General features: G+C 55.7%; 41 protein-coding genes across 41 annotated transcripts; 17 read left to right on the top strand and 24 right to left on the bottom strand.

The window, feature by feature from the left end:
• Window positions 1-2,510: 2,510 nt before the first annotated feature.
• Window positions 2,511-3,198, top strand: K437DRAFT_263337 (uncharacterized protein; the record flags this gene model as incomplete). The annotated part of the gene is made up of 2 exons (XM_013387231.1): window positions 2,511-2,722; window positions 2,889-3,198. The coding sequence occupies 2 exons, from the start codon at window positions 2,511-2,513 to the stop codon at window positions 3,196-3,198; spliced, it is 522 nt and encodes a 173-aa protein (XP_013242685.1).
• A 1,943-nt stretch (window positions 3,199-5,141) lies between these two features.
• On the bottom strand, window positions 5,142-7,313 carry K437DRAFT_141999 (WD40 repeat-like protein). The gene is made up of 6 exons (XM_013387230.1): window positions 7,250-7,313; window positions 6,168-7,176; window positions 5,821-6,097; window positions 5,621-5,743; window positions 5,477-5,541; window positions 5,142-5,417 (listed from the first exon to the last, which is right to left on the bottom strand). Exons 2-6 carry the CDS (start codon window positions 7,131-7,133, stop codon window positions 5,244-5,246), a joined length of 1,605 nt encoding a protein of 534 aa, XP_013242684.1. The 5' UTR covers window positions 7,134-7,176; window positions 7,250-7,313; the 3' UTR covers window positions 5,142-5,243.
• Window positions 7,314-7,670: 357 nt separating this feature from the next.
• K437DRAFT_248024 (uncharacterized protein) lies at window positions 7,671-10,463 on the top strand. The gene is made up of 3 exons (XM_013387229.1): window positions 7,671-8,323; window positions 8,411-8,775; window positions 8,840-10,463. Exons 1-3 carry the CDS (start codon window positions 7,812-7,814, stop codon window positions 10,066-10,068), a joined length of 2,106 nt encoding a protein of 701 aa, XP_013242683.1. The 5' UTR covers window positions 7,671-7,811; the 3' UTR covers window positions 10,069-10,463.
• K437DRAFT_215266 (uncharacterized protein) lies at window positions 10,086-11,052 on the bottom strand (the record flags this gene model as incomplete). The annotated part of the gene is made up of 2 exons (XM_013387228.1): window positions 10,086-10,619; window positions 10,690-11,052. Coding segments are annotated over 2 exons (897 nt in total), but the record flags the coding sequence as incomplete, so codon positions are not given.
• A 1,519-nt stretch (window positions 11,053-12,571) lies between these two features.
• On the bottom strand, window positions 12,572-17,480 carry K437DRAFT_294942 (uncharacterized protein). The gene is made up of 12 exons (XM_013387227.1): window positions 17,375-17,480; window positions 16,871-17,293; window positions 16,693-16,805; window positions 16,536-16,631; window positions 16,059-16,468; window positions 15,851-15,995; window positions 14,537-15,781; window positions 14,278-14,457; window positions 13,645-14,214; window positions 13,289-13,575; window positions 13,086-13,222; window positions 12,572-13,022 (listed from the first exon to the last, which is right to left on the bottom strand). Exons 1-12 carry the CDS (start codon window positions 17,466-17,468, stop codon window positions 12,652-12,654), a joined length of 4,071 nt encoding a protein of 1,356 aa, XP_013242681.1. The 5' UTR covers window positions 17,469-17,480; the 3' UTR covers window positions 12,572-12,651.
• An 880-nt stretch (window positions 17,481-18,360) lies between these two features.
• On the bottom strand, window positions 18,361-21,450 carry K437DRAFT_263333 (carbohydrate-binding module family 21 protein; the record flags this gene model as incomplete). Its single annotated transcript, XM_013387226.1, has 3 exons — window positions 18,361-18,664; window positions 18,736-18,944; window positions 19,012-21,450. The coding sequence occupies 3 exons, from the start codon at window positions 21,448-21,450 to the stop codon at window positions 18,361-18,363; spliced, it is 2,952 nt and encodes a 983-aa protein (XP_013242680.1).
• A 2,985-nt stretch (window positions 21,451-24,435) lies between these two features.
• On the bottom strand, window positions 24,436-26,455 carry K437DRAFT_257183 (putative HOS2-putative histone deacetylase). Its single transcript, XM_013387225.1, has 5 exons — window positions 26,116-26,455; window positions 25,987-26,036; window positions 25,740-25,910; window positions 25,408-25,662; window positions 24,436-25,329 (listed from the first exon to the last, which is right to left on the bottom strand). Exons 1-5 carry the CDS (start codon window positions 26,263-26,265, stop codon window positions 24,603-24,605), a joined length of 1,353 nt encoding a protein of 450 aa, XP_013242679.1. The 5' UTR covers window positions 26,266-26,455; the 3' UTR covers window positions 24,436-24,602.
• A 484-nt stretch (window positions 26,456-26,939) lies between these two features.
• On the top strand, window positions 26,940-28,584 carry K437DRAFT_214889 (uncharacterized protein; the record flags this gene model as incomplete). The annotated part of the gene is made up of 7 exons (XM_013387224.1): window positions 26,940-27,001; window positions 27,094-27,193; window positions 27,278-27,573; window positions 27,642-27,905; window positions 27,989-28,281; window positions 28,353-28,396; window positions 28,468-28,584. Coding segments are annotated over 7 exons (1,176 nt in total), but the record flags the coding sequence as incomplete, so codon positions are not given.
• Window positions 28,585-28,840: 256 nt separating this feature from the next.
• Window positions 28,841-31,148, bottom strand: K437DRAFT_141762 (Nucleotidylyl transferase). The gene is made up of 7 exons (XM_013387223.1): window positions 30,302-31,148; window positions 30,123-30,235; window positions 29,879-30,016; window positions 29,567-29,801; window positions 29,377-29,490; window positions 29,168-29,293; window positions 28,841-29,074 (listed from the first exon to the last, which is right to left on the bottom strand). Exons 1-7 carry the CDS (start codon window positions 30,968-30,970, stop codon window positions 29,024-29,026), a joined length of 1,446 nt encoding a protein of 481 aa, XP_013242677.1. The 5' UTR covers window positions 30,971-31,148; the 3' UTR covers window positions 28,841-29,023.
• Window positions 31,149-31,528: 380 nt separating this feature from the next.
• Window positions 31,529-33,437, top strand: K437DRAFT_257180 (WD40 repeat-like protein). The gene is made up of 6 exons (XM_013387222.1): window positions 31,529-31,819; window positions 31,896-31,967; window positions 32,041-32,142; window positions 32,206-32,672; window positions 32,754-32,908; window positions 32,987-33,437. The coding sequence occupies exons 1-6, from the start codon at window positions 31,580-31,582 to the stop codon at window positions 33,349-33,351; spliced, it is 1,401 nt and encodes a 466-aa protein (XP_013242676.1). The 5' UTR covers window positions 31,529-31,579; the 3' UTR covers window positions 33,352-33,437.
• Window positions 33,438-33,716: 279 nt separating this feature from the next.
• On the top strand, window positions 33,717-44,509 carry K437DRAFT_274672 (uncharacterized protein). Its single transcript, XM_013387221.1, has 7 exons — window positions 33,717-34,056; window positions 34,139-37,340; window positions 37,418-40,162; window positions 40,232-43,706; window positions 43,769-43,835; window positions 43,911-43,980; window positions 44,053-44,509. Exons 1-7 carry the CDS (start codon window positions 33,941-33,943, stop codon window positions 44,131-44,133), a joined length of 9,756 nt encoding a protein of 3,251 aa, XP_013242675.1. The 5' UTR covers window positions 33,717-33,940; the 3' UTR covers window positions 44,134-44,509.
• On the bottom strand, window positions 44,094-45,708 carry K437DRAFT_257178 (uncharacterized protein). The gene is made up of 2 exons (XM_013387220.1): window positions 44,607-45,708; window positions 44,094-44,508 (listed from the first exon to the last, which is right to left on the bottom strand). The coding sequence occupies exons 1-2, from the start codon at window positions 45,361-45,363 to the stop codon at window positions 44,417-44,419; spliced, it is 849 nt and encodes a 282-aa protein (XP_013242674.1). The 5' UTR covers window positions 45,364-45,708; the 3' UTR covers window positions 44,094-44,416.
• An 823-nt stretch (window positions 45,709-46,531) lies between these two features.
• Window positions 46,532-47,218, top strand: K437DRAFT_225105 (ribosomal protein L22; the record flags this gene model as incomplete). The annotated part of the gene is made up of 1 exon (XM_013387219.1): window positions 46,532-47,218. A coding segment is annotated over one exon (687 nt), but the record flags the coding sequence as incomplete, so codon positions are not given.
• An 83-nt stretch (window positions 47,219-47,301) lies between these two features.
• On the bottom strand, window positions 47,302-48,450 carry K437DRAFT_257175 (SFT2-domain-containing protein). The gene is made up of 3 exons (XM_013387218.1): window positions 48,021-48,450; window positions 47,688-47,928; window positions 47,302-47,600 (listed from the first exon to the last, which is right to left on the bottom strand). Exons 1-3 carry the CDS (start codon window positions 48,332-48,334, stop codon window positions 47,481-47,483), a joined length of 675 nt encoding a protein of 224 aa, XP_013242672.1. The 5' UTR covers window positions 48,335-48,450; the 3' UTR covers window positions 47,302-47,480.
• A 447-nt stretch (window positions 48,451-48,897) lies between these two features.
• On the top strand, window positions 48,898-50,131 carry K437DRAFT_225117 (uncharacterized protein; the record flags this gene model as incomplete). The annotated part of the gene is made up of 2 exons (XM_013387217.1): window positions 48,898-49,348; window positions 49,431-50,131. The coding sequence occupies 2 exons, from the start codon at window positions 48,898-48,900 to the stop codon at window positions 50,129-50,131; spliced, it is 1,152 nt and encodes a 383-aa protein (XP_013242671.1).
• Window positions 50,132-50,849: 718 nt separating this feature from the next.
• On the bottom strand, window positions 50,850-53,710 carry K437DRAFT_268882 (uncharacterized protein; the record flags this gene model as incomplete). The annotated part of the gene is made up of 2 exons (XM_013387216.1): window positions 50,850-53,104; window positions 53,179-53,710. The coding sequence occupies 2 exons, from the start codon at window positions 53,708-53,710 to the stop codon at window positions 50,850-50,852; spliced, it is 2,787 nt and encodes a 928-aa protein (XP_013242670.1).
• An 841-nt stretch (window positions 53,711-54,551) lies between these two features.
• K437DRAFT_257172 (uncharacterized protein) lies at window positions 54,552-55,549 on the bottom strand. Its single transcript, XM_013387215.1, has 2 exons — window positions 55,167-55,549; window positions 54,552-55,067 (listed from the first exon to the last, which is right to left on the bottom strand). Exons 1-2 carry the CDS (start codon window positions 55,462-55,464, stop codon window positions 54,841-54,843), a joined length of 525 nt encoding a protein of 174 aa, XP_013242669.1. The 5' UTR covers window positions 55,465-55,549; the 3' UTR covers window positions 54,552-54,840.
• Window positions 55,550-55,598: 49 nt separating this feature from the next.
• On the top strand, window positions 55,599-57,006 carry K437DRAFT_141619 (adenylate kinase). The gene is made up of 2 exons (XM_013387214.1): window positions 55,599-55,947; window positions 56,033-57,006. Exons 1-2 carry the CDS (start codon window positions 55,902-55,904, stop codon window positions 56,890-56,892), a joined length of 906 nt encoding a protein of 301 aa, XP_013242668.1. The 5' UTR covers window positions 55,599-55,901; the 3' UTR covers window positions 56,893-57,006.
• A 241-nt stretch (window positions 57,007-57,247) lies between these two features.
• On the bottom strand, window positions 57,248-58,405 carry K437DRAFT_216665 (chaperone J-domain-containing protein; the record flags this gene model as incomplete). The annotated part of the gene is made up of 2 exons (XM_013387213.1): window positions 57,248-57,548; window positions 57,630-58,405. Coding segments are annotated over 2 exons (1,077 nt in total), but the record flags the coding sequence as incomplete, so codon positions are not given.
• A 470-nt stretch (window positions 58,406-58,875) lies between these two features.
• K437DRAFT_257168 (uncharacterized protein) lies at window positions 58,876-60,166 on the top strand. The gene is made up of 4 exons (XM_013387212.1): window positions 58,876-59,201; window positions 59,341-59,437; window positions 59,530-59,934; window positions 60,005-60,166. Exons 1-4 carry the CDS (start codon window positions 59,014-59,016, stop codon window positions 60,095-60,097), a joined length of 783 nt encoding a protein of 260 aa, XP_013242666.1. The 5' UTR covers window positions 58,876-59,013; the 3' UTR covers window positions 60,098-60,166.
• K437DRAFT_257166 (gamma-glutamyltranspeptidase) lies at window positions 60,117-62,039 on the bottom strand. Its single transcript, XM_013387211.1, has 2 exons — window positions 61,936-62,039; window positions 60,117-61,862 (listed from the first exon to the last, which is right to left on the bottom strand). The coding sequence occupies exon 2, from the start codon at window positions 61,792-61,794 to the stop codon at window positions 60,238-60,240; it is 1,557 nt and encodes a 518-aa protein (XP_013242665.1). The 5' UTR covers window positions 61,795-61,862; window positions 61,936-62,039; the 3' UTR covers window positions 60,117-60,237.
• A 687-nt stretch (window positions 62,040-62,726) lies between these two features.
• K437DRAFT_141314 (glycoside hydrolase family 5 protein) lies at window positions 62,727-64,932 on the bottom strand. The gene is made up of 5 exons (XM_013387210.1): window positions 64,408-64,932; window positions 64,007-64,314; window positions 63,238-63,939; window positions 63,115-63,155; window positions 62,727-63,037 (listed from the first exon to the last, which is right to left on the bottom strand). Exons 1-5 carry the CDS (start codon window positions 64,713-64,715, stop codon window positions 62,945-62,947), a joined length of 1,452 nt encoding a protein of 483 aa, XP_013242664.1. The 5' UTR covers window positions 64,716-64,932; the 3' UTR covers window positions 62,727-62,944.
• Window positions 64,933-67,933: 3,001 nt separating this feature from the next.
• K437DRAFT_263316 (acid protease) lies at window positions 67,934-70,085 on the bottom strand (the record flags this gene model as incomplete). The annotated part of the gene is made up of 4 exons (XM_013387209.1): window positions 67,934-68,409; window positions 68,513-69,361; window positions 69,455-69,534; window positions 69,595-70,085. 4 exons carry the CDS (start codon window positions 70,083-70,085, stop codon window positions 67,934-67,936), a joined length of 1,896 nt encoding a protein of 631 aa, XP_013242663.1.
• Window positions 70,086-71,371: 1,286 nt separating this feature from the next.
• Window positions 71,372-73,589, top strand: K437DRAFT_247974 (DNase I-like protein). Its single transcript, XM_013387208.1, has 2 exons — window positions 71,372-72,973; window positions 73,122-73,589. Exons 1-2 carry the CDS (start codon window positions 71,564-71,566, stop codon window positions 73,455-73,457), a joined length of 1,746 nt encoding a protein of 581 aa, XP_013242662.1. The 5' UTR covers window positions 71,372-71,563; the 3' UTR covers window positions 73,458-73,589.
• On the bottom strand, window positions 73,520-75,087 carry K437DRAFT_257160 (Brix-domain-containing protein). Its single transcript, XM_013387207.1, has 2 exons — window positions 74,605-75,087; window positions 73,520-74,533 (listed from the first exon to the last, which is right to left on the bottom strand). The coding sequence occupies exons 1-2, from the start codon at window positions 74,989-74,991 to the stop codon at window positions 73,580-73,582; spliced, it is 1,341 nt and encodes a 446-aa protein (XP_013242661.1). The 5' UTR covers window positions 74,992-75,087; the 3' UTR covers window positions 73,520-73,579.
• A 202-nt stretch (window positions 75,088-75,289) lies between these two features.
• On the top strand, window positions 75,290-77,502 carry K437DRAFT_236693 (WD40 repeat-like protein). The gene is made up of 3 exons (XM_013387206.1): window positions 75,290-75,813; window positions 75,881-76,990; window positions 77,078-77,502. The coding sequence occupies exons 1-3, from the start codon at window positions 75,361-75,363 to the stop codon at window positions 77,330-77,332; spliced, it is 1,818 nt and encodes a 605-aa protein (XP_013242660.1). The 5' UTR covers window positions 75,290-75,360; the 3' UTR covers window positions 77,333-77,502.
• On the bottom strand, window positions 77,455-81,206 carry K437DRAFT_257158 (putative ubiquitin-protein ligase). Its single transcript, XM_013387205.1, has 7 exons — window positions 80,854-81,206; window positions 80,699-80,747; window positions 80,551-80,621; window positions 80,284-80,465; window positions 77,960-80,205; window positions 77,813-77,873; window positions 77,455-77,741 (listed from the first exon to the last, which is right to left on the bottom strand). Exons 1-7 carry the CDS (start codon window positions 80,880-80,882, stop codon window positions 77,701-77,703), a joined length of 2,679 nt encoding a protein of 892 aa, XP_013242659.1. The 5' UTR covers window positions 80,883-81,206; the 3' UTR covers window positions 77,455-77,700.
• Window positions 81,207-81,856: 650 nt separating this feature from the next.
• K437DRAFT_141150 (subtilisin-like protein) lies at window positions 81,857-84,656 on the bottom strand. The gene is made up of 6 exons (XM_013387204.1): window positions 83,471-84,656; window positions 83,151-83,396; window positions 82,931-83,081; window positions 82,366-82,859; window positions 82,186-82,291; window positions 81,857-82,090 (listed from the first exon to the last, which is right to left on the bottom strand). Exons 1-6 carry the CDS (start codon window positions 84,386-84,388, stop codon window positions 82,026-82,028), a joined length of 1,980 nt encoding a protein of 659 aa, XP_013242658.1. The 5' UTR covers window positions 84,389-84,656; the 3' UTR covers window positions 81,857-82,025.
• Window positions 84,657-85,427: 771 nt separating this feature from the next.
• K437DRAFT_247959 (uncharacterized protein) lies at window positions 85,428-86,643 on the bottom strand. Its single transcript, XM_013387203.1, has 2 exons — window positions 86,261-86,643; window positions 85,428-86,192 (listed from the first exon to the last, which is right to left on the bottom strand). The coding sequence occupies exons 1-2, from the start codon at window positions 86,523-86,525 to the stop codon at window positions 85,540-85,542; spliced, it is 918 nt and encodes a 305-aa protein (XP_013242657.1). The 5' UTR covers window positions 86,526-86,643; the 3' UTR covers window positions 85,428-85,539.
• A 926-nt stretch (window positions 86,644-87,569) lies between these two features.
• Window positions 87,570-89,564, bottom strand: K437DRAFT_257155 (uncharacterized protein). Its single transcript, XM_013387202.1, has one exon. It carries the CDS (start codon window positions 89,166-89,168, stop codon window positions 87,705-87,707), a length of 1,464 nt encoding a protein of 487 aa, XP_013242656.1. The 5' UTR covers window positions 89,169-89,564; the 3' UTR covers window positions 87,570-87,704.
• Window positions 89,565-93,532: 3,968 nt separating this feature from the next.
• Window positions 93,533-94,835, top strand: K437DRAFT_225136 (uncharacterized protein; the record flags this gene model as incomplete). Its single annotated transcript, XM_013387201.1, has 2 exons — window positions 93,533-93,660; window positions 93,731-94,835. 2 exons carry the CDS (start codon window positions 93,533-93,535, stop codon window positions 94,833-94,835), a joined length of 1,233 nt encoding a protein of 410 aa, XP_013242655.1.
• Window positions 94,836-95,769: 934 nt separating this feature from the next.
• K437DRAFT_225169 (putative 40S ribosomal protein S30) lies at window positions 95,770-96,666 on the bottom strand (the record flags this gene model as incomplete). The annotated part of the gene is made up of 4 exons (XM_013387200.1): window positions 95,770-95,827; window positions 96,362-96,411; window positions 96,480-96,518; window positions 96,628-96,666. 4 exons carry the CDS (start codon window positions 96,664-96,666, stop codon window positions 95,770-95,772), a joined length of 186 nt encoding a protein of 61 aa, XP_013242654.1.
• An 809-nt stretch (window positions 96,667-97,475) lies between these two features.
• Window positions 97,476-98,001, top strand: K437DRAFT_225171 (uncharacterized protein; the record flags this gene model as incomplete). The annotated part of the gene is made up of 2 exons (XM_013387199.1): window positions 97,476-97,685; window positions 97,750-98,001. 2 exons carry the CDS (start codon window positions 97,476-97,478, stop codon window positions 97,999-98,001), a joined length of 462 nt encoding a protein of 153 aa, XP_013242653.1.
• A 583-nt stretch (window positions 98,002-98,584) lies between these two features.
• On the bottom strand, window positions 98,585-98,959 carry K437DRAFT_257152 (uncharacterized protein; the record flags this gene model as incomplete). The annotated part of the gene is made up of 1 exon (XM_013387198.1): window positions 98,585-98,959. A coding segment is annotated over one exon (190 nt), but the record flags the coding sequence as incomplete, so codon positions are not given.
• A 2,234-nt stretch (window positions 98,960-101,193) lies between these two features.
• On the top strand, window positions 101,194-104,294 carry K437DRAFT_257151 (uncharacterized protein). Its single transcript, XM_013387197.1, has one exon. The coding sequence runs from the start codon at window positions 101,528-101,530 to the stop codon at window positions 103,865-103,867; it is 2,340 nt and encodes a 779-aa protein (XP_013242651.1). The 5' UTR covers window positions 101,194-101,527; the 3' UTR covers window positions 103,868-104,294.
• Window positions 104,295-104,339: 45 nt separating this feature from the next.
• Window positions 104,340-106,201, bottom strand: K437DRAFT_257149 (SCA7-domain-containing protein). The gene is made up of 5 exons (XM_013387196.1): window positions 105,931-106,201; window positions 105,632-105,790; window positions 105,482-105,565; window positions 105,246-105,389; window positions 104,340-105,161 (listed from the first exon to the last, which is right to left on the bottom strand). The coding sequence occupies exons 1-5, from the start codon at window positions 105,977-105,979 to the stop codon at window positions 104,455-104,457; spliced, it is 1,143 nt and encodes a 380-aa protein (XP_013242650.1). The 5' UTR covers window positions 105,980-106,201; the 3' UTR covers window positions 104,340-104,454.
• A 371-nt stretch (window positions 106,202-106,572) lies between these two features.
• On the top strand, window positions 106,573-108,942 carry K437DRAFT_263305 (uncharacterized protein; the record flags this gene model as incomplete). Its single annotated transcript, XM_013387195.1, has 4 exons — window positions 106,573-106,629; window positions 106,722-106,930; window positions 107,030-107,109; window positions 107,180-108,942. The coding sequence occupies 4 exons, from the start codon at window positions 106,573-106,575 to the stop codon at window positions 108,940-108,942; spliced, it is 2,109 nt and encodes a 702-aa protein (XP_013242649.1).
• An 816-nt stretch (window positions 108,943-109,758) lies between these two features.
• On the top strand, window positions 109,759-110,212 carry K437DRAFT_140814 (uncharacterized protein). The gene has a single exon (XM_013387194.1). The coding sequence runs from the start codon at window positions 109,884-109,886 to the stop codon at window positions 110,127-110,129; it is 246 nt and encodes an 81-aa protein (XP_013242648.1). The 5' UTR covers window positions 109,759-109,883; the 3' UTR covers window positions 110,130-110,212.
• Window positions 110,213-111,212: 1,000 nt separating this feature from the next.
• Window positions 111,213-112,132, top strand: K437DRAFT_247945 (uncharacterized protein; the record flags this gene model as incomplete). Its single annotated transcript, XM_013387193.1, has 2 exons — window positions 111,213-111,933; window positions 112,044-112,132. Coding segments are annotated over 2 exons (810 nt in total), but the record flags the coding sequence as incomplete, so codon positions are not given.
• A 938-nt stretch (window positions 112,133-113,070) lies between these two features.
• K437DRAFT_257146 (uncharacterized protein) lies at window positions 113,071-114,436 on the bottom strand. The gene is made up of 4 exons (XM_013387192.1): window positions 114,021-114,436; window positions 113,854-113,928; window positions 113,607-113,740; window positions 113,071-113,460 (listed from the first exon to the last, which is right to left on the bottom strand). Exons 1-4 carry the CDS (start codon window positions 114,231-114,233, stop codon window positions 113,271-113,273), a joined length of 612 nt encoding a protein of 203 aa, XP_013242646.1. The 5' UTR covers window positions 114,234-114,436; the 3' UTR covers window positions 113,071-113,270.
• Window positions 114,437-115,328: 892 nt separating this feature from the next.
• On the bottom strand, window positions 115,329-116,509 carry K437DRAFT_140767 (uncharacterized protein; the record flags this gene model as incomplete). The annotated part of the gene is made up of 1 exon (XM_013387191.1): window positions 115,329-116,509. A coding segment is annotated over one exon (957 nt), but the record flags the coding sequence as incomplete, so codon positions are not given.

Raw genomic sequence — 116,509 nt, 5'->3', positions numbered from 1 at the left:
CGGCAACTACGACGCGTGGGCTTTCAAAAGCCAGATGCTGATGAGTAGGACTGACCTGTGAGGATAAGGTTGGCATGGTCAGTAAGCCCTTGAGCAACGACAGAACAGCCGCTGAATATAAGCGCCGGGTTGAGAAGGCCTTGATGACGCTGGCGCTTGTCATTGGTGACAAGATCACTGGCTCGACCCCACGTGGTGAAGACAGCTAAAGCGCTGTGGGTTCGAAACCAAGTATCAGCCCAACCAGGGCGTTTGCCTTCTTCATCGTGAAGAGTGATTTTGGACTGTCAATAAGGGCTCACCGGAGAGCATGTAGGTACGTTGACCGCGTCGCAACGACTTTCGACAAGGTCAAAGCACAAGGAGTCGAAAGATTGGAGGCCCACTACTGCCTCGCCACCCACGGGCTCGACTCACGTTATGACAACATTGCCCAGATTCTCAAGCAGCTTGGCGGTCAGTCAACAAGACAATACAACGACGCAACACCACTTCTGGAGGAGCTGAGCCAGCCTCGCAACGATGCCAGCGAGACAACTGGCTCAGTCACATTCTGCAAGCATCATTCTACGCATGGTGGCAAGGGACAGGTGTTTTGCTGGAATTGTCAGGCAAGGCCACTAGCAAAAGGAATTTCGAACGAAAATTAGTGCATAGAGTTACTTCTCGGCCCCGAACCCGCCCCCGCTTCCAGAGATGAGAGGACGGGATTCACCCTATGTAGGGTTAGCCTGCTGTGCGCAAAAGTCAGCGACAACAGAATCATCAGACTCACCAATGGCGGTAGAATCAAAGCAGTGGCCACGGGCGACTACGGTCCGATCTGCGTCAAGACGGAGAAGAGAACCGTCGTCGATATCTATTTCAAGAATGCACTTGAGGTTCAATGCATGCAGCTAAACCTCAGTATCGCCAATGTAATCAAACTCGCAGAGGGTGGCAGCTGTATCACACTCGAGGATGAGGTGATACCTGTTTTGGGCAGTGAAACGGCATGGTGGCCATAATAGCAGGTTAGAACAACAGTATTCTAGCTCTCCCTGTAATGCGGCGAAATACCACCGCAATGCAGATTATGCAGCTGCAGATGGTGAACTATGTCACCGATACCTCCGCCACGCAGTGCATGGCTCTCGCAATGCAACCTGCAAGGTCAAGAGCTTGCCCATTACAGAAGCTTTCTGCGCTTGTGAAGCGCAGGCACTCGGAAAAGCGGCCCAATCCCTATAGAGCCCCAAAAAGCAAGCAGAGGGCAGCGTGTGTTTGAAAGGGTGCACATGGACACTATTGCACCTAGGCTCATGGAGAGTGCAAATGGCGTGCTCTACTTCCTGACCTGCACAGTTGAAAGGTTGGGCAATGTCTAGGTTTATACTAGCAAATCATGAGAATATCGAGTCCATTGATAACTGGAACTGCTAAGTGGAGAAGGAGAAAGGCAAGGAGATCAAGATCCTCCGCTCGGACAATGGCGGTGACTGTGTCGGCATGCGGATATAGTAACTTCTCCGGTGACACCGTAAACGGGGCGAAAGATGAGCCTCTATACACGCATCAACGGAACGGACGCGCCGAATATCTCAATCTGACTCCTCTCAGTATGGCTCGAGCATGAATCAGCAAGTCGAAGCTGAAAAAGAGGCTCTAAAGTGAGGTAGTCGCAGCAGCAGCCTCGAAGAATAATCACTACGCATGCACTGTGCATTGCAATGGATGCACCATATTCCAGATTCCAATAGAAGCATACCACAATCGCAAGATTTCGATCGACCATCTTCGCGCAATACGCTTAACGGTCTACGCTGTGCGCGATGGAGCCCTAGAAGGCACCAAATTGGACGAGTGCACAGTCAAGGGCATCCTTGCTAGGTGCGACAGCGCTACGACGTACCGTGTCTGCATCCCCAGCCTCAAGCAGCTCATCTGGCCTCGACCACATTAGGGTTATCGAGGCACCAGACAAGCCTACACATTGATGTGCAGGAGCACGAAACAGCCGGTTGCGAAATCACTATACGTGAAGCTCCACAAGCAGCTTGCGCCAATGGACGCGCCAAGAAAACCTGATGAGGGGAACAGCGGCTGGCACAGCAGCAGGCACCAATGTAAAAGGTCGAGGAGGAGCGATCCTCACATGAGCACTAAAGTACCCATTACCCATTTTGAGAAAGGTGGACTCGTCCCAGTAAGCCACTTGGCGAATTCAGGCACGTAGTGTTATCAGACTCGGCAGCCACGATTTTCCTCCGATCTAGCAAAGTCGTGCACTCACACTGAAGCCCTCGGAAGCGACGACGCAGACAATGGGAGACGACAACCAAGGGCGACCTCAACAGCCTCAAGAACAACGAACCCTGGGTCGAGGCAAAAGTGCCATCAAACAGACCAGTTGTGGGTGCGAAATGGACATTTATGGTTAAAATGCGAAGGCGACAGCAATGTGCAGCGGAATAGAGCAAGACTAATGGCCAAGGGCTTTCTCGCTTGTTGATGGGAAAGATATCAATGAAATGTATGCGCTCGTCTTCGGACTGACCACCCTCCGCGCAGGAATCACTCTGGCTGGCATGAACAATCAGCATTTACATCAGCCGGACCTCGAGATCGCCCACCTTTATAGCGAGTGCGAGGAGAAAGTGTACCTCGATCCATTCACCGGAGTGCAGTTCTCGGCCTGCATGTTCTCGCGCAAACGTAAAACCATTTACAGTGGGTACTTCAAGTAGGTCGAAATCGGCTCAGTAAGATCAACACGAGTATTCGGCAGATTGGCCTCACCAGTGGCGAAAACAACCAATGCTTACACACAGGCACGATTGATGACAACTTCACTGCCTTGATGGCTTCTGTTCTTGACATCGTCATCGCAACTGAGCATCAGGAATCAGCTCTTCGATTGTGAGACCTGCTGTTCAAGTTGTTCCACAACAAGGGCCTCAGGCCGCTTCAGGAGTGCCTCGGCCTACGGATCTGACGCAACACTCTTGCCGGCAGTATCGTATCAACCAGGCAGCCTACGCAAGGACAATGCTTCAAAGGTTCGACATAGCAGGAAGCAAGGCTATTGCAACTCCCGCCTCCAACGCGCAAGAGGATGTGAATGCTAGCAAGGCGAGCAAGTCCAAGCGGTTTAACGATGCGGTAATCGGATCATTGCTCTATCTAGCAATCCCGACTCAGCCTAACCTGGCTGACTAATCACCAGGGCTGGACAAAACAGCGTCGAGCTGACAGCAGCAGCTTAGTATGGTGCCGAGGGCATCATCATACGGTGCAATCGAGGGACTGGCAACATCGGATCGAGTTCAGGTGCGCGTCAGTGGTACGAAACCAGTCAGGCTTCTCTGATTCACTCTGGGCAAGCGACAAAAAGAGGAAGTCTATGACTGGCCTCGGGTTCTCCTTCACATCGAACGTTATCAACTGGTTGTTATGGAATAGAGCAAGGTCGCGCGTTTTTCACGAAAAGTAGAGCTGACAGCAGCAAGCGAGACTACGCACGAAGCAGCTTTGGCTGCAGAAGATTCTTCGGAATTTACATACGTCTATGAGCGCGGACATCAAATCGACAACAATGGCGCAATTCATCACATCCTCGGCAATTTAAAGCATGCAAGAAGCAAGCACTATGGCAACGAGCTCAAGTATGCACTCAAAGTACCCGAGAGAGGCAGCGTCAAGTTCGAGAGGGTCAACAGCAATGCCACTATCATTAACCTATTTATCAAGTCGTTGGAGAGAAAGCAGGTGGAAACGCATCGAGTTGCAGTCGGGGTCGTCGACTGCACATATTGAAGGAATGGATCATTACGAATATGTTAAGATGCTTTGATTCTTCTTGTTATCTACGCCTCACACTCTCTGGGCAATGTGTGTGACCCTTCATATATCTTCAAAGTGCTGGCTTCACGCGCAGGCATTGTAGCTCGGCCGTTGCTCTCGAACATTTCCTTCCATGGTATTCTACGGGCTGTTCGGCTTCAACATGTTTCGTCATGCTTTGCTTCGTTTCACTCATTTGTCCGAACTGGTGCTGCTTCTGCGTCGCACTACTCGGCCAACATCGCGATTCTCTGCTCCTATGGCTCAGGTGTTTGCAACATCGCAGCATCGTGCTCAATCCTGATCAGTATCGTAAGGCGAAGTGTATAGCGCTATGATACCATTTCGTGCGCGACGAAGTTCACAAAGCAAAGTATGGATCGACGCAGTCAACGGGCTCGAGAATCCGGCTGATCGAATTAGAATGAGCCTGCTGCAGCACCATTCGCGTTGTCTGTCATCGGCTCTGGGCCTGCTAGGCCTCCAAACCTGGTCGCGCACAAAACGGTATAGCGCGATACGCTTCGTCGTGTGATGCTGCTCAGGATTGAGTGAAATGCTGCGAGTACATGAGCTATCGGAGCAGAGGATCAAACCGTCGGCTGAGTAGTGCAGTTCGCTGGAAGTGAACCTGATAGTGTTGCATCCTGCGTCCACCTTCACCACTTTTGGGTGGGGGGGGGGGGGGCTTTTCCGGGTAGCTATGTTGGGCAGGATTAATTGGATGTTACACTATTCTCAGGTTCGAGGTCTTGCGCAGCACTGCAGGCAGGGCTGTCGATGTTTGACATGCATGATATGACGTACACGACTCTAAAACACAGTGCCCTCGCCTTGGAAGCGCACCAGGCGGACTACCAAGGTATGTCGTTTAATGGTGCAGAAAGCTATACAGAAAAAGGAAATGGTAGTGAAGAAAGACAGCGTGTGGACCACTGCTAGTCCGACGTCAGCAAGCTGAGAACTGCGCATCGACCACGAAAGAGTGCAAAGGAGCTGCATGTTATGAAAACGCCAACGAAAAGGACTCGAACACCTGTGGCATAGGCAATCAAATAGCATCTCTTTGGGGCTGTGTGTCTTTGACGCTCTGCGTGCGGGCTCCGCTTGATCTGCCGAAGTGCTGAGCTGCAGTTGACTTTCAAAACTACCACATCTCTTGGAGGAATTCTGATTTTGACAGACGTATACCGAATGGGGACCGGTCGCACTTAACATTAATCATTCGTCGTCGATTCAACGGGGAATCAGACATGCCACTACCATCAGCAGTAGAACTACACTCGCGTGCTTGCCTATGCATACTCGCATCTCTGATGAGTGACTGGGCGTCAAATTCGTAATTGAGATAAGGCAGCTGGTCAACCGGTCTTGGAAGTGCAAGTGAGTGCGACAAAGTAGCTAGGACCCAGAATAACTTATCAAGCCCACAATGTCGTTCTGCCAGAGGCATTCGCGGTTGCCAGCCGCCCGGGGCGGCGAGGATGCATCGCTGTCACCGCGGGGACAGCGGTGACGTGGGCTTCGTCATGCAGGGCTCGCAGCAATATCCCGTCAGCAGAGTAGATCTCGGCTCTGTGATTCATCGCGCCCATCTTGGTTGCAAAAGTATGTGAGTCATGGTGCGGCGATACCGCAAGACCGCTGGACTTACACTGAAATGCGGTGGAAGGTCTGGGTTCCGGTTCCACACCGCTCGAAAAAGTGTCAGCCATCGTCCTGTTTTTGGTGAGCAGGCCATTGTCAGCAATGATCAAAATAGTTTTACTGAAACGGGCAGTGCAAAGCAGACCCTCACCCGTTTGATTGTTATGGGGAATGGAAATGCCGCTCGAGGCGAGCGTGTCGGCGTGGTTGTCTGAACTCGCCTTGCCCTTCAAGGTGGCTTTCACTTTTAAGGTGGAAAGGTTCGTATCCCAGACTGAAAGGAAGCAAAGGCAGGCGATTGTCAGTGTTTGCTCGAATCACTCATGCAATGAATGTTGGTACTCATCCCACCTTTGACCATATCATCGTAGGTCACTGCCACCAATTTATCTCCCCTTGGACTGAAATCGACACTAGTGCAAGCACGCTTGGCCTGATGACTTGCTACTTGCGCTGTGTCATGGGTTTTCTGTAACATTTCAACGTCGACTCCCTTGTAATTAGCTGGCGCATCGGGCGTGAGCTTGATTGACTTGAGCGCGCGAACGTCAAACAGCCGAACATGTTGATCAAGAGACGCAGTTGCAATGCAATGCGGGGCCACTTGGTTTACGGACATGGCCCCAATCTGAACAAACGGACAAATATGATGTAAGGGCTTAAGGTGAACCTCGGAAGCCAAGCCCCCCGCTGCCTACCTTTTTCTCGCAGACCTGCCACCGTCTGCTCGATCCTCGCCGAGTCTTGTTCTCCCTGATGTCCAGGTGCACCAACCCGCCACGATGGTCTCCAATCCATATTGAGCGTTCGTCTGCGCCGGGCGATGGTGTATGCGTGAAAGCAGATGGGTGGATCGCTGGTGCGAGAATGTCGAAGATAGAGAGGAGCACATCTTCCTGGCCCCCCCAGACTTCGGAACTGGTGCTGGATGTCAAAGATAGCATTCGAATCGTAGAATCGTATGAAGAAGAGAACAGGCAGTCTGAATCCACCGGGTCGAAGCGGAGGCACGTCACTGGACTTCTGCCGTGTGTGTGCAATGACCACGCTTTTCCTTCCTGGAGAGTATCGGCGTCGTCGTTGGTCTCGGCTTCGTCCACCAGAGCATCCCAAACGCCGATGTTTCCCTCTTTGTCACCCATGAAGACGAGATCCTTTTCTTCTGAAGGGTGGTAAATCATGCTGTAAACCCGTGCAGCTGTGACTTTTGATGTGCTCTGGAGGCTCATACGGTTAAGAATCTTGCTGAGTTCCTGCGCGTCGCTGGACAATCGGGCAGGTCTGTAATCTTCGGGCGTTTGAGTGGGACGTGCAGACATGGAGGCCTGGAGGAGAGATTGTCGAAGAAGCTCAGACTCCTCTTCTCCCAAAAGACCCTCTGTTAGAGTCGCCAAGTTGTGGTCTTCATGCTTGGCCTTTTTGGCCTGTTCTGCTGCTAGCCTGGCCTGCTCCGCCTCCTCGTCATGCTTGCGTTTGAGACTTTCGTTCTCGGCTTCGAAGCCTTGCAGTCGCGCACTGCTTCGAGTAGCACGAATTGGCTGATCACGCTTCGGAGCCGGAGGTGTCTTGCGGGGCCGAGATGAAGGCTTTTTCTTGACTTGGTCCGGCTTCGCTTTGGGCAGACCCAACTCTTCGGAGCCACCTAAGACTTGCAGTTCTCGCATCAATTCTTCATTGCGTCTGATGTTTTCGAGGCGTTCTCTCTCGCTTTGGGTAAGCATGCGGATGAGAGTTTGTCAGACTTGGCCATTTCGCAGGTACCTCGATCTTGATCACATGCTCACTAATCGGACGCGAATGCCATGATGCCGGCCCGATGGTTGTGACTGTCTCGGATGTGGACGATTCTCGCGCCTGTGCTGTTTGAGTAGTAGGGTCTGTCTCACGCGCTCAAGCCTTGACCGTTGTTCACAATTTACTACAATCTGCTAGTCAAGAAGCTTGCGCAAAGTCTAGTGTCGCAATAGACTTAAAGTTACCGATGATGCAAATAGTAGGGCTATAGGATCTGTAGAAGCAGGTCTGACATTCCACTGCTGTATATTACAGATCACAGACGACGCGTCGCAAGAAGTCGCGGCCAGTTTCGATTCGTTAAATGTAAGCATGCAAGATCATTTTTTATTTTATTTTTTAAATTGGTCAATACTTGCATTCAAGGCATACATGCATGTGTCCATCTCCACTATGCACTCCTCGGTGTTGACTGTCAAGGCCACATCGTGAAAGGAAAGATTGAAGTGACGAAGGGCTTCGTTTACTCAGATGCACCTTTGAGCACCCCATTTGACGCTCCTAGGCAGACGAAAGAGCAGACCGCGACTCATTCCTCCGCAACGACCATGGCGCCTGGACTCAATCTTCCACCGCCGACCGCAGGAGCGCCAAAGGGCAAGCAAGCCACTGTAGACGACGTCGAGGACCACAACATCATTGTGGCGTCGACCACTGATGCAAACTCAGTGCCTCGCTTTTCATCTGGAAATGTCATCCTTCCACCCCCAGATATAAGAAATATTATCGCAAAGACAGCCGAATACATTGCAAGGCTAGGCAAGCAATTTGAAGAGCGCATGCGAAGCGAGGACAAGGGTGGGAAGCTTGCATTTCTCGATCCACAGGATCCCTTCCACGCCTACTATCAACAGACTCTAGAGGGATTTGCATCGGCCAAGGACGGTCTTGTTGATAGGCTGTCCGAGGAAGCGCCCAATCAACAACCGGGTGCGGTGGGCGATCCGGCCAAAGGACAAGTGCCGGTGACAGATGGCGCTGCCCAAGTGGAACCTTTTGCGCTCGAACCGGAGCGATTTTTGTTCTCTGCCGAGCTTCCTTCAACCACAGCTGTAGACCTGTGAGTTTTTGATCCTGACGTTAAAAGCCGATTCTTCCATGCCGAATATGGGGGATGACACTGACCGCGCTTTCTGGTGATGAATAGTGACGTTCTCAAGTTGACCGCGCTATTTACTGCCACGCGTGGACGCTCGTTCGCTTCGGACATCCTCGTAAAAGAAGGAAAATCGTTCCAATTTGAATTCTTGCGCCCTTCACATTCGCTCTTTCCATTCTTCAACAGACTTGTCGAACAGTATCGCCTGGTTCTTGATGCACCTGAAGAGATTCGCCAGAAGCTTCCTATGGATGTCGGGGAGCCATCCGGCGCTCAGCTCGACTCTCGCATTGGTGCTGGCAAGGGCGGCCTACGGACACAGCTACTTGCGCAAGTGCAAGTGAGAGCAGCGTGGGAACAAAAAGTTCGAGACAGTAAGAGACGCAAGGAAAATGAAGAGGAGGCACTGAGAGGTGAGTGTTTTGAGCTCGATCCATTACTAATTCAAGGCTGACTATGCACCACCTTTGCCTCCAGCCGCCTTTGACGAGATCGACTGGCAGGACTTTGTCATCGTCCAGACAGTAGAGCTGACGGAGAACGACATGCACATCGATCTGCCACTACCAATGAGCATCCGCGATGTCGAAAACATGACACTCGCGCAGAAGAAGCTGGCTTCCATGATCGTCGAGACTGACCAACAGCCAGGCACCGCAGACGATGCGATGGAGATGGAAAGTGGAGATGAGGAAGGATCTGATGACCGAAAGGCAGAAGATTTCATTCAGGTCGTGAAGTCCACGCGGGCCGGCGACATCAAAGTCCGAAAAAATTATCAGCCAAAGGTCCTGGGGCAGCGACAAACCGCTGCTACCGCTTCTGTGGGATTCACTTCGTGTCCCGTCTGTGGACAGCAAGTCCCACTCAATGAAATGGACGAGCACGTCAGGATCGAGTTGCTCAATCCACAGTTCCGAGATCAGCGACGGGATTTGGAGGCACGGCAGGCGCAACACAAAGCCTTGCAGTCAGGCGCCGATCCGGTCAACGCTCTCCGTCAGTATGCCGGCGCTCGCACAGATATCTTTGGCGCTGAGGTTGATGAACAGGCACGGGCAAAACGCGAGGAAGAGGAGCAACGCCTGCGACGCGAGCGGGAGCGCTTAGCCTATGATGGGCATCTGGCGAGCAGAACTACAGTAAAGGACCGGGCGCAAAAAGCATCCATGTCTGACGAAGCCGTTCGAGCTAGAGAGCAAGCGCAACGGCAAGCGGCGCAAGTGCCGGTCATTGGGCCTCAAATAAGCGCGCCAATCGAGACGCTGGAGGCTGATGCGTCGCTGAAAAGATCCGCTGAAGAGCCCCCAGCGGACGAACCCGCAGCGCAACGTGTAGCAGTCGATGGCAAAGCCCCATCGCACGCCGGCTTGCCTGGTACCGATTCAGCGATCAGGCTTGGGCAGCTGATTCCCGAATCGGATTGGCTTTCACTTCACCCTGAGTCGATTTCTCTGTCCTTGCAATTGCCGGATACCAAGTCCGTGGCCATGGCCTGTGATGGACGATTGATCTCTTTGCAACCTATGCCGCCCAGCACACAGATTTCGGTCTTGCGAGACCTTGTGCATAGCGAAATTTTGCAGTCCGCTATCGGTGCAAGCCGCATCAAGTTTAAAATTAGCGGCAAGGCCACAACTCTCAAACAGAGCTTCGCTCATTGGAATCTCAAAGACGGGTCCGTCGTCGACCTGACTATAAAATAGCTGGTACTTGGTTTGCGCCGTAGGATACAATACACAAGCCAGCTTCCCCTCTCCTCGATTTCCATTTCATCTATTATGTCTGCGTCTTCATGCGAATTTGAATGCAAGATTTGATTCTCTGCTGAAGACCAATAGGGAATGGACGCACCCTGCCATGCAAGTGGTTCCTTCCCAGCCGTACGTTCCCAGATCCCTCCAAATGGAAGTTCCCAATCTGGAATCAAATCGAAGTCGACCGCTCGCTTGAAGAAGTCTCCCAAAACTCGTCGGCCAGTGTGAAAGCCGTTTACAAGGATTGCTCTGGCATTCATAGAATGGCCGAGGAGTGCATGTATGGACTCCAGCAGACCGTCATGGGCATTGCTCATCCATAGGACGTCGCTGCACATCACTAGATCGTAACCATCGAGATGTTCGGGAAGCCGATTGAGAGCCAATTTTGTCGCCTGGTTCTCTCCCCACAACAATGGAATCGCATGTGCCCCAGCTGGTTCCACATTTGCTCGAAGACACGCTATGAGCTTGACATCGGGGTAGTCTGTTGCAAGGCCCTATAATTCGAGGATCGGAGTTAGCGCAGAGCAACTGCTGATTTCAACGATCGAGCCAGCTTCAACATACCAACAGAGCGCCGAGACGAGTCGCAACAATTGTTGGCAGGCCGGATCCCGATCCTAGCTCTATGATCGCCTTTCCTGCAGGATTAAGCAGCTGTGCGCTGGCTAGATCTTGGTTTTGACACTGGCTTGCTTCACAAAGCAGATCTGATAGGGCGCGACCGCTGGACCACTGCCACTGTGCAGCAAGCTTAGAATTCTTGGCTTCGACATCAACCACACGGAAGATCACCGTTCCCACGGCAGAATGCTCGTAAGTCAATACCTGTCCAGCGTTGCCCTCCGCAGGTTGAGTGATGTTGAAGAGGGAGCCGAGTGCATCTTCGAAAAGATCCTCGACCTCGCGCATAGCATTAGGTGTTACCGTCTGCCCCTTCACAGACACTGTTCTTCCTTCCCGAGGCCACCCTGAGGCAAGAGTTCGCCAGAGCTTGCGATCCCCAAGATGGAATATTCTAAAGGCGGGACGGATGCTCGAGGAAGATTAACGACAAATGGTACGTGTATCATCGTGCACAAGAGAATGGTATGGTTGAGACAATGGACACTATCATTATGTAATTCAACCGTCCCAGGTAACAGCCCCTGTCTAATGAACGTTCTCCCCCGTAAGCGTGACTATCCTATACGCCAGCACACTTATTTTATCTTATCTAATGACTAGTAAGGAGCCCGAGCAGGTGGTCAGGTTTGCCTTATGACACATCATACATCAATATCATACATCAGATAAAACATGCTCGGGCTCGATGGGCTATAACGGCATTTATACTTCTTGGCTTTCGGAAAGTCGGTGGTGGCATCTGGATCCAAGTCGCTTGTTATTTCTCTTTCTTGAGCGTGCGCGTCCATATGTCCATTCTTGAATTGGTGCCGGGCATTTTCCTTCACAACATCGGTCACCTTTGGTGTGTCCAACCTATCCAGCTGGTTCGAAAATGCCGGTATCAGTCGCAGTAACTGTCGGCTCCTCATAAGGCATTGGGCTTAACCTGGCCCGTGGCTACCTGTCTCGCTTAAGGCTTCAGGTTGTAGCACTTTCTCGGCGCCTTGATAAGGCGAGTCGTGTAATACTGGGGGGATGAAAAGCACAAGGACAGAGTTTCCAGTCTCGAGTTCGATGTTCTGAAGGAAGATCTGTTTGCCGAAGCAGCCAAGCACGACAAAAACTCGTACGGATATTCATTAACCGTCTTTTTCAATATATCTGGGGTACTGCATGCCTAGATGCGTATTTCTCAGTTCGGTCATCAGGACGTTCTCGAAATTTTCCAGTGAGCTCAGTGCCGGAGGGCTGACATCCAAAAAAATCGAAGGTTCAAATGAAGTGAAACTTACGGTCTGACTTTTTTTAGAATAAACGCTATATCACCTGTCCTAGTTTTCAAGCCTCTCTTCGTTGCTGTCCACTGGCCCGTCTGCAGAGCTTAACAATAGACATGATGGAATGCTTCCCGCAGGTCTCAGTATCATCGCTAGCATGAGCGCTCAAGTCGGAAGCATCGGGGGTAATCGTAGAGGAGGGTAAGAGCCCTCATGTGCGATCTGTGCGATTTGGTAGGCCGTGTTGCTGTCAGCATCTGTGCCTTGATTTCAATTATACAGCTGGGATTCCTACCGTGCGTCTAAAGCTTCTCAGAACCAGCTTACACGGACGCTCTCTCGGTAATTGATCGTCGGAAGAGCACGGTATTGCGCTGGGACTTCACCCGGGTACGGTCATTCACACCGCCTTCTGTGCACCATTTACTTCTGGACGGGACGCTAATCCTGAAGCAAGTGCTTTCAATCCGCACCAAGCAGCTGTTAACGTGATGAACGGCTTTGGCAAAGCTCGTGTGGACACCTCAGGACAGGTCCTTGACTGGGTTGGAAAGGATAATACCGGTGAAGAGGTATTCAGTGACACGCGGAACGTAGAATACAGATGCTGAATAAAGGGACGCAGTACGGGTCGGGTACAACTTCAAGCTTTTCGCGTCCGCTTCCTCGGGTTTTCAGAAGGAAGAATGTGATGGGATTCGTCGAGTGGTTCCGGCAAAGGACGAACCGCCGCCAAAGGGGTCGGGCTTTTCCCTAGAGTTCCAGTCTCCCGCTCAAAGTCGATCACCGAGCTCTCGTGTGTCCTTTCGGCCTCGTTGAGCTGTTCAGGGTCTCTCTGGTTGTCATCCGCCGCGCGAGCGCGCTTCCTGGAAGAGTCGGGCGACGCCGGATGCTTAGTGTTCTGCTTCATTGCTTCTTCCGCATCTTCGACTTCATTTTGTGCAGGGCTTGTATTTGAGCGTGGATCCGGATCTGCCGTAGCGGCTGCATCTGCGCCATTTGCTTCCTCAACGTCTGAAGAAGAACGATTGAATAAGTTGTCACAACAAATATGGCATAATCCAACTCCACACTCACCTAGTTGTGCAAGACCTGAATGCTTTGAAGCGACAGCCAGCAGGCGCTTTTCATATGTTTGCAAAAGGTCGTTTTGTTTACTTGTCAGGGTGCTGTCTGTGTCTGTGATTTGAAGAGCGGCATTGATAGACAATTTTCTGAAAGGTAAATGAGTGCATGAGCTTTGTTCCCCTTGAAAGATTGCGCTTCGGATTCACACTCACATCGCAATCGCGTCCTTTGGTTTCGCCGACGTGAGCATGCTTGACAAGGATTTGAAAATGAGCAATGTCTTCGACAACTGCCTCTTATCGTTTGAGGATGCGATAGCCTCGAGACGGCCAATGTAGTGCGATGCGAGCTCAGTATGAAGCTTGACCAGCGGGGATCCGGTCACCGCTGAGAGAATAGACAGATGGGGTCCCCGAATCACGAGAGCGTTCCCGAACATCTTGGCCATGGCAGCGCACGCCGAAGCAGTTTGAGCCCCTTCGATGTATGTATCGTGTATCTAAACGGACAAAAGTATAGAAATGTCAGGTTCATTTGACCTTTCAAGGCCATTCCGATGTTCACCTACCGTCAGCATCGAGCTTTTGATCACCTCGCAAGCAGAATTAACAGTCCGGCGCGAAGATAGCCGTTGGCGAATGACGTCAGCTGCGGACTTGATCAATTGATCAAAGGTCGTCGAGACTTTGCCATATTGGGCCATAGCAAAGCTGAGGTGCTTCAATTCAATCACATTGAATTGCGCGAGACGGATGAGCGATGAGAATGCAGTGCAGGCCTCATGTGCGACATTGGTGCGATGGCTTCTCGTCGCGGTGGTGATCGTAGCCTGCTTGATTAGACTTGGCCGCTTTGTAGCCGCGAGCTCCTCGTCGCTCAGATCTGACTCGTCATCGGAGAGAGCCAATTGACTCTTTCGCATTGGTTCTTCGGCTCCTTCCTCGGGAGCTTCGACTACCGTATCGATGCTAGCTTTCAGGACCTGAGCGAGCGAATCTTCAAAGGAGCCACCCAGGAACGATGTTTGGAAGGCATCGGCAAGGCTCCCTGAAGTTGACGAGAGACCATTCTCCGTGGCGCTTGCGTCCCTAGGTAGGGACTCCCGAAGAAGCAGAAGAGTGATTACTTGATCAAAGGCCTGCGGAATTCCTTCCTGTCAACATCGTAAGCACGGGAAGCACACAATTAATGCATCGCTTACATCTCGTCGGACCTGGCTCGTGACGATGGACAACTCGTTGCCAAGATACTCCTTGAGTAGGCGCAGATGTCGGGACACAGTCTCGGGATCCACAATGCTGATGCCTCGCACCGCGGACTCGAGCTGCTTAGGCAGCCAGAAGACACCGAGCGTCAGAGATTTTAAAGCGTTGCCAACCATCTGGGATCAAGAGAAACAATTAGCACGCCAGAATTTGTATCAGCCCTATGTACAGAATGCAGGGTTGTGAAACACGTACCTGGCTCTCTTCAGAGTACCCCAGTCGTCCGCGATTGGCGAGGCTCTGAACAATCTCCCACGATGTGGTGGCTTCGCCGCCAACCGCAATGCCGAACGGTAGTTGAGGCTCGTGCATGTTGAGGAAGACCAGCAAGCGCTTCAATGTCGCTTCGTAATGGTGGACATCGTTTTCTGAGAGGGCTGCAGTTTCAAGGTCCCGGTCATCTGAGCCTTGGCGCAAGGCCTGCACGATCTTTTCGCCAACCGAGACCAGACGATCGAGATGGCCGGAGGCTTCACCCTCTGCCTTAGCGAGATGGGCGAGCCCTCGAATGGCTAAAGTCAGGATCTCTGATTCAGTGTGGCGCATGAAGTGATCATGGAGCTCTCGCCACAGCTTTTCGCGTTCATCTGCGTTTCCGGCATCTTGCAAGGCCGCAGGTGACAGCAGAGGGACCAATCCGAGTGTTCTGGCGATCAGCGGCGCGTCCGTCCGGTGCCTCACCAAAAGTTGGGGAATAGCATGCAACAGCGAAGAAAGATTGAGCCCGACATTCTCTGCTACTTCTGTGCTACCCTCCAAGCCCTCCATATCCTTGCGCAATAGCACGTGTATGACTTCGAGTAGTGCTGCTTCCTGGGATCGGTCGAGACTGAGCGTGTGCGGGTGGTTTTGTGAGTCGTCCTCTTCTTCCCCACCTGCGCCATCACGCGCCTCTTCGGAAAGCAAGAACGCTAGCAGGGACCTCCAGTTGGCAAGTTCCGGTATCTCCTGTCGGAGGCCATCTATGGCGATGGACACTCGGCTGGCAGCCCCATCAAGCTTGACTGATGGTTCCTCTGCCGAGCCTTTGGTCAAGACGAGAGCAAGGCTTTTAAATAGTGCACGGGCACTACTGTCGCTCATCGAAGCATCCGATGACTTGGAGCTGCGAGAGTCACGGATGTCCTCCTTGATTACGTCGACGCGCTTTGAAATCATGCTTGCAACAAATGGGGCAGCAGCTAAACGGACCTTGGCATCTGCGCTGAAGATCTGCAACGCGAGAACATCCAAATCTTCTTCCTCAAAAATGCCGTGCTCGTGCATAGAAGCAGCGAGTTGCAATGTCGCGCATCTTACATCGACATCAACGTCGCTGGTCGCCATCTCGAGAAGCCGCGGTTTGAAAAGGTCAGTAAAATGACGAACGGAGCTTCTGAAGTTTCCCTTTTCGTAGAGGCTAAACATCGCGTTGATGGACGTCAGACGAGCCTTAGCGTCCTGAGTAAGCGCAGGCGAAATCCGTCAATCAGTCGCGCACCGCAATCGAGAGCTGTCCCATATCCTCACTTGATCAGACAGGAGCCAACCCAGGTACCGGAAGTAGGCGCCACGCAGATACTTGTCAGGGTAGTCTCTCATCCAAAGGCCGAGCTCGTGGACACAATCTGCACGGATGTTTGGATCAGAGTCACGGTATCGGTGAACGAAGACGCTGAAACGGCGCAGCGGGGTGAGCCTCCTGTGTACTCCTGTCAATCCGCTGTGACAGACTCACCTGCTGATCATGTCCTCGAGGAATCTTTCGACTACGATGGAGTCTTCTTCTGCATTAATGACTCTGGATTCGAGCTCCCTGATTCTGCCTTTGTCCTGGCGGGCTTTCTTTTTCTCGAGGTCGCGTTGACGGACTGCGAGACTGTGTTCCCTTCGGAGATCCTGTACGATAAGATTCATGTGCGTCGTGCTCGATAAAGCGATAAACGTTGCTGTGTGGCGAAAAGAGCGCAGAGTCGAGGAGGATAGAGCCGACACCCAAGCGACAATGCTGGGCAGAAATTCGTCATCGTCAAAGAGGTCAGCCTCAGCGGCCGATCTGTACAGTCGTCCGAGAAAGTCCGAGAGCGACTTGACAAATTTCCTGAATTTGGGAGTTCTGGAGATGATAGGGTACGACCCGAGGCTCTCCTATGTTGCAGCGTGGAATACTTGTCAGGGGTTATGTGTAAAGATGAGCATATGACCTTTGGCTCACCCTCTTGAAAATTTCTTGGACGTCCTCTAGAGTGTCCAATATGCCATCCAGATCCTGTGCCTGATCCTCGTCGACACTCTCGTTGCAGCCGCATGCCTGTGTGCGACATATGAAAGTTGAGAGCTTTGCATACACCTACGCCCGAGAGCTGACTCACTCGCAAGAAGAAGTTCACCAACTGAGACAGGGCCTCGCCTCGCTCTGCTTGGAACAGAATCATCCAGTCCTCCACATTGCTTTGCACAGCGCTCTGGGAATCGAGCACGGCGTCTGGTGGCAACGAAGCATAGTCAACGACGGATTCGCTGTGGACGCCCAGAGAAACCGCGACTTACTGAAAAGCGCATTATCGTCCTTGATGTTCAGTTCTATCTTGCTGTTGTGAGGTCCTGCAGCGGCGGTCCTCTTGCCACGCGCCTTGGGCTGGCTTCGGCTGGAGCCGCCTCCTCTCGGAGTAGGCCCCTTCTTTGCCTTTGCTGCGCTCCCTTTGGTGGTATTTTGTTTGGGACTAGCACGCTTTCTCTTGCGCGATCCCCCACCAAAGTCACCGGAGGTGTCCTCGTCTGCATCTTCCGTATCACCCTCGGTATCACTCCGGCTCGCCCCTTCCCCTTCCCCGTCCTTGTCCTCTCCTTCAGCCTCAGATTCGGGTGCGTCGCTGAGTTCAGAGTCCGAAGTGTGTTCAGATACACCAGGTTTTTGAGACTGCTCCTTTGTGGTGAGCTGCATTGTAGCTTGTCGCGCACTACGTCGCGAGCCTTAGATTCAAACGCATCGGTCAGCTCCTACATACATTCGGCGTTGACACACTTGGCCATCGCGGGCTGGGATCCACTCACCTTCCTGGGCTCGCATGGTATCTCCAGCGGGTTGAGCAGCCTTCCTAGAGGTTGCAGCTGCTCTAGACATTGTATCGAGCGGCTGTATGCGCATGCACGAAGCCGTTGTCGAGGTGCATGGTGCAATACAATGATAGGTGAGCTGGCGAAAGATGGTGGGTTGATCCAGAACACAGTTGCGCGACGCGTTCCACAACAGAGTTGCGCATTGCGCGCATCCTCATCTCAACTCATCCAGCGCATCGTTAAGTCTCGCTCATCAGCACATGTGGAGAATTGACGCGTCGCGTCGCGGACGAGTCGCGACTTCCGTCCAGATCCCACAAACCTGGGTTTCTCGGCAGCGGATCTCACACCCAACATCACCGATATTTCGAGATCTCTGAAACATCTCAAATTTCTGGCTATCCGCTGCTGCTCTCTATATGCTACAAACCACTCCACAGTGTTGCATACTATGTAGCTACTCGCCTGTTCCCTAGCAATCATGTGCACGCTTATATGCCTGAAGCCTGGCTCCCCCATTTGCTGTCAGCGGATGCGGAAGGGAAAGATGCAAAACCCAGACATGTCAAGTGTCAAGCATGGTACGTCAGGCATACCCTGCGTATGGTGCTTGACCATTGTAATGCGCTGGCTGATCGGCCTTGGCAAGGACAAGCTGGCCTAGCACGGCCCTCACTGGCAAGGTTCGGACTTGAAAGCGCAAGGGTGAAGTGATATGATCGCAAGAGAACCGATGGTGATACAGATGCGAGGCATGCAAATGTGCGTGGCAACTAGTGTACAAACATGACGGTGGCTTTGCGTACGTTTTAAATGTGAGATGATCAGTTGCTGTGGAGCCTTGGCGTTTATTAAGGCTCAGAACCTGGCTAGGAGAGACAGGCGTCGATGTGGAACGAGCGATCAAGTGTACGTGTGGATGTCGGCTGTGGTAGTCATGGTTGTATATGTGCGAAAGAAACAAAGAATGTACGATTTGCTCATGGGCCGATGCGTGGAGTCGGAGGACCGGAGCCAGGTAGGTCTACCGAAGAACTGACAAGTGAAGTCGCTGCTGTCCCGTTAAGAGTATCTGAGTTCCAGCAGAAACGCGCAACAAGGTCTTCCAAGCTGGTGATGCTGTCGGGACGCATTGATGATGCATTCGAGTCGATGGAATCCGAGCTTGCGTTCATGTTTGATCTCAGGCGCCCGATGCTATTGCTATCGTTTGCCTCGAAGCCTTCCGTAGTCTCCGACTCCAGAGATGTGGTGGAGGCGGATGGAGACAGTGCGTTCGGCGAACTACAGTGAAGCCAGGGGTGATCAGCTATGCATACTGGGCAGGACCGAAGCCGTCTCATTTGAACACTCACCCAGTGGGCGAGACGGGGGAGGTCAGATTCGACCCAAACTCAAACAAGCTTCCATCATGAGATGCCGAGTCAAAGGACGAAGTGTGATTATGTTGAGGCCGGGACAGATGTTGATGCTGATGGCGCGGGGGAGAAGGGGTTTGAGGCGTCAAGTCGCCTGCCATATTGGGCCATGATGGATTCAGAGGGCTGCGGCCGGGCGGAAAAGTCTGCCATGGGGTAAAATATTGTAAGTTTGACCATCGAATGAGACGCGCCAGGCATAAAGGCACGTACGTTGTATTTGGTCGGAGTCAGCAGAGCAGAGGTCGAGTTGGGTGACGGAGTCGCCGAATGGATGGTCGGCTCATGTTTGATCATCTCACCCAGTCCGGGGCTCATCATGCCGAAAGACATGTCTTTCCCACTGATCGACGCGGCGTGCAGATGAGGAGCGGGGGGGCGCAGGGCATCGCCAGCAGTAGTAGAACTGCTAGAAGTAGCAGAAGTCTGCGGCATCGTGCCGGGCGTCGGCATGCGAGATGAGAAGTAATCAAGCGCAGCGGCCCGGCCGGGCCCAGTGGACCTGCTCCCGCTGGCGGGATTTTTGAGTGATTCGCCAAAATCGTACCTAGCCGACCAAATGGCAGGAGAGCCGGAGCGCTTGCCCGGCGAGACCGGAGGCGATCTGCGCTTCGTGCGATCGTGAGAGACGTTTTTCGGTGTCTGCGCTTGGTCGCCGTCGTCTTCATCTGCGCTCAACTTGCTGAGCTCCTTTTTAAGGTCCTCCATCATCTGGTGGCCTGATCGATTCTTGCGAAGCATGTCTGGAAGCCCGCTGACGCGGACCGAAGGCGATAGGGGGATCGGACGCACCGGCTGTGTTGAAGTGACGGCGATCGGCACAGGCCGCTTGCGGAAGTCGAGTTGGTAGTTCAAGTCGCCATTGTTATCCCACATCTCTTGGCCAGCCGTGCGATAGCGCAGACAAAGGAACATGCTCTTCGTCTCGTGTTGACCGGCCCCGCGAGGCCAGTTGAGCAGCTCGTTGAGCTTGATGGAGAAAGTGAACCGATCCGAGAGGCCATCTTTGATATTTTCCGAAAACTCTGCCGACACCTCGTTGACCGTCGCCCAATTGTCCAACGTGAACCTGACAGCAACCCACTTCTCGAACGCCAGATTGCGAACTTGAATTGCGCCCTTGACGGAGCGCAAATCGTCTGCCAAAAAGACACGTTCTAGGAAGATGTCTCGATCGAGGGAGAGCTTGGCGGAGGAGGGGAAGTTGGGCAAGCGCAGGATGAGCTGCTCGTCCCCTTCTGTCGGGGTCGGAGGTCGCGGAATCGCCGCCTCAGGTGTGACCGTCCCGTCTAGCCGCCGCCCAAAGTGACTCAAGAAGGGGAAATCGCGTTCCTCCTCCGTCTCGGTCTCGGTTTGCTCGGGACTTCCATCGCGCGAAACGGCGGAGGGCCGTTGCCGGTGTTTAAAGACCTTGACCTGCTCGAGATTTTGATGGAAGTGCACAACCTTAGGGATCGTGGGTGTATTTGGTACGCTCTTGGCCCGCGACATGGATCCACTGAGGCTGTCAGTGCGTGAAGGAAATGCAGATGCTGGATAGTGCTTCAATGACGATTTCACAGGCTCGCCTGACTTCTTCCTGACCAAATCTGGTAGCGTCGACGTGGAAGCTGGATTGTGCTTGTCCATGATGCTCGGTACAGGGAGGCAGGCCAGATCCAGCTGCAGGCCAGGAGGCGCGTCCGACGGGGCTGAGGCCTTCAGTGCCAAGACTTTCCGTGAACTGGGATGCAAAGGCGCAGTCGAAGTTGTCTTGGCGTTGGCCTCACGACTAGGGAACTGCACTTTCTCTGCATCCTTCGTCGAAGGTTGCGACGGACCCGGAGCGGCGCTTGAGAAGGCTGGAGTCAGGCGCAGCATCTTGGGCCGCCGTTGTGTTCCTTTGATTCGCGAATGCACTGCTTTGGTATTGACGGATATGTCTTCAGGCTTTGAAATCGTGTCACACGAGGACGTCGAAGACGGACTGGCATGAGCCGGTAAAGTCGTTGCCTTCGCCACCGGCGGATCCACCGTGCTAGCGCTGTGAGATTCATTTGCTGCACCATTCGCGGAACCGTTTGCACGGCCATTGGTACGACTGCCTGAGCAGTTATCATTGGGCTGCTCCGACAGGCTCAGCGACAAGCTTGGCGGCTCTTTCGAGGATGCAGTAAAAGGTATTGAGGATGTGAGGGAGGCTGCGCGTTGCTGCGTGTGTTTGTGATGTCTGCCATTCCCTCGGCTGCCTGCTTGCGCGCCATCGCCAGTAAACGCTGTACGGGCCGGAGGAAGTGGCTCAGAAGTGGCAGTCATCATGGGAAATGTGGAGTAAGGAGAGTGTGGGCCGTACTGAGACAGCCGCGACCGCTGAAACACAGACGATGATGCCAACGGCGCTACTGAGTTGATCATGCCCGTATCCCGCCACGAGCGGTGCGATGGCACTGCTTCGAAGGAAGCCAGCGTCGGGCGAAAGAGAGTCGGCAGGCTTGACCGCGAGCGCAAACTCTGAGCTGGAATGGGAAAGCTGAGCTCCGTTGCATCTGCAGCAACCCGCGGCTGCAGTGATTGAGGCTGGGCTTGCAACAGCCTAGTGAGCGATGCTAATTGAATGTCGTCCATGGATGACATCGACGTAGGGGATGATGAAGGTGTCAGTGGCGGGGTCATTGCAATGCAACATCGTTGGAAAAGGGAAAGGTTCGAGTGCGGGGGAGCGACTGTGATCGGCGACGCTGGCGGGACCGGCCGTAGCCCGCTCATGTCCTTGATCTGTGTCCAAGCGTTTCCCAGCATCATCTCCACGAGTCACTTTGCAACGGAGGCGGCAAAGGGAGGTCCTCTTTGCTTGAAGGATTGAGCGGGCCAATATAAGGTCGTAGTGATGCTGGATGTGATGATGAGATATAGGACTGCGGCACCGAGACGCCCAGGGCGAATGCAGAGTTGCAGATGAGAGCGCTATCGGTGATGGCCGCACTTCGATCGGCGGCGGTTTGCAGATTTGCAATTTGCAACGATTGAGCGTTTCGAGCGAGAACCTGGCCCAGCACCGGCGTGACGTGGTGTCAAACCCGTGTGGTGTGCCTGCGTGCGCAGCGCAAAGGTGTCGCTCGAACGTCGGATTGTTCCACCAGGGGATCTCGCTGCCGGCCCGCTCGTGGTGCTAATTGAGGTGCTCGGTGAAGCTCGGCGCTATACCAACCTCGCGCTGTCCGTGCTGAGCGCCGAGTGCATAGCCTGATCACTTTGTGCTATGGAATCTACCTCTGTGGTCTGTGCCCGACTCGAGGTGCCGCAGGTTGCCGCCATCCAGCATGTGCTGTCACACCTACGGTATATCACTTCACCGCCCGTGGGTAAAGTGAATGCAGACAGCAGTAGTACTGGAGGCCTGCGCGCCACCAGTTGACCTCCAAGCTAGTTGTTTTCCCCTCGCTCGTAGTGCCACCACGCAGCGTTGTGGAGTACTGTACTCACGTTTGCATCGTCGGCTACGGCCACACTCTTGTACGTTGCACTCGTCTATAGGAGGCTCGTTTTGGGGTGGTAGGAGATGGGCCGCTCGATCCAACGGTCGAGAAATTTGTCGACGGGGATCGAGTATGGGCTTTTGATGAAGACTCTGCCTGGACTCGCTCGCTCTCTTGGTCGGGCGTTGGTGGTGCAACCGCCACTGCTTCACCGATCACAACTACGGCTGGCTAGGGTCCGGACCAGCAGTCAGCAACCTTTGTTTGTTACTGGCCTCTAATCGCCTTCCCTCCAGGTCGCTATTCGTCGCTTTTCTCTTGTCCAGAATCGAACAGAGCAGAAAACAGGAATGCATGTTGCATCAGCAAGAGAGCTTGAAGGCGGGGATGGACGAGGGAGGACACTGATACAACATGCAAGGCCTCGCAACAGGTAGGCCTCGTCGCAATCAAATCAGCTCATCACCAGCCAACCAAAGCACAACCGCCTGCAGAGCCCAATCTACATACCAGAACAGGTCCGTACATTGGATACTTACATTCCTGTGCCATCGTGCCCCCATTCGAATTCGAATCAATTGGGCATGCCACACTGAGACAATACCAGAGCGGCGATACGCGCGTGCTCCAGGGTTTTTTTTAGAGACGCTGGCCCCAAAAGTCCCGGGAGTTTCTCATGCAGGAGCTGCATTTTGGCCGTGTTTGTCGGCTGGCATTGAGTGTTGGGATGGGGGCACGTATAACCGAGAGGGTTCTTTTGCATTGCCCATGACACTGGCACCAGGGCGCTCAACTCCACACACATTCCGGCGCTTTGAGCCATTCGCATCGCCACTAGAGTAATCTTGTACAATACAAATATGTATGCTAAGCTCATATACTATTTATGCACATGGCACAACACAGTAGTCTGCGTGGTGCCCTGCAGTGCCTGCAGGGTGCTGGACAATGTGGACGGCGGCGACATCCTATTGGAGCACGTTATCGCCTACAGCGACCCACAGTAGAATCCAGACTGGCTGCACAAGCCGACCTTCAAGGGCGCGCATGCATGCGAATTCTAACTCTACTGCCGCTAGCTAGCTCCCCCTTCCTTGGCACTCGAACGCTTCGCCCACGTCAAGCTTTCTCGTCACATCGGATGATCGTCACCGTCCGTCCAGTCACACCGCTGGTGTCTGTGGCAAAATGCAGTCAGACGGCGGTGCCTTCGGCATATTTGATGGTTAGAGGGAAACAAAGTCTCCTCCTGGCCGCTCTCGTCTAGCGATCAAGCGCCAGGGGCTTCACACGATCACACCTCACAAGGTTCACACCGTCGTCGTTGTGCGCACCAACACTCTAGCTCATCTCTTTTCTACAGTCGCTCGCTGGTCGGCTTGCATTGGCCTCCTTAGCCCTTCACCAACTCCATACCCGCTCAAGTGACGTGGTTCCTCTATACCTACGGTGGTGCTACCACATATAACCAGGTCCTTGTCTCCGCGCAACGGAAGGCTGGTCATGGTAAAATGTCTTCGTACTCGGCCGTACCTACCCACAGACGGAATGTCTGATGAGGGCTGAGATTTTTGTGGACTACTTGGGACTATGGCGCTGTATATTCATCGCAAGCCACCAGACATCCTGTCCTTTAGTACATAAGTATGTGTACGGCGACCAGCCTCGCGTGAGACCGGGGAAAGAACATGGTAGCCAGTGGGTACCCCAAGGCCTAGAAGTGAGGCGCAGCGGTTGAACAATCATCGACTCCAGCAACCTGCCATTGTCTTCACGACGAGCGAAAGGGGCGAGCTTGCATATCCGCTGGAAGAGAATACGCTGCCTTCTACATGTCCCTGAGAGCAAAGGTGGCGCTTTCGTAGTGCGGTCGCTGGGCTCTTTTCTGAGGCTGCTCTCAGCAGTCCGTGGTCTATGTAGGTGCCCCAGACCAGTGCTCTGGCTTTCGAGCAGGCGTATGTAGAACTCCGGCATAGGGCGTACGTGTGCCGATGGCCACCATTCCACTGCAGTCTGCACCGATGGAGGGGGATGTGCACGAGTATGGCCGACATATGTACATATATGCAATATGCGTGTCTGTGCATACCACAAAGCACGCCATGACCTCAAAGCTTCAATGCCTTGATCAAGGTAAGTGTTGTGGTAAGAGAGCGGGACAGCGTTTAGTGTGGTTTGGGTTGTGGACCAGGTATATGGCCGCGTATGGCTTGCGCTTTGCTCTATGCTACAGAAGACGCGAGGCGCGACATAGAGATACAGTAAATCCTGGGGGCAAGGGTATCAAGCGGTGGCCTTTTTGGGGTGCCAACATCGCGGGTTCCAAAAGAGCACGGGTACGCTCTGTCATCAACCTTCTGGCTTGGTCAGATTGTCTTCTTCCAGCCAGGCTCCGGACAAGTCCGGCGGGAGCTCGTGCATCTGCACCGACGGCGCGCCGTGCATGTATCGCAGCTGATCCAGCACCTCGATCCGAATCTTTTCCAGCGCTACCCGCGGGTTCTGATTCTCGACGCGCCCCGCCTGCAGCGGCTCGTGCAGGCGTCTGTTCGGCCCAAAGAACGCGTCGTACTCTGTCGAGGGAAGCTTGTCCGGGATGCAACGGCCCGTCAGCACGGCCGTCTCGTAAGACCAGCAGCGCGCGACGTTGCGCACAGTGTAGCCTCCACCGCCTAGCACGAGTAGGGGCAGGCCGAATGACTTAACGAAGCGGACGCACTCCCCATGCGCGGCGATCGAGAGATTGAAGCAACCCAGACGATCCAGGCCCAATGAGTCTGCACCGCATTGCAGGACGATCGACTCGGGCCGGAACGTGGTGATGCAGGGTTCAATGATGCTTTTGAAGAGCGACACGTACGCGCCATCGTCAATTCCGTCTTGTAAGGGAACATTCAAGCAAAAGTGCTTGCCGAGACCGGTGCCGACCTCGCTGAGTGCGCCAGTGCAGGGAAAGAAGTCATTGCCGTACTTGTGGAAAGAGACTGTGAGAACGCGGTTGGAATTGTAAAAGGCTTCCTGGACGCCGTCCCCATGATGAATGTCAATATCGATGTAGAGCACTCGTGGATGGTACCTAATAGACGGGAAGGCGGATCGATGTCAATGTGGCGGACCACAAGAGACATTCGTTCATCCATCCATCCTATCTCACCTGAGCAACTCCATGATGGCAAGAACAATGTCATTCACATAGCAAAACCCGCTTGCCTCAGACTTTTTTGCATGGTGCAGGCCGCCGCTCCAATTGATGGCAATGTCTGCAGTGCCAGAGCAGAGCTTCTTTGCCGCCGCCAGGGAAGCGCCCGCGTATGATCGGCAAAAATCGTACATGCCATCAAACACTGGACAGTCGTCAGCAAAGTTGAACCGAGTGAATGCTGCCGACAGGGGGGTGCTGGGCGTCACGCTGTTTTGATTCACCACACAAGTGCGCAGTCAGTGAGAGGTATTCAAGCGAGAGTGCGGAGGGAGCGGTGGGCTCACCTGCTCAAAAACTCGACATAGTCTTCATCATGAAACCACTCGAGCTCTTCTCTCGATGCCATACGAGGTGTAAAAACATCCATGTCCTTGTGAAGCCCGTATCCCAAGACAAGTCGATTGGTGATGGTAAGTCTAGCTGGCTTCATGGGATGGCGCTCGCCAAAGTGGTAGCTGAAGGACGATATGAGGCAAAACGTCAGCATAAGCCAGCTATTCTGAAAGCATCGGGGTTATCCGCGCTACTTACTCGCCCACCCCTTTGGGGAAATAATAGGCTACTTTTGATGAGCTATGTGACTGTGAGCAAAGGGCAAAAGTGTGACGGCGTGAGCCTCAAGCTCTTTCTGCAAGTCTTGAGATTTATCCAGGCACACACCCGAACATTATTGGCATCCTGAAGCAGGCTCCAGCTACCGCCCAGTGCTTCTGGCCGATCAAGGAAGAAGGGCGAATCGGAGAGCGTTTGCCATTCATAAGGGTCGGATGACTGCGCAGTAGGAGCGCTGTCGAAGCTCAAGACAACCATCCCATCCAGAGCCACCTGGGACCTGCCTCGCCTTCTAGCCTCCGCGAGGCACGTCGTTGATTTTAACGATTTCGTGAGTGATCTAAGGCAGCTACGAGCTACCTACAGTTGGGCCGTCCATAAGCCAGTGCCAGCCAGCAGGATCAGGTGTGATGAGGATGCAAGGACGCAAGTTGGAATGCGCAAGCTGACAGCAGCTGCAACGGAGGGAAGTGTTGAGAGACGAGACTGATTTTTGACTCTCATGTTTGATTCGTCTCTGTCGGTGAATTCATCATAAAGGCAGCCATGTGGATCCAAAAGTTGCCGGAGCTCCTCCCCAGAAGAGACTGTCACCACGTAAGTGTCCAACAGTGCTCTGCTCCACTGCGACTCGCTCAACCCTATCTCTCCATTGTGCTCACACGCTTATTCGATGCAAAGGCGTCTGCTCTTGGCTATGTACACAGAGACTCCTCTCTCAGGCAGCGTGCAGTAAGGGTGTGGCGAGCACCTCACCTCCTCTCAGGACCCACCAATTAAATCAATGTACCATCCTACCCCAGAACTCGATCCTGACTGCAAGCGCCTCATACAGATCACCATCTCGCCCGATTAGCCATCCCGACGCGTCTTTCCAGATAGGTTCAGCCGGTGACGGCGTGGTGTCAACCCGGGCGGACCCACCCCCGGGCGTCATGGCATCCCGAACAGCGGTGCCGGCCCTCGTGGCCGGTATGCTCGCGACCGGCATCTGGTGAGGCGGTTACACATTGGTAGGATGACTCGTTTAGTCGCAGAGCTAACGCTGACCTTTCTTGCTCGTGTGGCACGCTGTGAACTTGCCAGCAACTCTATCTTCAACAAATATCAAGATATGCAATGCGTCGCGCACTGCGATGACCCTGATCCACAACGCCGCACCGACTTCACTCAGCCCGTTTGGCAGGTGCGTGCGTCGTGCTAGCCCGCTTGCTTGGGCAAGGATGCTTACATGCTCACCCTTTCCTCTGCACCTCGCATTGCATCGCAGACACTGCAAATGTTCTTGGGAGAATCCATCTGCCTGCTGCCAGTAGGAGCACGACTCTTATGGGAGTACAGGAAAAAACAGGGGCAATATAGCGCAGTTGCGCTCCAGGATCCAGAGCCAGATGCAGATCAAGGCAATGTAGAGCTACAGGAGCATGAAGCAGTAGGCTTGGCGGCGCAGCCCAAGGAAATGCAAGGGCGCGCGATTCTTCTCTTCTTCACTCCTGCCTTGTGCGATATCATCGGTACTTCACTCATGAATGTTGGCCTTCTGTTCACACCTGTTAGCATCTATCAGTGAGTCATCCGCCGTGAATGCTTTCCCGTAGACATGCGTATGCTAAAGGCGGGCTGTTTCCCCTCAGAATGACACGCGGAGCGCTCGTCTTATGGGTGGGAGTCTTTAGCGTCATCTTTCTGCGACGGCACCTCTTCCTCTTCCAATGGGTTTGCCTCGCAATGGTCATGCTTGGCGTATCCATCGTTGGCTTGAGTGGCACTCTCATCTCTTCGTCTACCAGCGATGCTCCAAGCAGGCCGGACGATGACCTCCCGCCGGCAACCCAGGCCATCCTTGGCGTCCTCCTCATCCTCTTTGCTCAGATCTTCACCGCGACTCAGTTTGTGCTGTGAGTGCTCAAGAAACCCTAACGCCTAGGCTGCTGTTCGATTCGAAGCTTATCACACGTTCTCTATGCCTGACCTGTCTCAGAGAGGAGAAGATTATGTCCAAGTACACTGTCGAGCCGCTCCTTGCCGTCGGGTATGAAGGAATATTCGGGTTTTCAACCACGCTAGTAGGCATGATCTTCCTGCACTACTTCATTGGCAAGACTCCTGATGGCAAGGGTGGGCCATTCGATCTCCATGCTGGCTGGTCGCAGATTATCTCCGTCCCTGCCATCCTCTACAGCAGCGTTGCGATCGCGCTCTCCATCGCCTTCTTTAACTTCTTTGGACTTTCCGTCACAAGGACAGTCAGTGCAACAGCTAGAAGTACAATTGGTGCGTCTACCTTCACTGTCAAGAAGCCACGTTTCTTGCCGTTGTGCTGACTTCGTTCTGAAATCACCCAGATACCTGCCGTACGCTTGGCATCTGGATCGTCAGCCTCCTCGTGGTAAGCAGCGGATGCATCGCGATCTCACACTCGTGCTCATAAGCTAATGCTCTTCAACTTTCGCCTTACAGGGCTGGGAAGTTTTATTGCCCCTCACAGGCTCGTTGCAGTGCCTGGGATTCATCTTCCTCGTCACAGGTACCATGGTCTTCAACGGCGTCGTACGACCACCACGCTTCCTCCGACCTAAGCCACCGAAGATGGCCCGGCGCGCCAGCAGTCGGCATATGACTAGGAGTAGGAGCCGGTCACGAGCGCGCATCACCAGTAGTGGCGCAGCGCTTGATCAGCATCAGCAGGAGCAACAACAACAACAACAATAGTAGAAGCTGTTGCTCCAAAGGTCATTTTGGCGCCCGCGACAGTCTGCTAGCTGAATTTTTACACACCTGGAATCTATGCTAATCACTTGTACCTATTTCGAGTTGAATTTGGCCTACTTCTCGCGCAGCTCTGGTCACACTGCAACACTTCCAATTCGTCCGCAGGCGCAGACTTGTTTCCCTCCCGCAAGCGACCACAATGATTTGCTTGGCTTTTCCAAAGTCCTGTAGGTATCATTGCGGGCCGTGAGGCACATGCGCGAGTACAAGGTTTTGCATTTGGGTTCCACATTTTTGGCAATCTCTACCAGTTTGTCTCTTTCAATTCAAGATCCTCTTCTTCAGGCAGCCGATACTGTTCGAGACGGGGGAAAGAGACCGATGGACTGTCAGTACCAGAACTTGAGATGGGGGAGAGGAGCACTCTGCTTTGCGCAGGCCGGCTCACCAATTTGTGCTCTTCGATATAGTTTATCACTGAGTTCGGTAACAAGTATTTGATGCTCAGCCCGCGACGGACAAAGAGGCGAACTTTGGAACTGCTAATGTCGTTGTAGATTGTTTGCTTGACGATCTGGTGCATCAAAGGGGCCATAAGAGAAAATACTTTTAGGTACGCCCCTCTGACGCAGCAAGGCTGTCTTTCTGGTTGCTCACCTTGAGATTCCGCCGATACCGCCATAAAAGGTCATGCCCAAGCAAGAAGGACCAGACATCTGCGCCGGTCCTTTCCACAATTAAGCAGCCATAGTTGCCCAAGATGTGATGCAGCTGCCAGTAAATGAATTCAGAAATGAGCGAGTCTGGGGTGAATGACACTCGGAACGACGATGGCAGCAGGACTCACATCTGGCTCCGCCCAAACGCCGGGCTCGCCCATGCTCTGGATCAAGTCTCCACCTGCAAGAAGCATGATCTTTACTGGTCGGTGTGAGCCATCGCTGAGCTTGACACCTCCATCGGGTCCTGCATTGACCTCCTCGTGGAAATGATCCAGCACGACGGCAGTGCGCTGGTACTCGTCTTGTAGCGACTCCCACGCGTCGACCATGAGCCATGTCGATGTCTTCTCCACCGCAAGCCTGCGTCGCACAGGAAGAGAGCATCATAATGCATGAGCGGCGATGTCTGCAACTTCGAGCATTGATACGATACGTACTCGCACATGCGTACTCGATGCGTCGCTTTCGCAAGCCCCTCCTTCTTGTAGTAATCTGACACGGGCGAGTAGTAGCCAGCGAGCAGCTCGTACTTGCCAGATTCGACAATAGAATCCTTGGCCATTTCAAAAATACGCCTGCATTCCACAGCAGGCAAATGAAAACAGGTAGGTATGCAGTCGTTAGCAAAGTTCCAGTGAAGTGGGGCGCGCACCACGGATGCCAGAGAAGCGAGCCACGCACAGATGCAAGTATGTTGGTGGGGAAAAGCTCCCGCAGGCGACGATGATCAGTGGGATTTTGGATTCGTCCCGCATCCTGAGCGGTAAGCGATGCTTTGGGAATCGATATTGATCCTGTAAAGAGGTAATTCAAAAATAAGACTTCAGGCCCTATCTACTTCGCCAGGGCTGGTTGCTCACCCTCGACTGCGGCTGTACGGGTACCTTGTGTACAGAAAATGATCCTGAGCGGCGTAGCACGAAAGCTGTCCCATCTCCATCGACCTCTTCGTCTACGCCGCGATCGGTGATGACCGACGTTGCATCTTCCACGCCATCCAAGTCTTCCGCCAGCATCGAGTATGCCGGCCGTGGGCTGCCCAACCCGTTCGGGTAAGAGGGCGGCAGCCTTTGCTGGCTATCAAGATTCCAGTTCGGCACATCCTGGTCCCGCGGAAGAGTTTGATCCCGAGATGATGCTTGTGATCGAGTTCCTTCCTCTGCTGATATTTCTTGGCGATATTGGCCGAATGGATGCATTTCTGATAACCGGGCGGCGTGGTGGTTCGGCGTCTTCCCGCCGTCGTCTTCGGCAGACGTGCGAGAGGAAGAGTAAGTGGTATGATTCTCGCCGGCAGGCATGTCCTTCTCTTGCCCTGTTGGCGGGCTCTCCAGTGGCTGCTGTTCGCTCGAACCGGACGGGCCCGGAGTGTTACCAGACCCTCCGACTGCAGTGCCTGTGAAGGGAGGGCTGTCCAACACGTACGACTGGACGCTGAGGGATGCGAACTTGAGCGATGAAGGCCCCCCAGGCCCGGAGGTCGAGTCGGTCATCCGAGGTATCGCTTGTGGTAGATGCGGGCCTGGCATGGAGGGAGGGGCAGGAAGGTGAAGTGGATCAAGCGGCCCCCTTCAAAGGAGGTTTCTGCCGGTGTGGAGTGAGCGGCAAAGGTGGCGCTGAATACGCAAGCACGATGGCCAGGGTCTCGAAGTAGACAAAAAGCTTCCGAGTCAGACGGCACAAGGTCACACGTGAGTTGGTATGTAGGAGGTCCTTAATGAGGCTTGATCATCAATGACACGGAGATTATATATACGAGTATATCTCACTGCGAGATCTTGATGATGGAGGAACGTTACATAATCAGCCTTCCATTGACTCGACCGTCGGCCCGCGGAGGAAAAGAGAGTAAACAACATATTGACTGTTGAGATAGCCAATCGTTGTGCCGGAGTGTAGCAGCAGTAGTATTTAAGTACAAGGTACCATCGGCATTGTCACGTGATGTGCCCATTGCACGGATCGAGCCGAGGACATATTCTGCTGGTCGCTGTTGAAGACGTAGATGGGGATGCGGTGGATTGCCAACTATCTCAATGGAGCTCGCAAGTGCCACATAAAGAAACGGAAGACGTCTGGGAGCCAGAGCTGCTGCCGCCATCTCTCGCTCTTAGCGCCGAGCTTGAAAGAGGCTCGCCATGTCTGGAGAGCCATCGAGCGCGACTGTCGCTGGACCGTCGTCCAGCAAGCGGCCAGCGTGGTCGCCCGACCACCTGGCGCACGAGCCGCCACAGGCGCCGCCCATCGATGTGCGGATAGAGGAGGAGCAGGCTGCGCAGGCTGCGGCTCAGGCAGCTGGTTTCGAAGGGCGGAGAGCTAGGAAGTTCCTGCAGAGACGGACCGTCGATTACTTTGGCACGTACATGCGCTACAACCTTGTAAGTCAGAACTTGGGCTGCTGGACGGAGATGAAGCGACGGCATGATTCCCTGACTTTTGGAATTTGACTTGCAGGACCGGCTACATCGAACGTGCTATCGACACGATGACGAATACATGCGGCCTAGCGTGCACTCGATCAGCAAGGTTCATGCCGTTGCATTTGCCTTTTGCTTAACTATCGAATGCACCTCTGACCATTCGTTGCTCCTTTGACCAGCTTCACCCGCCTTTTGCATACTCAAGATCGAGCACTTCAATAGCAACGACGCCCGTTCATACATCTACGAACAAGGTCCGCTGCCCGGTTAACATTGTTCAAGTGAGTGTTGTCGCAGTCGAAGTGGCTAAAAACCGCCGCTGACGCTTCTCGTGTGCCGCGCAGTGGACGCCTGAAGGTCGGAGGCTGCTGACAGGCTCGCAGTCAGGCGAGTTCACACTATGGAACGGACTGACGTTTAATTTCGAGACGATCTTGCAAGCGCATGACTCGCCAGTGCGAGCGTTTGAATGGTCCAAGTCGGGTGTTTGGCTCGTCTCTGCCGATCAGAACGGCATCATCAAATATTTCCAGACCAATATGAACAATCTGCAAGCGTTTGAAGGACATCGCGAAGCCATTCGAGGCGTCAGCTTTAGCCCGGATGATGCGCGCTTCGTCACGGCGAGCGATGACTCGACGCTCAAGATCTGGGCATTCGATGAGGCGCGGGAGGAAACGACGCTCAGAGGGCATGGGTGGGACGTCAAGTGCGTTGATTGGCACCCGACAAAGGGCCTCATTGTCTCTGGCAGCAAAGACAATCTGGTCAACTTTTGGGATCCGCGAAGTGGCACCAACCTGGCGACGCTGTGAGTACTCTCTCCGTCTTGGCGCTTTACGAGGGGACCAGGTGTTGAGCAACGCGGTCTCATCGCCGTAACCGCCCGCAGACATGGCCACAAGCAAACGATCCAGGCATGCAAGTGGGGTGGGCCGTCGAACAATCTCGTTGTGACTGCATCACGAGACCACTTTTTACGCATCTACGACATTCGTGCTATGAAAGAGCTCTACACATTGCGAGGGCACAAGAATGAAGTTTGCAGTGAGTGCCAAAGACTGATCGACCAACCCCATCATGCTGTTGTCTGACTCGATTGCATCATGCACTAACGTGGAACAGGCGTCGCGTGGCACCCGGTCCACTGCGACCTGCTCGTTTCGGGCGGCTCGGAAGGTTCGATGATCTACTGGTCGTTGCAAGCGGAAGATCCGGAAGCACCATTGCTGGCGATGGACGAGGCGCACAACTCGAACATCTGGAGTCTCTCGTGGCATCCGCTGGGCCACCTTCTTGCGAGCGGAGGCAACGATCACGCGACCAAGTTCTGGGCGCGCTCAAGGCCTGGTGGGGCCGAGCCGGGGCACAGTGGGCATTATCCACATCAGCAGCAGCAGCAGTTCGATGGATACACCTTTGAGAGGGCCGATTTTTACGGTCGGGATAGCAGAGGAGGTGGTGGTGGTGGCGGGTTTCTATCAGGATGATCGGCAGCCAACTTGCGCTTTTGCCTGTATTGCAGCCCCATTGCCGACGCATCGGTTCTCCAAAGAATGGTTCATAGTATTTCGACAAGAAATCCCGTGTGTGATCTCAGCCCAGTGCGCATTTTCTGAGCATTACGCCAAACTAGTCGAGCGGAGATTAGGGTTGGAAGCTGGAACCGTGCGGTGAGAGCGGCGGACGCATTGCTGTGTGCTGCTATCGGTAGCGGTTTCGCTGTGATTCACCACTGCGATCGGCGACGAGCCGCGGGGAAGGGGGGGCGCATTCAACAGCCAGTGGTTCGTGCGGTGTGACCTTTTTGTCGAATCGGCTAATGCCAAGATGACATCGCATCCCATTGGCGGTTCATTCATCTCCTGTACTGCATTCATTCCCACAACAGGGCCGCAAAACCAACGGCGGTACTGGATCGGAGGCATCGCTCCCACACTCGCACCTGCGCCCCGTGCTGATCCCCTCCCCATCAGCTCTTGCTCTCTACAGCCGACTCCAAAGGGGGCACGCAACGTGGGCGCACACATGACGTAGGCTCTCCAGTCACATACCCAGCAGCGCGCCCTCGCCGCAACCATGTTGGAGGGCGTCCTCGCCTCCGTCCTCAATAGATTCCTGGCGGCGTATGTCGATGGGCTCAACACCAGCCAGCTCAATATCGGCATCTGGAGCGGAGACGTGAAGCTCAAAAAGTGAGTCAGCAGGCGCGGTCGTGCTATCTATCGGGCTGACCTCCTGAATCTGTTACGTCACGCGCCGTTCTCGCCTGCACAGCTTACGTCTAAAGACATCGGCATTGGACAAGTTCAGGCTGCCGATTGATGTGAAGGAGGGGTATCTGGGTGACCTAACGCTTTCCATACCGTGGTCAAATCTCAAAGGGAAACCCGTGCGAGTCCTCGTCGAAAATGTCTTCCTCCTCGCTGTACCCAAGGCTGCAAGTGCAGAGGTGGATGAAGAGGAGGAAGATGCGCGTGCACAAGCAGTCAAGCAGGAGAAGCTGGCGAATGCAGAACTGCTAGGAAGGGATACTGTTCTGCAGACCTCTGCCGAAGACGCAAACAAGTCTGAGTCCTTTACCTCCTCTCTCGTCACCAAGATCGTCGATAATCTGCAGATTACCGTGCGGAATATTCACATACGCTACGAAGACGCCATCTCCAATCCCGAGCACCCTTTCAGCGCTGGTATCACCCTCGCCGAGTTCAGCGCAGTCTCCACCGATGCAGATTGGAACCCGACGTTCATTCAGAACAGCGCTCAGGGTATCCACAAGCTCGCGCGATTAGAGTCGCTCGCAGTGTATTTCGATACGGATAGCGGAAGTCTAGCAGAGAACGAAGTGAACGAGGCGCAGGAAAAATTCAATGCTCTCATCGCGCGAGATGGACACCTACCAGACCACCAGTTCGTGCTCAAGCCTGTGTCCGGCGCCGGACGCCTGGTCATGCGCCGCACCATGACGGACGACACTCCCAAGCTCGATGCACAGCTTCTCTTCGATGAGCTTGGCTTTGCACTCGACGATGAGCAGTACCACGACTTGATCTCCCTTACCGACCTCTTCCACTTCTACACGCGCCAAGCGCAGTATCGACGCTTCCGACCTTCTCCCGAGGAGCTGGAGGAAAACAGGCCGCGCGCGCTGCTGCGCTTCGCCGGGCGAGCGATCCTCAACGAGGTCCATGAAAAGCACCGCTTGTGGTCCTGGGAGTACTTTCAGCAGCGCAGAGACGACCGCAAAGAGTATGTGCGCCTCTTCAAAGAAAAGGAAAAAAGCGCCGAGGAAAAGACACAGCAGCAGGCGGGAGGTGTGGTCGCGCAGGCCACGGAAGGCTCCGAGCTCGATTCACTTGAGCGACGTCTTGACTACAAGGACATCAGATTCTACCGCAGCATCGCGCGCTTTGAGCTGCGCAAGGAGAGGGAAGCTGCGCGCAAGCATGGGCCGCATCAAGTTGCAGGAAACGCGCAAGCTGATCACGAAGCTGCAGGTGGCGAGGGTGGCGGCGGATGGCTGGGCTGGCTGTGGGGCGGAGGGGGCGCACAGAGCAAGAACCAGGAGGAGAGTGTGCTGAACGAGGAGCAGCGGAGAGAGCTTTACGATGCCATCGAGTGGGATGAGTCCACTGCCGGCGCAGCACGCGAGATTACGCTGGATCTGCCTCGGGAGGCAATGAAACTTCGCCTGTCAGCAAAGTTGCAGACCGGCTCCTTCTCGCTGCGAGACCAGCGTCGTGGAGCGGACATTGTCAGCCTTGTGTTCGACTGTTTGCAAGCGGACATAATCCAGCGCATCGACAACCTCGAAGCTGCCGTCTCGCTCGGTGGCTTGAAGGTGTATGACGGCACCACGCCCAACTCGCTCTACCCACAGATCGTCCGTGTTAAGGATGACAAGTTCGACATGCCTGGCAGGCAGAACAGTGCGCCTGCGACCTTGCAGCAGATGGAGAAGGACTTACGCAAGGAGTCAAACCCGGAAGATCCGTTCTTCTACCTCAAGTTTGAGAACAAGCCGCTTGACGACCGAGCGGATAATGCGCTGACTCTGCATCTGCGCAGTACCGAGATCATCTACCACCGGAGCTACATCGAAGCGATTGTCAAGTTCTTCGAGCCGCCGGAGAGCGAGCTGGAGCTCATCGGCGCGCTGATCGACGTCGCAGGGGAGACAATTGAGGGTATCCGAAAGCAGACCCGCACCGGACTGGAGAACGCGCTGGAGAACCACAAGACGATCAACATGAACGTCGATGTCAAGGCGCCCATTATCATCCTGCCGGAGGACGTAACAGTCCGCAAGTGCCAGCACATGGTCCTCGACGCGGGTCGCATCAGCGTCTCGAGCCTGCTCGCGGACAAGGCCGCGCTCGATACGGTACGCTCCAAGCAGCACAAGCAGTACACTGAGGAAGACTACCGCCAGCTGGAGGACCTGATGTACGACCGCTTCTTTGTCAAGCTAGAAGCTGCCCAGCTCGTCATGGGAACCGATCTGCGCTCGTGCCTCGTCGGCCTGTCGTCGGACACGACGGACCACCGCCTGCATCTACTCGAGCGCATCAACCTCGACTTTACACTGCACAACTCGATCCTCTCGAAGGCGCCGAACCTGACTAAGTTCAAGATGACCGGACACCTTCCGAAGTTGCGCGTCAACTTGTCCGATCGTAAATACAAGATGCTCATGCGCATCATCGATATCGCCATTCCCAACATCGGGTCGGGCAGCTCCGAGGCTGAGCCTACGACTGCCGCAACCAAACCGCGCGCTGCACAAGAGCAGCAGGCGGCTCTACGTAGCAGTGACAGCGCTGCGACGCTCGACCTTTCCAAGCAGCGGCGTCAGCGATTGGCTGGTCAGCTCCGAAGGAGCGAGAACGAGTATCTCGTCGATGATATTGATAATGATGATGATGCGGACAACGCAGGCGAGGACGAGGACGTCGGAAAGGACGAGTTCCAGGATGCAGAAGATGCTCAGGCCGACAAAGTCAACATGAACCAGAAGAATTTTGAGCTCAACTTCAGCGTCGACTTGTTGCAGGGCTCGATTTTCAAATCTAACACCGACCCCAGCAAGCCGGACAAGCTGCTGGTCGAGGCAACGTTCGAGGGCTTCTTTGTCGATGTCGCCGTCTTCCCCTTCCATTTGGACGTCAACGTCGGTCTGCGGTCGCTCGATCTGGAGGACAAGATCATCGAGCACGAGGGCGAGCAGTTCCGCTATTTGATCACGTCGCGCTCGCTTGGTGACAGCTCGAATGCTTCGAGGCAGAATACTCTGCCGGGATCCTCGCCCCGCGGTCCTCGGGATCTCGTCTACGTCCAGTACACGCGCGTCGATGCTGAACATCCAGAGTTCATGACCAAGTACGAGGGAATCGACCAGAGCATCAACGTCGAGCTCTCTACAATCAACCTCACGCTCACACGCGCAAGCATCCTTGTTGCCTACGACTGGATCATGACAGTGAGTGACAGCATTACCTCTGCTTCTTCATACGCCGAAGCCATTCACCTGGCTGCATTTTGCATGCTCCCCAATAGACATTCGTCCCCGTCGAGCATCCTTCGGTCAATGCTGGCGCAAAACCAGGCGAGGCCATCGAAGGCGACCACGGGGACGCGAAAGCGCAAGCCGTGGAGCGAAAGGAGAAGCTGCGCGTGCGTGTCAAGCTCAATTCGATCGTCTTGCGCCTGAATAACGACGGCATCCTCCTCGCGACACTCACGCTGTCCACTGCAGACGTCGCCGTGCTGTTGCGTGGCGAGAGCATCAGAGTGGCTGCGCGTCTGGGCTCGTTGTCTTTGACCGACAATGTGCAGCGCAAGTTTGCAGACCCGAGCTTCGCTAAGCTGCTTGCAATCGAAGGCGACGAGCTGGCCGACTTTACGTACGAGACATTCGACGCCACGGAAGGTACGACGTACCCCGGCTACGACGCTTCCATCTGGCTGCGGACCGGATCGCTCCGTTTCACCTTCCTCGATGAGCCGGTCAAGGAACTGTTGCAATTCTTCAATAAGTTCGCGCAGATGAAGTCGGTCTACGACGCTGCCACACAGGCTGCAAGTGCCCAGGCATCCCAGCTGCAACAGCGCGTCGTCAAAATGCACTACGACGTCGTTATCAAGACGCCGATCGTCGTCCTTCCGCGCGATCCCCGCTCACCGAACGTGATGATCGCCAATTTGGGTGAGATATACGCGCACAACACCTTCCAGGCTCCGGATACAGATCATGTCGTCACCAAGATTGAAGCGGGCCTCCGGCACATCCGCCTCGCGTCCCGGATGCACCTCGGTAACCAAGAATACCGCGTGCAGATGATCGACGATGTCAACATCTCATTCGACGTGACTCATACTGATCACGTTGATAATGCCGCAAGCAGCGCTCAACCCGACACACAGGTGCTGGCCAGAATGTCTGACGTCAACATGATGCTGACGGAACAGCAGTACTGCTTTATCATGGCCCTCACACAATCTATCCCCAAGGCGTTCGTCATCGAGGATGATAGTGAAACGGCACCATCGGTGAATGTGGCCGCGAATAAGTCGCCTCCGCCCCAAGCAAAAAACTCTTCACATGATATTAACGGTGGCGCTGTCGACATGTTGCCCGAGCTGGGAACCGTCGCACATCGGGAGGACGGCGAGAATGTCTCCGTGCGCACGACTTTGGATCTACTGTTTACTGTGCACGGCATTCAGCTGGAGCTTTTCACAAATGCTGCGACGAGTCAACAGAGCTTGCAGAATGCAAGCCTTGCGCGCTTCGCTCTGAACGACACAGAAGTAAAGCTCAAGATGCTTGCTGACACATCTCTAGAAGCCGAGGTAGCTCTTAAGTCATTCACGGTCCATGACACTCGGCCGGAGAAGGAGACTAAGTTCAGAGAGATCGTCCCTGCCGTCAGACACGACGGGCACCAGTTCATGTTGAGCTACACCCAGTCCGCCAGCTCCGCTCTAGCACTCATCACCGTCGACAGCCCCAAGGTCATTTTCTCTCTAGATCCAATGTTTGCGCTACTGAACTTTTTCTCCAGTCCCTTCACGGAGATCAAAGTGGAGGAGGTGTCGCCTCAAAAATCCAAGTCATCAGCTATTGTTCCAGCGGGCTCGTCCACAGCTGATGTGCGCTCGCGCAGTGGGGACGCAGTGAAGAATGCGATGTCAGGCGAAGATGAATACACTGAGCCAGCCCTGGCCTATCGTGTCAATGTCGTAGCTCCGACTATCATCCTTCTTGCCACACCTGAGAAGGCGGACAGCGAAGCCATCGTTTTGTCAATCAAGCAGGTTCTGATGTCTCAACAAGGTGTCTTGGCGCTCACAGTCGATCAATTCGGGGTGTTCATGTGTCGCATGAACAAGCCCAAAGACACTGTCCGCTTCTTAGACAACTTCAATTTGACGTTCTCTATGGACTCCAGGGCATCTTCCTTGCGGCTGATGACGAGCATTGAGATTGACGTGGATCCGCTAATCCTGCGCGTGGCGTACCGCGACATCATGCTCATCTCGTCGGTCATCAACAAGGCAATCGAACTCTCTTCGCAGGGTAATGAAGAGACGTACGCCCAACCAGGTCGGCATCCGAAGCGTCAGACCTCAGTCGCGACGAGCGCCAGCGCACAATCCCTAAGGTCTGAGCAGGCGCGGACCATCGGATCACAACATAAAGATACCAGTGCCAGTGCGGCCACAGCGCGCAGTGAACGGATCGTCTCTGCGCAGCTGCTCATGTCGAAGGAGCTATTGAAGGCATCTTTTGCAGGTCTGCAGGTCATCGTTATTGGCGATGTGCACTCCCTTCCGTTGATTGACATGAACTTCGGCAAATTCAGCGTGGACGTGCAAGACTGGTCCGCCGACCTGCGCGTGGAAAGTTCATTGAACACTTACATCAATTACTACAATCTATCGAGATCTCATTGGGAGCCTTTCATCGACCCTTGGACCGTCAAATTCATGATTTCCATGTCAAGCACGCGCGATGACACATCATCAACGATGACCATTTCGTCTACCCGACGACTGGAGCTGAACATCACATCAACCTTGATCGATACTGCTCTCACGTCTGTCGCCATCCTCAATGATGAGTCAAGCAGGCCAAACGCGTACCGGAACGCTGCTCCCTTCCGCATCCGGAATCGAACGGGTTACAAGATCAGTCTCTGGCCTGAACACGAGGATCGGAGGATCAAGCCGCAGCCACAACAACTGGAGGATGGAGAGGAGTTGCCGTGGCGCTTTGATGACTGGAAAGTCATGCGAGAAGTGAGTTATACTGACCTATAAATGAAAATATACTCGCAGATCACTGAAGTCAGCTTTCGCACTTTGCAGCACGCCATGGAATCAACTGGTAATATGCTCTCCTTGCAGATCGATGGCATGCCTTGGGAACGGTTGAAGCACATCTCCGTCGACAGAGAAGGCGAATTCATTCTCAATCTCCGACCAAAACTCGACAAGGTCGCACACCGTCTCCTCTTCGAAGTCAAGCTTCAGGATAATGTCAAGGTGATCACTTTCCGCTCAACGTTCAAGGTCGAAAACCACACACTGGTCCCTGTTGAAATCACTGTCGTGGATGTGGACGGTAATCCTACGGAGGTGATTCGCAAGATAGCCCCCTCAGAAGACTGCCCTGTGCCCATCGAAGCCGCATACCACAACAGGATAAGGATACGCCCTGATCCTGGCTTCGAGTATGGCTGGTCAGAAGAGGCGCTGCATTGGCAAGACCTTGTCAAGCGATCGACACGCACCGTCACCTGCATGTCTGAAGACCCGAATGAGGCACCGTTCCTCTTTCAGTGCTACACGGCATACGACAAGCAGGATCCTCGCGGCCGGATGTACCCGAGACTGAGCCTCAAGCTGAGAGCTCCGGTTGAGGTTGAGAACCTTCTTCCGTACGACATCCAATATCGGATCTTTGACAAAAATCTCAACCACAACTGGTCTAGCTATCTTAGGAAGGGTGGTGTTTCACCAATCCACGTAGTCGAGCTTTCCCATTTGCTCTTGCTCAGCATTGATGTGAAGACAGATGTCTTTGCGCCAAGCGAATTTGCGATTGTCGCAACCGACAACCCAGACGATTTCCCAGTGGAAAAATATCTCACGCTGACGGACATTGATGGACTCAAGCTGCAACTGCGCCTTCACTACATCAAGTTCCCGGAGTCTGGCGGCGCATTCAAGGTTCAGATCTACTCTCCCTACATCTTCATCAATCAGACCAACCTGCCGTTCGCGCTCAAGACAAAGTCCTGGATGGGTGTGGCGAAGCTTGTGGCCGGCCAACCTCAAGGAGCTGCTTATGCTGCATCGAAGGAACCAGAACCATTCCTCTTCTCTCAGAGCTCCAACGACCGGCGGAATCGCATGCTGCTCAAGGTTGGAGAGTCGGGGTGGTCAAAGCCACTCTCCTTCGAAGCCATCGGATCGGAGACTGAAGTAACCATCCCTTCGGCAACAAAGAACGAAGAAGTGCACGTCGGCCTGACAATCGAAGACGGTCTGGGCAAGTTCAAGCTGTCGAAAGTAGTCAAGTTAATGCCACGATACCTCATCAGCAATCACTTGGGTGAAGCCATCAGCCTCCGTGAAGCAGGAGCTGCGGATTTTATTACGGTCGACGCTGCCAAGCGGGCGCCTTTGCACTTCCTGCGTGTCGGGGCAACAAAACAGCTTACATTGACCTACCCTGGCTTGAATAACAAGTGGACTGCACCCTTCAACATCGAGGACATCGGTGTCGTCCATCTACGGATTGCCAAGAGTGGACATCACCAACACCTCATCAAGGTCGATGTCTCTTTGGAAGGGCCCACCATCTTCATCTCCCTCAGCCCGGAGACGGGCCCCTGGCCATTCATGCTGCGAAATGAAAGCGATCACACACTCACGTTTGCGCAAGCAGCCGAGTCAAGGGACTCGAGTGGCGCGGTTGGCAGCGATGAAGCCGTAGGGAAACGATACGAGCTTAAGCCTCGATCTAAGATGAAGTACGCTTGGGATTACCCGGCTTTGCCTGACAAACTCATCAAGCTGATGGTTGGGGGGCGAGAGCGCAACGTGAACATCATGGAGATCGGTAGTTTGTTACCGTTCAAAGTCCCGAATTCAGATGGCAGAGGCTCGCGCGTCATATCGCTTGATGTCAGAGCTGACGGACCCACACAGACGCTGGTCCTCTCCAACTACTCGGAATCAACGAGCAACTTCAAGCTGACCAGGCAGAATTCAACATTCTCCCGCACGGAATCCATGTCCAGCTCGAAGGACCTCGGATTCGAAGCCGTGGATGTCGATACCAAAATCATGTCTTCCTACAACCTCGAGCTTGAAGGCGTGGGTATTTCGCTCATTAATAACAACGTGCAGGAGCTGGCCTACATCTCTTTCCGCGGTCTGGAGGTCCATTACACAGAGTCAGAAGTCACGACAGCAATCAATCTCATCTGCAAGTGGATCCAGATCGATAATCAACTCTTCGGTGGCCTATTCCCGATCGTGCTCTACCCGACCGTGCTCCCGAGAGATGGCAAGGATCTTGAAGTCCACCCAACGCTTCAGGCTTCGCTAATTAGGCTCAAAGATCAGAGCCATGGCGTGATGCACATCAAGTACGCATCAGTGCTGTTGCAAGAGATCACAGTGGAACTCGATGAGGATTTCCTCTTTGCCGTCTACGAGTTCTCCAAATTCGAAGGCGCATTTTGGCAGGAAGAGTCCGCCAACGACACCGACTTCATCGAGAATCCCCGCAACATTCCGGAGCCAAAATCTGCACAACGAGGGCAGGACGACGTCTACTACGAGATCCTGCATCTCCAGCCGGTGGCGCTTAACTTGTCTTTCATGCGAACGGAGCGCGTCAACGCGGATGAAAGAGTCAGCTCTCGCAACCCAATGATCTTCTTCTTCAACGCCCTGACCATGGCTTTGGGTAATGTCAACGAAGCTCCTGTGAGGCTGAATGCCCTCGTCATCGAGAATGTCCGCCTCTCTTCGGCAATTCTGCAAGAGCGCATCATATATCACTATGGTCAAGGCTTCTTGATGCAGCTTTATCGAGTGCTTGGCTCCGCAGATTTCCTCGGGAACCCTGTTGGTCTTTTCAACAACGTTAGCTCAGGAGTTGCGGACATATTTTACGAGCCATATCATGGGCTCGTCATGCACGGCAACAAGGAGCTTGGTCTAGGGATTGCCAGGGGAGCAAGCTCTTTCGTCAAGAAGACCGTCTTTGGTGTGACGGACTCGGTGTCGAAAGTGACGGGCAGCATTGGAAAAGGTCTTGCTGCAGCCACCATGGATCAAGAATTCCAAAGCCGAAGAAGGATGAGCCGTTTCCGCAACAAGCCAAAGCATGCTTTGTATGGCATCGCAGCTGGAGCAAACTCATTCTTCACCAGCGTTGCCAGTGGCTTCGAAGGCTTAGCCTTGAAGCCGCTCGAGGGCGCTGAGCAAGGTGGCGCCGGTGGCTTCCTGAAGGGTGTCGGGAAAGGGTTGGTCGGTGCCATCACCAAGCCCGCAGTTGGCGTGTTTGATTTGGCGTCCAACGTGACGGAGGGCATGCGCAACACGACTCTGGTGTTTGACCAAAATGACATTGACCGCGTCCGTCTGCCGCGTTTCATTGCCAGCGATGGCATCGTGCGGCCGTACTCGGACCGCGAGGCACTTGGACAGACGTGGCTCAAGAATGTGGACAATGGCCGCATCATGAAGGAGCACTACGTTGCACATGTCGATGTTGGAGGGCATGAAGGAGACAGTGCGGTCATGTTGACCGTAAACCGAATCCGTAGGTACATCTGCTTGCAGACTTCTTAACACGCTTGCTAACCAGGATATTCATCTTTGCAGTATATATCCGAACACTGCGTCTGAAGGTGGCTTGGGATGTGCCACTAAGCGAATTGAGCTCCATTTCGTGAGTCATGTGGGTGTCCAGCGGGAACGACGCAGCGACTGCTCGACTAACATGATGCCCTTCCGAAATCTGTAGGTTGGAAAGCCAGGGTATTGCACTGCTGCTCCGAGGAGGAATCCAAGGCCCTTACTTGAATCTTGCTGACGTGAGTTCACACCCCAGAAGAGCCCTATCATCGAGACCGCTTTAGCTGACTTGTCCCACACCACACCAACAGGCGAGCACTCGCGCTTGGTTCTTCAAACAATTGAGCCGTATCGTGCAGAACTACAATGCGCGGCACGCGACCGGGGAATGAGAGGTCAGAGGGAGGAATACTTTTGCAAGTACACGACAGAACGAGAACGAATTTTACGAAAATGCCCACATCGCAGATGAGATAATACGATCAAGTGCCAACATTGTCATGTATGACCTTTTCCCGTGATTCTTATCAGAATCGAACGCAAGATCGATAGCAGGGGGTGGGGGTTTTGAATAAGTGCACGCATCGTAGGTAACTCGGGGGTAACTTTATAATCGGAGTATGCGGCGGGTATGTCGTTCGTGCGATTGTACCGGGCATGACAGGTGGAGGATCATCACGCCTCGAGGCCTGCAAGCTCAGCGAGGCGTTCACTGGCTGTGTGGTCGCGAGTGGAGCGCATACGGTGGGCGAAGATGGGCTTGTCATCTGCAGAGAGTGGAGAGGAAAGGAGATCCGTGGTCAACGGTATGGTTCCGTATTGTACCACGAACCGTATATCGAACACGCCTGCTAGCGTCACTCACCCTTGTCGATGATAAAGTCGGCACCAAGCCTGCTGTAACTCCCTCCATTTAGGATACCCCTTCCCGATCCGAGCGTCTCCTTGAGGCTTTTGAGAACGATGCTGAACATGTTGATCCCTCTGACTTCAGGTGCAGCGTCCTGCTTTGTGCCCTTTGCGAGTGTGTGCCTCGTCACTCCGTACGCGGTGAACAGGTTTGCGTCCGTCGACGCATATATGGGGAACGGGTTCGTGTTTTGCTTCCCTGTCGCATCTTCGATCGGGCCTGAGAAGTCGCGATAGCGCTTCAAGCCGCTCCAAGCGCCTTGACTGATGATGATCACCTGTGTGTCTGGCGCAGTCTCCGCCCTCGGACCGTCGGCATATGCCGTCGCCTTGGCAAGCTTCTTGAACGCTGGGTGAGAGTTGAGGCTGGTGAGGTACGAGAGGCAGATTCCGCAGTGCTGATGCCGAACGAAAAGCAAGATCGTCTTCCTGCCTTTGCGCAGATCACCGAAGCGAAAGCTCTTACCGTGCTCATCGTTCACCTTGACCTCATCCCCCGCGGCGATCTGCTCCGGCGTAGGCAAGGCGTCATTGCCATCTTCAGTTTCGCTCTCTGTATTGCTCCTACCGTTCGTCGCTGTGTTGGGCAAGCTGGCCTCCGTGATTACCGTGTCATGGACACCTCTGGTGCTGTGAATAGCAAAGCTCGCTGAGGAGGTGCCTGCGTCCGCCACGAGGCGATTAGGGGATGATGGCGATGGTGTTGTTGTCATTGTTGTTGCTGCAGCGGTCGCGGTGACCATCGTGAGGGGGGTACGCAGTACGCCTTCTCAAACAGAGTTGGAACGGCTCCAGCAACTGCACTCATGTATTGAGGAAATTGGACGTGTTTTCCGGTCCTTGAGCTTGTAAGAACTGCACATTGAGGTGGATGCACGATGTCCCCGCTGCGGGGTATTCAGACTAATCAATCGCCCAACCATGTACTCATCTCAACAAGCGAATGTATGCATGTGGCGACGAGCACGAGACGCAGCTCCCACCCAGACTCTCCCAATGGACGACGACGAGCTGGCTGGCGGGTCCACTCTCGGCGCTGACCCTATCCCGGCGTTGAACTGACTTTGAAGACTCCGGGGGGGGGTGAGCACCAGCAGTCGCGAGATGGTGATCGGACCACCCCGCCGTTTCTCACTTGAGACTGGCTGCTAGAAGCAAAAGAGCGCTAAGAAGGGGTATAGTCGGTCACGTGACATTGATCGAAGGATGGACTCCTTTAGTAGGGTTGCTGTCAGCCCTCGCAATCTTTTTCTCAGCCTCGAGTTCTCCATTTCTCCACTCTCCTTGCTGGACAACGTGCAAATCCACTCGTTTCTTCCTCGCTGACCCCATACCAACCGGCGGCCTCGGCACAGGCTCGAGGAGGACCCGTTTCCCGTAGCACATTCCATCTCGCTGCAGTTATCAATCGCCTGAGCCATGCGTCCAGTAGTTGGGCCAAGCTCCAGGGCGCTGCGCTGCTCAGCCCTCCCACGACAAGCGGCCACTCTGCCGAGCGTCGGTCGTCAAACCGGCTGCCCTTCGTGCTGCAGCTCGTCATCACGGGGCATCGCTTCCTCCTCTCGCGGCACCTTGGTCTCATCGCCATTGTCTCCTGGGATGGCAGCAGTAGCAGCAGATGGGCAGTTGCAGAACAAGGGATATGCTCTTCGGGCTTTCATAGTTCGAAGCAGAAAGTAAGAAGCGTTACCCATGGGGCCCCTTCGTTAGCCATCGATGCCAGCCAATGCTGATTCTGCGTCGTGATTTTTCACACTGCACTCATTTCGTAGCTTTTCCACTACTGCATCACGCTCTGCAATCAGTGACTGGCTCGGCCCACGACTGGGCCCGACGATAGGGCGCGCCGTGTTTGGTCGGCGTCGGGAGCGCGAAAACCAGCGGCAGCGCGGCGGCCTGATGCCGGACGAAGCGCGTAGGCTGGAAGTGGATGAGCAGCGCGAGGCCGCGCTCGGTGCCATCTCATCTGACGGCGATGCGCTGTTCGACGACGTCGAGGGGCAGTCGGGCATCCTCAAGGCGCAAGCGCGCGATGCGCAGCGTGAGTTGCTCAAGCGCGAGGCCCGCCGCGCGCGCAAGCGGTGGGGAGGATCGAACGCCGCGGAGCCTGAGCACAAGTATAGCACGGCGACGTTCAAGATCTCGCCGCGCAAACTACAGCTGCTAGCGTCGCAGATCGGCGGCAAGCCGATCGACCTGGCGATCTTGCAGATGCAGTTCAGCGCCAAGCGCGCCGCCAAGCGCGTGCAGTCTACCCTCGCGCTCGCGCGGGACCACGCGGCGGAGAAGGGCATGGATGTCAAGCGTCTCGTAGTCAGCGAGGCTTGGGTCGGCAAGGGGCGGTACATCGCGCGCGCAGACATCAAGGGCCGCGCGCGGATGGGCACGAAGCACCATCCAAGCGCACGGCTTAGCATCGTCCTGCGCTATGGCAAGACGTGGGAGCAGAAGGAGTACGAGACGATCCAGGCTGCCGTGCGCAAGGTGCGCAGCTTAGGAACCGGTGGCATCGCGCGTGTGCAAAGGCCGATCGTCAACGTGCACCAGAGGCCTGGTTGGAACATCTAAGAAGCGCCCAGCTTACATGCACAAATACGCTGCGGCGAGGCGCAATGACAGCGGTTGTACATAGTATGGTGCTCTCTGAAGGGTGATGGATGAACAGACGTGACGTTCCTTGAATAGAAATACAGTGTAGGGAGCGTTGTAAGAGAGAAAGTAAGCAGACAAGCGTCCATCCTCTTTTCATTCCGGGAGACTCTTTTTCTACCATGCATGCAACAGGTAGTCGTCGTTTCGATGGAGAGAACGCGCACCGATGAGGGGTGTTTCACCCGCCGATGACCTTGCTGAACATCCTCTTAACGAGCGAGCGGGCATATGGAACGAACGAGAGTGCGAACCAGAGATAGGAGAGGTAGAGGACGACGCAGAAGACGATGGCGAGGGGCTGGTGGAATGTTCAATCAGAGTCCTTGTCAGCCCCTCGCATCTTGTTGTGAATGAGCGCAGTGTGTGCATGCTGTCCATAACTCACAGCACTGCGGATCGCAAAAGCCGAGATCCAGACCATGGCGAAAGCGGCGAACATTATAATGGTCGCGACGACCCTGACCGGCTTGAACATCTGCTTGATCATCGTTCCAAACCCGATCAGGAAGCCGGTCCCCGTCAGCGAGACGAGGAAGCCGACGGAGTAGAGGATGGCGAAGAGGACGTAGGACGCTATCAGTAGTAGCAGCGTGCCAATCAGAGAGATGACGAAGCCTGCGATGACGCTTTCAAAAGGTGTGCATGCGCAGTGGGGGCAGGCATCCGGTAGTCAGTTGCTGCTTTGCTACTTGAAAACAAGACGCACACAGCACCTCACCAGCCTACGAATCCCATCAAACGCTGCTGACGCGTAAGCTCGAATCCGAATTGCGCAAATGCCGAGTTCTCGCCGGTGAGCTCGCCGGTGAGGTAGCTGACTTGCTGCGTATCCATGTTGACCCACTTCGATGGCCCTCCGCCTCCGGATGATGTCATTGATGGTAAGAAGCCGCTGCGCCCACCAGTGTTGCCGGACCTATTCCCTGCAGCGCTGAAGGGATAGGCGGCACCCCAACCTCCGCCCCCTCCAAAGGTGCTGGTGGAGGCGGGCGCAGAGGATGAGCCGCCCGTGCCGGGTATCCAAGATGGCATGGCGGTGGTGCTGATGCTTGTTACAAGTGTCCCTCGACGCTGATGCTCTTGTTCCCACCACGTATCCACGGCGTTCGATGAATGAGGAAATGGCGTTCTCAATGTATGTACATGGGGAGCAGGTCTGCGCCTCCATGTCGCACATATATAATATCCGTCGTTCCTTTCAACGCCGATAGAGAGAAGCGGCACCAAGCAGAGAGAGGGGGGCATGGGCATACAACCTGATTCGGTGCAACTTCCCCTTCAGCCGGGCGGAACCACCATTATCCACTCGTGGACTTCCGCCCCGATGCTAGCCATCTCCTGGAGCAAATCTCTCGACACGGCCAGAAATAGAATCATCTCGGCACCAACAGCAACAGCGTATAGAAAACATGTGTGTCGGACGCTTGCGATTCTCCAGAGGTCCTGCTGCATGACACCAACAAAGGGGAAGCGCATCACAAGGCAAGGAAACTCAGGGAAAGCAAGTCGATCCTTTTACGGTGGCCATGCCCGCCGCAGCTGTCATCTCCACCGCCTTGCGGCAGACGCAGCGAAGCGCTGCAAGGGCGGCTGTCATGTGTCCCCAGGCCCCAGCCGCGTCGTGCTCGTCATCGCTTTCACAGTCCCCTGCGAGCTTTTGTAGTCTATCTACTTCCCCAGGACTTCGGCTGTCCGCTACGCCTTGCTCATCACAACAGAAGCCACAGCGATCAGCCTCAACATCAGCATTGGCGCAGGCGCCAGCGGCAGCGTCCAAGCCAGGACATACGCCACGCCTTTCCATATCTGCTGCACAGCAGCAGCAGAACCAAATCAAGCGAGGCCCCTTTTCCGCCGCCACACTCTCTCCCTCTGCACCGCCACCGTCGGAAAAGGGGTACAGCCGGCTGACCGTGGCGGTTGTCCGGGCGCTCGCCAAGCTCATGGGATACAACCGGATGGGGTCCAGCGCCATTCGCGTCACGAGCGACCTCTACGACCGGTGTGCTGAAGTGGCAGAGCTGCAGAAAGATTTCTGGTACCATGGTGAGTCCTCACGTGCCTACTCCGGCATTTACGGTGGACAATGTGGCGCGCGTTGCTGACACTCTTGTTCTACCGTGCGCAGATGCTGGCCTACCCGCGACGTATCAAACTTGGTTCCACATCACGTACCTGCACGTCTGGCTGCTGCACGTCCGCTTTCGCTCGCTCGCCTCTCCACCGTGCCCGCCAGGCGCGGCGCAGGCGTACGCGCAGGAGCTGATCAACCACTTCTTCATCGATGCCGAGTCGCGCATGCGCCAACGCTTCGGTGTGCAGACCGCGCGGCTGGTGAAGGGCTATATGAAGGACATGCATACGCAGCAGCGCGGCGCTCTCGTCGGCCTGGATCAGAGCCTTGCGGCGGCCGCGCTGCACGACGACACGCAGCTCGCAGCCGCGCTCTGGCGCAATATCTGGGGCGCTGGCGGCTTCGGCGGGCATGTAGGCGGCGTGAAGCGCAAGATCAAAGGGATCGACCGCACGGAAAAAGGCCAGGATCCGTCCGAGGAAGGAACACCAGAACTCCAGCTGGACACCCGCGTTTTCGGCGCCGACGGCAAGGCTGGTGCCTCGCCAAGCTCGCATCACAATCTTGCTGGCGCCGACTCGTTCGCCAAGCAGCACCCCGAGCTCGCCTTCCCACAGCACCTGGAACGCCTCACGCTCTATGTTCGTAGGGAAGTGCAGCGCCTTGCAATGATCTCCGATGCCGACATCCTAGCCGGAAGAGCGGCAACGGACGACAAGGACGTCATGCCCGGCTCCATCTTCGGCCGCGTATAACTTTTTGTAACTTGCAGTTTCTTTCCATCCTCATGTCTAGTATGTACGCACCATTCTTTCCCGGGAAAGACGTGGTTGCAGATTGCATGCATCGATAAAGTCCTTGGCCACGGCAAGCCGAACATTCGAAAAGAGTCGAAGCCTGCAGGACAAAATACAGTGTTGTTGATGGTCAAACATGCAGGAATATTCCTCCGCGACCGTCTTTATTGAGTCTATCCTTATAAGTTGGCCATCCCATGCAACGTGGAAGGGCAATGCGAAGCTTTGAATCCGCCGTGAAAGCGGGCAGGTGTATGTACGTATGCGCGTGTTGTGGACAAACGAACAAATGAATGAGACGGTTCGACATGTGAATAGGCTGTCCCAACGTCAAGGTCGCGTGAGCAGGTGGTGTGAGAGCAGGCAGAGTCTGATATGCTGACGATGAGGGAGCGGCAACAGCGCCTTCGCCTCGGGCCTCTAGCAGCGCCGGCGCCGAAGAGGCTATATGTAAGTTGGAACGCAGGTGATTGATAGTTTGCAATGTTATTTGTGGATGAATGGCGTGGTGGGAGGCGTTTGATGATGGTTGAATATGAAACAATGCACGTGTGAGCTGATGGGTCTAGCGTCCTTTTCCGAACAGGTGCTGAGGTGTGAATACAGTGCTGAGTGCCAAATCCAGATGAGACCGAGTCCAGTTGTGGCGCAGGTGAAAGACTTCAAGGCTTCGCCCTCAAAGACGGAGGGAAAGCCCACGCCTGGCGCCATGGCCAGGCTGCAGCAGGCTGTTGGTATCCTGCTGCGTCTGCTGGCTGTGGCGTTGTGTAGCGTTGCGCTGCAGGTTCGCAAAGCGAGCCGGGCTGAACGGCGCCGCGCCGCTGCGGGGGTGGAACGAGATGGGCTGTGGGGGGAGCTGGTACTCCATGCCAAGCTGCTCGGCGATCGTCTTGACTTCGCGCATAAGTTTGGTTCTCCGCGCCCAGCGCGCACCCCAATCCTGCCAATTGCCCTTGTGCTCCATGGCGATGACGAGGTTGATGCAATTCATGTTGTCGATCTCGTCAAAGTTGACGTCCAGGCCACCGCCCCACTCGCGGTCGTTCTCCTTGACGTAGGCGCGTAGGCGCTTGCGAAACTCATCGATCGTCGCCAGGGCAGTCTCAAAGCTGCACATCACCTTGGTCACCTCCCATTGGCTGTTGGAGCGGCGCGCGTTGTGAATGAACTTGGACGTGGCGAGCAGCGCATTCGGTGCGACAATCTCCTCGTTGGTCGTCGTGCGGAACGTGGTCGAGATGAGGCCAAAGTCCTTTACGAACATCCAGACGTCGTCGATGCACACCAGGTCGCCGCTATCGTACGGGTGCGTAGCGAAAATAAAAATCATGCTCTCAAAGATGGTCTTGAGCGTGTTGCCAAAGACGAACGAAAACGACACGATGAATGTGCTAAGCGGCACCAAATTTGCGATCGTCTGGTTGCGGTTGAAGATGAGAAGCCAGACAAAGATGGCGATGAGCAGGCCGACAAACAGGAGCACACTGTCGAGCTTGCTGATGGCGCTGCTTATATCCTTAAGGGAGGCTGAAAGGGCACGGCGCTCTTTGTAGATCCGTTGGACCGCCTCACGCATCTCGGTCTTGGTGATGTCTCCGTTCTTGTCCGCATCAAAGACCTGGAATGCCTCCTTGGCCTCCTCCTCGTTTTTAAAGTACGGAACAAAGTCATCCGCGATAAGGTATTTACGGTTATGCGACAGGTTATTGAACAGCTTCTTGGCAAGGCGGCGTGCTGACTGCGCGGAGCCCTGCTTGCCCTTGAACAGCTTGCTGTTCTTCATTGTCGCCATCTGCAGCGCCTCTGCTAGCTGGCTGGCAACGTTGGCGCGACGAGCGGCCTTGGAAATGTCGTGTTCGGACGGCTGCCCCTTGTGGTGACGGTGAATGTGAGGCATGTGATTTTGATGGTGCTGCGTTTGGGTTTGGCCCTGTGCCTGGCTTTGGAGGTCTCCACTGGCTTGGGATGTCTTAAAGTAGCCACCGTCGTCTCGCGGCTTGTAGTGGACATGGCTTCCAATGCCGCCAGGAGTGTGTGGACCGGGCGAACCAGGCCGGGAGCCGTTGGCGCCGTAGCCCATGAAGGAACGACCCCAGTAGCCTGAAGCCCAGGCGGAACGAGCGCTGCGACTGGGCGCTTCGTATTTACTTTCGTAAAGCTTGTCCAGCACTCGCAGCGCCTTCTGATTGTTCTCGAGCCTGTCGCGCACGGCCGTCTTATGGAAGTTGATGGCGATGAGATGGAGCAGGATCTTCTCTGCGAGCAAGATGCATGCTGTACCAAAGAGGGCTTGCAGCAGGCGGACGATCCAGACAAAGTACGGCGGGCGATCGGCGTAGGCGAACTGGATGGCCAGCACCCCGCCGAGGGAGATCCAGGCCCACGAGACGCAACCGAGCAGTTTGACATAGAGCCCGGTAGCCATGATGACTTCGATGTAGAATTTGAACACCTCGCGCGCTTTACCATAGACGGCAACAGATAAGCGCATGAGCAGAGCGGGGATCCAGTCGACAAAGACGAACGTTCCGGCGGAAGCGGCGATGATGATTGCGACCCAGATCGACCAGACTTGTACTTGAGCACGAGCCGGGGCGTTTGGAAAGGCGGCAATGGCGACAATGAATGGCACCAAGGCGATTATCGTTGCGATAATTGCAAAGAGGAAGATGCGAACCGGGCGAGCGAGACGGAGGCAGGCGAGGTAGACCTTACGACCGCGGCGAGCACGGATGCGCTTCCTACCATCGGGTCCGATCGCCTTGCTGACTTCGTCAACTTCTTCGTCGGTAGAGGTATCCCAGTCAAAGTCATCGGTCTCGTCGGCGGAGCTCATACCTGCCGAAGAGATGGGCCGGGAAGGAGGGGTCGTGTCGCCGCCAAGGCCCCCAGTCAAACGCATCCCTGCCTTTTCGTCGACGTAGGGGCCATCTGAAAGACATTCAAGAACGTGAGCTACCTGACGAAAGAAGACAGATTGAGTGAAGCTGCCCGCATGCACTCACCTCTTCCGATGAGTGTGTCCTGCTGCTCGGGCCAGCCGCCTTGCTTAACACCAGCCGGGATGCCAGCAGAAGCATCAGCCACAGCCGAAGTGCTGGGTACGTTGTCACGGTGCTCGTGTCCGTACATGGACATTGCCGACTCATGCGGCCCATGCATAACGTGGTGAGGTGGGGGCTGAGAAGCCATAGGCGAGTTGTTGTCATCACCTGCGACGCGGTCCAAATAATCTTCGTCGTCATCGCTGGCGGACGAGTCGTCCGCTTCGTTCCCGTTCGCGCTCTTATATCCACGGTGTTGTTGCTGCTTTTTGTGCCTTTTTTCATCATCGCTAGCATTACCAGGGGGCTCAAATGTGGACAGGGGGATGTCGGCCGGGTCAGCGAGTGTTGGTGGTAGATATCGTTGCGCACCGTCACTGCCCATGTGGGCAGGCGCCATCGTGGTGGGCCGCATGGCGTAAGCGTCTGCAGCAGAGGTAATGGCCGCTTGGAGATCATCCTCCGAAATCTGTCCAGCGTGTTGATAAGCCATCTTTTCGGTGGGCAATGCGTTGGGCGGCTCCGCGGCCTGTAGTCTTCTGACAGAGCCTTCCTCCCGAATAAGCGGTGCTCTACTGTGTGATCTCTGCTTAAAAGCTGGATGAGATGCAAGGCGGGTCAGCTCGGTTCCGGTGAACTGCGATGCGAATGATGTTGTGTCGGTGCGCTCTGTACCCCAGCAAAGCGTGTGCATGCACGCGCCTCTGAAGTACTTGGGATGAACCACATGAAGTACTTGGGAGATAATAGTTTCGCAGTGGCCTTTTGTGAGATTGATGAGTTTGTGGTTTCAATCGATCTCTCGCTTTCATGAAATGTGACGCACTCGCAAACTCGTCCACAAACTCCCTCTTCTCCTGTGCCCACGCCTCCCCAAAGGGCGGAACTAAAGCAGATCTCCTCCGCAAGCATCCGGCGACCCACCCGCTTGGCATTGGCACTCGGATTGCCAAGCCGAATGGGAGAGATTCGGGAAGAATGGGTTGACCCCAAAATAGGGCTGTCGTCCTCTGGCCTCTGCTCAGGCGTTCTCGCCGGTCTCTCGAGTCTACAGTCTCAGGGTGGGCACTCATATGATCTCACTCTGGAAGGCTGCAGTTTGGGTCGAAAGGACGAGGCTCCCTCGTTTATCGTAAGTACGAAAAGGGAAAGGCTCATTTGGATCGGCTTTCCGCTCGGAAGTGGGCAGCACGTGAGGCGCCAGCTGGGTCATCAGGAGCTTCGCAACATCCGAAGAGCTTACTATAAGTTTTGCCGCTACTAATCGAAAGACGAGCTAGCAATGGTGACCGCACTGGCATCACAGAACAAAGCGAAATGCACAAGACGGACAAAGGGATGGACTGTCATGCATACGTGCTGTATGGCGGCGATGTGATGACGTTCCACCTTACATGCTCTCCAACGCTCGTCCGCGGGCTTGCGTTGGGCAATGGCCGCTTTCTAGAGGGAAGGAGCCCATCGTGCGCTTGTGTGCGTAGGGTTGTCAAGTCGCATGAAGCGGCGCATTCCCTCATGTGACCCATGCCCCACCCCTCGTCTTCGATTAGGTCCCGCGTATCTGAGTGCTTGATAATCCGAGAGGCGGCCGAGCACGTGAGCTCGGGCTAGCTTTTTTGGCACTCAGGACTCTTCCTCCGTGAAAGCAGTGTAAGCCTCCTTGCTGAGAAGCGTGTCAAATTCGCCCGGGTTGCTAAGGCGGATGGTGCATAGATATCCAATCTCCTCGGGGTTCTTATTGACCAGGCCAGGTTCGTCCGACAGCGCCTCGTTCACCGCTTCGATTTGCCCAGACACGGGAGCGTAGATGTCTGAAGCAGCCTTCACGGACTCAACAGCGCCGATCTGGTCTGCATGCGAGCAGAAGCGATGGTGCAGATGATCATTTGATCAATACAAGATCAGCCTTCAGAGCTGAAACGCCAGCGATGCAGGCCTTGAGCACTTACCACCTTGCCCAACGTCGGTCCCAGTGGCAGGCAGCTCGACGTAGACGACATCACCCAAGCTCTTCTGGGCGTACTCCGTGATGCCGATTTTGCCAATGTTGCTCTGGTCGTCGAACTGCACCCACTCATGTTCCTTAGTGTAGCGCGTGGAGACGGCTTGGCGGAAGGATGAAGTGTGCAGGAACGATGACGCTGCTGCGGCCCGACGCTGCGTCGGAAGAACAGCGCTCGATGGATACGAGAGGGCGAGCGACGGAGCCCGAAGGAGGGAGCGCGCAAAAGTGCGTGCAGTAGCCATGACGTTTAAGTTGTTGGTGCGCGAGACGTCAGATCAGGGGTGCTGATGACTCGGGTCAAGCTTATCAGTGTCGCGTTGTTATAAGTCTTCTTCGAACGATACAGGAATTTGAATCGACGCGAAATTGCTTGACTAGGCAGGCCAGCGTGTGGTGCAGCGCCAACCCCGTGCGCCAGCGGACGGTGTGGTTCGTCAATGGTGGACTGGCCTTTTAGTTCAGAAGAGTGGAGAACTAAAATGATTGCCAAGTTCGCCGTTGCGATCCGAAGAGTCCGATCACTGACATTGATTCCAGCAGGCAGCGAAAAGCCCGCATCCTCCCTTATTCTGTTCCTATATTCCCAACACCTCCGGCCGCTTCTATTGCAGCCCAAAAATCCATCGCTACTCCTCCTACCAGCATCTCTGCCCTGCTTGAAGCAGTACAGCTGAGCATCATGGCCACCTCCGTCATTCCCGGTACCAACGCCACTCCCGACTCTGGTAAGTCTTCTTGGCGGATAGGCCCATGTCAGACGAAGATTGACGAATTCTGCTATTCATTTGCGTCTCTTTCGTCTTGGACCAGTCATCGTCGGCGGCAAGAGCTTCAACGATGGCGGCAAGACCGGATCGTCAAAAGACAGCAACGGGGCTGAGCTGAGCTACCTCAAGGGCCTTGTCTCTCAGCTGCAGGAGAAGATCTCTCGGCTTGAGTCATCCGCCGTTTCCTCTACCACTGGCGAAGGCGGCGTCGCCGATGGCGTGCGCATGATCCTCATCGGGCCGCCTGGCGCAGGCAAGGGAACGCAGGCGCCCAAGATCCTCCAGCGTTATAGCAACCGTGTCTGCCACCTCGCCACGGGTGACATGCTGCGCGAGCAGGTGTCCAAGAAGACCGAGCTCGGCGTCAAGGCCAAGAAGATCATGGACGAAGGCGGTCTCGTGTCGGATGACATCATGATCGGCATGATCAAGGACCAGCTAGAGAACAACAAAGCATGCGTCAAGGGCTTCATCCTTGACGGTTTCCCACGGACTGTTCCGCAGGCGGAGAAGCTGGACGAGATGCTCGTGCAAAAGAAGCAAGAGCTCGAACACGCCGTCGAGCTCAGGATTGACGACCAGCTCCTCATCTCACGCATCACCGGTCGTCTCATCCACCCCGCTTCGGGCCGGTCCTACCACAGGGAGTTCAACCCGCCAAAGAAGTCGATGACCGACGACGTCACGGGCGAGCCGCTCATCCAGCGGTCCGACGACAACGCGGAGACACTCAAGAAGCGTCTTGCGACCTACCACAAGCAAACGGGCCCCGTGACAGAATACTATAGAAAACGAGGCCTTTGGGAGGCTATCGATGCTGCACAGTCGCCGAGCGTCGTCTGGCAGAGCATCTCCGGCATCCTCGACGCGGGAAAGCCGCAGACACAACAGAAGCGGGCATGAGGCGACGCCGGAAAGCCCTTGAAATACACAAAAGGAGGCGTTGGTTATGCCATCGCTTCTGTCGGGAAATGGAGGCAGGAGAACCGGGGCTGAAGCCAGCAGGTCAGCTCTGGCGACGCAATAAATAGAAATGCATGCCATGTTGCGCATCATCAGGATAAAGCTGGCGTCTGTCTACATAGCGATGAGGCCAATCCATGTTGCAATGCTGTGTTCTATAGTTCTTGATGCTCGCTGTTCGGCGCGCTACTGGGGCGTCCGAAGATCCGTTCCAAAGCTGTGGGCACGAGGGATGCGTTTCAATCCCTCAGCTTCGTTATGCACACGAAGATTGGCAGTTCCGACGCTCACCTGTCTTAAAATCTCCTTGCACGTTCTGCGGCAACACGACCTCATATTCGACGAACAGATCCCCATTCTTGCCCTCTGCGACCGGACTTTTTATCCGCGCATCCCACAGCGGCATGCCCTCGTTCTGGATCGTCTGCACGTAGCCGGGTTGCGTGACGCTGGAGCGTTTCAGCGTGATGACCCGCGAGTCAACGAGGTGCGTGATGTTCTGCTCAAATCCGAGCAGTGCGTCGTCGAGACCTATCGAGTGCGTCAAGTAGAGGTTTGCGTCGCGCCGCCGGAAGGTGGAGTGTCCGCGGACAGAGCTGGAGGTCGTAAATGATAGGGAGCAGGAGAGTCAGAGAGTTGAGCATCGCATACGAATATACCCTGCGATGACCGCTCACCTCAGCTTCACGATGACGTCCCCTGCCTCAAAGTCCGGGCCCTCGTCCGACTCTCCCTCAAAGACGATCTGGTGGCCTTCGGGTGCCCCTGGCTCTAGTTCAACGCTGATCGGCACTTTATCCATCTGGACCTTGGCTCCATCGCATTTGGGGCACTTGTGCTTGATCACATTTCCCCTGCCGCCACAAACGTCGCACTGCATCTGTGCATTCGTCACAAAGCCCGGCATGATTTGCTGCCGTACGATGCGGATGCCTCGGCCGCCGCACGTTTCGCACTGGTGGATATCCGCCTTGGACCGGGCCCCGCTGCCGTCGCAACTCATGCAGATCACTTGGCGCTCGTGCTCGATCTCGAATTTCTTGCCCTTGTAAAAGTCAGCGAGGGAGACTTGTACATTGAATTGCTTCGAAGGACCCTTGCGCACTTGCTGCCCGCCTCCGAAGCCACCTCCACCAAACCAGCTGGAGAAGAGGTCGAACGGATCCTGTCCTCCCTGGCCTTGACCAGCCTGGTGTCTCTTAACGGCATCTTCTCCAAAGCGATCGTACACTTTGCGCAATTCAGGGTCCGAGAGTGTCTGGTACGCATCGGAGACGTCGATGAATTCCGACTCCTTGTCTGGGTGCTTATCTGGATGGAGCTTTTGCGCCTTCTTGCGGTAGGCACGCTTGATATCGCGCTCTGAAGCGGACCGGTCTACATCTAGGATCTTATAGTAGTCGCGCGCAGCTTCTACGAGCGAGGCCAAGAGCAGCATGCAAAAGGTGGTCAATAGGAGAAGTCCAAATGTCGGCGAGGATAAGGCACGTCGCCGCAGCCATACTGCGCGGGCCTTTCGCCTGTCGCCTCGTAACGAGCGGGACATGACGCCAAGGGCAAAGCGGTCGGTGCAGAGGATTCGATGGTCGGGTAAGTGCTCCAGCTGCGCTTCCTCGACCTCGTTCGTTTCTTGGCGGCCAAGTATTCTGTCCCCTCGTCCTACCGTCGATCCTGAGACGCAGCGCTGCATCCGGAAAGTGTGCCTTGATGCTAAAGGGGACCTTCCACGCAGGCCACACTCATCAACTCTCCTGGCTCCAGCAGGGATACGAGTATATCGCATTGGTTTCTCGGCCGAGACCAATATGCTCCGAGTTCCGAGGAAGGTGGAGAAAGACCCATTGCCGCTCCCGATGAGACCACAAAAGGAGAGTCGCGACGCGACTGTGTTGGCCAGCTGCGCGTCCTCGAACAACCACTCGTCATGTACCAAATGTAACTTACCAAGGGTCTGTCTAACAAAGGTCGCGTGGTGGACGGTCGTCCAGGTTGCTAGTAAGAACGAGCACGCAGCAGAAGAGGTCTTCTTCCGTACCCTCAATATTTAAAGCCATTCGCAAAATGGCGGCATCCTCCTCTCGCGGTGGGCGCTCAACCGCAGCCACCACAAATACCTCCAGCACCGCACGCAAGGCCAGTGGCAGCGGTAACGGCAGCGGTGGTGGCAAGAGCAATAAGGAGAAACCAAGGATAGACAAGCTCCGGGCTGCCTTAGAGCAGTTTGCAGAGATCTTAGATGCGGCTGCCACGTGCGTTTCATGTGTACGACGACGATCACTGCGTTGTTTGCGAAGGCAACTGCGGACCGCTCGCCCTCTGCTTTGAGTGTACCGCGTGCTGACCGGTAACTTGCAATGGTTCCTATTCTCCCACTTGTTTGATTTGTAGATCACAAAACTTCGCATCTGCTATACCGCAGATCGAACCGGAACTGGCTGAGGGCTTCCGAGTGCAGTTCTTGCAAGGGCTGAAGTGTGCTATCGCTGTCAGTACCAGTTAGCGCCCCTTCATCCGCATGCTGCCCCCAACTTCTGACTGACACAGGCCTGTCTCCTTCGCTTCATTCGGGACGACTAGGAAAACAACGAAACGCTCATTGAAGAGCATGATCTGACGTTACGGCTCAATGAGCTTGATGCACTGGTGGCAGAAGCAAACGAGCGAGCCGAGTCGAGCACTTCAACCGACAGAAGCAGCAATAAGGGCAAACACCGAGAATCGGTAGCCGACGCTGCGAGCGCGGGCCAACAGTCAGACGCGGATGAAGGCCTCAAAGACGTCTGGCGACCAAATCTCGACATTCAGACCGCCTTGCTGGCACGCTCCAATCCGGATCGAGCGGATCGCATACGAAAGCTGGAAACCGAACTGGACAAGATTAGACAGGCGAATCGAAAACGGCGAGACGAGCTGAGGGATACCCGAGCGAAAGCGCTGGCGAAGCAGCAACATGCAGCGGATACGCTGGACTCTTTGATGAATGTGAGCACTAAAATGGCACCTGGATCATTCGACCACAAGATAGTGTTGTTGAATGGTCTATTTTCCACAGTCCATTGCAGCGTTACAGCCTAATGCGCAGCTGGACGAATCGATGAAGGACTTAAAAGAGGCCATCCTCACAGAGTTGGGGCCGAGGTCCTGAGTGAATGATGAACGCCCGTGATGTCAAGTCATTCAAGTGTACATGTATAATACAAGTAGTGGATATTGGGCAGCGTGCCGCGTTCGCAGATGGTGCAAGAGCATTGTTTCAGAGTCGCGCCGTACGCACGATAGCGCTCGCTAAAAGGCCGCTGCCACACCTTGCTTCCTGCTGTCGCTGGCAGCATGGAAAACGGCATGCCGTCCGACGCCGACGTGCATGACGGCTTGGATCTCCGCGACGGCATTGTTGATGTCGATCAAAGTGCAGTTGTGTCCTTTTGCCATCAGGCCGTTAAGGACGTCTTGGCGGTATCCTGTCTCGACAGAGATCTCATGCGGGAGGAGCTGGTGGTGCAAGCGTGGATGCTCGATCGCGTCTGACAGATCCAGGCCCCAGTCGAGGTTGAGCAGCGTCTGCAGGACGCTGCCGTAGATGCGCGACCCGCCGGAGCCACCAAGAGTGAGCAGGAAACTGCCGTCGGCTTTCTCGATGATCGTTGGTGCCATGCTCGACAGCGGACGCTTAAACGGAGCCGGATAATTGTAAGGTGATGGCCAGAGTCCAAAGGCATTCGGTTCGCCAGGCGTTGACGAATCGTCCATCTCGTTGTTGAGGATGATCCCTGTTTCCCAATCCATCACCTGACTACCAAAAGGCAGATTCACGGTCGACGTGATGGAGCATGCGACGCCGTCAGCATCAGCAACGCTCAGGCTCATCGTGCCGTGGTCTTCCCGAACATCGAAGAGCGGCTCGTAGTAATCGATTTCGTGGGTATGTTCGTCATGGATCTTCTTGAAAAGTCGATGCGACTCATTCTCGCTCCCGCCAATCTGGCGTATTTTTCGTCGTGCAGCCGTGTTCAAAAACGCTGGATCGCCCAAGTACGTCCGCTGGCCCGAGCTGAACTTCATCGCCTCGATGAAGCGATGCGCAGACAGCACATCGTAGCTCATCGGTCGCCGGACAAAGTCAGTGAAGTGGCTGAGCATGCGAAGAGAGGAGAGCAACACCGGCCCCGAGCTGGGCGCATTGGTGGTCCATACTCGTCTGCCAAACCAGTCTCCGCGGAGCGCGGGCTTGACATTGACGCTGTAGCGCGCAAGGTCTGAGGCAAGCAGGATGCCACCGTGCTTTTGCGCAGCGTGGACCATGCTGTGTGCCATATGGCCGTGGTAAAAGACGTCGGAGCCCTTTTGGCCAATCTCGCGCAGCGACTTGGCGTACGCCGTCCGCCGCATGATGTCACCTTCCCGTTTGAGCTCTCCTGTTGCCTTGTCGCTGAATATGGCAGCCCACTCTGGCTCTCGCGTTAAGAAGTCGCCGAGCAGACGCGTCATCACCTGCATGCGACGGTCTAGCTCAGCACTGATGATCCACCCTTCCTCAGCGATCCTGGCAACAGGCTCGATGAGGTCCTTCCACCCAAGACCCTCCTTCTTGGAGCCGAACCTATTCCAAGCTTCTTCCAGCCCTTTTACCTCTCCTGGAACGCCGATCGCCAAGCCGCCGAACTTGGACGAGAGCGGGTTGTCCACGTACATGGTGGCATTGGAGAGCGATGGGCCTGTCTCCCGGAAATCGATCTCGAAGTGCTCTGCGCAGTGAGAGACTCCCTTCTCTCGTTGCGATGAGCAAGGGACCGGGTTGCGAACGATCATGAATCCGCCGCCTCCGATGCCGCTGCTGAACATGTTGACGGTGCCAATGCACAGCGTCGCTGTGATTGCTGCATCTACTGCATTGCCTCCTTGGCGCAGGACTACGAAATCGCATAAAGAGCCACTATGGTCAGTGACGCTAATACTTTTCAGATGCACAGTAGAGGTACTCACTCGACACGCCCAGCTCGCTACACTTTCCATTCTCTGTCGCGACGGCGCCCCGTTGCCCTCGGACGAGGAAAGCATCATAGGGCCGGCCTGACCGCCGTCTCCGCTCACGAGTTTCCCCTTTGAGCGGGTTACTTGCTCCGCCGTCTGCAATGGACTGCAGCACGATGGCGATTGCGAGCGCGGTGACAAAGACGCATAGCACGGCCAGTAGTGCGCGTATAATCCGAGCGCTCGTGCGCTTCGAGATCGAGTTGCGCCGCCTGCCGCTGCTACCACTGGCGCGCCCACCGCCTGGGAGATTGGACGAGACAACTGAGCCGTTCGTTGTCGATGCGAGCAAGGGTGTCTCTTCGTCGGCCGTTGCCGAGCTACCCTGGTGAGCTGAGTGTACGACCGGGCCGCCCGCTGGGGAGACCATCCTTGTAAGGTGCAGGGTGTAGAGGGCAGAGCAGGGTGGCTGTTGTGGGGCACATGAGACTCCGGGATGATCTGGAAGCCGCGCGGCTGGAGAGGTGCGAAAGGAAGCAGAAGGCAAGCTGGAAAGGGTAGGATGAGTGGATGACACGGGGAAGATGATTGGCAAAACACGCGCACACGGCACAGACTGACAGCTTATCAGCTCGTGTCGTCGACGTTTTCGCCTCGCCTGCGAGAGTGCGAGCAGTCAGGCTCGAGGGCGATCGACGCGATCGGAATTGGGCGGCGTAAACTCCGGGCGCACTGCTCAGAGACCATGCGTATATTACCCACACCAGCTACAAGAACGTAACCATCAAGTACCTCTCACAGAGCAAAATGAAGGTGTAGAATGGGGTACGAATGTCATTGAGTAAAGGTATGAAGGGAACCAAGCGCGCCACAAAATACATGTATCACAATCGTCCATCGCCATTGCTATTGCCATTATCGGAGCGGCTGGAGATTTGCCGAAGCGGCGCATGTGCAATGCGGCAGTCTTGTTCGGCCAGCCGAGCCTAGCCGAATCCAAGCTTTCCCGCTGTGAAAGAATCTAGCACTGGACATTGGACGGGTTGTCCAGTTTCTTCGGGATCCAGCCGCCGGCAAGACCCCGTTGGTAGTCCCAATCCGCAGCTTGTTCCGTCTGTGCGAGGGGAGAAGATGTGCATGCGTGAGATTAATTGGCAGTGTTGGCCGAAGAAGCCTGGCGAAGTTGCTCACCTTCCAGGTCCACATAATCCATCCGCTTCCAGTTTCATACACTGGTGAAAAGCGACGATCGGCGTGTAAGCACCAGAATAATAGAAGGCCACTGCAGGTCTCGTCAACTTCGTCGTCACGTACCGGAAATTTGCGTCGCGAACATTTGTGCAAGGAACGCCTTGTAGCTCGACGAAAAGTTGCTGCCATCGCCAGTCTTGGTGCTGCAGTCGCCAACATATGAGGAGCCGGGGTAGGAGCCGTCGTACCTCGCGCCGACGCCGCGGCCGTTGAGGTACTTGGCGCAGTCAGTAGGTGCAACGGTCCATTCGCCAATGACGGTCCAGAGATTGCCCTGGTTATTTTTGATGTCGTTGCGGTGCGAGCAGATCTGCTTGAACCTGCTTGACTTGCTCTGCGACACTTCCTGCGGCGAGAAGACAGTGTAGATGTGCTGGTCCATCAACACTTGCTGGTACTGAGGTGAAGGCATGAAGCCGGACCAGTACGACAAGCCCTCAAACCCGTCGTGCAGGCCGACAACAATGTTCGACTGTGCGCCCTGCACGGCGTCGTAGCGGATGGTGCCGTAGGCGTCGCGGAAGAACTGCTTAGTGTACGACTGCATGTTGCTCGGACCACCAACCATGAATGGCTCGTTGGCAGCCTGGATGATCGTGACGGTGTTGTTGTACTGCGCCGTCGCAAAGTCCTTGGCCATAGTCGTGAGGATCTTCTTGGCCCGAGCGGAATTGTTCGAATCGTTGGGCCAGGTGATCGAGCCTTTGCGGCCCGAGTTGTCGAATCCATTCTGCGAACCGGGCAGGCCGTGTAGGTCGACCATGACTGCATGCCCCACGATTACGTTACCCAGCATTCACACAAACCGCCGATCTCTCGGCTTGGCACTCACCCTTGATGTTGTGCTTGCTCGCCCAACCGATCGCCTTCTTCAGGTAGGAGTACTGGGAGCCCTTGACGTATGGTTCCCCTGCGCTCGTGTCAAAGGCCCAGTAACCGATCGGGATACGAACGTGGTTCAAGCCAGCGGCCGCGATCTGTGAAAAGTCGTTCTCGGTGATCCAGGTGTCCCAGTGCTTCTGCAGGCGAGATTTGGCGTCGCTAACGTATTGCCCGAACGTCCACTCGTCGATCACCCTGTTGTCACCGGTGTTGTCGAAGAGAGATGGAGTGATCCACGGTTCCGCGACGAGCCAGCCGCTGCAAGCACAAGATGGTCAACCACCATAAGGGAAACTGTCTCAGCTTGGTAGGCAGGCAGGCGGGAGGGCGAATGCCTACAAACCCACTTACCCAATGTTGACACCACGAACTTTCTTGCTTCCACCATAATCCCAAGCAGGAGTGAGTGTGACAGCAGGAGTAGCATCCTGTACGGCATCGACAGCAGGTATGGCAGACTTAGCAGGTTTAGGGGCGGCGCTGGTGCTCTTCGCGCCCGGGAGATAGGCTGGCGACACGAGGCCGGCGATGGTTTTGTTGCGGTTGAAGTCCACCTTCTGAATGATGAACTGACCGTCCCCACTGTACGCGATGGTGGGAGGTGGCAGGCCGAATGCGCCTGCCAGCGTAGCAAGCGCGAGCAGCGTCCGAGCGAGCATGTCGATGAGTGGCGGTTTGTTATGTAGTGTCTCTGCGTGGATCTGAGAGGGTCGTGAGTGAATACTAGGATCCGAGCAGGTGGTTGTCACTGTATGCGGGGGTGGTCAAGTTTCGTGAGGCATGAGGCGTAGAAAAGGGGTTGAAAGGGAAGGATGGAACGGAGAAAAGGAAGGGGAGAGGGTCGTGAGCTGATTGGCGTTTAAAAGAGGAAAGACTAGCTGCGGTCCAAGACGACAAGACGAAGCCAAAGAGAGCAGGAGAGTATAGGGAAAGGGAATGAAAGGCCAAAGCGCACAGATGGCCGGGCCAAGAGGGGAAGAAAAGGGGGCCACGTCGACGAGGTCGAGAGGGAGTTGGGGAGGGAAGGAGGGGTGTTGCTGACGAAGAGATGGAGGATGGCGAGGATGCGTAGATGAAAGTGGAAGCTAGATGACTAGACTAGATCCGTGCTGACGGCAGCAAATGCTTCCATGCTGTGGCCCCAAGCTGTGCGCAAGCAAAGCAGACTGGGGCGCACAGCCATAATAAGAAAAAAAGAAATGGATCCGCACGGCGGCGGAGGTGTTTGTTGGGCTCTAGTGACTTTTGTGCAGAAGCAAGCAGGCACTTGGCGAGAGAAAGAGCGCGCGTGCAGATCCCCCACAAGCCAGTTGAGCCGAAAAGCGTCGATCGCAGGCACTGCGCAGGACGACGAAACCTGCCTCTGCGGACTGCTCTCACTCGGCCAGCGCCTTAGCGGCCCTCGACGCTCGCCCATGCCTACCACTTTCTCCATGTCCCAAATCTGCTGACACAGCCTCTGGGAAAGGCTTTGTCACTCTCGTCCCTCGCAACAGGCAGCAGCAGCAAGCATATCTCTCCTCTCCTCGTCACAGGAATCGCAAGGGCCTGAACGTCCTGCATTCCCTTCTGCGCTAAGAAAAGCTCCGCCCTGCCGGGGAACGCGCGGCGTCGACAGGCACCCCGCCCCAGGCACCAACTTAGGCCCCTGAGGAAAGAGAAACCGTTCCGCCCGGCTGGAGTGCGATTCGGAAGAGCGACAGTCCCCCTGCCGAGCGACAGCAGATCAACACGACCACCACCCTAGACCCTAGACCCTTCCCCTCCTGACACCGTTCAATGATGGCGGACATTGCAAGCGCCGCGAAATGGATGCAAAACTCACCTCAATTGACAAGACGCTGTGCAGAACAGGGAGCGTGGCGCTGATGACGTGGAGTGAGGTCGAGTGCGAGCTGGCTAGCCGGTAGTGATGCTGTCGGTGGTGATGGTTGAAAGGGTACAAAAGACTTTGGGATTGACCAAAAAGGAGTGTGCTGCTGCTGTAACGTAGTATGGACATGCAGGAGCAACAGAATGCTTGCTCGCTGCTGCACACATGCGTACAGACGGGTCAGTCGGATGACGAAAGCGACAAAGCGGCGTGCAGATGCGCGTGAGAGTGGAAAAGAATGACTAATTGATGTGCCAATGCCGCTTGTGCCCCGCAAAGCGAAGGTGACTGGTGACCGGCAAGTGGCTGATGACTAACGACGAGAGCGCAGAGCGTCTAGCCAGAGAGGCTCGCGTCTCGATGCTTGCCAAGAGGAAAGCGGGCTCGGCTTGGCTGCACCTTGGTCTCCGCTCGCCGACTCTTTGTGCTCACCCTTGGCTTCCTTGGAGGATGACAAAGGGGCGAGGTCAAGAGCGCTGCAGCCGACGCACAAGTGAGTCTACTGCTGTCAGCGTCGCAGGCGTGCGCTTGTATGGGGCAGAGTCGATGGGGAGTGTGAGAGGGAATGTCAATCGGGAATGAGGAGATGTATGAGGCCGATGAGGAACGAACGATAGCCCATATGAACTGGAAGGATGTGCCAATGTAGAGGGAGGAGATCACAAGATATTTTCAGAAAGGAGATCATCGCATACCCGTCGCCGAGAGGTTGGCAGTCAAATGCAGAGAGAGAGAATCGAAGCTGAAGCCAAGCATACCGCCACGCCGGGGCTCCCTGAACGTGGATGGGCAGTTCTCAACCGGCGGCTATGCGATCCCATCTCTGCTACAGGGCGCTGGTGCCGCCGTCCTTATGTCTGTTCCCCCTTCACATCCCCCAATGCTCTTGCAGCCTCCCACCTGTCTTCGAGCCTCGATGATTCGAGAGCCCGGAGTGATAAAATTGCCCTTCGTGGAAAGTGCTGGATTGTTGATTGTGGCTGAACCTGCATACTGAATTGCTATCTAGTAATCTAGCGGACGGCTCCGAAGCGTCACTGGAGCTCGGAGAGCTCAGGTTGTACATGACTGCTTTTCCTGGACATACCCAAAGAGTCAATTAAGTAGAGAACAGGTTGCTCAGGAGCAGGTGGCGGCTCCGTGGCGAGGGGGCAGTGCGGAGTTGTAGGGGCAGGCGCATCATCGACGTCCATGACACTTTCCGGATATGAACACATTGAACTCAACGGTCGCGACTTTACGGTCTCGCCGCGTCCCTACCGTCATCACATTGCGCCGTGCCCGCCGGCACTCAGCAGCCATCCAAAGAGCTACAGCTCTACCTTGCACATGCCGGCGCATCGCGCACCAGCAGAGCTCACCCTATGGAGCACAATCGAAAAGAAAAAATGGAAAAGGATGATACGCAGTGAGCACGCCTTCTGTACAAATGCTTTATACTTTGTTCGCCGCTTGCTCCTATTTGAGCTCTGCCAGCAAAGCCCAATAAGTGTACCCATTTCCAACGGGCGTTCACAATAGCCTCAGCTTTGAAATTTTATAGATTGGCGAACTGGCGATGCATTTGCGTTTCTCCAACAATGAGAGGCACACTACACCTCTGGTTTCGCGCCACTTCAAACGTTCGGAACAGATGCAGACGCAGGCAGCGCTGCTGATGATATGTGGTAACTCTTTCTCCCTCCTTGTGTGATTGACTACACCGCCCATCGAATATTGTCTTGTAATCACTCTACTCTACCCTCCCGGGTGAGGCTATGTACATACACCAAATGGGATCTCTTTTGATCACTTGCAGGTGGAGGATATGCCCGCGCCGACGGCATCGCTGGCAGTGTATTCAATTGCGCATTGGTTCCCGTCGGTCGACATAATCATTCGTATCAAAGTGAGCACATATAAATACAGCAGTCAAGCTCGGGGCGATCGTCCATGTCGATCAAAAAAGCCAAATAGTAGAGATGATGACCGGATCGTCGTATTGTTAAGCGGTGCAATGCTCGTTCAGAGTGCCAGCACTGTCATCGCGCCCGCAACAGCAGCGCAGATGAGCGCCGTAGCACCGAAGCCCGCAGCGCCAGCACCGCCAGCAGCATGAGCAGCAGCGCTGCTGCTGAGTTTCTCACTGAGCGACGTGGCGCCCGAAGCAGTTGGCGCCGAGATGCCTGACGCCCAATAGATGCCCGTGCCCGTGCCCGTGGCTGCTGTGGCAGAGGCCGTGACGGTTGTCCACACCTCGGACGTCGAGCTCAACGAGCCGTATGTGAAGCCGCCCGGTCCTCCGAGGCCCGGTCCTCCGAATTGACGCGCTGTAACGGCGGCAGTAGCAATTGTTGTGGCTACAGAGGCAGCGCTGCTGCTGCTGACGACAGTCTGAGCGCTGCCGCCTTTGAGACTGGCGAAACCGACCGCCTTCTTATCGTAGTCGAAGACGCTGAACCAGGACTTGAGGAAGGCATCGCCGATGATGAAGGCAGGGGCTGTTGTAAGAGTCAAGGTAGACGGATCGATTATGGTAAGTGGGCATGACAACAGGGCGCATCTATCTACGAGCTCTCCTTGTAGCTGCCAGATTGCACTCACTAGACGAGCCGCCGTTGGAAGACCCAAACACTGCGCCCAAGCAGTATTCACCCTTACTGTCGACAGCCCCAGCGTTAAAATCGGCGCCGTCCATCGTGTAACGAACACCACCGAAAGAGAGTGTCAGGCTCACGGTCGAGTCGCACGGGAAAGCGTAGAGCCCTTCTTCTCCGTACGTTTCTTCCAGGCTCTTGCTCCCGCTGATCTGCTCGTAGAGCGAAGCTGCGAAGGTGTACGTCGTCGCGATGAGCGTCGTGCCCGTATCAATGCATGCGATCGAGTCGATCGAGGTAGAGCTGCCGCCGCCGAGCGCGTAGCTGTCTAACATGATGGACCAGTAGCCGTACGACTGGTACTGGGAAGGTATCGAAACGTAGTTGATAGTCCCGCTGTACTGGTCCGTGTCGATAGCGCCGATTGTAAAAACACCGCCAGCCGTCTTGGTTGTCGAGCTATCGCTCGAAGTGGAAGATGACGAGGATGAGGAGGCGGAGGTGCGGGTGAGCTGGAAGGTGAAGGCGTTTGTTTCAAGCACGCCTTCCTTAGCCAGCACTTCCCACCACGGCGTGACGCCGGCGGTCGAAAGCTCCTGGAAGCCGAGGCCCATGATCCCGCTCGCAGGTGCACTAATCGTATCCTGGGCGACCTGCTGCGCGACGGCGAAGCTCTGGCTGTACACGGTGTAATCCCCGAGGGTAATCGTGTCGCCTGCCATGTGGCCCGTCACGGCGCCCGAGCCGTAGGTGATGGAGAAGACTTGCGAGGAGGATTGGTACGTCGAGCTGTTAGACATGGAAAACTTGCTGAGCGACGAACAGGTGTTGCTGCTGCACTCAGAGGTGGCGACCCCTGCAAATCAAACAAGACCAGCACGAGCCCAATGATCGACTCGTCATGAACGTCTCGGCATCGTGAAGGAGAAGCTGATTGATTGATGCTTACAAAGGTCACTGCTGCCCGTGTCAAGCACAAGAGCCATGGACTGCGCAGGCGTGCCCATAGAGACGTCCGCATAGTAGTATCTGCGGCCACATCACCGTGTCAGTGTTTGAGGTTCTCACATCGACTCTATTGTCACTCACGTGTCCTGGTCGACGTTCGTAAGGGCGGCGATCCCCCTCCTATCGAGCTTTGTGACGTCCTGGCCCCCATTGCGCTTGACGGCGCTGTCGCCACCCTTGAATGCGCTGCCCCACTTTTTAGCGATGTAGTGTTTCTGCTTGAGCGCCCACGCTTTAACTTCATCCGGTGCCATGCCGTCGCGACGATGGCCGGCATACTTGTCAAAGCGCTTGATCGGCACTTTCACCCCGCCGCCTCCTGTCGAACGGCGGGTTGCAACTGCTCGACCGCCGGGGCGCAGTGCTTCTGCGCGTGGTTGCGGGAGGTAGTGCCGCCCGTCGACGTCCGGAGTTGGCGAATAAATGGACTTGGTGCGGTCGACGAGTGCTTCATACTCTGGTATGTGTGGCTTCAATAGCGCGACGCCATGTGCTTGTGGCACGGTGATGCTTGCTGCTAGTAGCAGAGTGGCCAGTGTACCTGCAGCTGAAAAAAGGCTTGCCTTGGTCATGTTGCCTCCCATCTGACAAGGGCTAAGAATTTAGAGTACGCAGGGCCGCGCTTTATGGGACAGTCTGTCTGTCGGATATAAGGATGAGTACTCGGGTGAGAATATCAGTCAGGTCAGGGGCAAGGAATGTAGGGAACTGTTCGTCTTGAACGAGCACTTTTGGAGTACAGCCGCACTTTATAACATCTCGAGCTAGATAACGAAGTTGGACAGAAGACCCGATGTGGATGTGTAGGGCACGCGACGGAGATGAGGATAAAGCCGTGTGAGTAAAAGCCATCTATGCAATCATATTTTCGAGTTGCCACTGGCTTGAGACCTCCATGCTGGTCTGCGGTGCATCAGGCTCTTCTATGCTTTTCTACTCTGATCGCGAAGGAGAGGGTATGTTTGCGCGTTTGCAAGTACCACGGTAGCGAATTTCGGAAGCTACCTGTCAGTTGTTTGTTAAGCTTTCCAGCCGATGTGCGTGCCGCTGTGGCAACAAGATGAGACCCCGTTCTCTGTTCTTGGAAGAAAAGGCGGGGCCGCGGCTGATGCGGAAAGCTCTCCATAGACGGACGAAGAAACCAACAAAAGTGTAAGTATTGGACGCAACTTTACACAGATAGAGCCGCGTCATACGCGCACTTGTCAAGCACTGTTCCAGAGCTCCAGAAACGAAGCTGTGCGCGAGCGCCGTCACTCTTCAACATGCCGTCAGCGTCAGCATTGTAACAGGACGTGTGCGAACCTCCTTTGGGCCTGGCAAGCCTCATCCGGCCGTGGAAGGCAAGGATGTGCCCGACCATCGGTGCCGAGCCGCGACGGAAGCTATGCCAAGAAATGCGATCGAAACTTTCACGTCGTCTTTGAAACAGATTGCAGTGCTGATGAGGCCGATTGGTGACGCTGGCCAGGAATGATACTTGCTTGGCAAGGGGAAACGAACGCCGAGAGTGAAGAGAGGAGCTGCAGAAGGGATGATGCTGTGTACGTGAGACTGCGAAGTCAATGGTTCGTCATGCCGGCCGCCGAGCCAGCTGCCGCAGCCATTCGCAGAAAGCCCATGGCTTTCACCAAGCCACACCGAAGCTGCCGGCCGAGTTCGGGGCGGCGGACGTTCTGCGGCACGTTGCACCGAGTTCAACTGCGCGAGCGCTGACAGCAAGCGCAACGAGAGGAACAGCGCCTGAAGCCTGTCCGGGGGACTCCCATTCACCAACCCCGCATCCCCCTTACTGGCCAGAACAGAAACAACATATTGAAGACCTCGTGCACCATGTCCACCAAGATAGATCATTGATGTTCCCTTGAGCCGCGGTCCTTCTGGCCGCCGAGTCGAGGTTCTTGGTCACTTCACTTTCTGCTCAGCTTCGTCTACCGCGTCGGCAGCGGCATCCCGTCTCTGTCTCCTGCAGGCAGTCTCTCTTTCTCGTCGCGCCGATCACTCACACGATAGTCAAGCCCCCGGCGCGTACAGGTGGCCAGTATCGGTGATGGCGCTCAACGCACACATGGGCCCGTATTCGCTGCGCGTGCAGATCGGAACATTCAACTACAACCTCCGCGGCTCGTCGCAGTACGATACGCCTGACCTGCAGCCATGGCTCATCCCTACGGTCGAAGAGGATCCAGACTCGGGCTACAGCACAACCGGAGGGCCTCGTGACGCACCGGACATTTTCGCGGTAGGCTTCCAGGAGCTTATGCCGCTCCACATGGGCTTCCTTGGAACCGGCTCCTTGTTTAGCACTGGAAATAGCAGCAGTAGCGACGAAGAAGGTGGCGGCGCAGCTGGCCAAGTGCTGCGTGACACGGACACGGAGATAAGGCGCGCGGTTCGTCCACACTCTGCAGTGGTCAGCGGCGACGGGCTCTACCCACCCGGCGGCGGACCAGAGGGGTACACGCTGATTGCACGTGAAAACCTCGTGGGCCTCGCACTCTTCGTTTATGCGCGCGAGCGCTCCGGCATCGTCGGCCGGGTCAGGGAGGTGAGAACAAACCGCGCTGGAACGGGCATCTTCAACCTGCTCGGGAACAAAGGCGCCGTTGGCGTGCGCGTCGTGCTTGAAGGCTCCCCTAATGTGCAAGGCACGGGTAAAAAGGACGCGGAGCAGGTCTTGACGTTCGTGTGTGCCCATCTCGCCGCGCACGACCACAATATAGCGCGCAGGAACACCGACTGGAAGAACATCGTCCGCCGGCTCGTCTTTCCGCCTGATTCGGTGGTGCCGCTCCCCTCCTTGCAGCAGAACATCAGCTCGGAGCGCGAGAAACCGGGTCCGGTGGACCTGGACAAGCTCAAGTCCCAGTACAGTGAAAAGGGAGGCAGCAAGAGCAAAAGCAGGCCCGCCAGGCCGCTGGACGATCGCGAGCACACGCTGTACGACTCCTCGCACCTCTTTGTCTTCGGCGACCTCAACTACCGCATTGCAGTGGGTATCCCACCACATCCGGCACTCGCTTCCTCGTCGGCCGGCAGCAAATCCACTGCGCCTCTCAAGAAATCCGATGTAGCTTTCAAGGTGGTCATGGAAGAATGGGAGACGCTCGCCGCATACGACCAGCTGTCCACCGAGCGCCTTGGCGGTCGCGTCTTCCACGGCTTGACCGAGTCGCCGCTGGGCGGAGCCAAGTTCGGGCCGACGTACAAATACAAAGTGGACAAGTCGAACAAGAAGGCACAGGGCGGTAAGAGGAAGAGTAGTAACAGCACGGGTGCAGGGGCCGCTAGGAAGCCGAAGTCAACATTGGCGGATGTCGGCATGCTGAGCAAGAAGAGGATTCCAGGTTGGACCGATCGTGTGCTCTGGCGCAGTTGGGCAGACGGCAAGGACGAGCTGCAGCCGAAGAGTGCCGGAAATGTGGACGTGGAGCTCTATCGGAGTATCATGACGTACACTGTGAGTTTTTTCACATTGCGATGCAATTTGAAGGTGCATTTGCGTGCGCTCCGAGACGTGCTTTTGATTGGTTCCAGTACGCAGGGTGTTGGGCGTAGCAGGAACTTATCACGTATCCTTTCCTTGTCTATATCCCCGCTTCATGCAGCATTCCGACCACAAACCTGTAACGGCCCTTCTGCGCTTACCAGCTCTTCCCATGAATGGCGACTCCTCTTCATCCTCCGCGCCACTGATCGTATATAAGCCGCCGTACATGACCGATGCGAGCTGGCGCACTAAGCGTGCGCTCGGCACACTGCTCGACCGACAGGTGGGCTTCATCTGGACCGCGCTCATCACGGCCGGCGCAGGCAATCTCGTTGCTGGTCTGCTCGAGCTCGCTGTCGTCGCTGTCGTTAGCATCTGGTGGATGCAACGCGGAAGTGGACAGGGTGGCAACGACTTGGCGTATTGGATGGGCAGACTCGGTGGAAGTCCTTGAGCACGTGGAGACAAAAGGGGCATGGGGGAATTCGGAGGCAGATGCGAACAGTATCTTTATCGATTGCACAACTGTACACGTACAAATGACGAAGCGGATCGGTCAATGCAAAGTAGGGCACATTATGCCATCTTTAGCTTTTTGCTCGGGGCTACCGCGTCGCCAAGCGGCTGACTCGTCAGATCCTCCATTTCGAGCTCCTCGTCCGAATCCTCGCCATAGACGATCTCCTCATCATCGTCGCTGTATTCCTCTCCCCCATTGCTGTCGCCTCCCTCTTCATCTTTATCCTCATCACTCTCTCCGCCGCTCTGCGCCGCTGCTGGCCCAGCCTTGAGACCCTTCATCTTCCTCGTCTGCAGCTTGTCCAGATCCTGCCGCTCCATATGCACCTGGCCGACCATGTCACCCATATCGTCCGTGCCCACATTCTTCCGCTTGCCCTTGCCCTGGCTGTTCTTCTCCAGCACCGTCTTGGGACGTTTCAGAGTGTTGGCGAGCGCGTCGAATGTCGCTGGGCGTCGTCGACGCAGCACAAAGTCAAAGGACGGCCCGCATTCTTGCAACTCCACCCGCGGCTTGCGCGAGCCGGAGGCACGTAGGTCGAGCGCGTACGTTCGGAAATGCACGATAGAGCCCTCGAACGAGCGGTCGATATTCGCGGATGCGCCGGTCGCGTTGGAAGTGGAGGTCGCGTTACCGGCCGCGTACAATTCCGCGAGCTTGTTGCTTTCGATAGCGTTCAGCGCATCCTCCGCATCTTGCTTGCCTGCTGATACATCTCCATTGCTTTTGCTCATCTCGCCTGCAGTGACGCAAATCACGTGTTGCAGACCTGACAGAGCAATCTGGTGCTCTCCAGGCCGCAGTCCCTGTGCCCCGCTCGGAAGTTCCTCGCCGCGGTAAAAGTCCATCAAAAGTGACTTGAGGTGCTGGTGCGCTGGATATTCAGATTCGAGGTAGGATGCCGCAAGCTCTTGTGCAGAAACGCGATCCACATTCAAAGATTCGTCAACTGCAAATTGTGGTCCCGAAAAGTGGAACAAGGGACGATTTCCGAGGCCAGGTTTCAGGGTCTACAAAATATCGAGCAGAATGTCAATATTGCTGCTAATGGTGAGGACTCTTACCAGTAGGAACTCCTCACCCCTTTGAATTCTCGCATCGCCTTTCCCTCGAGGACGCCCATCTCAAGCATGTCCAGCACCTGGCCATCGAATGTCCTGACCCAGACGAGGTTGTCCTTCCGCTTCTTCTGTGTGCTCCCGACGACGAACAAGCTCGCGTCATTCTTGCCAGCAAAAAACTCCAAGCTGGAAGCATCGTCGAAAGGGGCGATCTCGTTCTTCTTGTTGAACATGATAACATTCGGCTTCTTCAGCGCGGCCAGCTCGACCATTGCCGTCTTGACTGTGTCGCTAACGCGCAACCCATGAATGAACAAGGCTGTCTTGGGATTCTCCACTTCCTTGGCCTCGCGCTTCTCGAGAGCGCGCTTGGAGCGCGCATTGCGCGGCTTCACGACTTTGAGCATGATAGATCGAATGAATGGTTTGCTGCTGTGGTCTTTAAATGCTGGGTGAAAAGGCCTTTCAAATTCCCCTCTGATGGTCGATGTTCGTTGCTGGAGGCTCAATAGCGAGGCTGGTTCGAGGTAGGTGCATTTCGTATCCGAAAGAGAGTTGCAGACCATCAATGGGAATGGCGAGCAAATACGGAACTCGGAATCCGGCCCCAAATTTTTGCCGGCTGCAACTGCTGTTGTTGATGGGACTGCTGGACGCTCCATCATCGATGTCTCTCATACAGACACCTCTAAACTCCAGCAGCTTAGGGCCTGTAGGAGGATTAAACGTCAGACTCGGTGCCCGTGTACAAGACCTGATAAATTGAGCAAGGGAAAATGGCGAGCTTGATTTCAGCCATCCACTGGGTCCCGCGGGGGAGAGCCGCCCAGTACCCCCAGCGAACGAACCTGAACAGCGAGGAAGAAGTCGCACGCATCAGCGCACTAACCGGGTTGCATTTTCAAGATGCTCAAAAGCAGCTCGAGGAGGCGCAAAAAGCTGCACAGGGTATGGGAAAGGCGGATGAAGAGTGGGAGGACGAAGAAGGCAGCGACGGAGACGATGATGAAAAAATGAGTGACGATGCCGGAGAGCAAGGAAAGGTCAAGAACCAGGGCGATGGAGAGGGTGATGCAGCTATGGACGAAGACCTGGATGGCTTAAGCCGGTTTAAGCTCGACGACTACGACAAGGAGGAGTCAGGGGGAACACTGGGAGCCTTCAGCAACATTAAGGGGCTAACATTCCATCGAAATAACGACGAGGATCCGTACATCACAATGAAAGACGTGAGTAGCTGTTGGTTGCAGCGCTCGTTTGCGCTTCTGCTCATTCAATTCCTTTGGTATGCAACAGGACGACGCAGATTCGCAAGATTCCCGCGAGGCTCTGGAAGTATACCCAACGGACAACCTCATCATCGCAGCAAAGACGGAAGACGATATCTCGCAGATCGATGCATATCTCTACTCCTCATCCGATTCGAATATCTATGTCCACCACGACCTGATGCTACCATCGTTTCCATTGTGCCTTGAATGGCTCGATTACCGGCCAGCTGCGTTTACCTCCAGTGCGGATCAGAATGATGCGCCGGTACAAATGGAAGGAGCTGCGGGTGCCAAAGCTGGTGACGTGGGGAATTTCATCGCCGTCGGTACCATGGACCCAGAGATTGAGATCTGGAGCATGGATGTCGTAGAAGCCTGCTTCCCCGACGCAATCCTTGGCCGCAAAGACTTGACGGAAGGTCTCAATGCGCCGCTTGGGACGGGAAAGAAGAAGAAGCGACAGATGAGGGCTCGCGTGCCCAACCCGACACATCACGTCGACGCTGTGCTTGGACTCTCCTGGAACCGAACAGCACGTAATATTCTTGCGTCCGCCAGCGCAGACACTACTGTCAAGTTATGGGACCTCTCGCGTCCCTGTTCGGGGGAGCACGGCTCAGCGTTGCGCTCCTTCGACAAGGTGCACACGGACAAGGTGCAAAGCGTACAGTGGAACACCTCAGGCTCGAGCTCCGGTGCAGGTGCCGGGTCAGCCGCAACGGTATTGTTGACAGGATCATTTGACGGCACGTTGCGGGTATTTGACAGCCGCAGTCCGGAAGCAGGTGTATTCGCTAAAGTGGACTCTGACGTCGAATGCGTCAAATGGCATCCATGGAAGGAGAATCATTTCCTTGCATCGCTCGAATCGGGTCTGCTACAGAGTTTCGATGCGAGGATGCTTTCGAACGGGTCAGCGCATAGTGCACAGAGCAGCACTGCTCTGTGGACGCTCTCAGCGCACACAGGCGCCTGCACCAGCTTTGACGTCAATACCCTGATTCCCGGCTGTATCGTCACTGCTGGCAGCGACCGCCAGACCAAGGTCTGGAGTCTGACGGACGGCGTCGCTGAAGACATTGGCGACGCGCGGCCAGCCAACATCTCTCTTGTGGCCAATAGGGACCTTGATGCGGTGAGTCGTCAAAGTGCCGCCTAGTTTTGACAATGCCACAAGCGCTGACATGGTTCGAAACACCGTCCGCTTTTGGCCTTGCAACAGGGCAAAATCTTTTCAGTTGCCTTCTCGCCGGACGAGGCGATGACGGTGGCCGTAGCAGGGAGCAAAGGCGTACTTCGTGTTTGGGATGCGTTCGCAAACGTCGGGGTCCGCAAGACCTTTGGCGACCGGCTGAAGGCCCTGAGCAAGGACAAGATCCCTGCGCTGGATGGCCCTGAACCGAGCCGCGGAGACGGCGTCGTCAAGCTGGCGGATGAGGACGATGAAGAAGAAGAGGAGGATGAAGACGTTGCTTAAAATGTGTACAACGGGAGTGTACTCGTATAAAACGCCAAGTGCAAGCCATTATCCTAGAGGCTTCGGCGGCACATGCAACACACTGATGCTGCCTCTTGATATTTTGCGAGCCTTTGCACAAATCATGGCGAAAATCCTGTATGGAAGTCGGTTTGATATCTTACAAGAGCTGCCCACATGAGGGCATGCAATGAGTGCAGACAAGTGAATCGCGAAGTGCGGAACAAAACGGAAGGGCATGAATGGTGGAAGAACGCCGAAGAGCTGGCACAGACCTAAAATGAATCGTTGACTTGAACTGCCGGGAACATATATGTAGTAAGGTAGGGTAGGTATAGCCTGCGGCACTGCAAGAGCCATGTTGTGAATTACTCCACCCCAAAGTGAAGTCCTTCTTCGATGGCAAGCGCTGCGGAGGTAGGGGAGTGTGAGCGTACAATCCCGTCGATAGCGAAGTAGGCAACAAATGCCTTAACTCACTCAGCTTCGCCTCGAGTACCTCCTTGTTCGGGTACGGCGGCAGGTCCATACGGTTGAAGCACTGGTTAGAAAAAGCACCCAAGCCCAACAGCGTTTCGCGCGTCAGCACCCACAGTTCCTTACGATAAGGAGCACGCGCAAACTCACCGTGTGACTCTTGGGCAGCGCGGAGATCTCTCCGCTCTTTTCGATCGTGAAGCGCCTGGGGCCGTCGGAGCCCTGGAGATCCTTGAACCCATTGACGGGGATGCGCGACGTACCTGTTGCGAATTGGAGGAGCCTGCTCTTGCGCTCGGCGGGCCAGGAGCGGACGCACTGCCAGAACCACTGAACGACCTCGTCGGACTCGGTGAAACCGCGGTAGTCAGTCCACTTCTTCCAGTCGTCGACGTCGATTTCGCTCATGCCACCGATGAGCAGCTCGAGCTCGCGCTCATCAAAGACGTTGATCAGGTCCTGCGGGATGAGCTCGGTGAAGCCCGAGGTGAAGGCTTTGAACTGCTCCTCGACGCGCTTCGAAATCCTGTACTCGGTCATCAGGTCGATGTACTCCTTTTTGTTCTCGTCTGTCACGGGAATGTCTGCGCCGCCAGGCTTGAGCTCGACGGTGACCATCTCGCCGAACTTGTCTTCGACGGCGGTGAAGGTTTCGTCAATTGCGCCTTCGATGGGATTCTCGAGCATCCACTGCAGCGAGCGGTGGTAGTCCGCATCGACGCTTTCCAGGTCGGCGAGGGTGATCTTCTTCTTGAGAATCATTTTGTAAAACGAGACGATAAAGTACGCGTCGAGGAAGCGTCTGTGGAAGATAGCGAGGCCTAGGACGCGGCCGATGAACTTGAAGTAGTTTAGATGCTCCGGATTGATGCCCGAGTGCGGGTTGATCTGCAGCGTGTAGTTGTCGTGTGCGGAGTACTCGAAGAGGCAGTAGAACGGGTTGAACATCTCGTGCGAGAGCAAGAAGAAGAACTCTCTAGACAGACCGCCGTAGTCGAGACCATCTTCGCCTTCGAACTTGATCATAAGGCGCTTCTTCAGATCGTTCGGCTGCTGCCGCATGATCTCAGCGTATGAGTCTTCAAATATGTGCGTGCGTCGCACTTTGATGTGGCACTGACCCGGGATGGGTCGCAGGGCCGGCTGCGAGCGGAAGTAGATGAGTTTACGCCTAAAGTCGCGCTTGTACTGCGGCACGTTCTGGTCCAGGCTCGAAGGCAGGCGCGGATCGTCCCACGTGGTCGTCTTGGTGTTGTGGTCCACAAAGTAGACGCGCGCGGTCGACGTTAGGCGCATTTCCCAGCCGCTCGGCAGCGGGCCAAGCTGCGAGACGCTCTGCGGCTGCACGGTGAGGTTGTTGCCGTTGGGGCCCATGACCCGCAGGATCTGCTGCCGTCGCGGATCGACCCATGTGGTGGTGCGCGTGTTGTGGTCGACAAAGTACGGCCGGCCCTCCGGGGTGTGCCGCTGCTCCCAGCCGGAAGGCAGCGGACCACTTCCTGCTGTCGTGGCCGTGTTTGTCGCGATTGCGCTCGTCGTTGCTGCTGCTGCGGCGGTTCCCAATGCACCCGCAGCGGAGGGTTGTGACGAGGACCCTTGGACGGACGCAGAGCTAGGGCTTGGCGCGATCGTTGAGGCCGCACCGTCGACGCCAAGCATATCATCGGCGAGCGCGCGGTTCGAGTGCCGCGCCCGATCTGCTGCTGCTGAGCTGGCGTGCGCTGCATCATTCGCGCTGGCGTTCGTCGATGGCCGCGTCCAAGTGGTGGAGCGTGTGTTGTGATCGACGTAGTATGTCCGACCTAAGTGGTCCGTCCTACGCTCCCAACCGGCAGGAAGAGGCCCTTGGTCGTCGGAGGCCTGCATCTGCGTGCGAGGAACAGAAGGAGCGGAAGTGGAGCCGGATGCCGCATTGCCAGCGCTGGTTGCAGCAGCGGCGCCAGCAGCGGAGATGGCGCCCGTGCTGGAGGTGGTGGCCGAAGCGCGATTGGCGGGGTTCGCAGCGGCTGGAGTGCCAGAAGTGGACGTGACGCGGCTGCCCGATGGGCTGCTCGCGGCTACTGGCGACGCTACTGTTGCAACTGTCCCAGTTGAGCCGGACGCGCTCGCGACGCTCTGCCTGTGCGCATTGATCGGCGCACTAGGATCAGAAGCACGAACGGGCGACGCGACCGCACCGGTGCTGCTTTCTGAGCGTGAAGGTCCAGCACTGGTTGCAGGTATGGAGGAGTTGACCGAGACGGAAGAGGCGTTGCCAAGGCCGAGCATGTTCGGAGCTGCACCTGCATTTGGATTGTTCACGATCGGCGTCGAGACGTTCGTGTTGAGATCTATATGCAGCTTGCCGTGGACGACAAGATTGTCATTGCTCTTCTTGAGGTCTCGTGTGAGCAGAACTGGAGGTCGTACAGATGCGGAAGAAAATCAGCGCCAAAGCTCGTGCACCAGGAACATTGAGTTGGTCTTCCACTCACCCTTGCCCCCCAGCTCCAAGTCGATGTGATCCGCGACGCGGACGTTGATGACACCCAAGAAGCCCTGATCACGCTTCTTGAATTTCTTCTGATCGAATATCTGTATGGCGAGGACAGAGGAGTCGGTGACGTCGATGTCAAAGCTGTCGTTCCAGTAAGGGTTCAAGGTTTTTTTGATGACGCTACAAAAACGATGAGTAGAAGTCAAGGAATCAGCTCAGAGAATGCATCCCTAATGGCGTCGGATGTTCACAAGTCACGACTCACGATGTGGAATGCGTCTGTTCTCCATCGACCGTGACGATGGCAAATGGGTCCGGCAGCCTGAAGACATCTCGCTGGGAGTGCGATAGAGCAAATTGCATATATTCCAGTCACTTGCCCCATCGGTGACGTGGAAGGGGGAGCTGCTCACCTTGGCGAGGCCATCGGCTGCTACGACGGTGACTCTGATCTTGCGGGCACTGCTCGTTTGACAGAAGAAGAGATGGATATGGGTCAAAGGCCTATCCGCGATCCGAACGCAATCAAACGTGGTTACTCGGTTCGAACAGGACAGTGCATACTTACATCTGTCCCGGAGCCCTCGAGTTGACCATCTTGCCCAAGTTACTGTAGCCCCGTCAAGTCCAGAAAAAGAAAAGGTCCTCTGCCACGTTTCCAATATGGAGGATCAAATTCCAGCCAAAGGCGGCCACTGTCGACGATCGACGGACTGTAGACCAAAACAGCGACAAAGCCGGCTGCGGCTGCCAAGGCGGCACCAGGGTTTGCCAGTTGCCAGTGGGAAACAGGCGGGCGAGGGTCTGAGAGGTGGCACGTTCGTGCTTCTTCCTCTTCGTGACAATACCCTGTGCAGCTGCTGCAGAGGTCGACGGGATGTCAGGATGGCCGATGGAAGCTAAAGCGGATCAGAGGAGGGCATGAGGCTGAGCTGATGTAGAGTGGACACAAGGGGGCTCTAGAGCGACTCGGGGTCATCGGCTGGTCTGTATACTGGAGTCAACCAGAGAATCACACACTGTGTGAGCGCACACACACCAACAGGCACTGCGCGGCAGTCCCATCCACTGAGTGAAGTGAGTGTCCTCAGAGGTCCTGCTCACTGCTACGCCCTCTGTGGCTATGCTGCGCTTCTGCCCGAGTTTACAACTTCTTGACGTTGGCGGCATCAACCCTGTTGACAATACCAACCCTATTCTCCACAGTCCACAGGGCAGACAGCTTACTATCGCCCTTTCCATCTTCACCTGCTCCTCTCTCACAGAGATTGCAGGCTTCCGTAGGCGCTTAACATACACGACATGGTGCCCCGCGCTTCCTGGCTGCGAGGCGAGGCTCGTGTTGACGTCACTTGTTCGGTATGGTATTGCTGACGAGGATCTGGAATGATGTCGCCCTGCATACGACAATCTGCACCGTGCGCTCATAATCACATGGTGCTCGACCGTATGATGGATACGTGCCTGGCGGATCGCAACCTTTGTGGATGGCAGGACAGTAGCACCAGGATCAGGTGTGTCAAGCTGTACAACTGCATAGTCATGATCATAGTCATAGCATGGGGAATTGGTCTCTATCTTACAATGCATCGCTTCCATTGCGGAGCATACTGCAATACTGTACACATGTTAGCGTACTTTCTGATATTATATTAGCCACATTATGCGAGGAAGCGAAATTGTGTCGCGCAACACACTTTGCAAATGCGATGTGCTCAAAGACACGTCACTCTGTACGCATTAGTTTGCGTGGAATCGCTCGCGGAGCACGGTGAAGACGGGTGAGCCAACACCGGTCGAGGGATCTGTAGTGCCACGGGAAGAACGGGGGAAGTAGCGCCAGTGATGAGCAACCACAGTCTGTGAGAATTAGAAACCTACCGGGGCATGTCGTACTCACCCCATCCCTTGGTAGCAGGGAATCCAGTGGAATGCAGAGGCGAACCGACGGGAAAGCGGTTGTCCTCTGCCTGCGTGGGGAGGTTAGTGCATCCGAACGAGCCGCCCTGATCGCATTGAGTAGACGGAATGTTCAGTTCGCATGGAACCTCGGATAGTTTCTGCCTACGTGCGAGCTTACCTTCAATATATCGGTGAATCCGCGTGAGTCGCGGTACAGCGCCGGGTTGAGCCAGCCGAGCGTGCCGAGGCCTTTCCGACGGCGCGCATCATTCAGCAGCGCAATATTAGACGCAATGGTCGGTGCGCTGGCCGACGTGCCGGAAACGGTGAGATTCTGGCCATTTTGCACGATGGCATAAGCGTATCCTTGAGCTGATAGGTCCGGATAAGCTCTGCCGGATCGATTATAATTGCCCTCTGCGGGAGGGGTCGATGCAACGTCTCGGGCAAAGTACTCCGTCACAGCGCTGTGCTGCCAAGTAGGCACTTTAAAATAGTTGCTGAAGCCAGCCCCGCCATAGTAGCCTGCGAGATCTTGGCCGACGGCTACTTCTGGTGCAAATTTCTGCAATGCGCCGACGCTCGTCACAAAAGCACAGCCGCTCGGGTAAGTTGGGGTAAATTCTGGGCAGGTATTTGTTCCTTCGGGGGGCCCTTGCGTTCCAGCAACGCCTGAAGGAAATGGCTTGGGTCAGCATGGTTCTTGCGACGTCCGAAATGCGGTGTAGGGTGAAGAAACTCACCATTGTCGCCACTTGAGTAGATAAGGGTTGTGCCTAGAGCTGAGAGCTTCATGCTAGAGTCGCACAGGAGCTGCGCTTGATCCAGTGTCATGCCTGTCTCGTCGGCACCGTAGCTCGTTGAGACGACGCGGGGGCGGTCGGTATGGTCGAACTGAGCAGCGCGCGGTATATATCGTGGTCAGCAGCGCTCCGCAACCCCAAGCTACCTTACTCTACCCACCTTGTCAATAAAATCTTGGGTAGCAATCTGAAAGACATCGCCTTGGGTGAGATACGTACCGACATCTTGGAAAGCAGCCTTGAGCGGCCAGATCTGAGAGACCACGGTCTCGACATCCAGCATCGCTTCGAGACCTGGGTTCTGTTCGAGATTAATAGCTTCCCTGCTGCTTCGAATGGGCAACAGGACATCCGCCGCCTCTGGACGATATATCTTGAGGAATTCGGTGAGATCCGCTTGCGAAACCTGCAAAATGATAAAGGAGTGGAAAGTTAGCGCATAGCTGGAAAGGTTTAAGGAATGGCCATCTCGAGGCTCACAGATTGATCAATGTAGCCCATAATGGCAACATCTTCACCTGCTTGATGAGGCTGGGGCTTGTAGAGATCATTTTTGTAAAGACTTCGAAGGCAGGCGGGCGTCACTGCAGTGAGACTGCATGCTGAGGGAGCCGCGATTGACTCCGTGTACGATTTTTGAGCTCTGTGCGATGTACGCTCAGCGGCCGAGCCACGACGCATGGTCGTGTGATGGCGCTTCGCTCCTACCAATGTAGACACGCGGCTGCCGGCGGGCCGACTTTCGAGCGAGTCGGGTTCGGCGACGGCGGGCACGCCCTCAGGTAGCATTGGGCGAACATTGGTCGTCATGGCCTTGACATTCATGAACACATTGAAGGGTGAGATGGTGGTCACTGTGCCTTTCAGTGATGCAGGGATGGTGTACGTCAGCGTGCGAGCCACCTCGTGCTGGCCTTTGAGGCTGTAGTCAAAGAATTGGGCGTCAAAAAGCTGTGCAATGCGGCCCAAAGTGACCCCTTGCACAGTGACTCTGTCTTTGAACTTCGAGTATTTGATCTGGCCGTCTTTAATGCCAGCGGCGGAGAGGAAATCGCGGACCGCATTCAAGCTGGGCTCCGAAGGCATGGCAAAGGCCTTGAGCTCGTCCTCACTGAGCCAGGGCATGCCTCCGTTGGGCCCATCGTGGCTCTCGGAGATAGCGAGCATTTTTTTCTCTAACCCTGAGACGTCAGAAGACTGGATCGCCATAGTAAAAGTCATGAGGCCGTTGGTGTTACTAGGCTCTCCCTGCTGCCAGGCCGGGTCGATCCGAGGGGGAGGCTGCATTACTTGTCCATCTATAAGAGACAAAACGTCCAAGGTGCCAGGGAGTGCAGCAGCATGGTGTGCGATAGCAAGAGCCAGCGTGACAGACGCAAGTAGCTGAAGTCGGACCATTATGGGATATCTTGCGGGCGGTCGCTCGAAATCAATCTTACCTTGAGATGTGGTCAGCGGTCGAAGGCAAAGCTGAAGGACAACGTGGACGAGAAGCCGAGGCGGATGACATCAAGGTCGAATGAACTTAAGGTGAATGTCAAGACTACGGCACTCTGTCGTGGTCTTTTATACGTCAGGTCTGGCCAGACCCTAGGTAGGCAATGTTCACAAAAAACGCTTTGCATCGATGCTTGTTGGTCGCAAGTCTATTGGGAGAAGAAACCCCACCTCCGAGCGACTTTGGATCAGCGTGGCGCGGTCAATCAGTTCAAGTTGCCTCAAGGTGTAGTCAGTAAGCCGACGAGTCTCAGTTGCATAAGCTGTTGGATGTGATTTTCCGGTAATCAATTAGGGTCGTCGAAGCAGTGAGCACCCGCGCGCGAGGACGATAAAGATTGAATTCTCAAGGCGCCAGTGTCGGTTTGCATATCACATTGAGATCCACACTGGCAAGGTAGGTATTTGTGCAGAAGCTGCTAATTTCGGTAAGTTGATTCATGGAACCAGATGGATGATTGATGGGACCGTTAGGGACGTTGGAGTTCTGTGGAGAGTGGTTCTGAGATGTTGAAGTTGTGGTTGCGCACCCTGCGAGATCTTCGGAGGAGCGCGCCGGCGCCTATCGGTAATCGGCCACAGTGAGACTGTGCCACCATCAAGCCAACACCAGCAGCACCAGTCGTCACATCACAATATCAACGTGAACGGCCTTTTCGCCTTCCTCTCGCCAAGAATACGACCCGATCAGACCGCTCTTTCTTCGACCTGCAGTCGGCCGAATGAGCATCTGCTGTCTATATATGAAACAACCGCTACGACATTTGTACACCGAGGTGCTCAGGCAAAGAAGCAAGCACTGAGCCAAGCTGAGAGGCGCACCCGGATGCATGTGTTGAGGACTTTCCGCGCGGAGTGCAGTTCCACTATACAAGAGCAATATCTACCAGGTACTAAGGATGCCTTCGCACGAAGTCTTTGAAGTTAACCGCACGTCAACCCAGGTCCTGGAGACAGACCTGATGCGTGCAAATAGGAGCATGAAAGGTATTGCAAGAAGAAACAAAGGCATTGCACGAAGATACAACTGCATACAAGGGGCTCTGTGCCACTCATTTCTTGCCCTTGGCCTTCGATTTCGAGATCGGTGTCCCGGCTCGCGCTTGCCTGCCACCCACGCTCATCCATGCCAAGTCTTCTTCCCCGAACCGCCCATCGGCTGCCTGTGCGCTGCCAGACCTTGCGCCAGACGATGGCAATGATGCAGGGATAGCCTCCTCTGCGAAGCGTCGCCTAAAGCGACCGAGCCTGCCGACTTCCGCCTCGGACCCATCGCCCTGGCCATTACCACGCTTCTCCGACGCAGGGTTCCACAGCGGGTGGTTGGTGACGTCACGTGTCAGACGAGTGACATGTCGTGGCGAGGTGGTGTGCATCTGAATCGATGAACCGTCCGAGAGAATCATCGTTGTTGGGAAGTGAGGGACAGGCGAGGGGACAGAGCTTGAAGAAGCCTTAGCCGCATACAGCCTGCTCGAGCTGAACGTTCGCTGTTGCGGTAACGCATGACGTGAGGATGTGGAGAAGTCCAGCGCTCGAGAAGACGCGGAAAGCAGTTGAGCTGGCGATGCGTGACTGAATGCTCGGGTCTGGGAGCTTCGGCACGACGGGCCCTTGCTAGTCGCCAGAGACTCTAATTGCTGCTTACGTGCCTGCTTTACCGATTCATTTGATCCAAGCTCGGTGTCTGCTGTGAATCGCAAGCCTGCAAGACAAGCTCGGTCAATGTTCTGTAGTGTGCAAAACGCCCTGCACATGAGCGTGTCGACTCACTGTAAGCGCCAGTCTCGGGGTGCATTGTTCCTTGCACAACGTTCCGCCTCAGCAGCATAATGACATCCTCCCACTCCTGTAGCTTGGCTTCCACAGCCTTAGCCCCATCGCTGGCGAGTTGCTGAGGTCCCTTGAAGGAGGTCTTGATCTTGTCTTGCCAGGCTGAAATGACCCGCTGGTCCCCAGCGAACGTGGTCTGGCCAGCTTTGAGTAGACGCCGATAAAGCGAAAGGGCCCGCACTTTTTGGGCTTGAGTGAGCGACATCTGAGATTTCACTGAGATGCAGCTCTCCTGGGTGTAACATTCGATTCACTAGGGTGAGCTATATAGGGAGTTATATGTTTAATGGATGTGGTCAAGACATTAGAAACGAGAAGGCGATGAGACGTCCTATTCCCTGATGTTCGCTTTCTGGAGGCAAAATCCAAATGATCATATATTTTCTGTAAGAGGCACTTTTCTCGGCCGAGACAGCACCTCGATGGCCGTGTCAATCCTATGAGGCGTAAGTCAAACAGGTTGAGCTTCGAAGCTTCGGGGTTCTCTTTATCATTATCACCTGGCCTCGCTTACTGAATGCCCTGTCCTCGGTCCTCTCCACTGTCCGCATAGCATACGATTCGGCAATGCGAGTCTGATGCACATAAAACTTGTCTCTGTCATGATTTTCATCCATGTTGGCTGCAGCGCTGGTCATGTGTGAGGCTAGTTGCAACCACAACGACGCGCCTTGCGTTGCGTTGCGGACATGTGGTGTTCCTGCATGGTCAAGTTGCGAACGCATCGGACGCTTTGGACAGGACGCCTCACAGCAACGCTCAGTGGATCATCCACAGCTCGACAATAATGTCTGCAGAGTTCGCATGGTGAAATGTGGTGCTGGCGAAGCCACACTATCAAACTGTGACAGGCCTGTACATACCTCATGGACCGTGCACGCTGAAAGTCACTTTGCTGCATCCCGACAACATACCATTCTATGCGGCTATGATGACAGAAAATGGTACCAAATCTTCGTCAAGGCCCTTGCCATATCAGCGTCGGCTGATGTGTTGCAATAGCAGGGTGCTTTTTAGCCAGTCCAGACTTGTAGAGCAAAAGCGGAACCTTTCGCAGCCTTATGGCATTGCGAACTAATACTTGTCAAACGAGATCACACCATTCCCTGCTGCAATGTCTCAAAATTTCTGCCAATGGACGTCGCCGGGCTCGGATATTCTACTAGCAGCGACTGTACTGATCAGCGGTGAGCAGCGCACGATGCGTGATTTCGAAACGAACAGGCGAACACAGCAATTTGTTGAACAAGTCATTCTTTCCCCTCCAGGAATGATAAGTACACATCTCGCATATTGTTTCCTTCTTGAGTTCAAGTTGGCCGTAGTTCTCATTATGGACTGTGCTAAAGCTAGACTCGTCATGGTCAGATATTTGCAAGGGGCTCTACAGCACGCTGTTGGCGAGAATGACGGCAAAGGCGGCAGTCACGACCGGCTTGAAGCCAGTCGAATTGAGAAGGTCTGAGACAGCACCGCTCTTCTTTGTAGTCTTGATGTGGGGCGTTGCAAGAATGGTGGCCGACTTGGAAGCGTCGTGATCAGCTTCCTTCTTGTCGGCCTTGGTCTTCTCCTTCAGAGCCGCCTCTTCAACCTTGAGGTTCTTCTCGCCTTCCTGCACCTTGATGGCCTTGTCCTTGGCGTGCTTAACGTCGTCGTGGGCCTTCTGCTTTTCTTCCGGCTTCTTGGCCTTCTTGAGGTCCTCCTTTGCCTTCTGGAGTTCGTGCTTGGCCTCCTCCTTTTGGTGCTTGAGCTCGACGCGGGTCTTGCTCAGGTGCTCTTCCTTCTTCTTGTCATTGTGCAAGGCCGTGGAGCTTGTGGAAGTGGCCTTGGCGGCAGACAGTGAGGACGACGACGAAGATGACGAAGAAGACGAAGACGAAGAAGACGACGAAGAAGACAAGGTCGAGTTGTGCGAGGTGCTTGACTCGGAGATCTTGACTTCCTTGTTGTTGATATAGACCGTCTTGCCGGGGATAGGCTTAGTGGAGCCTTTGTCGTCTGAGGCATAGCACTTGCCGTCAATGACAATGCGAGTGCTGCAGCACTTGCCATGGACCTTGATACCATCGCAGTGACCGTGGGTGGCGGTGGGCATGGCGATCGTCGAGTGAGACTTGGTGACCGAGGCGGCGTAGGCCGAGTGGGATGCGCGAGCCGAAGACAGGGACGAGGACACGGATGACATCTTTTCAGACAGGTTGGTGCGCTGCTTGTCGAGCTTGGACTTCAAGTCGGCGCGGAACTTCTCGGCATCCCAGACAGGAGCAGGGGTGGGTGTGGCCTTGGCGGCCGAAGATGTGGTTGAGGTCGCACTGTGGCTACTGGAAGAGCTTGACGACGAAGTCGAAGTTGACGACGCAGTCGAAGTTGACGACGCAGTCGAAGTTGACGACGAAGTCGAAGTTGACGACGAACTCCAGGTTGACGACGAACTCGAGGTTGACGACGAACTCGAGCTGGATGACGAACTCGAGCTGGATGACGTCGATTCGGCCTTAGCGTCGGCAGGAGTAGACTTGTGCTTGTGGTGCTTGTGGTGCTTGTAGTTGTCGCTAGACTTTGTGCTCGGTGACGGTGTGGCAATAGAGCTAGAGTCAGAGGATGATGAAGCCACATCATCCCGGGCGAAGATGATACCAGCGCGGGCCGCGGGCATCTCCCAGGTGTTGCGAGGCTGGGTGATATCACGGCGAGCCCAGCTATCGTAGTTCCAATCGCTGCTCGTATCGATGTTGCGGGTGGCCAGCGGCGTGACGCGGGCCTCGGCAACAGTGACAGATGCAGCGCTGACGGACAGAGAGGCCGTGGCGACAGCGCCGATGAGAGCGTAGAGCGAGATCTTGGTCATGGTGCGAAAATGGCGGTTGGACAGACGGTCAGCACAGTGATGAAATGAGAGTGTCGATAGTGGTGGAAGCAGACCAGCTGTTCCGTATCGAAGTCGAAAAGTGGATAAACAGGAAGTGGAGGATTGGCAGTGTATCGAACACTCGCTTGAGGACGAAGGAACCTGGGGGAGATGGTTTGTAGCCAGCTACAGGGAGAGAAGGGGAAGGAAGAAGTTTGGGCAAGCAAGGCCGCCTGCTCGGGTTCTTATACCTCTTTGACACCTGTGCGCCCCTCATTTTGCCTTTCTTTTGCGGATCGAACATCTTTCATCGGAAGGGGCTCCCATCCTCCGAGGGTGCGCGGCGTCAAACCAGCAGGTGGCACCAAATTTGTCTTCTATCAAACCTTGGAAGCGGCGACTGGAGAGCCTAGTGTATAGAAGAGCGGGAATTCGCTTCCTTTCTGCCCGGAAATGGAAGTACACAGTACGCATGCCCTATGGTGACTGACTGTCTGACACCAGCGCCCGCTCAGAAAAAAAAGGCACCTGAGCGCTGGAGCCAAGGACACTATATTCAGAAGCTGGCAGAGTGACGCAATGCCCCGCTGACTGCGGTACTTCCTAGCCTCAGATAGGCTCCACCCGGAAGCGGTGCACGCTGAAAAAGCTCGGATGCTCCGAAAGTGACACCACCCGCTATGCGTTACGCCAGTGTCGTTGTGCGACCTGCGCTATCGGATTGTTGAAGGGCCGAGGCCGTCCCTCCTCATGGCCTCACGGCCTCTCACCGCTTTCAGAAATTGACTCTCGCCTTACCTGCCTCGCTAGATGGCAGTTCTGGAGAGCAAGTCGCACATCTTATCACCAGACCTCCAGTCGTGCCAGGCCTCGCCCTGGTGCCAGTTGTCGTCAATTGTCGACTCATTGGTACAACACAGTTTTTTCGCATTCATGAGACCAAGGTACACAAACCACAGCCGCCAAGCACGTTCAACATGAGATAGTTATCGGGAATTCAGGCTGGAGATTCTCCCAAGGAGAAGGTCCGCATGCGGCCTGAGCCCAAAGTCGAGACGCCATCGCGTACGACGAGCAGTCTTCGTTTGTCCCTTTCCGAGAGCGACGTTCGCCACAGCATTGGTTGTCCGCCTGGAACCGCGTGCCTGCGACACATGTTACTGTGTAGTGTGTGGACTGTGGCCCAGTTCATTTGTGCTCGTGCGCCCACAGGCGCCTGCTCCTTGACCGTATGGCCCGCGAACGGGCGGGTCAAGGCGCCTTGGAGTTCAGTTTTGGCGTGACGTCGCGCCGCATGCGCTACAGGTTTACAGGACCATGAACTTTATCGATGATAATGTAGTGAGTGATGTGGGGCCTGTTCGAGGAAAGCGTCGGCACCCGGCGATGATGATGAGAGCGCGTCATTGTTAAGAGCCAAAGGAGGAGCTAAGTGATTACTAAACATACATGAATATAGTGAGTGAATGGTGGATGATGACTCCTGAAGCGTGAAGATTGACCATTGTACACCTGTTTGCGCTTCAGCTCCCGGTGCTCCAGAGCCCCAAAATACTTTTCTAGGCATTCAGATTTAGACTTCGAATTCAGCTGCAACACTACTTCGAATCTCAGAGCTTCACATGCACCAGTCTGCAGATGCGGCATTTCATGTGATGCGAGAATTTGGGAACAGTGCGGCTATGTTCTAAAGGCTCTCCAGGCCGGCATCAGCGCTGACAGACTCCAGCATATGAGTAGCGCACAGGCGCTTTGAAGCTGCCAGACAGATTAGATCGTCAAATGCGACAAGAACATTCGGACAGGTCAGCGGATATGTTTCCATCGTTGTAGTTCTGTGTCGAGTCATCCTTCCACAATCTCGAAGTCTGGATGGCACTAAAACAGGCAGACTCGACCACGCCGGCGTTCTACTTCAGCTCGAATTCTGCAGCAGCCGCAGCTAGCACCTGTCTGGGAAATGGTACAGCCAAGATCAGACGAAGTGTATTTGCATTCCCTGTCGTCCGCGTAGTCCGTTCGAAAACCACGATGGCCGGAGATGGATGCTGTATAAGAGGCCCTCTTTGATTCCAGATGCCACTCTTTCCATTGCTTACTACTTGCTGGGGCGCTCTGGCGGCTGTCCTTGCCACTAGCTACGGCTACGATTCGCGAGGAATGTTCTCAATGGGCACGGCACCAGCCAGTGCCTCGAGTATGAGCGACGGACTTGAGTGGTGTAGCTTTGAAGGCTCATTGAATGAATGCTATTCGCGATACAGCAACGATTTTGAGCGGTTTATCCAACAAGCTTGTGAGCATCACAATTACTGTACGTCATACTCCTTCTTCGTCGCCTGGAGGCGCTGGATTTCGCAATCATGGTTCCAAGTGGCCAATACCGTTGAAGAAGAGGATGATCTACATATGTTTTCAGATGACTACCCTTTCACTGGTCCCGGGTTGCAAGCCTCGAGCCGCTCCAAAGGACAAGACGGCTCTGTGGGAGATTTGCTCCCCGAAAACGATCGGCTGCTACCTTCAAGGTTCCCTCGAGGTAAGCCGGGGTTGAAGATATTCCATCGCTAGGTTGCAGAAGCTAAAATAAGTTCATGTATCATGCGTCTGCGACTCACGTCATCGACAATGGACGAAGGAAGACTGCGGATATGCATCCATTCCATTGAGTCAGTCGACCTTGTTGCGAGCCGAAATGCCTCCATGTTGGCACCTGTGCCCCTGCAGACCCTTGTCTGAGTACCATGAGTGGACGATGTTCAGTTCCTGGCTCAGCGCTTCGGATGATGCTTAATCTGACGAAGTCATTCATGGCTTTATGGCCGATAGTTGCCCACTTCACTCGTGCTCGAATTCATTGCTTCAATGAGCTGTAACAAGCCTCGCGATCCGGTTGTGCATCGTTTCGAGAGACGATCGTATTGCATCTCTGTCTTTATTTGATCTGCTGAGCGCCTTGGCGGATGGCTGAGCAGCCACGCACCTAATTGTATCAGACGCCTGCCCCTGTCGCATCAGTGTTGAGCAAGGGCTGTTTGCGCGTTCGCCAAGTTGAATAGCAGCTATTCATTTTCGAAGTACATATTCTCAGAGGACTATTGCAACGGATCAAAGCCCGAGGCGCATGACAATGATGGCCACACTCGGGAGACACGGCGTCTCCTTAATCCCGCAAGACGTGCACGTCGTTTGCTGTCACCTTGAAACGATATGACGCTCTTCAGTCTTCTGGTCTTATAGGGAACCCGACCACAAGACGAGAGGAGACATGGGCTTCAAAGACCGTCCGCAGTCCATTTCGCGCACATTGATTCTGATTTGATACATGTCTTCTGCATCTGGCAGTGCGCTGCGCGTTAGTGGCCGCTAAGTACGAATGAATTCCGTGTACATGCATTTCCCCAGACCATACGGCACAATAGAGACGACAGGCAAAAGGGCGAGCGAAAAAGCGAAAGACGGCGGAACTGCTGCGCGACGCACGAAAAGAGAGGCTGGAGTATGTAGTTGCTTGCTTGGCCGCCGTGCACTAACAGCTTCTCTACTCAGCGTGCGCCTGTAGACTGGAGAGAAGCAGAGAGGGGAGAGGGGATCACCCGCAAGGAGCTCCTGACACTGCACTGCACACACACACACATTGCACACATCCCTTTCCTCTGCTGCGACCCCGATCCAACTACTCCGGCCGGGGCCATTGACAAGATCGTCATCAACATCGTTGCCTCAAGCATAACACAGCAGGCTTCAAGCGCGGCTGGAAGAGAGGCTCGAATTGTTGGTCGCTGCAAGGCCGCCGTCTGGTCGCTGGGCGTCCGCAAGTTCACCCGCCCGCTTTCCTCTCCTTTTCCCTTTCTCGCTCGCTGGTGTCAACGCACGTTGGTTGCTACGCCCTTACCAGGCTCAGAACTACTTGACGTGCTGCTCTGGATTGCGCCTACTGGTGCATTTCTGGTCGATTGCGAAGCCCACATTCCTTGTGTCTGTGGCGAGGACGGCGGACATTGATCCACTGCAGCAAAGAGGGTTGCAAGTTTTGATACACTTGCCTCTCGTCAGAGCAAACAAAGTCACTCCGCTTCGTCTTCGCGAGTGGCAGCCCCGCAAACATGTCTGGTGAGTGTCAAACGACTCTTCTTGTGACAGCCATTATGTCGCTTCTGATGGAGGGAAACATTGCTGGCGTCACGGACGTGGAGGAGTGGCTCATTGCGATGAGGCAGCCTTACCCTGAAGGACAGCTTGACGATCATCCAACAGCACATCCATGTTCGCCAAGACTGCCCTTTATTGTCTGGAACCGAGTGCGCGAGGGATTGCACTGGCGCCTGCTGCGTCGACCCTACCTTCATAAGGCTGCCAGGAAGATGCTGATCGCGACCCTTCATCCTTGCATAGCCATCTACTCCATCTACACCTCTCCTAATCATGCGCCGATCCCCAATCACCTTCCCACCCTCATTGTCACCCCTTACGGGCAACCGCACCACACGCTGTGAGCGCCTTCACCGCCCGGCTCATCCCTGAAGATATCTATGCTGACCACTCGGATTTCTCTTGCACAGATACTCGTACATCCATACAAATTTCAACAAGGAGACATATCTGCTGACCCCATCACCGCAAGGCGACCTATGTGTCGCCAAGATGGTCCCCCCGCATGGCTCTCGAGGGCCAGGCGGTCCTGGTGCGGTAGCGTCAGACCCAGGCCACTCGTCTGACCCATCGAGGGACCGATCGGTGCGGTGCGAAGCGTCTCGGAATCTCAAGTGGAGCATCACCAATACTGGCATCCACGCGCCGGTTTACAAGCTAACGCTTCCAAATCCGGACGCGCCTGGCAACGAGCAGCCGCTCTTCCAGGTCTCCAAGCCAAATCCGAATGCAAATTGGTGGACACTGTTCTACTTTACTTACGCTGGGCATCTCATTCCTCCGAAGCGGATCGAGTTTGGCAAGATTCAGAGGAACTCTGGCGGTGGCGGAGGAGGGACGCGGGTGACCATCACGGGAAAGTCACCAGAGGAGAAAGCCGTGTGGCAAACGCTGGGCGAGGGGAACGAAGACATGGTGGAATGGATTGTGCTGTGTGCTGCGTTGAACGTGCTTGATGAAGAGATTATAAAGGCAGCGGAAAAGTCCGGCGGTGCAGCAGCAGGCAAGCCAGCGGGCGCAGTGCCTTCGAGCCGACCGAGTGCGAATGCGCGGGCACCTGGCCTGACACCAACGAACGGCCCCGTCCCACGCAACGCTGGTCCAGCGCCAATCTCGAACGCGCCGCCAACCAATTACCAAGGGAGAGTCATCATGAATGGCGGCGGCAACATGCGGCCGCCCATGCAGGGAATGCCAGCGAGAGGCCCCTCGCCGAATGCATATTCAGGCTACGGCAGTCCGCAAGCTGCTCCGCAGGTGATGCGAGGACAGGGCGGCCCGGGTGCTGTACGGCCTCCTCCACCTCAGGGCGGCGCGCCGTACGGCCAGCCGCCTGCAGGATACGGCCAAATGCAAGGCGCCGGCCAGCAAGGCTACCGCCCACCGCCCAACAACCAGGGCTACCCGCAGCGAGCTCCTCCAGGCGGACAGGGAGGGTACCCTGTCAGACCGATGCCAGCGCCACAGCAGCAGCAGCAGCAGCAAAGTGGTATGGTGAATGGTAGGAGATTTTGAGAGCATCGCCGTGCGGCAGTTAGTACATTGCAGCCCGCCGACCTTTGCAGTATAGAAGCTACCGTGTCAGCCTGTTCTCAACATCATCATCGCCATCGTCGTCATGTCAACCCTCTCATTCAATCCTTCCCAAAGCCGGCCTCGACTGTATTACACCTACGTGCAGCAAATCTTCCAAACCTTCCACTCCATCCCTCAACAACAGCAACGGACTATCTTTCCGCTCTTCGGTCAACGTCACGCTCGCCAGGCTTTTTTCCGTGTGAATTCATTTCGTTTCCACCACCCGCCTACCCATCGTCCTCCATGACATTGCTCTCTTTGGGTTCACCTTGCAGTCTCGCGCAGCGCACACCGATAGGAATGTTCTTCGTCAAAGGCGCCAGTTTGCTTCATTTCTTCAGTGGCGATGCACAGCGCCACCTTAATGGGCTTTGTTCATTTCACCGCATCCTTCCATAGTTGCTTGCATCCTCGATATTGGTTGTAAAGTATCCACGTCACCACTGGAATGATCTACTGTGAACATGCTAGAACATTGTTTTGAGAGATGTCACGAACTATGACAAACAACATCCGGGGCGATCCAAGCGGGGCTTGTTTGCGGCTTCGAACACAAACAGCATGCTTTAAGGGTGGAGCTTAGAGATGCAATTGAAACGAATACATGTACACCAACACAAACGGCTTTGTGTTGTGAGAAGCGATGTCGTTGAGGGGGGACTTGCAAGAGCAAACCAAGGTGATGGATTCTGAGCTGACGACTGTGAAGCGAGCCACTTGATGAGGACCGCTTGGACGTCGCGGCGCATGTCATATACAGATGAAATCATTCTTTCATCTGCTGCTCTTTGATACGCAAAATATGCGGGTGGATAAAGAGCATTTCCAATATCCTGCTTGCCCTGTGCCTGCCCGAACTGGCGTCTCACCCTTATGTGTTCGGGTTCATCCTCCGCTTGCCGCCAGGTCCAAGCTGAACGTTGACGAATCTGTAAAAGTCAAGGTCAAGCGCAGTCAGCAAGCGCATCTAGGTATGTGCGTTGTTATCTGTAGGTAAGGAGCAACAGATGGAATCCCAGCACATGAATGGGTGCATGAATCCGACGCGCACTGTCCAACCATCATGTGCTCATTTCCCTGCCATCACCCCAGCACATGGGCTGATATGATGTGACTGCAAAACGGGCACATACTTCTACTTGCATTTCCGCTTACACTTAACTATTCAAGGTGCAATGCGAAAGCACTGCAGCGATGAGTGTGAATGCAGATGCGGCCCATCCGCAAAGCACTCATATGCAAGCCCGTGCCCAGATTCCATCGTACTCCGATCATGATCCGTCATCGACTTGAACGCTGTGCGCAGTAGCTTTGGGGGCACTTCCCGCTCCTGCATAGCATCCAAGCCAGTTTCAAACCATCTCGTCCTATTGCCCATGGTGATCCATTCCCGTGACACATTAATCTTGCAGCTGCGATCTCAATTGCGCGCGAAGGCAGAAGGTGGGTTGTGCAAGACTTACCGCCTGTTGTAGAGGACACGCTTGTGCGCTCTGCCCTTTGATTGCTTGCGCTGCATCATGGTGAAAATAATGCATCAGCTTGAGTTTAGTTTAAACCCAATTTTCAAGAATGACACACCTTTTCTTGCTTCTCGACTTTAGGCGTCTGGCCTTTGACCTGTTGACGTAGATATCATAAATCAATGGCGACAAGAGCAATAGTCATCGTCAGCGGTCGGCTCATCATCCAGCAACATCGTTTCTTCGAGTAAGCTGCAACTACTGACCTTACCGGCACGAGCGAGGGATCCGTGAACCTTACCCATCTTGGCGAATTTGGTGATTGAGGGTTACAATAGGGCCAATGGTAGCATTGAAGGTGAAGTATGTCAAATGCAAGCAAGCTGTGTAGCGAGACTCAGTGGACGCACACGGAGAGAGATGCTGTGGCCAGGCAATGGCAGGCTCGCGGGCGGCGGAAAGGCGGGTCACACAAAAAGTGTGTGGGTGGTGGTGAATGTGGCTGAATGAAAAGCGCTGCGGATGGCTCCGCGCCGCCTCGTAGGTGTGTGCCAGCAGCACGGTAACCACGGCTTCAAGTCACTTGTTCTTCGCTACCTTTCATCGGTTCCTGCTGTTTTCGCCAGGTTCATTCATCGGACAATCGGTCAGACAAGGTGTGTATTTGGCTGCAGAACTAGAAGATTGAAGAAAACGGGGCGAGCGAAAAAGCAGGGGATGGATTCGTGGCTCAAAGCATTCGGCAAAGCATGGGAAGGAACATCGCTGTCCGAAGGCTAGATGGTACGCCAAGATTCGAGCGCATGGCCAGGGTCTTTTTGCACCAGGATCTCGATAAAGGATGCAGTGGGCATTAGGTGCCTCGAATGGACATGCAAGAAGGCGCAAAGGGGGATGGTCATTGCGGGAGGAGTAGATCGCTAAATCATGCGCGGCATCGCTGCTGCGGCCACTCATCAGGGCTTTCCGCAGTTCTTGACGAAGGATGGAGGACATATACATGTCGTGCTTCGTCCTCGTATTTTTCTTTGATTCAGAGGGCGCTCAATTTGGTCAAGAAGCATTCAAGACTGACGTCTTAAATTGTTCTTCCTTAGCTCCTACTATTGCCAAGATGATTATCTCAAAGGAGAACCGCAAGCTTATTTACAGCTCCTTGTTCAAGGAGGGCGTCATGGTTGCCCCCAAGAACTTCGAGATCAAGCACCCAGAGCTCGATATTCCCAACCTTGAGGTCGTCAAGGCTTGCCAGTCGCTGACTTCCAAGGGCTTCGTCAAAACTCAGTTCAGCTGGCAGTGGTACTTTTACACGCTTACTGAGGAGGTGAGTTATCATGCTGGCCACCGTTTTAGGTTTTCATATCTGACGATTCCTCCTGCGTTTGTAGGGCCTTAACTACCTCCGGGAGTACCTTCACCTTCCCGCCGAAATTGTCCCGGCTACCCACAAACGCCCTGCTCGCCCTCAACGCGAAGCTCCGAGCTCCGGCGCTTACGTTCCCCCGCGCCGCGATTTTGGCGGGGAGGACCGTGGCGAGTACCGCCGCCGTGACGCTGGCGACAAGAAGGACAGTGCGCCCTCGGGCGAGTTCCGTCCCCGCTACGCCGGTGGCGTCGGCCGTGGTGGTCCACGCGAGTAAATCGCAAAGTCGCTACCTTTCTCTATCTTGACAATGAACGCATAGCGAGAGGAGCGGACCGCAGGCGTAGAATGAGGGCACGTTCTCCACCATTTCTAGTTCTCGACTCGTCACTTCAGCACGCACGCATTTTGAAGGAGAGCGTCGGGCGGGTAGGCCCTTAGTCGTCATTCGGCTTAGTGGTACCACGTATATGCTTCTCGATCTGTCATGCCTTCTCTCTCTTCCATCAAGGGGTGTGCACTCGCAAACATGCCCTTACTGTAACCTAAGCACGATCGAAATTAAGCAGAGTCTGCTAAAGCGCGCCGCTTGTCCGATTACTCCCCTGTTTGATCCTATACTTCATATCCTACGGGTCAGACTCTAGTTACATCTCCGAGAGTGCTTATTGGTGCCGGGACATTGAAAGGAACTGAACTGAAGTATATTGCAGTTGCAAGGTGCTAAGAGAGTCTTTCGCAGCACTAAGAAATGACTTTCATGTGCGTGCAAGTTTCCGCTGCTGTGGGTCTACATAATCTCGCTGCTAATGCTAGCATCAAAGAGTAATAATCAATCTTAATTTTGTGTGATGAAAAGCAAATCCTGCGTGTGTTCCAAGCATTCGAAGCAGAGCATGTGTCACAAATTGCATGGTAGCCACATAGGTAGGAGACTTTCGAGCTGCCGAACGCCGGCGTGGTCGGCAGTCTGACCGAGCGATCCAATCATTCAGTATCCATTCTTTGATCAGAGAATCTGTGAACAGCGACATCAGTGCCCAAGTCACGACTTCTGGATATCACGCCATACAGCCCAGATGCTGAGCTCAACCGGGCTGATGAGGCAACCCGTGGCTGGACTGACGAGCAGGTATAGAAGGATCAGTAAAGATGGCGACTGACCGGTTGTCCGATAAAGGTCAATTGCTACAAGGACAGTCAAATTCCTGCTCATCACAGTAGGTGTGTACATAGTATGGGTAATCGATTACGACTACATCAACCCAACAGGGGTCGGTCTGGATGTTTGCAAATATCTGATGTGGAAGTTGATGTGATACACAGAGCGTCTATGACGCAGTGGCTATCGTATGGAAGCTGCCAGGCCATCTGATATCTTATTATACGGAGCGGGACGCACCGCTGAATGGCTTCACTTATCGTGTGTACTATTTGTGTTTGCCTCTCCGCTCAGACAGACCCAGCAGACGGCCCGCCTGAGCCTAGCATTTAACATAAGTTCAAGGGTCGAGGTACCGAAGTGAGCTCCCTACCAGAACTCAGACACCGACACACGAGGACTTCTGGGAGAGAGCGTGCCTATCGATTCCAAGGAGTCTTTGCTGTACATACCTATGTACCGAGTGGACGTGGAGAAGCTCGTGATTCTTGCCACCGCAAGCACTCAAAATGGCAGGGATTGGTCGCTATGTGCCTTGCTACGCTGGACGCACTGCCTCGCCGGGAGAAACATTATAGTCCGGCAGATCCGAGCGAGGGTACTGAGGAAGGGCAGCACAACTTGTGTAGTACGGAAATGCTGGGCAGAACCCACTTGCGCTCGTTCAAGAAAACGAAAGGAACTTGCCGAAGCTCGGCGCTTCCAGCTGGCATGCTGACCATGGTCCATCCGGTCCCTTCTATCCATTGCGCAATTCAAATTCTACCTCATCCATCTTCCATCGTATAGGCCGTCCCCTTTTGCCATATCTTCGTCTTCGTGATGAACGTCTGGCAACTAGTTGCCGACTGCAAATATGGTGGTCGATTGTACCTTTGTGCATGTATGCCTTTATTGTGGCAGGTATGTCTCAGCGTGTTTCATCGTCTCCCTCCCTGAATCTGACTTAAGAGTGCAAAAAGCAGTGTGACGATCGAGTAGACCCTCGCTTGAATTTCAAAAAGAACAGAAGCTTGGGCCGTCCGTATTCGCAATCTGACACTTGTATTCGTCGGCTCCCATTTCGTTCTTTTTGTGCTGTGCTGTGCAGTGCGCATATTTCTTTGTTCCCTTCTGCTCTGCTGCACGCACCTTTGTGTTGCAAGCTAAGGCAAGTCGGCAAAAGATCGCGCTATCGACGCCTTATATTTGCTCTTCATCGGTCCCATACTTCCATCACTTGCAATGAAGATGCGACCATGCAGGCAGCACAAAGGACACACAGGGATTCGCTCGCTGGCGGCTTGGACAGAGAAATAAGCTTTCGTTGTTTGCACGCATGGAAGAAAGATATGGAGATTGGAGAGGGACAAATCTCAAAAAGGCTCCGAGGCGAGAGCCCGCAACTTTGCGAACGTTCTGCAGCCAGAAGCACGTAGAAAAGGGCGCCACATGGCAGATACGTTGGTGGGTGCCTTCGGAACTGCAGGGAACTGCAACGAACTGCAAGGAAACTCCCTGTGTAGTCTCCTCTTTCGATCATTTTTGGGGTCTTTCGTAATTTCGTTGCTCGTTCTACACAAAGGCCATACGACCAGGTGAAAAGAACGTGCTTTCTTGGCTGCGCCTCTTGCAGTTTGCACCGAAAGAGATCATCACACCAGACATCACACACTTGCGCAGTGGCGTGCATGCATCATCAGCATGTTGAAAGGGGACGCCCACAATTGATGTGATTGATAGAGGGCGGAGGCAAGGTGAGGGTCATAGTGACGCAGCTCTGCAGTGGGCACAGCCGCGCATCGGCGGGAATGACTTTCGGTGTGCCCGCCGTATTTCCTGAAGCCGGATAGGCGGTCCGCGGCACCCCGCCGGTTATGCTTGGCTCTTGCTTGTTGCCCACGACCCTCTGTCGTAATTTTTGGCGTTTGGCCGCGATGCACTCTCGTCATCTTCCTTCTGACGATGAATCTGCTGCTTTGCGCAATTAAGGGCTCAGGGTTAGGCATAGACGGCACAGGCCGGCACTGTGGCGTGGCATGACGTGGCGCAGAGTGGCGTGCGCCGCGGCCACCCTAGAGACTCCTCTGGTTGGATGAAGAAGACGCGATTAAGGGACCCTCTTTTTGCAGGGACGGCACAGGCCACAGGGAGGAGAGGAGATATGGAGACTGGGGAGAGACACTGATCTTGTGGGCTATCAACTGTCTGCTGACTCAGTGCCTCCTGCTGTTGCTGCTGCTGAGCACATACAAGCTTCCATGGCCAAAAAGATTATAACAACGATAATAATGTACTCTGCTTGTGCCCTTTTGTGCAGCGATCAGATGAGCTTCAACAGCCGCGAAGATCTGGCACGGGCGCAGTGTGATGGGACAAGATTGCCAATGACTCCTCCCCTTGTTGTATATTGTACAGAACACGGACCACGGCCATAACGAACACTCCCACCTGGGGTTAACTAAGAGGTGGTCAAGTAGCCATCGACCATTTCTTCTTCCTCTTCCACGTTCTCTTCCCATCAGTTCTCCTCACCCCTCCTTGTTCTTCTTCTCTCACGTCCATCGTTCCAACAGCACGCTGCGCTCGACGGCACATGGCATTCCCGCCAGCGACGCAACCGTGATCCTCGACCCCCTCCTCAATTCCCCTGGTTCCCGCCATGGCCGCGGCGACTGCAGTGGTGCACGCCGCGGGCAGCTGGGATGATGGCCTTGTCGCTCCGCCACTCGCCAGCGCAAAACAGAGACTACAACAAAGCAAGCAGCAGTGCCGCTTACAGCGCGCAGTCAAACTACGAAATCGATCATCCTCCATTGACTCAGTCGCTTCACAGACGCACGATCAGTACAAAGATGGCACCTCGACTGCACAAGGAGCGACCTGGCTTGATGACGAGCTCTGCAGCGTTTGCTCCAACCCAGTCAAGACGGCAGGCAGCCTGTACTGCTCTCAGGTCTGCAGGCATCAGGATGAACTCGCCTCTCAGAATCTCGCTCACGATGCCCTCACATTAGCAGGGCACATCTCGTCGACGAGCGTGTCACCGTCGGCTTTCGCTCCGATTCCAGGGACCGCTGTCAATCCCTCATCGTCGAGTGGGGGCTCCACCCTTTTGGGACTTGACACGAGCTGGGGTTTGTCGACCAACGGGGTGGACCAGCTCGATACACTGCGCTACACTGCACTTCCATTGACTGCCGCAGGTACGCTCGGATCACCAATGGTACGTACAAGCCACCACAATCTCGCCAGCGCAGACACTTCAGCCCCGCTTTCGCCCACATTCATGTCCCGCTCTGCATCCATCTCCGGCTCATCAACGCATGTACTCCCGCGCTCGGGCCGGCAACCATCGAAGCAAAGCATGGCAAGGTGGGCCTATCCATTTGCGAGGCCTTGTCTTATATCTCCACAGCAGCAGCAACAGAATCAGCATCAGCATCATTCAACACAGTCCCGACAGCACCGTTCAAGCTCATCGTCTTCGAGTCGGTCCTCGTTGTCAGAGGAAGAATCTCCAGACCCGGCAACACCGTCGCCCAACCTGTGGGCTTCGAGTGCACCACATGCGCATGCCATGGGCGAGCCGTCCGCACTCATGCTTCCTCCCTCGCTGCATGCAGAGATGAAGGGCATGCAAAAGTTACCCCATGCTGGCCGTCAGCATACACAGCAACAGCAACTGCAACAGCGACAGCTGGCAGAGACAATGCCGACGCCCTCGACGCTGGCTAGCTTTATGCGCTACACACGGCGGCCAAGCAGTACAAACGTGCCTGCGCCCATCCTCTTCTCCAGCCCGGTGCTTGCAGCGATTAACAAAGTCAGCACAGGTGGAAGGACGCATATCGGCGCAAAGTCACCTGCTAATGCTCTCGGTGCCAGCAACAGCGACAGCTGCAATACATACGGCAGGAAGAGCAAGCCAGTCACACCTAATGGCAGCGGCTCGGACACCTCTGACCTTGACCTATCCGGCGGCGATCTTTCGCCTGGCTCCTCCGGATTCGAGCTCGAGCAGCCGGGGTTTCCCGCGCACCGTCGCTCGCCTCTGTCGCAGACGGTCACTCTCCCTAACACCGACCGGGGTTCCCGGAGCGCTGGACCTGCCACGGCGCAGCCATCGACATCTGCCTCGAACATCACAGCAGCCACCGTCACCACCACTGCCGTCACCATACGCCATGAATCACCCGCAGGGCGCGCAAGCTGGCACAGTCGTATGTCATCCGACTCAGTCCTGTCGTCGAGGTCGTCGCGTTCCACCGGGTTGACACCCCGGCGACCGACCGTGGCGCATGCTGCAACCGTACCGCTGCAAGTCTCCCCCTCCATGGCTTCGGTCATCCTGCTGACATCGACCTCGAGCGGCGGCTGCGACGTTGACTCGTTCCAGCAGCAACCGTCACTTGCCTTGGTGCCGACCACGGTGCGGGGGCTGACGAAGCACAACAGCGCGTCGTCTGCTAGCGCCGGCAGCACCGGCCGAAGCATTGGAACTGCGCCAGTCGAGCTTCCTTCTCCCTTACGCGACTTGTCAGGCATGCAGCGGGCGCAAGAAGCAGCGGCGGCTGCGGCAGTGGCGGTTGTAGAAGCAGCGCAAGGCGACCCGCGAGGACGGTCTAAAGCGCGCGGTCCTCGCTCTTCTTCTTGTCGACGCAGTCCCAGTCCACCCAGGCGCGGCGACCGCCGGCGCTCGCGAGCAGCGTCCGACGCCGCAGCAGCAGCAGGAAGCATTGCATCACGGGGCAGCGATCGCGGCCTACCCAGCGCAGCTGTCCCACTCGGCCTGGACAGTGAAGCGCCCAGCGACGCCCTGTTTGGCGCCGATGACGATAATGACCAGAATCAGAACGACGAAGAAGAGGAGGAGCGGACGCGCGGGCGGCAGGGCAAGCGCTTCAACGCGCGTCTCTCGCGTGGCTTTGGCGCCGGCGGCTTGGTGCACGAGGCGATCTGCGAGCAGGTCTTGCCTGACTACGGGCACGATGACGCTTGATGCGTGCGCGTAACCATCTTCAGAGGCAGACGAGCGGAGGCTGCCTGCTAGGTATGTGTCGAAATGGCTTTTCGACTCGGCAACAATTTGCATATGCTCGCAAGCAGAGCACAAGATACACGTTCGCATCACCACTTCTCTTCACATTCTCCCACTCGGATAATCGAAAAAAATGTTCAAATGCATGAACGAATCCGCAAAGCGGTGCTATTCGGAACAACAGGTGAAATCAAATCATATCACAAAAGAGAAATCGAGAGCGCAGCAATCGTCCCTAATCATCACTCCTATTCCACATCAGCATTCCATTCCGATCACCAACCTGTCATCCCGAAAAGCGTTCAGGCGCACGCTGGAGCGGCCCATTACGCTTCTTAACAAATGTATCTCGCAAGCATTGCATTCAATCAGAAAGAAAAGAAATCAGGACTGTGTTTGTGGGAGCGATCGTCCTGCCTTTCGTCTCATGCTGTGGAGATATGGTATCGAATATGCTGCTGACATAATACAGGTGTGATATAGTTGCAAGTGGGTACTGGGAAATGAGCGAGGTACACGAAAGTGATGTGGAGTAGCGAGATGCGAGCCTACCGCCGTGCGAGCACGGTGCTGCGGTCAGCGACTACGCTGGCGCTATGCCCGCGCAGAGCATTCTGAATCAGCGAGCGATACTGCATGAGACAGTGCGATCGCGCGGAGAACGTGCTGGATTGGCTCCGCTGCGCTAACGGCGCGCAGGACATGCGCGGCTGCGCGTTGGCGCGCCGCAGCGCCTCAAGGATCACATGCAGCTCGTGCTCGACGTCCGAATCGCCGGCGCCCTGCGTGTACATGTCCGCATCAGGGTCGTCCGCGGCGGCTGCAGCGGCTGCTGCAGCGACTGCGGCCGCACTCGTCTTGTCACTCCCGCCGGACGAAGCTTCCTTAGCTGCTGCCTTCTCGGCTGCGGCAATCGCCGCTGCGTCGCCCCCCGCTGCGGCAACTGCGGCACCAGCAGCAGCAGCGGCTGCGGCTGCAGCGCTGGCCTTCTTCTGCTTCTTGGTTGCCGCCTTTTGCTCCAGCTTTAGCTTCTTCTGTTCAGCGGCTTCAGCCGCGGCGCGCTCCTTCTCCTCGAGCTTGGCGACAAAAGCCGGGTTGGTCGCCTTCTGCCACTCGAACAGCAGCTCGTCATAGGGACGCGATCGCCCCTCCACCGAGCGCTTCGCGCCCATGCTATGCGACTTGCACGTTAGAGAGCGCAGACACGGGCCTTTCTCGGATATCACGCCACACTGCCTGTCAACATCAAGTGGGCCTGCGGATTGAGAGAGAGAGCAAAAGTCGGTTCTCATACGTCAGTCCCTGTGTGCAGAAGGCAGTCTGCTATACAACCGCCTACCTCTATAGCCACGGCCCTTCTTCTTCAGCTTCTGCTTTTTCGCATTGCGTTTTGCCTCGCGGTCGTCTAGTTGCGAGAATCTGCGTTTTGCACCACTGCCAAATAGCGGTTCATCATCTTCGTCTTCATCGCTGCCATCCAGCACTTTTCAGTGCAGAGTAGGCGGTTCACGGTCGTGTGAGCTTGTATGCCCCGCTTGAAAGAGAGTGGGCATTCAGGAGGAAGGGAGCACATACCTATTGTGGACTGCTTGAGGACAGGGTCCAGCACGGACACGGGCACCACTCCCTCTCTGATATCACGAATCAACTGACAGTTCTCTGCGCGTGTTAAGTACCGTGTCAGCAATCTGACCGATGGAACCAGTGACACGAGCATCTACGTACTCTGATGGAAGCTAAAAGCCTCTTGCAGCACCGTTTTTGAACAGTCCGGGCACTCCAGTATCCGCACGTCGTCGTCGAGTGGCGCCGGGCCGAAGTCCGCGACGTTCTGGTCATCCTTGTACCATCCAGGCACCTTGCTTTCCCTTGGCGATGGTGGATCTTTGGAAACCAGCAGAAGGCATCAGGATTCAAGCAGATACAAAATGCGATATGAGGGCGCATGTCAGACTCTCGCACAAATACTGATGGTAATCCAAGACTAACGCTAGCAGGCATTGGGCCAGCTAGCCACGACGTACCGCTCTTCACGGCCGCAAAGATGTCGTCCCATGTTGGTCCGGCGGCCATGTCTGGTAAGGGATTCCAGGAACACGACAGGCGTGAGAGGCTCTTTCTGTCTAGGCGGAGAGGGAGGGGGGCCGGGAGAAGGGTTCGATTCAGTTCGACAGCGCCTTTGCACCACGAGCTGCCATGCCGTTTTGGTGTCCACCGTTGTCCGTGATGTGGGACTGGGAAGTGCACTCCCACTCGATTGGCGCCTAGATCACAGATCATCGATGGTGGTGAAGCTGGCTGACCATACATACATACACACATGGGACCAAGCTGCAAAACCCTACTTTATTCAACCCTCCTTTATTCATAGGCTCACAGTCGTTGGGGATGATGCGCCGCGTCCGCCGTCCAGCGTCTGCAAACTCTGCACGTGTGCTGTATTTGCATGTGCCACCGCCGCGCTGCGGTCACGTCACCACGAGTTGAAAGGCATCGCACTCGCGCACCACGCAGTGATCAGGACGCGCCACCCCAGCCCCCCCAACCACGCTGTACCATGTACATACCACAACATGGTCTGATGATGACTCAAGTCCGCCAGGCCGCCCTACCTGAACAACAGCACAAGCTGAGTCGCTCCTCGACTCGCGTGCATACTTTGCAAGATGCCGAGCCTGGCCGAGCTTGAAGAGTGGCTGGAGGAGCAGTGGCCTCGAAACCTGGTGCGTGCGGAGCTGTCGTTGCGCGGCGAGTTCGCTCCGTGCGCAGCTGGTTCGTTCTGACGCACGTAATCTTTCTCGGGACCACTCTGCAGTATGGCCTCCCACACAGGATCTCAGAAACGGTATACAGCTACTCAGAAGTACTGTACGAACAGCTGACCAAGTATGGCCCGCCGGCGCTGCCAAACGTCTCACTCCCGTCGCTGAGGGACACGATTGAGGAGCACTTGCCCTCATTTTCTCGCATCGAGCCGCCGCCTCCCCCACCACCACCACCCACGAGGCTGGAAAGGATTACAGGGTGGGTGAAGGGTTATAAATATGCAATTGGAAGCGGAATCGCGATCGCCGTGGTCGGACTTGGACTGGCGTATCGCTGCCACCCTCAGCGTTTCAACAGGTTGACAGCGCTCACGGGAAGGGGAAAGCCAACAAGGCGGCCAGCACGAGTACGAAATGGCATACGGAGAGAGGCAGTTGGTGCGTCCTTTCTGCAACTCGAGTAGCGTAACTGATATACTGATCGTCAATCACTTTTTTCTTTGCCCAGTCATCCTCGGTGCGGACACCGCCATCGGGCGAGCGGTGCTGATGGCACTCGCGTCTCAAGGCCTGATCGTCATTGCCTCCGTCAGTAACCCAGCCTCGCTCAGGAGTTTTGACTCGCAGCTTCTTCCGTCATCACGGGGCTATGTTGCCGTGCGTCACTTTGAGCCGACCGCGATGCCTGATTCGATCACCAGCTTTGCGTCCGAGGTGCACTCGACGCTCGCCCTTCGCTTTCCGCTTACCGCCGCTGGAGACCCATTTGCAAGGCCAGGTGATAATGTCACGCTGATCGGCATCGTCAATGCGCTCAGCTTTATCTCATTTCCTGCGCCTGGGACCGTGCCGGCTTCGATCACCTCGGACAGGGGTAGCAGCGCAGGCGCCATGGCGCTCTCCCGTGCGATGGACCAGCACGTTGTGGGCCCGCTCGCAGCGATCTCTGCGCTGCTTCCCGAGGTGCGCATCGCACAGAAGCGCATGTACAGCGCCAACCCCGAGTGCGTGTCGCCCGTGACGATCATCTCGCTCGTTGCCAAGGTCGGCAGCGGCACGAGCGCGACACACCGCATGGTCTCGCAGGCGGCTCTCGCGGGCGCAGATGCCCTCCGCGGGGAGATCACGGGCAGCAGTGCGGTGCAGAGCCGTCCTGTGCGGATGACGGTGCTGGAAATCGAATTGCTGTCCCCGCCGCCTGTGCATCCTTTCGCCGCGGCAGGCGGCACGACGTTTGGCCCCACGAGCCCAGTGCGCCCGTCGGTGCAACGATCGATTTCCGCCAGCATTGGTGGCGGCAGCAGCAGCAGTACGTGGCAAACAAAGGACGCGCACACCGTCCGGCTGCAGAACAGGGTCGTCGACCTGGTCCTTGCGGCAGACTGTGGCCGAGCACTCAAGAAGCGGTATGTGGTGCGGGCACCGACGAGCCTCGCTGCGTGGCGTGCGCTAGCACACAGCTACGTCCCGACTTTTGTCCATGCTCGGTTCTGCAGGGCGTGGGAAGCAGCGCCAGTCGTATGGGTGCGGACACTCATCGCGCAGCATGGCGCACGGCGCAGCCGGCGGAGCAGGCGGAGCGGCTCCTCGGACACATGTGGCGGCAGCAATGCTAGCAGCCAGCAGCTCGTGCGTTCTCATGCGTCGGTTAGCGCGTCTGACTCCCGGGCAGGAGGCAGCAGCAGCGTCCCAGTAGCGCTGCAGCAGCGCTTGCGCACTGTGCAGCAGGAGGCGCTGCCAACTCCCGGAGGCACGTCCGCGACGCCCGCGAGCAGCACACCGTCGCACGCTGGCGGCGAGCTGGAGGCGCCGTCCTGCTCGAGCGGGGACGAGCTGCAAGGCAGTAGTGACGGTGGTGGTAGTGGTGGAGGCTATGGCTTGCGTGCGCGCCAAAGGGACGGCGAGCGCGAGCGCGATAGCGACGAGAACGGGAACGACAGTGAGGGCTTTGTGCTGCATTCTGCGCCTAGCTCGTCAGCGGACGGAGAGGAGGATGCGCGCTGGAGCGCGGCTGGCAGCCCGTGGTTTGGGCCGCAGCCTCACAGCAGCAGCAGCAGCCGCCTCCTTCAACCAGCGGGGGCGGGTGCGTTCAGGAGCAGCGGGCCGAGCGAGATCAGCAGCAGTAGCGCTGCAATCTACGTGAGCAACGGCAACAGCAACAGCAGCGTCGAGCACGGCTCGGCGTCAGGCGCCAACAGCGGCGTGCTCGGTGGTAGCTGGGTTCGTCTTGGCGATTCGCAAGAGGGGAACATCACACAGCCGCAGCAGTAGCAGGGGCGGTAACGCGTGTAGCATGCAACGCGGTGTGCTCTTCGTTGCTACACATCCACACATCCACACCGGCGCCTCCGACTGCCCTCGTGTCTCTGAATGGAGGCTGTTTGGGCTCTGTGCGCCTCATTTCCCTTTTTGCTTGCATGCTAGCAAACTCGCACGTACACACGCTCTCTCTGTTTTGTTTTCCGCCCGCTTGGTCGGATTGTTGTGCATCTCATATGCCCATGTAGCTCGGCGCCGTGTGCATGTTTTTTTTTAATTTGACTGATCAGTGACTCGATGGTTGGTGTGCATGCGGGTACGCTACATGTGGGAAAAGGAGAAGCGAGGACATGCAGTGCTGTGCTTTTGGGGTGGTGGTCGTGTTGACGAACTGCAGGGAGCACGTCTTCCTTGCCTGTCCACTGGACATGCGATGTGGGTAAAGGAAGCAGCACAAGAACCAACGATCGATATGGAATATATATATATAGTATACCATACACGCACTGTTCCCAACAATCCGGGTCGCGGAACACCGGTGACCCTGCGGATGGCATTCTGAGTGGCAACTGACCGCCAAGGGCGTGCAACGTGGCAGACGCAGATGCCGACACATTTGGCACAAGCAGGGGCACGGGGGGCGAGCCGAAGCGACAAACGGTGTTGGAGTGGCGGCATTGGAGCGTACTCCACTCCCCTCCATCCCACACTACTCGGCACTACGCAGGTAGCGTGATGGTGCACAATGAGCCTGCTGCACGCCACATGGGGGCAGACTGCGCTGCTCTCTCACGCCAGGGCCGCCCCAGAGGAGAGTTGGACGCAACGTTGTGCATGCCGTGCCAAATCCAAACCCCAAGCCGATCGGGGGAGATGAGTCTGTGCGCTGGTGCTTGGCACTGGCACTGGCACAACGGATAGGAGAGTACGACGCACACAAGCGGCGATACTCAATGAACTCGCCACCCCGTCACTATCACACCCATTCTCATTCTAGCCACCGCCGCATCGCAACCCGTCCCATTCATCCACCTCTGCAAGGCATGGTCCGCCTCCCCCGCTGTGCAGAGACGGGCACGTGCCATCACGCACGTCGCACGCAGCAGCATACACCATCCGCAGGCGGTGCACACGCGGCAACACCTCTGGCGAGCGCATGTGTGTGGTTGTTTGCATACTATACTAGCAACCCGCATTGACATTGGCACGCCAGCGGTTCTTGCACGTTCGCCCTCGCTCACGCTGCTCCCCATCGTCTCCATTAAGCGTCACCCCCACTTCATAGACACCAGTATAGTGCAGAGCAGAGCAGAGCTGCCGCGCGTGCAGCGCACGTCATCGTCCGCTGCAGCTCGACAGCCACGATGCACGCCGGCAAGCAGCCGAGCTCCATGCCCGCGACGTCTGACGGCGTAGCGAGCGGCGGCGACAGCGACAGCAGCCCACGTACACACGGGTCTGGAGCATTCTTGCTCGGTCCGACCACCTCGCGCGAGTCAACGGGCCCGGCCAACATGCTTTTGCTGCCGACATGTGCCCCCGCGTCTTCGTCCCTCTTCGAGTCGGGCTACGCGCAGGAGCCAGTAGACGCCAGCAGTTGTAACAGTAGCAACACCAGCTGTATGCGACCGCCGCTCGGCGCGCACCTGCCTTCGTACTGCTCCGAGGTCAGCGACGGCGGTGTCTTTGCCGCGCTGCCGCCCGAGCAGAGGCCGCTGTCGCCCGCGACCGTCATCGCCGCGCATGCCGTCGACGACGCCAGAAGAGGAAACGGAGCAGGCACGGTGGACGCCGCCAGTGACAGACCCAATGCGCTGGACCGCACCCCGCAACACCGGTCCGTGTGCGCCCCGCCGCCTTCGTACCACGCTGCACCTGCGCCGTTAGCAGCGGCGAGGGGCGGTCGACGTGATATCGATGCAAAGAATCCCAGCGCAGCCACGATGATGACCGCCACCGCATCCGAGGCGGACAACTGCCACAGCAGCGACTGCAGGCCAGCAGCCGGCGGCGGCGGCGTTCGAAACGGGTCGTGCGCCCGCTCCTCCACACGGAGCACAGTGACGGCCATCTCGTCCCTCTTCGACAGCTTCTCCAGCAAGGCTAAGTTGCAGAACGCCGACGCTGGCACCGGCGACAAGTCGGCGGACGGTTACGATGACGAAGATGATGGTGGCGGCGGCTGCCAGGTCCAGATGATGCGCCCGGCGCCTTCGGGGGTGTATGAGGACAAGGCGCCGGAGCGGCACCTGCTCAACGAGGAGCAGCGCGCAATTGCCGACATGTTCCCCGTCGACCTGGACGACCCAAACAGCTCGCTGCTCAACTCAATCTCGTGGGCGATCCGCAACTGGCGCGTCTTCCTGCAGTGGCGGTATGTGCCGTGGTACGTGCTGCTCGTGCTGCTCGCCGCTTCCGCTATCTTCACGGCGGTGTACCACAAGTCGTTGGTCAAGCTGCTCGAGCCAACGTCGCATCACCTCAAGCGCTCCTGGTGGGGCTGGATCCTCCCCGTTGTCATCCTCTTCATTGTTTCCTTCCCGCCGCTCTTTGGGCACGAGGTCATCGCGATCCTTTGCGGCATCGTCTGGAGTTTCAGCGTCGCCCTCGGCATTGTCGCCCTTGGTACGCTGCTGGGAGAGATCGGCAACTTTTACGCGTTCAAGACCTGCCTTCGCGGGAGGGCGCGCAAGATGGAACGCAAGAGCACCGATTATGCGTGCCTCGCACGCATTATCCGCGACGGCGGCTTCGTCGTCGTCCTCATGGCGCGCCTCTCCGCCATCCCCGGACACTTCACCACGGCCATCTTCGCGACCGTCGGCATGAGCATAGGCATCTTCACCCTTGCCGCCGTCCTCAGCCTGCCGAAGCAGGCCGCCATTGTCTACGTCGGCGTTGCCATCAAGATCTCCGGCTACAAGACCGAGAGGCACACGGATAAGATCATCAAGTACTCCGTCCTCGTCATCACCGCCATCGTCACCGTCCTTGCTGCGATTTGTGAGTTTGTGCGGGCGAAGCGCCATGCTCGCAGCGGCAGCATTGCTTCTGCCTCCCGGGAAGGCCTTGCGCACGAGCGCATGCTGATCGATCGCTCCCTTGCATTGCAGACATATACCACCACATGCGCATCGCCCGCCCCGCCGTCCAGCGCCAGCTGCGCCACCAGCGCTTCCTCATGCTCTGCGATGCGGCCACGCCGCAAGAGTGGGAAGATGCGGGTGCCGATGCGGATGCGAACACCAGCGCGGATCCCAAGGCGCGTCAGGGAGGCGGCATGGGGGCGACACGGGTGCTACCTGACTTGACGCCTGGCGAGGCCGGGGCGGCGCTCGCGCTGCGCGCAGAGGACTTTGGCCTGGTGCGCTCACCGTCGACGCATTCGATTGCGCATTGGAAGTTGGCTGTGCGCCAGCGCTCCGGCCCCGGTCTGCATCCGCTAGCCCTTTCCGAGGGCATCCCAGCCGCCTGTTCTTCCGCTGCTGCCGCCAACGATGACAATTTCGCACGTTCTGCCGCGGGCAATCTCGGCATCGGGTCGCTGCCCGCCTCGCCGCTCCGCTCTGCGACGCGCATTGCTCAGCAGCAGGGGACAGGTGGCGCCAAGAAGCGCGGGCCCAACAAGGGCCACCTCCAGCGGCGCCCCACGCTGCCGAGCCTGCTCACGCACAAGCGGCGCCTGAGCGATCCGCTCGAGTCCGCCGGCGCCGACAAGCTCAGGGACGGCAATGCCAGGCCTGGAGTTTGCGATGCAGAGGACGACCCGGTCGAGGTAATCCGCAGCCCCGTCGATGTCACCTGTCATGCATATTAGCCAGGGCACCCGGCTGCTTGCTGTTGGCTTTACTGCTTTGCGAGACGCTGCGCTCAGCCGCGTCGCCACTGCTTACCCGCCTGCCTCACGGCAAGATCCACCACTTTCACGCGCGCTAACCATCGGCATATGCATGGCAGCACTCCATCGACATGTGAGGACCGCGCGCGCCTCTCCAATCGATCCTCGCCACACACTCTTTCTCATGGACAATTTCCCCTCAGAAGACCAAAGTCTACTCCCGCACACTGCCCGCCCACCCGCCGTCCGTGCCGCTGTGCGTCCATCCGCTCTAACTAGCTAGCTGATATTCCTCTGCATGCTGTTGATAAGTGTAGAATCTGCAATTCTCTAGGCTCTGTTGCCAACTGTATCATACACACACCGACCATCATCAGCACGGTCCTGGAATGGAAGAAGAGGCAAAAAGCATTTGCAAGTTGTCCTTTATTGTGGTGCGTGCGTTTTCGCAGCGTCTGAGCCATAGACTGGTATGTGCGCAGGCTTTCGATGCAGATGCATCTCACGCAGCGAGGAGTGCAAGCGGCAAGACTACAGCAGCAGCTGCTCCTGCGGTAACAGCGATGAACCAGCTGTGCTGGTGCGCGGCTGCGTTTGCCTTGTCGCTGCTGGCAGGCGAAGCTGTTTTTGTTGCAGCTGTAGAAGCAGCAGGTGTGGTGGGAGCAGCACTGGATGTAGGGCTTGCCAAGGAGCTACTTGGGTGATAATTTTCGAGGGAAAGCCGATCAGCGCTGCACGCAGATTCCCCACGTCCTGTCTGTACATGACAAAGCAGTAGCACGGCGCGCGTGCATGCCTTTGATACAAGTGGCCAGACAAGGGAAACCAGCTGACTCACGATGAGGTTGTAGGGATGGCGCCGGTCGAGCCGCTGACGGCTGCCGTCGTCGTAATGGGGCTGCCCGAGTACTGTGCACCGACGCCGTTGTTCGCCGCGGCATTCGTCACGCCGTGCTGCCCATTGCAGTTGGCCTGATGGGCTCGCAGGTGACAGGACCGATGGGCCATGTAGCGAGCGGGGCAAAGGCGGAACATGTCAGTGTCAAGATGGAACAGGAAAGCAGATGCGCACTCGCCACGCGCACATTGTTGTAGTTAACCTGGTCTGCCGGCTGCGCGCCGTAGCAGGGGGCCCAGCAAGCGATCAGACCTTGCTGCTTCTGCAGGCAAGCGAGGAGGAGATGCCAAAGGGGGAAAAATGAGATGAGAAGACGAGTCGAAATGCATGCATACACTATACACGGGCGCTGACATTGCAGATGCACGCCCAGTCTTCCGACGTGCATGGTCCGCCGGGGCGCGCCGCCTCGTCGCTCTCGATGACGGCGAGGCAGTTGACGATCTGGTCGGCCGTCTGCTGCGGGCAGGTTGCGCCCGCGTTGAGCGGAATGGTGCCGGGTGCCGACTGGGCGAGCGCGCCTGTCGTCGTTGAGACCGCCACCAGGAGCAGCGTTGTGGCTAGCATGGCTGCCCGGAAGGGAATCGGCACACGCGAAGAGGAGGAGGAGCGCATCTTATCCACGTGTGTTGCAGAGTTGGCGTGCGGGTGATCCTTGTCTGCAGCACGTGCACATGTAGCGGGAGAGGGATGCGTGCGGCGAGTTCAGCTGGCTCTTATCATAAAGGCGTCCGTCCCGCTTTTGATGAGTTTGAGTGCGAGATGTCCTTCTCTCCAAGGGGGAAATTTGGATGGGCCAATGCACATCCTCCCTTCACCCGCCCTCCCCCCCCACAGGTCTTGGCACCTTGGCAGTTTCGCCTATGCATTAGTCCCACATGGCTTTGCTATAGTCTCATCGATTACATAAGCTTTCTATTGCCTCACACCCACTCCTCCACCAGCCACTCCACTCGTCTCTTGTGCATCGATCTTCCCTTGTGTCCGCGTCGGCTCCAACCGCCGCCGGCGGGGAACAAATTGCAACGTGCAAAGAGGGCCGATGCGCACACGCCTGCTCTACTCACACCACCAAGTGGTGCGGCTATAACAAGCGTCCCTCCCCAAGCGGGTCCGCACCAGCTTACCTTCGAGCGTCAGCACGTCCTCGCATCATAACCCCCCTCTCTCCCTGCGAGCAGCAGCAGCGGCGAGAAGGGTCTGGCGCAGCCGCCACAGACGACGGAGACGCAGCTGTGCGCGACGCCATGGAAACTGAACGCGCGCCTGCAGTCCGACGTGACGGTCCGCGACCGAGCGCGTGGGGGCAGAAAGTTTGTTCTACCGAAGGCGTAGCTGTGCGGCAACAGAGCGGTAGACCTGCCTCGCGGTGCCAGCCTCGGAGCCTACAATGTAGATGTGCGCCCACAATTCTGCAGGTTGGAGACAGGGCCGGTTAACACGCACGCTGGCGCAAATTCGACAGAGGTGGCAGAGAAAAGGGAGCATGTTACATGTGTGTAGGTATGGCATATCATACAATAGACCAAGCGGCGGCAGCAGCAGCAGCAGCAGCAGGCAATACACGGGGCAGCTGTGCCGTGTGCGGCCGTGGGCCATGCGAGATGCAAGAGTAGAGTCAAGGAGAGGAGAGATGAGAACAGAAGGTACTATATCCCGTTGCGACGAGACCGACAGGTGGCAGGTCAGAGGGAAAGGACCATGCGTGCATAGATAGCGTGCGTCGGACAGCAGTGAAGTCTGACGTGGTGAGATGAGGCGAGGGAAATGCGTTGTTGCGAAGGTGACAAATGACAAGGGAAAAAGTGTAAAGGCAAGCGTAAAGAGAAAAGAGAAAGGGCGGAAAAGACATATCCCCAAAATCCACCATCACAATCTAGCGGCAGTCATGAAGCTGCTGCTGCTGCTGTTGTAGGCAACGCTGCATCCTCGCTCCGTTTGTTACTCGCTTGTGGAGAACGCTGGTACGACGGCCAGAGCTCCGACGCCGCCGCCGACAAAGATGACAAGCTCACAGTGACATCGCCGCTCTCCATCGTCTCCCAACGCCACTCGTCCCAGTCTTTCTCAAGCGTGCGCAGCGAGACGTACTGCGCCTCCATGGCCTGGCGTCTCTGTCCACTGTCGGGCGCTGAAGCGCCGGACGGGGAAGATGGAGCTTTCGCGTGCTGATGCTGATGCAGTTGATTCTGGTGCTGATGTTGCGGTTGCACCGGGAGGTGGGACGCACCCGCGCTGTTCTTCGCCTCGGCATGCGCGAGCGTCTTCATGTGCGCCGCGACCTCGAGCGGGAGGCAGTAGAACCTGAGCTCAGTCGGGTTGAGCAGCTCATTGCGCAGCGACTCGATGGGGTCGGGTAGTGTGCCGAGGTGCAGCGCGTAGATGCCTGCCTCCTCTGCGTCCATGTCTTCGTAACACAGGGGCGTAAGGAGCGGCGAAGACGAGGTGCTGAGTAGCGACAAAGACGAGTCAGCCGTACTTGCGTGCGCCGGCGCGCCTGCGTCTGCGCCGTCCATGCCCATCTGCATATCATGCTCGTCCTTGACGGCCACCTGTGCAGCGGCAATGAGGGCAGCCGCGGCGAGCAGCGTCGGGGGTGCGTCCGAGGGGAGGTGGTACCCGCCACTGCCGCTGTCTGAGTGCGTGTGAATGCGCGAATCATCCGAGTCGTCGTGGTACGCAGCGCGCTCCTTGGCCACCGCCGCCGTTAGCTGCTGCCGATAGTGCTGGTGCTGCGCCTGTGCATGCGCGCGCTGCTGCTGCTGGTCCGAGCTGCTGCCGCCATGGCGTCCATGCTTGGACTTGCGGTTGACAACCTTGCGCTCGCTGCGCCGCTTTGCGCG

This window comes from Tilletiaria anomala (assembly GCF_000711695.1).
Source record: "Tilletiaria anomala UBC 951 chromosome Unknown K437scaffold_54, whole genome shotgun sequence".
Classification (NCBI taxonomy): Eukaryota; Fungi; Basidiomycota; class Exobasidiomycetes; order Georgefischeriales; family Tilletiariaceae; genus Tilletiaria; species Tilletiaria anomala.
The sequence above is the reverse complement of the archived record's forward strand: the minus strand, read 5'-3'. Positions and strand labels throughout refer to the sequence as shown.

Coding starts and splice junctions, on each gene's coding strand:
- K437DRAFT_257183 (XM_013387225.1), bottom strand. CDS start 26,265: ATGGTTGTCTTGAGCTTCGACAGCGCTCCTACTGCGCAGTCATCCGAC. Junction 26,037..26,115: donor AGGATGCCAATAATGTTCGG/GTGTGTGCCTGG, acceptor CTTTGCTCACAG/TCACATAGCTCATCAAAAGT. Junction 25,330..25,407: donor GCCATCATGGAGTTGCTCAG/GTGAGATAGGAT, acceptor CCCGTCTATTAG/GTACCATCCACGAGTGCTCT.
- K437DRAFT_257151 (XM_013387197.1), top strand. CDS start 101,528: ATGGCCGCGGCGACTGCAGTGGTGCACGCCGCGGGCAGCTGGGATGAT.
- K437DRAFT_141619 (XM_013387214.1), top strand. CDS start 55,902: ATGGCCACCTCCGTCATTCCCGGTACCAACGCCACTCCCGACTCTG. Junction 55,948..56,032: donor CAACGCCACTCCCGACTCTG/GTAAGTCTTCTT, acceptor GTCTTGGACCAG/TCATCGTCGGCGGCAAGAGC.
- K437DRAFT_257168 (XM_013387212.1), top strand. CDS start 59,014: ATGGCGGCATCCTCCTCTCGCGGTGGGCGCTCAACCGCAGCCACCACA. Junction 59,438..59,529: donor GGCTGAAGTGTGCTATCGCT/GTCAGTACCAGT, acceptor CGGGACGACTAG/GAAAACAACGAAACGCTCAT. Junction 59,935..60,004: donor CGCTGGACTCTTTGATGAAT/GTGAGCACTAAA, acceptor TATTTTCCACAG/TCCATTGCAGCGTTACAGCC.
- K437DRAFT_257158 (XM_013387205.1), bottom strand. CDS start 80,882: ATGGTCAACTCGAGGGCTCCGGGACAGAT. Junction 80,748..80,853: donor TCGAGGGCTCCGGGACAGAT/GTAAGTATGCAC, acceptor TCAAACGAGCAG/TGCCCGCAAGATCAGAGTCA. Junction 80,622..80,698: donor CAGCCGATGGCCTCGCCAAG/GTGAGCAGCTCC, acceptor TCGCACTCCCAG/CGAGATGTCTTCAGGCTGCC.
- K437DRAFT_141999 (XM_013387230.1), bottom strand. CDS start 7,133: ATGCGAGAACTGCAAGTCTTAGGTGGCTCCGAAGAGTTGGGTCTGCCC. Junction 5,744..5,820: donor CTACGATGATATGGTCAAAG/GTGGGATGAGTA, acceptor GCTTCCTTTCAG/TCTGGGATACGAACCTTTCC. Junction 5,542..5,620: donor TCCCCATAACAATCAAACGG/GTGAGGGTCTGC, acceptor CACCAAAAACAG/GACGATGGCTGACACTTTTT.
- K437DRAFT_257155 (XM_013387202.1), bottom strand. CDS start 89,168: ATGACCAAGATCTCGCTCTACGCTCTCATCGGCGCTGTCGCCACGGCC.
- K437DRAFT_257166 (XM_013387211.1), bottom strand. CDS start 61,794: ATGTTCAGCAGCGGCATCGGAGGCGGCGGATTCATGATCGTTCGCAAC.
- K437DRAFT_247959 (XM_013387203.1), bottom strand. CDS start 86,525: ATGTCGCTCACTCAAGCCCAAAAAGTGCGGGCCCTTTCGCTTTATCGG. Junction 86,193..86,260: donor CCCCGAGACTGGCGCTTACA/GTGAGTCGACAC, acceptor CTTGTCTTGCAG/GCTTGCGATTCACAGCAGAC.
- K437DRAFT_247974 (XM_013387208.1), top strand. CDS start 71,564: ATGGCGCTCAACGCACACATGGGCCCGTATTCGCTGCGCGTGCAGATC. Junction 72,974..73,121: donor GGAGTATCATGACGTACACT/GTGAGTTTTTTC, acceptor CGCTTCATGCAG/CATTCCGACCACAAACCTGT.
- K437DRAFT_257175 (XM_013387218.1), bottom strand. CDS start 48,334: ATGCCATCTTGGATACCCGGCACGGGCGGCTCATCCTCTGCGCCCGCC. Junction 47,929..48,020: donor TTGATGGGATTCGTAGGCTG/GTGAGGTGCTGT, acceptor ACCTTTTGAAAG/CGTCATCGCAGGCTTCGTCA. Junction 47,601..47,687: donor CTTTTGCGATCCGCAGTGCT/GTGAGTTATGGA, acceptor ACATTCCACCAG/CCCCTCGCCATCGTCTTCTG.
- K437DRAFT_141314 (XM_013387210.1), bottom strand. CDS start 64,715: ATGCTCGCTCGGACGCTGCTCGCGCTTGCTACGCTGGCAGGCGCATTC. Junction 63,156..63,237: donor GTTCGCGACGCAAATTTCCG/GTACGTGACGAC, acceptor GCTTTTCACCAG/TGTATGAAACTGGAAGCGGA. Junction 63,038..63,114: donor GGATTATGTGGACCTGGAAG/GTGAGCAACTTC, acceptor CCCCTCGCACAG/ACGGAACAAGCTGCGGATTG.
- K437DRAFT_257146 (XM_013387192.1), bottom strand. CDS start 114,233: ATGCTAGCCACAACGCTGCTCCTGGTGGCGGTCTCAACGACGACAGGC. Junction 113,929..114,020: donor ACTGGGCGTGCATCTGCAAT/GTCAGCGCCCGT, acceptor GCTTGCCTGCAG/AAGCAGCAAGGTCTGATCGC. Junction 113,461..113,606: donor GCCATCCCTACAACCTCATC/GTGAGTCAGCTG, acceptor TCACCCAAGTAG/CTCCTTGGCAAGCCCTACAT.
- K437DRAFT_141150 (XM_013387204.1), bottom strand. CDS start 84,388: ATGGTCCGACTTCAGCTACTTGCGTCTGTCACGCTGGCTCTTGCTATC. Junction 83,397..83,470: donor TGGGCTACATTGATCAATCT/GTGAGCCTCGAG, acceptor ATCATTTTGCAG/GTTTCGCAAGCGGATCTCAC. Junction 82,091..82,185: donor CCCTGCTACCAAGGGATGGG/GTGAGTACGACA, acceptor GTGGCACTACAG/ATCCCTCGACCGGTGTTGGC.
- K437DRAFT_248024 (XM_013387229.1), top strand. CDS start 7,812: ATGGCGCCTGGACTCAATCTTCCACCGCCGACCGCAGGAGCGCCAAAG. Junction 8,324..8,410: donor TCAACCACAGCTGTAGACCT/GTGAGTTTTTGA, acceptor GGTGATGAATAG/TGACGTTCTCAAGTTGACCG. Junction 8,776..8,839: donor TGAAGAGGAGGCACTGAGAG/GTGAGTGTTTTG, acceptor CTTTGCCTCCAG/CCGCCTTTGACGAGATCGAC.
- K437DRAFT_236693 (XM_013387206.1), top strand. CDS start 75,361: ATGGCGAGCTTGATTTCAGCCATCCACTGGGTCCCGCGGGGGAGAGCC. Junction 75,814..75,880: donor CGTACATCACAATGAAAGAC/GTGAGTAGCTGT, acceptor GGTATGCAACAG/GACGACGCAGATTCGCAAGA. Junction 76,991..77,077: donor CCAATAGGGACCTTGATGCG/GTGAGTCGTCAA, acceptor GCCTTGCAACAG/GGCAAAATCTTTTCAGTTGC.
- K437DRAFT_257178 (XM_013387220.1), bottom strand. CDS start 45,363: ATGACAACAACACCATCGCCATCATCCCCTAATCGCCTCGTGGCGGAC. Junction 44,509..44,606: donor CGACTTTATCATCGACAAGG/GTGAGTGACGCT, acceptor CACTCTCTGCAG/ATGACAAGCCCATCTTCGCC.
- K437DRAFT_257172 (XM_013387215.1), bottom strand. CDS start 55,464: ATGGCTACTGCACGCACTTTTGCGCGCTCCCTCCTTCGGGCTCCGTCG. Junction 55,068..55,166: donor GACCGACGTTGGGCAAGGTG/GTAAGTGCTCAA, acceptor GCTCGCATGCAG/ACCAGATCGGCGCTGTTGAG.
- K437DRAFT_257160 (XM_013387207.1), bottom strand. CDS start 74,991: ATGCTCAAAGTCGTGAAGCCGCGCAATGCGCGCTCCAAGCGCGCTCTC. Junction 74,534..74,604: donor CGATGCGAGAATTCAAAGGG/GTGAGGAGTTCC, acceptor GATATTTTGTAG/ACCCTGAAACCTGGCCTCGG.
- K437DRAFT_257149 (XM_013387196.1), bottom strand. CDS start 105,979: ATGGCCGCCGGACCAACATGGGACGACATCTTTGCGGCCGTGAAGAGC. Junction 105,566..105,631: donor GGCTTTTAGCTTCCATCAGA/GTACGTAGATGC, acceptor TAACACGCGCAG/AGAACTGTCAGTTGATTCGT. Junction 105,390..105,481: donor CCTCAAGCAGTCCACAATAG/GTATGTGCTCCC, acceptor TGCACTGAAAAG/TGCTGGATGGCAGCGATGAA.
- K437DRAFT_294942 (XM_013387227.1), bottom strand. CDS start 17,468: ATGCGCATACAGCCGCTCGATACAATGTCTAGAGCAGCTGCAACCTCT. Junction 14,458..14,536: donor GGTACTCTGAAGAGAGCCAG/GTACGTGTTTCA, acceptor TCTTGATCCCAG/ATGGTTGGCAACGCTTTAAA. Junction 13,023..13,085: donor TTCAGGTCTTGCACAACTAG/GTGAGTGTGGAG, acceptor GTTCTTCTTCAG/ACGTTGAGGAAGCAAATGGC.
- K437DRAFT_140814 (XM_013387194.1), top strand. CDS start 109,884: ATGAACTCGCCACCCCGTCACTATCACACCCATTCTCATTCTAGCCAC.
- K437DRAFT_141762 (XM_013387223.1), bottom strand. CDS start 30,970: ATGCCAGGCCCGCATCTACCACAAGCGATACCTCGGATGACCGACTCG. Junction 29,802..29,878: donor CATCGAGTACGCATGTGCGA/GTACGTATCGTA, acceptor TGTGCGACGCAG/GCTTGCGGTGGAGAAGACAT. Junction 29,294..29,376: donor GGTATCGGCGGAATCTCAAG/GTGAGCAACCAG, acceptor TTGATGCACCAG/ATCGTCAAGCAAACAATCTA.
- K437DRAFT_257180 (XM_013387222.1), top strand. CDS start 31,580: ATGTCTGGAGAGCCATCGAGCGCGACTGTCGCTGGACCGTCGTCCAGC. Junction 31,820..31,895: donor CGTACATGCGCTACAACCTT/GTAAGTCAGAAC, acceptor TTTGACTTGCAG/GACCGGCTACATCGAACGTG. Junction 32,143..32,205: donor GCCCGGTTAACATTGTTCAA/GTGAGTGTTGTC, acceptor TGTGCCGCGCAG/TGGACGCCTGAAGGTCGGAG.
- K437DRAFT_274672 (XM_013387221.1), top strand. CDS start 33,941: ATGTTGGAGGGCGTCCTCGCCTCCGTCCTCAATAGATTCCTGGCGGCG. Junction 40,163..40,231: donor ACTGGAAAGTCATGCGAGAA/GTGAGTTATACT, acceptor CGCACTTTGCAG/CACGCCATGGAATCAACTGG. Junction 43,981..44,052: donor CTTACTTGAATCTTGCTGAC/GTGAGTTCACAC, acceptor CCACACCAACAG/GCGAGCACTCGCGCTTGGTT.